Raw genomic sequence first — 144179 nt, 5'->3', positions numbered from 1 at the left:
CTGGGTGTTGGTTCAGTTTTGACTCAGGACAAAGAGCGCTGCCTATTGGGTCACCATCATTGCTGCTGGCAGCAGCTTTGGTTTACCTTGGAGTTCTCCCCTCCAGGTCTCGACTTGATGAAGTTGGCTTGGCCCAGAGGAGCCTACAGGATCAGATGAGACCAGTTCTCCCAGTGGCATGGCTGTGGCACTGCATCTGTAAAGATGGGCTCTTCCTGGAGGGAAGAGAGACGACCCACCATTCCTGCCCATCTCCCACAAACCCAGCAGAGTGCCTGAAATCCTCCAGAACTCACTCAGGTCAGTGGAAATATTGTGTTGGCTGTCGCAGGGGGAAGCTTTCACAATGAAGGAAATAGGAAAAAGATTTATCAAGACAATATTTGCCCTCTACCTTACTTGTGCCACTATTAATCATCTCTGGGCTTTAGTAGACACTCTCCCATCCCAACCTCTCTGGCAGCTTGTGCCTCTGCTTATGATCTGAGGCTGACGTGTTCAGCACTAGTGTTTTGAGGTCCAGCTGGAGACACATTTGTAGAAGAAGGTGGCTCTGTGCTTTCTGAAAGTCAGGCCCTTTAATATGTCTCAAGCTAGGCATCCTGACTGGAGGCAGCCAAAATCACTAGGAACTCTTGCATCCGATGAAGTGGGTATTCACCCACGAAAGCTCATGCTGCAAAACGTCAGTTAGTCTATAAAGGTGCCACAGGATTCTTTGCTGCTTTGGCAAATTTAGGCTTCAGTCTTCAGCCACATGAGTTACTGTGCTGTAACTTAATTGCAGGGTCATATAGGAAGAGAGGAGGATGGGGGAGGAGCAAACACCTAGCTCACTGGTAATCACAATGGAAAAGTTAACAAACATGTATTAAAGAAATAGATGTATGTTGAAATCTGCCATTCAGAAATTCTCCCATTGAGCCATCTCCTTTCCTCCATGCCGAAAGCCCTAACAAATATATGCTAAACATCCAGGGGTGAAAGTAAGTTAAAGGACTTACCAGTATGCCGGATTCCTGGGCAGGGACTGTGGCTGGGAGCTCCAGGGCCTTTAAATCACCCCTGGAGCTGCAGAGGCGGCTGGGAGCCTCAGGGCTCAGGGGCAATTTAAAGGGTCCGGGGCTCTGGCCGTTGTTACTGCAGCGGCGCTCCGGGCCCTTTAAATTGCTGAGAGCCCTGCTGCTGCTATCCCAGGGCTCCAGCAGCGGGGAGCCCCTGGCCCTTTAAATCGCTACCCAAACCCCACTGCCTGAGCCCCGGGGTATTGGTAGCAGGTCTCCCTTGGGGATTTAAAGGGCCAGGGGCTCCGGCCGCTGCAAGGAGCTCAGAGCCCTTTAAAGTGGTGCCCAAACCCCGCTGCCAGAGCCCCAGGGTAGCGGTGGCAGGGCTCCAGTGATGATTTAAAGGGCCTGGGGCTCCCCGCAGTGGCTGGAGTCCCAGGCCTTTTAAATCACCACTGGAGCCCTGCAGCCGCTACCCTGAGGCTCAGGCAGCGGGACTTGGGAGGTGATTTAAAGGGCCCTGGCCGCTGCAGAGAGCCCAAGGCCCTTTAAATCACCAGCCTGGGGAAGCCAGTTGGTCCGGCACAGTGTACCAGCTCTTTCTGTTACACTGTACCAGACCGTACCGGCTTACTTTCACCTCTCTGAAAAGCCCACGCTCACGTAGAACAAGTGAGGATCCCAAATAACCACTGGACAAAACCATTTGTCACTCCATCACTCTGGGCCTTAGTTTCCCTATCTGTAAAATGGGGATGAGAATCCTCTTCTCCCAACACCTTGTCTATGTTGATTGTAAATTCTTTGGGACTCCCTCTCACTAAGTGTCAGTGGCCAGAAGGGACCACTGTGATCAACTCATCTGACACCCCCCCCTTCAGGCCATGAGAATTTCCCCAAGCTGAGGTGCTGCACAGACACCTGGCTGGGGCAGCTGTGTTCTACTCAAATACAAATACTAGTGATTAATAATCTGACATTCCTAGGTCTAATCCAAGCCTTTGGACACTTTTGTAGCAACCCCCGAGCAAAAATAACTCTGTTTCTGCCATTGTGGCTTTTTTCAGAGCATAATGAACCACAAAAGACCTTTGTTGGCATGGAGCTACTTTCCTCCCTGCATGGCAACATGAAGCAGTAAGCGCTGGTATCTGCTGCTGATTCAGCCACTCATGTATCTGGCTGAGTCTGAAGTTGATCCACATTCCAATGTGATGAAGCATTCCTGGGGCTAACTGCACAATATCAATCAACTCAGGTTCAAGAGAGGAAGCCTCCAGAAATCATCCTGCATCTGAACTCAACAGCCAGCATGGAGGAGCAATGGGGCCAGACCAGTGTGTCAGTGCAAAGTCATTCCCATGCAAAACAGGAGGCTGCTAGGAGCTTCACTTCCCTGTTTGGAAATATTGGTCTAAACCCAGTAGGGGGCGTGATCTGCTGGCCAATTCCCTGGATGGTCTCCTAATCCTGGGGGGAGCCCCACTGGGTATGTCTACAGTGCCATTAAAAACCCACGGCTGGCCCATGCCAGGTGATGCAGGCTCGCGGGGCTGTTTAATTGCAGCAAAGATGTCGAGCCTTGGGCTGGGACCCGGCTCTAGGACCCTGCAAGGTGAGAAAGTCCCAGAGCTGGGATGTCTAAACCACAATTAAACAGCCCCACAGCCCAGGCCAGCCTCAGGAGTCTCACTGCAGTGTTGACATGCCCACAGCTAGGTCTATGGGTATGTCCCCACAACTGGGGCTGGAGTGGCTTTGCAGGATCAGGACTGTATCCTACAACCCAGTGATGACACCGCTTGGGCCTGTTCACACTGCGCCTGGGCAAACTTTGTTCCATTTGTTCAGCTGGCACCAAATTAACTATTATGAAATAACCAGTCACGTTTTACATTAAGGATCCATTTCTCAAGAGTTTGTGAAAGGCTAATGCAGGATTACTATGTTTTAATACACGGTTAATCAATTGGTACAGAGGTTCATCTGGCCAGGCTCTCTCAAGGAATTTTCAAGCTATTTTTCAGCTGGGGTAGTTTCTCTAATTGGGTCTTTTTAATAAACCAATCAAATTCTTACTTCAACGTCTGGGGAAGCATAGCAGTCTTCTCCCCCGGTTAGTCTCTCACGCCTGTACTTCTAGCAACCAGATTCCCTGGCTCTTGTCTCAGCAATACAGATTCCCAACCTCTCTCCCTGCTCATCTGTTTGGTTTTCTGGAGCAGTTCCCCTCAGCAGAGGCTTCAGTCAGAGGTGAAAGTAAGCCAGTACGCCGTGCCGGACCGCACCGGCTTTCGCGACGGGGATTTAAAGTGCTCTGGGCTCCCCGCTGCAGCAGGCAGCCTAGAGCCCTTTGAATCCCGCCCGTGGCTCCAGCAGCCAGGCTGGGGCCGGGATTTAAAGGGCTCAGAGCTCCCCGCAGCGGCAAGAACTCTGGGCCCTTTAAATCCCAGCCCCAGCCCGGCAAGGCTCGGGGTTCCCTGCAGCCACAGAAGCTCTGGGCCCTTTAAATCCCGCCCACAGCTCCAGCTGCCAGGGTTGCGGTGGGGATTTAAAGGGCCCGGAACGCCGCAGTGGCTGGAGCCCCGGGCCCTTTAATTTGCCCTGGAGGCTCCCAGCCACCTCTGCAGCTGGGAGCCCCAGGTTGATTTAAAGGCCCTGGGGCTCCCAGCCACAGCCGGTGCCCTATGGCCTTTAAATCTTGAGGCCACGCCTCTTCCGGATGAGGCCACGCCCCCTCAGGACTCTGGCAGTACCGGTAAGTCCTGTAAGTTACGTTCACCCTTGGGCTTCAGCAGCAATCCCTCAGGGCCTCTGACCCCTCAGTTCCTTATTCCTTCACACTCCCTGCCACCCAGCCCCAGTGCTAATGAGAGAGAAGCCAACACTTTGGCCTGCGAAGGAAGCTAAGAGACAAGAGAGTCACACCAATGCTAAAAGCCTCGGATTTCAAGGCTACCAGCTCAGTGGCGTAGCCAGGTTCTAAGAGCAGGGGGAGCAAACATTAAAAAGGCGCCTCCCCCCCGGCTCCTCTGGCCGTGCTGCGGCCATGCTGCGCCCCTCCTTCAAGCCTGGGGTGCAGCAGCCCCCCCCAGTTCCAGCCCCGGGTGTGTGCAGGGAACAGAGGGGGTTACAGCCTGGATCGGGGTTACAGGGTAACCAGCTACTTTCATTTCCTCAGGCGCATTGCAGGAGATTTGTGACATACTCCGGTAACATCAGTGCCTGGGATCACAATGCTTTTCTCCCAGCTGCAACAGCCCTTTCCTCCCTTAGGTCTCTGGCGTTAAAAGCAGGCAATGCTCCCAACACTCAGCTGAGTGACACTCTTGTTTTCAGATTCTGGTCAAAAGAAAAACGTTGCTGCCACCATCACATGCCCCAGCCCCACCTGTCCAGGGAGCTGAGATCCTAAGTTACTGGGGCCCAGAGCCTCAAACATAGGTAGGTGCCTAACTCCCACTGGAATCAATGAGAGTGAGGGGCTTACATACCTTTGAGTGGCTGGGTCTAGCAGCATAGAGGCCTGAACCGTGAGCCTCTTCCCAGGAGTAAGGAACATTTCCAGCGTGGCTGTGTGAAAGGGATCAGCCCCGTTCTCTTAGAGCCGCATTGGCACCTTGCAGGCCGGCAGCGTGGAGCGGCACAGGACCCGCAGCAGGGCAGGGGCTTTCCCCCTCTGGGCTGGCTGGCACGCAGAGGGGACAGAGCTGAGGCTCCACCTACGCCTCACCCTGGCCAACACACTGCCCACACACCTGCACGGGAAGAGGATGAACAAACAACAAGAAAAGCAGCAAAGAGTCCTGTGGCACCTTATAGACTAACAGACATTTTGGAGCATGAGCTTTCGTGGGTGAACACCCACTTCATCGGATGCATGTATTCACCCGCGAAAGCTCATGCTCCCAAACGTCTGTTAGTCTATAAGGTGCCACAAGACTCTTTTACAGATCCAGACTAACACGGCTCCCCCTCTGATACTAAACAACAATACTTTGCTAGTGCTTTGCATCCACAGCTCTCAAAGTGCTTTACAAAGGAGGTCATGGTATCACTAGCCCCATTTTACAGAGGGGGAAACTGAGGCACTGAGGGGTAAAGGCACTTGCCCAAGGTCACCCAGCAGATCAGTGGCAGAGCCAGGTCTCCTGAGTCCCAGTCTTGTGCTTGATCCATTAGACAATGCTGCCTGGCAGCAGCTACAGCCCTCCCCATCCCCCATGCTTGGACCAGCAAGGCAGGTAACCCATGCAAGGGAATGAGGCAGTGCCCTACAGTTTCCCCAACCTCCTTAACTTCCCTGTGAGGTGGGTATGGGAGGCAGCTCCCAAGTGAGCCCTTCCTAAGCTTGGATCTTAGCTCTGAGTGAGCGGGGTGATAATTATGTTCCCTCAGACAGAAAGCGATGGTGAGCAGGGCTGGCCTCTGCGGGGACGACTCAAGTGCCATGAACACAATCGCCAAGCCAAACCTTTGAAGCCCAAGCGCCCCTTCGCTGAGCTGCCGACACCTTTGTTCAGCAGCCTGTTCCCTGGTAACAGCTAAGGGCATGACAAACATCTGAGCCAGGCACTTGCCGCACATGGTATCACTGTCATCAGCTGTTACTGGGGAAACCGAACCCTGAGTTCAGGTCTTGGCAGGAACAGGAAGGAAAAACTGAGCTGCAGAAGCTCAGACTAGCTGTGTGAAGCAGGGTTGAAACGCCTTCTGTGAGCTATGTAGGAATGGAGCCTTTTATTTTCATCCTCTAAAAAAAATGCTTTGCCATCGCTCTCCCCTGAAGGCAAATGCACAAGTGGTGTGAAAGAAACAAGCAGGCACCAAATGCCTTATTGATCCCACGCTCGGCACAGTGGGGACAGCTTTAACTGTTTGATCAGGCCCAGGTACCGATCTTGGGCTGCAGGACTTAAGCACCATGTCAGAAGTGATTTCTATGCTTGATCTGCCTTGGCTGTAAGCCACGCTCCAGCCCCGATCATGAATTCTGTCAGAGCTTCAGACTGAATACTTCTCTTCTCACCTTAGGAGACTGAGTTTCCAAAGAGCAGGGTGGGATTGTTAGCTATGTGGCTTCTGCGCACCCTAACAAGCCCTCTGCAGCTAAAACCCCATCGTAGCCCTTAGCAAATGCATCACTTTCAAATATTATTCACTCAGAATAGGCCTCCGTTTTACAAAACTCACACTATTCCCACTGCACATTTAACGCCTCTTCACAGTTGTTTTCCCCACACACACACTTAAGAATCGAGAAGGTTGTTGGGTTATTTTAACAGAAACATCCAGAGTCACAATGGTAAGGAAGAAAAACAGAAAAGCCCAGGAGGTTTGGTAGGGCTATAAACCATCATGCAGTGTTACCTAATGGTTAAAGCACTGGACTGGCACACAAGAGACCTACATTCTATTCCTGGCTCTGCCACTGGCCTGCTGGATGCCCTTGAGCAAGTCTCTGTGCTTCAGTTTCCCCATCTGTAAAATGGGGATAACAATACTGATCTCCTCTGTAACATGCTTTGAGCTCTCCAGCTGCAAAGTACTAGATAAGAGCACGGTATCATTCACAAACCAACCCCTAACGAATGTGGGTCAGGAGGAATGTTTCCCTTGGGCCTGGTTACCCAATAACTGCCTACTCTGGGGTTTCTTGCTTCTTCGGCTAGCGCAATGGGTGCTGGCCACTCTCAGAGATGGAATCCTGGGACCATTGTTCTGTGATTTAGGAAGAGCAAAGGCCTACTAGACATTGTTATACGTGGGCACGTCTAGAACGGAGTGATCACGGTCAAGGAACTCCTCAGGCTGGTGCTGAAGAACCTTGGATAACATCTTTCTGACAGGCTGTCTGGAGTGGTGCACAAATGGGAGTGCCAGCCTGAGAACAGCCTGTTACACACCGGGACACAAACCCCAAACTGGCTAGGAGTTTCTCCAACCAAGTACCAAGCGTGACCTTCTCAAGCACTAGAACAGCCTTACCATGAAGTCACAGACAGTCCCCTGGGGCAGTCCAGTCTATCTAAGCCCGCCTCTGCGGCCCATGGCCCTGTACACCACAAATCACAGTAACATTCAGGTATCAGAGGGGTAGCCATGTTAGTCTGGATCTGTAAAAGCAGCAAAGAATCCTGTGGCACCTTATAGACTAACAGACGTTTTGCAGCATGAGCTTTCGTGGGTGAATACCAAGTCTTGCATCCGACGAAGTGGGTATTCACCCACGAAAGCTCATGCTGCAAAACGTCTGTTAGTCTATAAGGTGTCACAGGATTCTTTGTTGCAGTAACATTCAGGTTATTCCCATTCCCAAAGGACCAGTCACACACCCCAGGTCAATTGAATCGCAGACCTTACATCCAAGACACTTGGAGCCAATCTTACAATAAACTTCAGATTTATTACCTAGGAAAAAGAAATGAGAGTTTTTTACAAGGGTAAAGCAGGTAACATGCACATGCAAATGAGTTCCAGTCTTAGGTTTCAAAAGGTACTAGAAGCTGCTGCAATATGGCAGCTCTATATGTTCTTTAGGGCTAACCTAGGATAAAGAGCCAGGAATCCCTTGCTTCAGTTTAGAAATATTGCCCTCTCCAAATTCCAAGCAGCAGAGTGATCGTTCCTACTTGACAGGGATTTGTGTTCCCTTCCCCCAGCATTAAAGCTGTGATGGGCAGGTCCCCTCTTTTGGGGCATGGGGGAAGCAATCAACAAAGTCTCTTGTTCCCTGATGTTCCACAATGGCTTGCCTGGTGTCTATGGGGCTTCTTTGGTTGCAGAGGAGATGACAGCTCCTGTGGTAAACTAAACTAGTCTTTCACACTCAGTAATGCTTCTCTCCGGTGGGGTGGGGATGGGGGGGGGGGTTGTTTCCAGTTTTAGCAAATACTTAACTATTACCTTAGAACATGGGATACAGAGCTACATAAGATCAATACATGCAGCATCCTACAAGCATTTCATAAAGCCCAAATATTAAAGATATTCTTATAACGCTAACATCGATTTGAACAGTGCTAACACACAGGTGAGCCAGACTGGTTTCCAGCTGAGCATTTGTCAGTCATTAGTGAGGCCCAATGGCCTTGGCATGAGCTGGCACCTGGTCTGCCAGTGTCACACTTTCCATTTGAGCTGAACCATTCATCCTTCCTCTCTCTTGTGGCCTCTCTGCTGCGAGACAACAGCAGAAGCGAAATATCATTTTCATCACACCTTTCTAGGGCACCTGCTGAGACCGGATCATGGCTGGAGGCAGGTAGGAGCCACGTCTGCATCGGGATAGCATTTCATAGCCTGGGGGCAGCAGTTTCTGCAGTGTGCCAGCAGAACTGGGGGTTGGTCACCAGGGGATTGAGAATCACACGGCTAGATCCTCATCGCGTATGGGTAGAGCAGGGTGTCCCACGCAGGACGATAGGGCGACAGGTTGTTTTGGACACGTCAGATTGCTAGTTACCCTCCCATGTGAGGATGGTGGCAGCTGAATAAGAGACTCTCTGAGCATGCCCCAGCTTTGCCTGTGTTCTCAGCCCTGGCAGAGGGGAGGTAACAAATGCATTCCCTCCAACAGGCCGCAGGAGATGGGAGGAATTGCTGACATTTATCTGAACTGAAGCGGCTGAGCAGATCCTCGCACCTTCTGTCCCAGTCTCAGGACGTGTCAGGAATCCCCATGCATTTCTCACCAACGCTGTGTGTGTGTGTGTGTCTGTCTCCCTGCCATTAGGCCTTGCCAGGGACCAGCAGAAAACAAGCTCTTTTAGCTCCTTCCCGGATTACAGAGAAACTCCCTGAGAAGGGTCACCGTCAGGCTAGACCCTCCTCACTGGAGGGCTGCCCATTCTGAAAGGCAGGTCACACTGCCAGGCTATTGTGCCAGAGAAGTACAAAGGGAGGTTTCAAAACCTCAGGGTCCAGTGTAGGGAGAAGATTTATTAAGAGGGCAGAGGTACCCAATTCCCACTGAAAACCAGATTTCAATGGGGGTCGGCACCTACCTGCTACTTAGGGCTTTGAAAATCTTCCCTTCTCCAGCAAAATATAGACTTAGGCTCCTAACCTCAGGCCCCTGATATTTAAAATAAGTCTCAGCCTTAGATTTTATTCCATACAGCAAAAAACTGTGTTAAAAGTTAAGATTGTAAAGTGAAGCACTCAAGCTTGGCCATGAGTGCAGGGGCCTGGACTAGATGACCTCTTGGGGTCCCTTCCAGTCCTACAATTCTAGGATTCCACGACCAGGTGGCTTGCCCCATCTGTATTAATTATAACACAGCCATTGCATCCTCCCATGCTGCCTCACTGCAGGTACCATGCATCCTGAATCAGTAGGCCCTATGGGTCATTTAAGCCATGTTTAAAAGAGGTGCTTTGTGCCTTGTGCAGGCTCTCTGCTCCAGAAGGAATGTCGTGCCAAGTGAGAGGCTGGCTGGTGCACAGTGAATGCAGCAGCTGGCCAATATATATTTTTATCCTCCTAGGTTACTGTGGGGCTCCATGCTCCCTAGACAGCACACTGTCCAACCCCTGCGTTGAATGAGGCAGGAGCCTGGTGGTTCAGAAAGTATGTGATCAGCTAATTAAGGACAGTACATGCATGCACACCTCTGCCTCACTGATTACGCATTGTCCCAGGTCCTACAGAAGGGACTCACCTTGCAGTAACTGAGGTTATTTGAGATGTGTGTCCCTGTGGGTGCTCCACTCTAGGTGTCGGTGCGTCCCGGTGCTGTTGATCGGAGAGTTTTGGTAGCAGTGCCTGGTCAGGACGCAGGCACTCAGTTGGTATCTCCTGTCTCACTGGAATCTTCCTGAGTGCCTGCATCCCGCACCCCCCTCAGTTCCTTCTCTACTGTGGAGTGATTATACTAGTACTCCAAAGTAGAGGGGTGGGGTGGGGAGTGGAGCACCCACAAGGACACACATCTCAAAGAACTTCAGTTACTGCAAGGTGAGTCACTTCCCCTTCTTCTTCAAGTGCTGTCCATGTGGGTGCTCCACTCTAGGTGAATGTGTAGCAGTTCCCACTATGGTCGGTGGGACTTTGGAGATCCGGCAGTGAGTACTGTAGAGAGTACTGTATGGCCTACTATGGAGTCTGCTGTAGTGTCTTGCGTGATAGCATAGTGTTTGGCAAACGTGTGTTCAGAGGACCATGTAGCTGCTTTACAGATGTCAGAAATGGGTACGTTATATAGGACGGCAACGGATGTTGACAAAGCTCGAGTAGAATGAGTTCTAACATCTTCAGGTGGTTGAATATTTTGAATACGGTAAGAGGATCTGATGCAGTCAGAGATCCACTTGGACAGACGTTGTTTAGAGATAGCCATACCTTTCAATCTTTCGTGATGGAGACAAAGAGTCGTGGAGATTTACGAAATGGCTTAGTCCTGTCTAAGTAAAAAGTGATTGCTCGCCTGACACCGAGAGTATGCAGGGTTGCCTGGTGTGGAGTGTTGTGAGGTTTGGGATAGAAAGTAGGTAAGTATATAGGTTGGTCAAGGTGGAAGGTGGATACCACCTTAGGGAGAAATTTAGGATCTGGTCTCAGAGTGACTTTATCTTTGGAGAAGATTGTGTAGGGAGGATGGGCCATCAGGGCGCTTATTTCACCTACTCGCCTTGCTAATGTTATTGCAACTAAGAAAGCTACCTTCATGGACATATGGAGAAGAGAGGAGGTACCCAAGGGCTAGAATGGAGGTTTCACGAGAGCGTGAAGAATGAGGTTAAGGTTCCATGTTGGGTAAATTTCAGCACACAGATTTTGCAGGCTCATGAGAAATCGTTTTATGGTGGGGTGGGTAAAGAGTGAATAACCTTCTAACAGGTCATGGAAGGTGATAATCGCTGCCAGGTGCACTTTGATGGAGCTGAGCGAAAGTCCATCCTGTTTTAGTTTCAGTAGGTAGTCTAGAATGTTAGGGAGGGTCACCATATTGGGCATTAAGTGATTACGTGAGCACCAGAGGGCGAAACGTTTCCACTTCTGCAGGTAGGTTTTACGAGTGGAGTCTTTTCTACTGTGCAGGAGGACGTATCGAACTTGCTCGGAACAGGCTAGTTCATGGGTTTGGAACCATGAAGGAACCAGGCTGTGAGGTGGAGCTTTTGGAGCTGGGGGTGAAGAACCCATCCATTGTCCTGGGAAAGGAGATCTGGCCTGTTGAGGAGAGCCCATGGATGACGGGAGGACATAGAATCATAGAATTCAAGATCAGAAGGGACCATTATGATCATCTAGTCTGACCTCCTGCAAGATGCAGGCCACATAAGCCGATCCACATGCGGAGTAGGTAAGGATACCACTGTCTGTCTCGGCCAAGCCGGGGCAATAAGGATAACCCAGGCCTTGTCATCTACGATCTTTCAAAGAACACTGTGGAGTAGAGGGATTGGTGGGAAGGCGTACAGGAGAGAGTTGTTCCACAGGATGAGGAAAATGGGACATTTTTGATTCTGGGTTGTGGCAAAGAGGTCGATTGAGGGGATGCCCCAGAGGAAGCAGAGCTATTGAAGTATTGTGGGGTGCAGCTCCCATTTGTGTTCTGTCAAGAAGTGCTTGCTGAGTGCGTCGGCAGTAGTGTTGTGGCAGCCTGGTAGGTAGGAAGCAAAAATTTGTATTTGATGTCGTATGCACCAATTCCATAGTCGGATGGCTTCCATGCAAAGGGAATGTGATCGGGCTCCCTATTGTCTGTTGATGTAGTACATACATGCTATGTTGTTTGTTAAGACCCGAATAGTTTTGTTCTTTGAGGGGAAGAAAGTGAAGGCATGCTCACTTCACTGCTCTGAACTCTAAGAGATTTATGTGTAGGTGCGTCTGTGATGTGGACCACCGGCCTTGTGCCCTGTGTCCACCTAGATGCGCTCCCCAACCGATTAGGGAAGCGTCCGTGGTGAGCATGAGTGTTGGGGACCGTTGCTGGAAGGAAACCCCCATGCAGAGGTTTTCTGGTCTTGTCCACCAATGTAGAGAAGCTAGAACGTTGGGAGGAGGAGTTAGCAGCATCCCTAAGGTGTGTCTGTTGGGTTTGAAATTGGAACTGAGCCAGCACTGAAGACATCTCATGTGTAGCCTGGCGTACTGGACCACGAAGGTGGTGGCTGCCATGTGACCAAGGAGCTGCAGGCAGATTCTTTCCTGTGTTCTGGGACGAACAGAGAGCGTGCGTATGAGCTGCGTGATAGTGAGGAATCTGTGATATGGGAGTGAGGCCCTGCTCTGGACTGAGTTGAGATGAGCTCCAATGAACTCGATCTTTTGTGTTGGTGTCAGGGTGGATTTTTGGATGTTTATTTGGAAGCCTAGGCTGTGAAAGAGGGAGATGGTGAAACGGGTTGCTTGGAGTGTCTTGCCATAGGAGTTGCCCTTGATAAGGCAATTGTCCAGATCGGGGAAAAGCGTGATCCCATGTTGGTGGACGTTGGTGGGAGGCAGCGACCATGAGATGGTCGAGTTCAGGATCCTGACACAAGGAAGAAAGGAGAGCAGTAGAACAGAGACCCTGGACTTCAGAAAAGCAGACTTCGACTTCCTCAGGGAACTGATGGGCAAGGTCCCCTGGGAGAATAACATGACGGGGAAAGGAGTCGAGGAAAGCTGGCTGTATTTTAAAGAATCCTTATTGAGGTTGCAGGAACAAACCATCCCAATGTGTAGGAAGAAAAGTAAATATGGCAGGCGACCAGCTTGGCTTAACAGTGAAATCCTTGCTAGTCTTAAACACAAAAAAACAGCTTACTAGAAGTGGAAGACTGGACAAATAACCTTGGATGAGTATAACAGTATTGCTCAGGCATGCAGGAGTGAAATTAGGAAGGCCAAATCACACTTGGAGTTGCAGCTAGCCGGAGATGTTAGGAGTAACAAGAAGGGTTTCTTCAGGTATGTTAGCAACAAGAAGAAAGTCAAGGAAAGTGTGGGCCCCTTGCTGAATGAGGGAGGGAACCTAATGACAGAGGATGTAGAGAAAGCTAGTGTACTCAATGCTTTTTTTGCCTCTGTCTTCACAGACAAGGTCAGCTCCCAGACAGCTGCACTCTGCAGCACGGTATGGGGAGGAGGTGACCAGCTCTCTGTGGAGAAAGAAGTAGTTCAGGACTATTTAGAAAAGCTGGACGAGCACAAGTCCATGGGGCCGGATGCACTGCATCCGAGGGTGCTAAAGGAGTTGGCCGATGAGATTGCAGAGCCATTGGCCATTATCTTTGAAAAATCATGGTGATCGGGGGAGGTCCCGGATGACTGGAAAAAAGCTAATGTAGTGCCCATCTTTAAAAAAGGGAAGAAGGAAGATCCAGGGAACTACAGGCCAGTCAGTCTCACCTCAGTCCCTGGAAAAATCATGGAACAGGTCCTCAAGGAATCAATTCTGAACCACTTAAAGGAGGGGAAAGTGATCAGGAACAGTCAGCATGGATTCACCAAGGGCAAGTCATGCCTGACTAACCTAATTGCCTTCTATGAGGAGATAACTGGTTCTGTGGATGAGGGGAAAGCAGTGGATGTGCTATTTCTGGACTTTAGCAAAGCTTTTGATACAGTCTCCCACAGTATTCTTGCCAGCAAGTTAAAGAAAGTATGGGCTGGATGAATGGATGGTAAGGTGGATAGAAAACTGGCTAGATGGTCGGGCTCAATGGGTAGTGATCAATGGTTCCATGTCTAGTTGGCAGCCGGTATCAAGTGGAGTGCCCCAAGGGTCGGTGCTGGGGCCGGTTTTGTTCAATATCTTCATTAACGATCTGGAGGATGGTGTGGATTGCACCCTTAGCAAGTTTGCAGATGACACTAAACTGGGAGGAGTGGTTGATACGCTGGAGGGTAGGGATAGGATACAGAGGGACCTAGACAAATTAGAGGATTGGGCCAAAAGAAATATGATGAGGGTCAACAAGGACAAGTGCAGAGTCCTGCACTTAGGACGGGAAGAATCCCATGCACTGCTACAGATTAGGGACCGAATGGCTGGGCAGCAGTTCTGCAGAAAAGGACCTAGGGGTTACGGTGGATGAAAAGCTGAATATGAGTCAGTGTGCCCTTGTTGCCAAGAAGGCTAACGGCATTTTGGGTTGTATAAGTTGGGGCATTTCCAGCAGATCGAGGGATGTGATCATTCCCCTCTATTCAGCACTGGTGAGGCCTCATTTGGAGTACTGTGTCCAGTTTTGGGCCCCACACTACAAGAAGGATGTGGATAAATTGGAGAGAGTCCAGCGGAGGGCAACAAAAATGATTAGGGGGCTGGAGCACATGACTTAGGAGGAGATGCTGAGGGAACTGGGGTTATTTAGTTTGCAGAAGAGAAGAATGAGAGGGGATTTGATAGCAGCCTTCAACTACCTGAAAGGGGGTTCCAAAGAGGATGGATCTAGACTGTTCTCAGTGGTAGAAGATGACAGAACAAGGAGTAATGGTCTCAAGTTGCAGAGGGGGGAGGTTTAGGTTGGACATTAGGAAAAACTTTTTCACTAGTAGAGTGGTGAAGAACTGGAATGGGTTACCTAGGGAGGTTGTGGAATCTCCTTCCTTAGAGGTTTTTAAGGTCAGTCTTGACAAAGCCCTGGCTGGGATGATTTAGTTGGGTTTGGTCCTGCTTTGAGCAGGGGGTTGGACTAGATGACCTCCTGAGGTCCCTTCCAACCCTGAGATTCTATGATTCTATAAGTCACGACCATGGCTAGAGTTTTGGAAAAGACTCTTGGCGCTGTGGAGAGGCCGAAAGGAAGAACTCTGTATTGAAAATGGTCATGACCAATTGTGAATCGTAGGAAGCATCTGTGAGTGGATGAATTGATATATGAAAATAAGCATCCTGTAGGCCGAGGGCTGCAAACCAGTCCCCTTGATCAAGTGCAGGAATTATTGTGCCCAATGTGACCATGTTGAATTTTTGTACCCTCACAAATTTGTTCAGTCGGCATAGGTTTAGCTTAGGCCTCCATCCCCCATTTTTTTTCTGGGTCAGGAAGTAATGGGAGTAGAACCCTTCCCTCGATGTTGCGTCAACACAGGTTCCATTATGCCTATCTGGAGAAGGTGTGCCACATCTACACGAAGGAGCTGCTCATGAGAGGGGTCCCTGAAGAGGGACGGGGAAGGGTAGGAGGATAGGATATGAATGGGATAGAGTAACCGGACTGAAGTATTTTGAGGACCCAGCTGTGTAATTTGCTGCCAGGCATGTTGGAAACTTGCCAAATGGGCAAGTAGGCTGTGGAATCAAGGGGTGGTCATGCAGACCCTCGACCAACATTTCAAAATTGTTTATTCCTAGATGGGTGGGAGGTGGTTGCTTGAGTTTGATTTTGTCTGCGCTTAGGGGGTCTAGCACGATTCCTATTTAAGTCGTATGGTTTGGGTTTGTTGTGTGTGCTGTCTTTGGTAGGGTTGGTATCGTTGTCTACTGGGAAGAGATGGGTGAGTGCCCAGGTGCACAGAGTTGCTCTAGAATCTAATGGTGTGAAGCAGTTCATCGGGGGGCTTTTTTTGGAAAACAGTTTGTCTTTATCAAAGGGGAGGTCCTCCACTTTGGTCTGCAGAACTTTAGGGATGCCAGATGCAGAAAGCCATGAAGATCTGCACATAACCACAGCGATTGCAGTAGTATGGGCTGCTGCGGCCACCACGTCTAAAGAGGCTTGTAGGGCCATTCTGGAAATCAATTGGCTCTCGCTCAGAATTGATTTAAAGTCCGTTTTCCTGTCCTCTGGAATGTAGGAGGCAAATTCAAAAAGTTTATTGTAGTTATCAAAGTTGTAGCTGGCAAGGAGTGCAGAGTAGTTTGCAAATCTGAATTTTAGAGTGGAGGACGTGTAAACCTTGTGACCGAAGAGTCAAGGCGTTTAAGGTCCTTGTCTTGTGGGGTAGGCTGATATTGTGGCTGTTTCGTCCTTTGTGCAACTGTATCTATGACAAGATAATTCAGTTGTGGGTGAGAAAATAGGAAGTCAGCATCCTTAGCAGGAACATAGTATTCACATTCGGCCTTTCTGCAGGTTGGTAATAAAGGAGCTGGAGTTTGCCAGAGAGTGTCAGCTGGTTCCAGGAGTGCTTCATTTATAGGGAGCAGAAGGTTGAAGGATTCTGAGGAGTTTGTATTGTGTCTCCTGAACCTCTTCTAGGGGGATGACTTGACTGAGTGCCACCCTCTTGCAAAGCTCTTGAAATTGTTTAGTCGTCCATGTTCTGTGGAGGCGGGAGTGGGGGAGGGGGGAGAGGGCTCCGTCTGGAGCAGATGGAGAATTAGGGTTCGGTGAGTCAGGATATGGTTCGTAGCTCCTGTTCTCAGGAGGGGGTTCAGGTACTCTAGAAGTGGACAGAGCTGGAGATCGAGGCACAGAGGTCTGAGGATGAGTGGTAGGAGGATGTGGCCAAGGGTACTACTGAGGCCAAGGCATTGGGTTGGAGAACCCAGGTGCCACCCACGGGGGGGGGGAGAGAGGGCAAAGTAGGGAAACTGAGGCTGGTGGCTGTGGACCATAGCCTGAGGTGGAAGAGGTTCCAGTGGAGGAGGAGAGGCAGGTGGGGAGAATTCCGCCTGCTGCTATATATCGGGTTCACTATCAGAGAAGGTAGCCAGTTCAGGTGGTGAGAAAGGCAGTTTGAAGAGTGAGCCCCGTGTTGCCAAGAGCGGAGAGTTAGGCTCAGGTGGCACTGAGAGGTCACATTGAGTGAGGAACTGTTGCTCCTGCTCCCTGGGCTGTGCTGAGCCTGGACTGTGCTCTAGCGTGTCAGCAGTGCCACGGGTCTGTTGGAGGTGACCTGTAGAGGGTCTGCTGCTGGTGTAAGCAGGTGGCAAGCTTGGTGCCGACGTTCTTCCCAGCACTGGGGCAGAGTGCGCAGCTGGCACCGTGGCTATTTTTCGCATGGAGGGGGTCGGTGCCGCAGAAACCTTCCCAGTACGGGAGGTCGGGTTCCTGCCTCTGTGGGAGCCGTGGTTGAGCCTTTAGCGCTGTCAGCACAGAGGGTAAGGATCTCACGGGAGACCCCTTACCCTTGGCAGAGTCTCTCCTGTGAGACTGCTGTGCTTCTTGCCTCTGCTCCAGAGAGGATGAAGCACAACTTCCAACTGGTTCAGATCTGACCGGGGAGCATGTGGGAGTGGGTTTAATTTTCCCCATCTCCAAAAGTGGCTGCAGGGATTTTTCCATCAGAAGCATTTTAAGCCACAGGTCCCTGTTGCGCCGAGCCCTTGACTTGAGACTCGTACACTTTGCAGGGATGTGGGTTTCCCTGAGGCACTTCACACAATGTGAGCGCCCATCTGACCATGGCTTCTGGGAGTCCTGACAGGAAACACACTTTCTGAATCCTGAAGCCCCTGGCATTGTGAATTAGAAATGACCGGGGAGTGTCTCAGCGGGAGGCAAGTCTGAAGTGAAAGTTTTTTTTTTTTTTTTTAACTAAGTAACTATGTAACTATACTAAAGGAAGGGAAACAACTGGGATGTAACTAATAAGTATTTCTGTATTCTTTGTTAATTTTTCCTACAGAGACCAGGGGAGAGAAGCAGCGCTGCCCCGAGTCCCGTCTTCAGCTAGAGATGGTTGAGAAGGAACTGAGGGGAGTGCGGGACGCAGGCGCTCAGGAAGATTCCAACAAGACGGGAGATACCAACTGAGTGCCTGCGTCCCGACCAGGCACTGCTACCAAAAATCTCCGATCAACGGTGCCGGGACACACCGTCACCTAGAGTGGAGCACCCACAGGGACAGCACACGAAGAAGAAAGAGTAGTTTAGGACCATATCATGAAAGGCTGTGTTGTAAAGGGAGGTGAAATTTTTCTACCAAAATCTTTTTCTGAAAAAAATGCAGATTCAGTGACACCAAAAAGTTTTGCAAATTTGAGTCAGTTTCGAGGGGGGGGGGGGGAGAGAAGGTAAAAAAATAAATAAAAAAAGCTCTGGAAAAAATCAAGACGTTTAATTTTGACATTTTCAATATGAAATGTTTTGATTTTTTTTTGTTTTCCTTTCAAAAATTTCCTTTAATTTTACTTTGAAAAATTCAGAATCATTGTAAAGTGGATGAGCTCAGAAGGAAACACTGCGATTTTGTGAAAACATAATGTTTGGTTCAACCTGAAACCAAAATTTTCTTCTCTGGCAGTGTTGGAAAAGTCAGAAGTGGAAACTCCATTCCTGTACCCAGCTTTGATGCACTGTACTGCATGTACACATGACATTAGGGATATAGATCTCATTCTGCAATGAGCTACTTGTCAGCAGATCCCATCTCTCGCATGACTCATTTCAAACATGCAGAGGATCAGGCCAGGATCTGGGTTCTCATTGCTAGATCACTTTCAACCCCCAATACCTGAGGTGCTAGAGGTAATCAAAAAACAGTTTTCCCCTCCTATTCTGTACTTCAGAATGGCTGAATCCTTTCTGTTGAAATGCTTCCCAAACATGTGCTACTGAGCTGTGAAGAAACATGGAAAATTTCAGCCCCAAAGCTGGACAAAGCTATAAGCAGCTAGGAAAAGGATCTTCACAATGGAAACACTTGGACAAGCTTCCCTCTGTCTTCCACTCACTGTACATCTCTGTAGGCAACTTGTGTCATGTGTTTCATTACCCCTGTACTGCAACACAGGTAGCTATGGAATGCAGGCAGGTTGTTTTCAATCAGCCAGCTTTGGCAGGAAAAAAAAGCCGTCTCCCAAGTGTCCCAGGATGCTTAGAAAAGCATTGCGGGGGGCGGGGGAAGGAGAAACAAAACAACTTGGGTCATTTAGGGGGAAACCAATCTTTTATCAAAGGAAACAATTTGCCTTGGATCCAACTCATCAACCCCCCCTTTCCTGATGCTCATGCCTGAAGTGCAGAGGAAAGAACTGCCAGCGGCCAATCAATCCTTCCAGCTGCACATCAGAGAGGATGAAGGAAAGGCCAGGATTGGTGGAAGAGAAGCCATAGGGAGAAATCCCACTGAGATGGTTGGCTTTAGCAGAGGAGCTTTTGTAGTGAGCAAAACTAAAATCAAAGCCCATGTTAGAGCATATTTAACTGCGGCGCAGTATCTAAAATAAGACATACGTGTGGAGATCTCTCTCTCCCTACTCTGCGGGGGGGGGGGGTATGTGTGTAGCTCAGAGTATGACAATATCGCCCACTTCCTCCAAATGCTGGCAGGAGTTTACCTGCCAAAAGGAGGAAGTTGTGACCCAACACTTTCATTGCAAAAAACCCTGGGTTATCTTCCCAAAGTTCTGACTGCCTCCAAAATGGGGACTGGACTTTGAACTCCTCACATAGGCCCAGGTCAACCCAACTCTTCCAGACTCCCCGAGATACTGGCTTTGCCACATGGAGGGGTTTTCCTGTCCGGCATACAGGAAGCCTCTCAATGAGCAGATACCCTGGCTTCTGGGTGGAGCTCAGTGCATGTGCGTAGTGGGCAGGGGATCTCCTGTGCTCCTCACCAGTGACCTGACCCAAAACCGATTGAAATCAATGGAAGTCTTTCCATCAATGTCAATGGGTTTTGGATCAGGTCCCTTGCTTGGACCTGTGCCCTGTCCATGCCACTTCCCCCATTTCCACCAACCCGCATGGAAGGTCACGTTGCTACTACTCCATTCACTCAAGCCCACTGGAATGTGTGGGGGTGTGGTGTGGATCCGTGTTCCATGCAAATCTCTCAAGTGGGGTTTCACAGGGATCTGTTCTGGGTCCAGTGTCATTTAACATCTTTATTAATGATCTGGATGTAAGAGTAGAGAGCACAGTGATCAAATCGGCAGATGACACAAAGCTTGCGGGAGGGAGGGTTTGTAAACACTTTGGAGGATTGAGCTAAAATTCAGAGGGGTCTTGATACTTTGGAGAACTGGGCTAGACAACAAAATGAAATGCAAGAAAGACAAATGTAAGGTGCTACACTTAGGGAAGAAAAACCAAATGCACGGATACAGAATGGGGGATGACTGGCTTGGCAGCAGCACTACTGAGAAGGCTCTGGGAATTGTGGCAGATCACAACCTCCATGTGATTCAACAATGCAATGCTGTTGCCAAAAAAATACCCCAAATAAACCCAAATCAAAAACACACAAATGCACTTTTAGGTTGCATTAACAGAGGCACAGCATGCAAGTCACGGGAGGTGATAGTACCACTCTACTAGGCGCTGGTTAGGCCTCAGCTGGAGTATTGTGTTCAATTTTGGTCACCACTGCATAGAAAGGATGTAGAGAAACTGGAAAGGATCTGGAGGCGAGTGACAAAGATCAAAGGGATGGAACACAAGCCATATGAGCAAAGGCTGAAGGAACTGGGTATTGTGATACAGCATGGCCAGAGGGCAGCAGGAGAGTGATAGCGGGGGGGATATGTAAGCCCCAGGATGATGACAGCCTTAATCCCTGTAGAGAGAAGAGAGGTTGCTTTAGATTAATTAGAGCACCTGAAGCCAGTCACCTGATAAAAAAACCCCGCTTCAATCAGACAGAGAGAAAGGAGGTGAAGCAGAGTGGTTTGGTGTTGGAGCAGAGAGCAGTTTGGAGAAATGCTGTGGCAGGCCAGAAAACCAAGACCCTAGGTAAGGAAAACCCAGCTTGTGCAGAGCAGAGGGACTCCACAGAGACAAGGGTTGGGAGAAACTTGGCCCAATTGGAGAGAGGGCAGGAAGCCCCCACAAGCTAGAGGGCCGGAGAGGGAAGTGGCCCAGGGGAAAGAATCGCTAGTTCAAATGGTCTGCCGCTATCCCTAGGGCCCCTGGACTGGGACCCGGAGTAGAGGGAGAGCCTGGGTCCCTCCCTCTCCACTCCTCTTCTCTGGGACACTAGTGGGACAGTTGATACCCCTGATCTGGGGTGATAAATGGTGCCCTGAAACCCTCCCCCCCAAGAGGAGAAAGAGCGGGACCCATCATAATAGTGCCGGCAATTTGCCACAGTATGTTTAGTTTCGAAAGGAGGAGATTAAGGGGGGACATGATAGCAGTGTTCAGATATTTGAGAGGCTGCCACAAAAAAGATGGAGAAAAGTTGTTCTCTTGACACAGGGGGCGGGACAAGATGCAATGGGTTCAAACTACAGCATAGCAGATTTAGATTAAATCTCAGAAAAACTTCCTACCTGTGAGAACAGTAGGTCTGCCTAGAGAGGTCGTGGAAGCTCCTTCACTGGAGGTTTTCAAGAAGAGGCTGGAGCCATCTATCTTGGATGGTTTAGACATAACAAATCCTGCATCCTGGCAAGGGGTTGGACTAGACCCTTGTAGGCCCTTCTAACCCTATGGGTCTAAGCAGATGCCAGTCCCCAGCTCCCAGCTGGCATGGAGGACATTCCACAGGCTGGGGGCAGAGGGGAGGGAGTGATGCTGCTCTGGATCCCCCCCCCCCCATGCTCATGTCATCCCCTCCACTTGGAGAAAGCAGGGCGGAGGGCTGAGTGCAGCTCCGTATCTTGGGAGTGGCTCCTTTCTGGGGGAGGGGAGAGAAAGGTACGGATCTAGCACATTTCTGAACTCACAACCAGGGCCAGCTCCAGGCACCAGCTTAGGAAGCAGGTGCTTGGGGCAGCCACTCCGGAGAGGGGCAGCACATCCAGGTATTCGGCGGCGGGTCCCTCGCTCCCGCTCAGAGCAAAGGACCGCCCGCTGAATTGCCGCAGGTTGCGATCACAACTTTTTGTTTGTTTGTTTGTTTTGGGGGGTTTTTTTGGCTGCTTGGGGTGGCAAAACCCCTGGAGCCGGCCCTGCTCACAACAAAAAAAAAAACCCTGAAACATCTGATGGGGAGGGGAAGGGGAGGGCAAGTGAGAAACTGCTCTCCCTCTTTCCCCTATATAGGAAGCCCCACATCCCGAGACACTCACACAAAGCCCTGCAGTCTAGAAACCACTTCAATTTAAACAGCGCTTAGTTCCGGCATTGGGATCCTCCCATTTCTACTTTTGGTTCTTTAAATGATACTTAAAAACCATGGGTTTTTTCGACATTATGGAAATGAATAAGCGGCAAGCCCCCAATCCTTCCATTGAAGTCGAGAGGGCTCTGTACAGGGGACCTGGGAAGAGATCAGTGCAGGATCGGGGCTTGAGAGTTTAAAACCCAACACAAAATGGGTGTCTGTGTAATTGCAGGGGGTGTAGAGATCCAAAATGCACAGAAAAATGGCCCAGGGCCAATGAGTAAAGCAGAGCAGTGATTAGATCATGGGAAAACATTTGGGGGGGGGGTGAGGAAAAAGCCGCAGATGCATCACAAAGAGTACGATCCCATGACTGGCATGTGATGCAGCCCCTTTACATGTGACCATGCCAGCATCAGTGTCAGTGTACTCTAGAGAGCCTTCACTGTGCTTCAGGGCTGGAAGGCAGCTCAGACCCTGGCTCCTTCTGGGGATACAAGGGCTTTTATGGGGAAAAACTCCTCCAAACTCATGTCATTTCCCCCTCCCATCAAAGCCACAACTGTGACAGCAGCACGGAGGTTAAAATGTGACGTGTTTGCATATATATCATAAGAATCCCTACAGCCACATGCTACGCAAACACAATAAAAAACATTCATTTCATGTTTAAAAACCCAAGGGTGCTAGCTTGAGACATTGGCTGTGCAATCGTAAAATCTGAGCCCATGTGACAGCCAGGTCTGCATCGTCATTAGCTCTGGGCAAAGCAGTGAATTTTGCCTTTTTGGTTGGAGCTTGTTCATAGGCAACTCTCAAGTGTCAGTCAGATTTATTCATTATTCAAAATTAGGCACCAGGCAACTCCAGCGATGAGCTCTAGGTCTGCCCATTGTTCTCGGGCAGCGGTTTGTTTCTATTGGACTAGTTAAATATTTGAACGTGGAGAGACGTTTGTTTGCTTTGACTCCACACACACACACACACACACACACGTCACAGGCAGCTGTGCTCAGGTTGGGTTCTCACTGGCTTCCCAACTCTCCGATTTAGAATGGTGACATTTATCTTCATGGTGTCCACTCACATTGCTGCTAGTGAACTGGTCCTCTACAATCAGAGCCTGATCCTACCCAGACCTAGACACGTGCTAATTTCATGCACTGCCAGTAGCCCCGCTGAAATCAACCGCAAGGCACAGCCTCTTACCTACTAAAGAAACTGGCCTATGCTGCACCATTCTAACAGTCAGCGTTCCTGGCCAATGGGAGCTGAGGGGATGGTGCTGGTGGCAGGATGGGGAGCTGCCTCCCCCCCCCCCCACCAGGGGCCACAGAGAGGTGCCAGCAGCCGGCTGCTTCTGGGAACGAGGCGGGGCCACAGCATGCAGGCAGCCTGCTGAGCCTGGCTGCACCAGGGCCCTGGACTGCAGCCCCTAAAGCCCCTACATTAATCTGGCCCTGGCCTGGAGAGACTTCATTGAATGAAGCGTGAGAATCTTTGGGGTCCGTTGTATTGAATGAATTTGGTACAGTTGTGGGCCGGGACTGCGTGTAACATGGCTGGGGGATCTGAGACAGCTATCGACTTGAATCGAAGGGAAACTCCCAGGTGTGGTTTTGAAGGACTGACACCTACCAGAGCCTAAGGCTGGAGTTGGGGTGACCTCTCGTAAGCTTTTTATCACGCATGTAGGTTTTTTTTTGTTGGGTTTAGTGTTTTCTCTGGAATATTTTCACCTGAAGAATAAAGGTGCTTGCTTATAGATAGCTGGGTGGTAACGTAACTGCAGGAATTCCAGCTGTTCCGAGAGCCACCCAAGGACAGATACTGGCCTGTTTAGGCAGGGAGCTGTGCAGCAGGAAGAGTCCCTATCAGGAGGGAGAGAGATGTTGGGATCCCAGGTGGATGCCCTTGATGGATCGCAGAGGGAGAATGTGTGTACTGTTGATCTAACCTGTGACAAATGCCTTTTCCTAACCAGTGCCCCAAGTTTGGTTTGAGACAACTCAACGTCATATTAGCTGCATTTTTTCTAAGGTAATAAGGTAATAATTGGAGATATACCAATCTCCTAGAACTGGAAGGGACCTTGAAAGGTCATTGAGTCCAGCCCCATGCCTTCACTAGCAGGACCAAGTACTGATTTTGCCCCAGATCCCTAAGTGGCCCCCTCAAGGATTGAACTCACAACCCTGGGTTTAGCAGGCCAATGCTCAAACCACTGAGCTATCCCTCCCCCATGAGGGATTCTAATTCCTCTAATTCCTCAAAACAAACAAAACCGCTCAGCTACTTGCCCCAACATCTGCAAGTAGTTAGCGAGAAGGCCCAACTAGTGCCATGAAAGAGTTGGCCATGTCTATTTCCACTGGTAAGAATTTCCGCTTTCCACATGGCATCTTGCATTCCACCTGCAGAGCCTGCATGTGTCCTGGTACCCAAAGGATGATCACAAGTGCAAAGCCAGAAATAAAGTTCCTGGGACTGTAGGTACAGCATCAAGTCTCTTCGCTGGTTGTGAAACAGAACAGCTCTTTGAATTCGCATGAATGACACACTGTCTGGGAGGGCGCGCCTGACAGTAATGAGCGAGATATTCTTAACCAGACTGTCTGCTGCAGAACTCAGGGCAGGGATTAATTATCACCTGCACATGCATTTATAAACATGAGTGTTATTTCTAGTTAAGTGAGGCGATCTGGAGAGAGCAACAGGCTGAAATGGGCCAGTCACAAAGTCAAGTTCTGCCAAGGAAAAGAACCGTCCCAAGAGAACCAGCAGAGTAAGCCTGGGGAGCAGAAAAGGGTGACGGCTCAGGGACTGGCAGGAGCCGCCAGGCTGCTGAAGTGGGTGTGACCCAGGTCTGCAGTGATAAGTTATCACACAACTGTTTGCTACCCTAACAGAACTGAGTTCTCAGCACAGCTCCTGGGGCACAAGGTTTTGTCTACACTAGAAAGCAGTGTCCCTTTTCCAGCTGCCCAAGCACCAGCTAGAGCATTGGGAGCAATTTTCAAAAGTACCTACAGAGTTAGATGTCCAACCCCTGTGGACTTTGAACTCTCTGGCAAGAGCAAGTGTAGACCATCCTCAGGGGGGTTTCCAACTGACTCATGAAGCCCTGCTTTGCTCAAACAGAACAGGGTTTTATAACCCCGTGGCAACGCTGGCTGAGCCAGACTTTGCAGCATCGCTGGCACTCCTGCAGCCACACAATTGCTGGGAAACAGGGAGATCGTTGTGAGGCTTGGAAGGATTCTATTTTTTATCAGTAAAAGTTGGTGTCGATTTCACCGTGCACAGACCAGCAAAAAAGTATTTCCATTGATGATAATCAACATTTACAGAGAGGCAAAGAAAGAAACAGGCTGCTGGAGAACTGATTAGGGTTTGATTTAAGGCTATTCACGTTGTAGATTTTGACATGTGATGTTGACTATGTGTGATTTAACAGTTATACAGCTTTAACTTTTTGAATCTCAACATCTCCTGTCATTAAACAATTACTGTCTGACCCCCCAATTGTCTTACTCCTCATAATTTCCCACAGCTGTAAATATTTAAACCAATGAAAACTGGGGGAAAATGCTTAAAAATAAACATTGCTATTAGCTGTCAAAATTAAAATAAAATAAAAAATTCTGCCAACCCCAATCATTTTTAGTGTACAGTAACTCCTCGCTTAACGTTGTAGTTATGTTCCTGAGAAATACGACTTTAAGCTAAATGATGTTAAGCAAATCCAATTTCCCCATAAGAATTAATGTAAAGGGGGGGGGGGGTTAGGTTCCAGGGAAATTTTTTTCACCAACAAAATTATATATACACACACACACACACAGAGTATAAGTTTTAAACAAACATTTTAATACTTGTACACAGTGATGATTGTGAAGCTTGGTTGAGCTGGAGGAGTCAGAGGGTGGGATATTTCCCAGGAAATACCTTACTGCTAAATGATGAACTAGCAATCAGCTGAGCCCTTAAGGGTTAACCCATTGTTGTTAATGTAGCCTCACACTCTACAAGACAGCACGAATGGAGGGAGGGGAGACAGCTTGGAGACAGAGACAGAGAGACACATCGTGTGTGAGAGAAAGCTGTGCATTGCCTCTTTAAGTAGGCAGACCCCACTCTAAGTATATTGCCTTTTTAAGTAGATCAGCAAGTGGAGACAGAGGCTGCTGCCAGGAAGCTCCCTCCATCCTGAGGCCTGTCATGTCCCCGCTCTTCCCCTGCTCTATGGAAATGGGGTAAGTGGGGTGCAGGAGCAGGGGGGAGGGGGAACCCTGACATTAGCACACCGCCCTCCCTCCCCCCGCACAGCAAGCAGGAGGCTCCCGGGAGCAGCTCCAAGGCAGAGGGTAGGATCAGCACACAGCAGTGCGGGGAGGGACACCTGAACTGCCCGGCAATTGATAGCCTGGGAACTTAGGGTAGCGGGGAGCTGGTAGGGGGGCTGCCGGTCCACCCTGGTTCCAAGCCCCCACCAGCTAGCTCCAATGGGCTGCTCTTCCTGCAAGCAGTGGACAAAGCAGGCGGCTGCCAAAACTACGTTATAAGGGAGCATTGCACAATTTTAAACGAGCCTGTTCTCTACCAGATCAGTGACGTAACAACGAAACAGCATTAACCAGGATGACTTTAAATGAGGAGTTACTGTAGTAGCTTCCCATCTAGCCTCATCTCTCCCTCTGTCTCACACACACACACAGTCACCTCAGAAAGACCAAGAGCTGACTCGATATGGAAACTTCTTACCTGCAGAGGTCACCTCTGCAGGGCAGGTCTAAGGCGTGCTGGCAGGGCAGCGTGGGAAGGAGGTGGGCACTGCTGTGGTCTGTTCGGGCTGTTGTGCCTAGAGCACTGGACTGGGACTCAGGAGATCTGGGTTTTTCCACTGGCCTGCCAGGTGACCATGGGTGAGTCACTTCACCTCTCTGTGAATGTGTGAAATGGGAATAGTGAAACTGACCTGCTGTGTAGATGCTCGGCGATCTCTGGGGGAGGCGCGTGATGTATAAGCTAGGGGTTAGCAGCAGCGTGGCGCCACTTGCAGCACTAGCATTTGTTTTGTGGAAGGAACAGAAAGCGTGCTTTACAAATAAAACAAAACTACAACCCCTTTCCTCCCCTTCTCCTGACCTCACTAGGAATATTCTCCGTCACACTCATCACTGCGCTGTCCGGAACAGCACGCCAAAGGCAGATCTCCAAGAAAAAGCAAAGGGTGCTGAGACTTCCCGAAGGGAAGAGGAAAAGTCAAAGATCACACCCCAAGGCAGAAATCCTGTTGCCAGGCAAAGGTCTCTGCCCACTGGCATCACAACAGCCAGAGTTCAGGGGGAAGTGAAGCCAGACGGTACAATTTTAGGTAACATTTGTCCCTTCACTTATTGGCAGCAACAAGTGTTATTTTATTGTATTTCTTTCCAGTCAGAATAATAAGGCCGCATACCCAGGATCTCATGGTTTAAAATTCCAGAATCAGATACACAATTTGGGGTCAGTTCCCACCTTCTACAGGTCCTGTTCAAATCCTATCCCACCACCCATCAGCCAGCACCTCAATCGCACTAACTCTCTGGGCTGTTTGGATCAGGGACAAGATGGCATTCCAGAGCTCCAGAATCCTCGCAGAGAACATCCTGCCAACCAACCCCCTGTGTCACATCCCAGGGATCTGGCAAACCCCCGCCCCCCCCCTCAGTTCATTGCCTCGGTGAATCTGTACCAGAAATGAAGGGGTTAAGCAAATGAAGAGCACAGTAGCCTTTCAACTCCGGAAGTCCAGATTAAAATCCCACTTTAAACCACCAGTGAAAATAAAGTGCAGTAGGCTTGTCCTAGTGGCCGTGGGTAAATGCATCACTCCTTCGATGTGGCAAAATAGGCACAAGCAGTGCTCATGTTCGTGAAAGCGATGGTATGGCTGGAGGTCAGGGCTGAGGGGCCTTAGCAGAGCGGGGCCTGAAAGTCTCACCTGGCCAGGCTGCAACATGCCTGGTCTGAACTCAACCTCCAGACTTCTCTTAACTAGCTAAAACACAGACTAAAGAGTGGAAACGGGCAACAAAATACCCGCTTATAGATGCCAGTATAAACCACACTTCTAGCTACCAGACAAAATCAGCGGGCGTAAATAACTACTGAACCATGCAACTGATGGCTATTTTACATTACATTTTTGCCACTGAAATGACCTTGGCAAAAACAAGGGCTCTGAATCCATTCACAAGCCCATCCTAGTCCCTTCAGCGCTCAGAGGCTAAGCTGAGGAGCTGAACTAAGGAAAGCCCAGTGACAGGCACTGGTAAAGCAGGCAGCATCCGTTGCTAAGCAACCTTCTACGGTTCATTTATTTCACTCAGCTGGGGACCAGAATGTGTCCGGGTGACTTAGTCTGTACCAGACATGACTTCACAAAGCAATTGCTGAAAGCTTTAATTAATGTTCAGCAGGGGGGACTCCAAAGTGGGACACAAACCCACGGTTAATTACACTCCAGAGCTACTCTTGCACTATATCCAGCTTTTGTCATAAAGGGTCAGTTTTCCTTACTCTTGGGGAGGGGCGCGAGAGAGGAGGTCAAAGTGAGAGTATCTTGGTTCCTTGCCATGGATGCTTTAGAAATACATCTGAGGGAGCAGATTAGATAAGGCAAGGCAGAGTTTTTAAAAAAGAGAGACTTCTTGGAGACTCAAAACAGATAATTCGTTTGCTGCTGCTGAATTCAACCAAACTCCTTATGGAAAATCTTACTCATATGAAACATTGGGAAAATGTTTCCCCTTATCACGCTCCTTGCCTTCCTTTCATTACACAAGCTGATTCTAATATGAAAGTAGCTAATATTTTTTGCCTTTCCTCCATTGCCCTCATGAATAACATGACATACTTAACACTCTATTATGTGTCTGACAAAGTAGGTATTCACCCACAAAAGCTCATGCTCCAATACATCTGTTAGTCTATAAGGTGCCACAGGACTCTGTCGCTTTTTACAGTTCTAGACTAACACAGTTACCCCTCTGATACTTGACTCTATTATGGCTATAGAATAATGCTTGTAATTATTGTATTGTTCACCACTTGAGGCTCATTTGTCCCTTGTGTTTTGTAACTTTATCCGGCGTTTGGTTTTCTGTGACTCAAGCAACATTTCTAATAAAAACAGGTGGTATTTACAGCTCAGAAAGCAATGATTTTTGTAGCCAAATTACAGACACAGCAAGAAGGCAGACATTGCAAACATGCCATCCCTAAAGAACTCTAGGGAAAGCCTGTTATCAAAGCGAGGAATCTGATGATCAGAGATGTGGCAGAGAGGTAGCTACTAATCTGCAGTGGGAGCCTCAGTGCAAAAAAGGAGGACGGGCTCTTGTTAATTTTCAGTAGCAGAACCCACATTTTATGAAGGATCAGGGCCGATTATATTGATTTAGGTCATTCGGGCCCATGAGGGGAAAAAAAAAGGGAGCCCCTGGCCCAGACATGCCAGGATTGTTTAAGAAGCAGGGGGCTGGATGGTCTATTAATTATCGGCCATCTGTGCCTTGCTGCAATCAGGAACGAAAAACAGTAAGAGCTTTGCAAGGGACATTGTGTGCAGTCATGATAGCATGTGAGTGCATAATATGGACTGTGCTCTTACCTCTCCCTCCTCTCACAAATCTTCAGCTCTCCTGGGGGATGCGGGAGGAGGAGGAATAGGAGGGATCCACTCCCACCCACCTTCCTGCTCCTACACTCTGGAGCTGGAGCACATAGAGACAGCACCAGCACTCACAGTAATCAGCTGTCCTCCTGGCTAGGAGACAGCGCCCCTTGTGGTAGTTAGGGAGAACAGCACCTTTAATGCAGAAAAATGAGTTCATACAATCATGGAAAAATTAGGGTTGGAAAAGACCCATCAGGAGGTCACCTAGTCCTGACAAATGGATCATTATGGCTCAGGAATTGGATGTTCTCTTTTATTGGGCCCAACAGCAATTCATTGCATTCTCTGGCTTCATGTTTTCATGCAGCTTCTCATCTACAGTGAGCAGCAATGTGGAGCGGCGGAAGAGACCCTGGTGATGAGGGAGCGATAAAAACGTAGCACGAGAGAAAGAAAATCAGCACGACGGCTGCAGCTTCGCCTGCAGTGCTGTTCGTTCACGGATTGCTATTCAGCCTAAGGGAGACTGAAGTGCAGCACCAGTGAAATGCAGCCACCTCTGGGCAGAACAGGGGGCATCCAAGCAGACTGCAGCACAAAGCCAAACATTTCCCTTCCCCTCACTAGGATACAAAAGCCAAAAAAGTTGATTCCTGGAGATCTTTAATATTTCTTGAGTAAGCAGGACCAGGGGTTGCTGCATAGTATGCCTTGTAGTCATGCTGGATGGATGAAAGGCTGATTCACCAGGGGTTCGAGGGACAAGCAGATATTCCAAGCGCAATGCTTAGACCCCCCCATTACCTCTCTGAGCTGTACTAAGACTTGTAATCAATCCACACCACCAGTCTTGACCTCCATTGCCTTTATCTAGGCACAAGGTTAGTTCAGCTGAAGCCTCTCCACACACGGGTTTGCAAATCCCGTGCCCTTCCTTGTGGAACAATGCTTGGACTCATTTGTCGCTTCCCCCTGCAGCCACGAACCAACCGCAAACTGGAAGCAGGCCCAAACCAGCTGGCTGGAGAAAACACTTATATAACACCCCTCCCCCCCGGCTCCCTTCCAGTCTGAGCTCCAGTACGTTACTGACACGACTCATGTGGGACCAAAGGCTGCTTCAGCCTGGAGCTGCAGCCGCTGGGCCTTTCCGCTCATCCAGGACGGGAGCGCAGGTTAAAACAAACGTTTGTATTAAAACAGCACCCATCAAACTAACCTTTGCTGCCTTCTAATTTGCTCATGTCCTCCTCACGCTTACTCCCCGGCATTCCTATAATCAAAGGGGAGAAATAAGTTCTTTCGAGACGCCTGTGACAGCCGGCTCTCCTGTGCCCCTGCAGCGCCAGACCCCAGCAGCTGTAAAGCAGCCCCCCGAAGTCAATGGGGTTATCCTGATTGACACGCTGCTGCTTCTTCACAATGACAGCTTTCACCCACGTGTTTCTCAAGCATTTGAGTTAAAAAAAATAAAAGGTCAAGAACTGATTTTCTCTTCCAGTGCAGGCTAGGAGCCCCCTCCCCACCAGCCCAAACAGGGAAGGCAAGATTAGCTATTCCATCTTGCTAACTGGGCTAGTGGGCATTTCAATCACAAACAGCAAGGGGACCAGAGCAAGTGTAACCCACACACCTTCTGGGTGTGGTGTTCTGTCCTCTCTAGCGGCACCAAGACCACTTAAGAGAGAGACAAAATGAGTCTGCTCTACAGCCTTAAGCTAAAAGACAACTGGCTCTTAGCTATGCGGTACAGTCTCATGCACTAAGCTCCAGAGGTCCCTGGTTCATTCTCGCCCGCTGATGATCAGGGTCTGTTGATGTTACACAAGCAGAATCAGATAACCTGCAGATCAAATGGCCATAGCTACTGGCAGGGTGGAAGCCCACAAAGGGATCTCTGATCCTTGCCCGTAATTCCAGGGTTTCATTTCAAATGTTCATGGCGATTTGGACTTTCAGAGGCCAGGAGTTGTGGAGGACAAAGCAAGATTTTCAGAGATGTAGGCTTTTCTAGGGACACGGATAACCTAATGGGGACCAATTCTCTCTCTCTCTCTCTCCCCCCGCCCAACATGGGTTCTTTAGTCATTTAGAAAAGATGCTGAAAAATAACGATGCAAGATGATCATTTGATTTTGATGGCTTAAGTGTAGGAAAAAATTGTGAGACTCCATTTCCAAGGTGACCTTAACTGTAGCATGTAGCTCCTACAATTGGTCCAGAGGTACCAAAAAATAGCAAATAATTCCTTTCAAGTTAAGCGATAAGAGACAAAGAAACTCTTAATGGAAAGCAGCTCAAATGGAAGAGAGCTTTTTATGCAAGGCTACAGAACAGGAACCCACATTAATGTTTCCAAGCCTCCTCCATAATCAGAGGAATTTCAGGAGAGGTGGAACAATACAGGATGAGACAGTCACAAGGCATTCACAGATGTTGGCACAGAAGGAAAAGCCCAACGATATAAGCAAGATGACTGAAGCATGGGTCCGTCTTTGATATCGAACATGTCACAATGCTCTCCTGTGCCAAGAGACATCCACTTAGGAGAGAGCTTCCCAATTCCCCCAGTGCAGCTGTGCCAGCTTCCACTCACTGGCACAAGTTAAGGCAGACACAGGGCTGCTTATGCAGGGACTGGACACCCAATGGGAAGGGGTGGAGCGAGCCACTGCCTCCCCCCAGCACGCCACAATGCCATGGTGTGGGAGGGCAGGGCACTCAGTGCAGGAGCCAGCTGCATCACTTCATGCCAACTCAGGGCTCCCCTGCCCCAGGGGAATTCTCAGCGGGCCGGCTGTTGGTGCAAAACGGCCAGAACAGAAGAGATGATTCTGGGGCGGGGGCTTTGTATTTTAGGGGCGGGGCATGGTATCAATTTTCTCAGGTTCTCGTTTATTCCTAGATTCCATGGCGAGAAGGGACCACTGTCATGGAGTCTGACCTCCTATAGCCTCTAGTTAGCCGCTTTCCCTCTTACCTCCCCGCTAGGGTGATCATCTTCTCCCAAAGGGAAAACAGGACATCCCTGGGCTGGCCTGAGCTCCTCCCCACCCCGCACGGGGCTGGCCCAAGCCCTCCCTGTCTCCCACCCATGCAGGACGGGGTTGAAGTCCCCTCCCGCTGGGCCAGCCTCAGCCCTCAGACTGCCGAGCCCTCCAGCCTCCCACCCACCCAGGGCCGGCCTGTGGTCCCCCTCGCAACTGGCACAGGGGGCTGGCCTGAGCCCCCTCACCACATGTGGGGCTGGTCCTCTGAGCCACCCTGCTGCCAACGAGCCCCCTCCTGTCCCCGCAATCCCCTTTCAGCCTGCCAGCGGGGGGGGGTGGTCCGAGCCCCCTTGCCACCTGCCCGCAGGGCCGCTGAGTCCCCGCTCCTCGCTGCACACGGGGCGGGCTGGCTTGCCCAAGCTGCTCTCCCTCCAGCGCAGGGCTAGCGTTGCCACTCTGGGCCCTGCCAGGGGTCCCACCCCATGTCAGTTGGGAAGAACAAACAGGATAAATGCCCAGTTTTGTTAAAAACGTCGGGACGGCTGGGACAGAGCCTAAAAAAGGGACTGTCCTGGCCAAAATGGGACATCTGGTCATTCTACTCCCCAGTAATAAAGATTATGCCTATTGCATCTGTGCAAGCCGCGGGCATCGCGGTGCTCCACCGGAGGGAGGGAGGGAGTGGAGCTGAGCGAACAGTTGGTGAGACACAGGGAGGATCAGACTCTCTCCCTGAGCCACCTGGGCTCTGCAGGGGGAACATCAATAAAACCTCCCGAGTGACCCTCACAGGGAGCAGGGCTGCCAAAGAAGCAACACGCTCAGTCATCCAGTGCTGTAGGACCAGCCTTCCAAGGCACAGTGAATATACGCAATGCACCCCGGACAGCGATCCATAATTGTGGGTCAGAGATACGAACACACGATTACCACTGACGTACTAGTGCATTGTGCAAACTGAGCCCACGGGCTCCTGTTAGTGGCTCTTTCGAATGGCCTGGGTGAGTTTTCCTGTGGTCCAGGACTGTTCAGTCTTGCTGAGGTCCCACTAGCTCTCCGAAAGCCAAGGCCAAGGAAGGGTCAGCCAAAAAGCACTGGGCACAACACCCAGGATCTTCTTACAAACACTTCCCTGAGCTGTGGCTTTGCAAACCTTCCATTTGCAGCATTTGGATTTGGGGAATATAAATTAATGCTCATGAAGGGGATGGATTAATATACCTGCCTCTACCTTGCTCCCCCCCCACACACACAAGCCAATACCAACTATTCTAGCTCATGAGTCCAGTACACCTCTTTCCCCCCCCCCCCCCCCAATCATATGATTAGCTTAAAAATTGAGATGGACAAAAAGTTGCGGGTTCTTTTCATTTGCTGGCTGGCTTTTGGGCCTGTAGTGGTCACATTTTCAAGATTTCTCCCTTGTGCTGAGAAGCTGAAATGCTCAGTGCTAGACATTTTCATTTCAGTAGAGAGGTAAACAGGGTCTCAGATGATCTTCTGACTCCAGGAGCTGGTGCTTTAAGAACAAATATCACTTGGGGTCACACTGAGTCACAAGACTGGGCAACACTGTCTTGAAGTCAGTCTAACGGGCTGGCGCTACCCAAAGCATTCCTGAATATCGCTGCAGCCTAGGCCCAGTGCTGGGACTCTTAAGCAACAACTGCCCATCATGCAGAGTTGTGCCAAAGGGCGAGGTGGGCTTTCCCGGGTGCATGAACCAGGAGCAAAATGAAATCACCAGACCCAGTGCACTCACATGCAGTGCAGGTCAGCAGGCTGAACCCAACACATCAGAAGTGACTAACAAGATAGGTCAGTTTTAGAACATGGTGTAAGCTCAATTCATACCTCCAAAAGGTGCTGCAAATGCTTGCACCAGGCCCAAATCTGGCCACGTTTAGCTCACGAGCTCTCTTATATTGTTGTTAACCATCTTACACCACACAGTTGGGAGACGGGGTGTTTGACCATTCAGGTAAAAAACCAGAAGCTGTTCTACCGTTGATGTCACACCCAATGCTACAGGATCAGTAACACTAAAGGTGAACGTTGGGGAATTGCTCTATCGTTGTTTGAATTGATACACACATTCCTCTTACTCAGGGGCTTTTAGGAACCTTCCAACCAGTGATGAATTATCTGATCATTTTCTCCAGCCAGAAAAATGCAAGAGAAGCAGTTGAGTAATAAAAATGTCTGCCACAAAATATTGCAGCACATACAATCATTTCTCAGCCAAACTGCCTTTCATTTTTTAAAATAAAATATTTTAGGCGTGTCTAGTATTTAAATGCAAATACCAACGTGGGGAGGGGGGAATGCAAATGATTTTACAGCTTGGAAAAAAACTAAACCTACGCAGATATCTGACCGCGAAGTTGCAGCCCCGCTGTTTTTGGATGAGTTGCTTTTGAGGAGAGAAGTAGAACTTGGCTGAGACCTTGATGAAGGCACAAAGCTTCATGGACAGTTTCCTTGATACTGATTTTGTTTCTGTAAGGTATGCCAGGGATGGGAGGGGGGGCCGATGGGTCAACCAGTTGCTGGAGGAAGAGATCATCCAGTGGAAACCTAGAGAGACGTTTCCATGCACCAGTACAGTCCTATAACTGAGGCAACCTCCCAGGAAACAGAGCATATCAAGACCTCTCAGGAGTGTTCAAATAACGGCTTTAATTGTAATATTTTTTCCCGAAGATTTTTAAAAAACATTAGCTGTTAAGTACAATAAGCAATTGCTGTACATACTGAAGTAATGCAACATCCAGACCAAGGCTCCACAGCAGGGCCTGAGAGTGGTGGGTGAAAGGCATTTGAACAGCACGTGGATTTTAACATGTGAAAGGAGGCTGATTTTTAAATTAAAGGAGGAGGGGGAAAAAAAAAATCACGTAGTGATTACACAGACTCATTCCGAACCACTGCAGTTGTTTGGGCTCAAATGATTCTCAGGGAGGGGAAAGAACAGATGAGGCTGGGGTAGAATGGTGGGTTTCGGCTTCCGTTGAAATGTCCAGCTGGGTGTACAGGACCTGAGGTAGTCAGAAAATCTGGGAAAACAAAACTAGCCAGTAATTTCCCATCTTGTAAGAATCCCAGGGTGCTAAAGCATCTGTCTGGTAGATTAAACGCTGCTGTAAGAGCAATAAGGCCACCCTGGCTCCCCACTGTCTTCATCTGCAGTACGTTAGACCCTAATTCTCCAACTAGATCCCTGTGCAAAGCCCTCATTGAAGCGATTCAGCAAGCTCTGCTCAGGCCTCTGCAGACCCACTGGCAGGATCAGCTAAACCCAACAGCTTGGTGAAGAATGCAACAAGTCTGTGCTTTGAACAGATACTTACAAGCCCTCTGCTGATGCATACGGCGTCATTTAGCAGGAACCCTTTAGGCAGGTCTGCTCTCTGCTTTTGGAATGCACTGAACTTCGGCTTCCATTCCAAGGTATCCCAGCATTTCCACATAGGGTTCAGGTTGGTGTATGAAAAAAAATTTAAGGTGGTCTGTTCCTTTAAAAAAAAAAAAGGACCCCGCATGTGAGCATTACTGCCTGCCAGGTTTCAACTCTGTGCTATAAGAAGTTGCATAAGAAATACCTTAAAGCCCCTGAGGAGAATATCCATGATATTAAGGTGCTATTCTTCATTAGAGAGAGACTTGTTTCTAAGGGAAATTCTTTCAGGGTGACATTTGGAGGGGAAATTAGAGGCACAATCTCCATTACACTATGTCTCCGTTCTTTGGAGGAGCGGGGTTCCCAGAAGCCATACGTGTCTCACTTGTCGCTCTACTCTCAGGAGATTCTGGCAGTGCCTGTCCAGATCCACAAGTCACTTCTATGGTCTGCCTGTTGCGGGGTGCAGGCCGACTGCATCAAGCAGTTTTTATTTTAGACACTGGATGAGATGGTCCTGTGATGCAAGCCAGCCAAACTGTTCAGAGCAAACCCACTGACAGATGGATGACTGATGCCAGCTGTTGCCTCCTATGCCTGGTAGGAACTTGACAATGGAGAAAAAAGAATTGTGCCATTATCTCCTGACAACCTGTGATCATGGATAAGTCAATACAAGACCATGATGCTTCTAGCAAGGTCACACCAACTTCTTACTCGTCGATATAAAGCTCAAGGAGTAAAAGTAGACTTCCAATCTCAGTGATCAACCCAGCAGAAACTGGGAACTTTATCAGTTTTCCATTGCACGGGGCATTGTTATTGTGTTATGTGATTTCACACTCAAAATAAACATCTTCCTTCTGTGCAAAAATATGTTTTCCCCTGTGTGAAATATTTCAAAGGTGGAGGGAGAGAGGATCATTCAAAAAGGGAGGTGGCTGTTAAAAAGGTAGTTGATGTTGCACGTGAAGGAACCACGGAAGGGGTAAGAATTCAGCTCAGCTGAACCATTTCTCTGACCGAGGGATTATTTACATGGCAGACTGGAGCTTAGTAGCCTTGAGGGGCCTGATTCAAAGCTCAGGGAAGTCACTGAGTCTCACCACCAACGTGAATGGGCTTTGGATCAGACCCTAAACTTTAAGGGCCTGACTGAAATGGCACCTAAGTCAACATCATAACTCCCACGGACTCCAATGAGCTTTGGATCAGATCTCAACTTAGTAACGACATTTTAAAAAATGACGTCGAATTCAGCTCCTCTCTCCTGACCGCTTCTGGAGCATGCAGGTCCCCAGCAGAGCTCACCAAGATGCTTATTGCAGTACAGAGCAGTCAGTAGAGAGAAAAGTTACCTTCAAGGAGACTGGCACCTTTGTAGTTAATGCCCCTAAAAAAAGCAAAAAAGAGGGAAGAAGGGGCGGGAACACCACGGAACCAGAAATCGTTTCAGCTCCTTCCAGAATGCTAATTGTAGCAGCAGGCAGGAGGGACGTCCCCCTTTGCCTGAGTGCTAAAGGCAGCACTGACTCTTCAAGTTAAGAACTGAAGTGGTATATTTGAAAAATAGGTATTGTGTATTTCCAGATCTAGACATTATAAAAAGTATATATATATAAAAAACAGATCACAGAGAGCTACTGGGACAAAAAGTACAACTGCTTTTCTTTGTAACATTTTCTCAGGGCTGTAGGAGGTTCAGGGTTACTGCAATGGTGAATATAAAACAGTGATTCCAGAGTCTCTCACTATAGAAAACCTCGTAAGGGGTCACGGTGGGGGGATTTGAGGGAAGGGAAAGGAGAGATTCACAATGTGCTTTGTTTTAAATACATATTTACATGATTCATGGTCAATTTCAGAAGTGATCATTTAAAAAAGTTCCTACACAACATAAAAATGCAACAATTCTCCCAAAGTGGTTTCGACTTTTGCTGCTCATTAAAAAATTAGATATTTATTTGCAAATGCCTTAAAAAAATGTGTTGGGTTCTCCCCCACCCACTGTTAAACTTTACAAATAGAAAGTTGTGTAACTGGTATCAACCCCTCAACAGAGAAAACCCAGATCTTCTGGACTCTTTCTACATGAGGGAGAACACTCAAAAGAAGTCCTGCTTCACTGTGCAATTCCAGTCCCAGAGCGAACGTTCAAACTTTGGCCTTTTGTCAGCTCCCGCCTGTTTTTTGTCCTCTGCTAAAACCAGGAAGAGTTAAACACGTCAGGAGTCCCTGCCATCAGATGGCAAAATCTTCATGGTCTGGAGGGCTAAAGGCGGCTGCACGGAGTATGTCCAAGGAATTGACTAGGATTAGGGTTCCTGTTAGATGTTTCCAGCGCTTGGTGATGGGGTTCTTCATCTTATCCAGCCCTATGTGCAGCTCCTGGATGACATCTCGGTAGCTATCTCCAATCTGATTGCTCCAGGTTAGCAGAAAGTCGTAGGCTGGTTTCCACATGGCCTGTGTAACATGCCGGAGAGGCAAAAAGAGAAAGCAAACACAAACAGAACTGAGAGATCTGTTCTTGTCACTTAGACTAGATGCTGCTCTGCTACAGAAATGTAGCCGTTTGCTGGGAATTTCTGTGGCTATTTCGGGGCACAGGAATGGCAGTACTAGAACAGGCTCTGGTCCAACTAAATGCTTTGGAGAACACACAACACTGGAGCGATATCTGCCCATTCAGGCCCCACTTCAGCAAAGTGCTTGCGTCCATCCCTATTCATAGGACCCTACCAAATTCATGGTCCATTTTGGTCAATTTCACAGTCATAGGATTTTAAAAATCGTAAATGTCATGATTTCAGCTATTTAAATCTGAAAATTTCATGGGGTTGTAATTGTAGGGGTCCTGACCCTAAAATGTGTTGTGGGATGGGGGTCACAAGGTTAGCGTAGGGGGGGTTGTGGTACTGCTACCTGTACTTCTGCGCTGGTGGTGGTGCTGCCTTCAGAGCTGGACAGTGGGTGCAGGCCGGGAGCCCAGCTCTGAAGGCTGAGCCACTGCCAGCAGCAACGCAGAAGTAAGGAGGGCATGGCATGGTATGGTATTGCCACCTTTACTTCTGCACTGCTGCCTGCAGATCTGGGCCCTCAGTCATCAGCCACCACTCTCTGGCTGTCCAGTTCCAATAACCTTGTGACCCTTTGCAACTCCTTTTTGGGTCAGGATTCCCAATTTGAGAAACACTGGTCTCCCCTGTAAACTCTGTATAGCATAGCGTAAAAACCACACAAAAGACCAGATTTCACGGTCTGTGACACGTTTTTCACAGCCATGAATTTGGTAGGGCCCAACATATTCAGCAAGGGACTTAGAATCATAGAATAGCAGGGTTGGAAGGGATGTCAGAAGGTCATCTAGTCCAACCCCCTGCTCAAAGCAGGACCAAACCCAACTAAATCATCCCAGCCAGGGCTTTGTCAAGCCTGACCTTAAAAACCTCTAAGGAAGGAGAACCACCTCCCTAGGTAACCCATTCCAGTGCTTCACCACTCTCCGAGTGAAGAAGTTTTTCCTAATATCCAACCTAAACCTCCCCCACTGCAACTTGAGACCATTACTCCTTGTTCTGCCATCTGGTACCACTGAGAACAGTCTAGATCCATCCTCTTTGGAACCCCCTTTCAGGTAGTTGAAAGCAGCTATCAAATCCCCCCTCATTCTTCTCTTCTGCAGACTAAACAATCCCAGTTCCCTCAGCCTCTCCTCATAAGTCATGTGCTCCAGCCCCTTAATCATTTTTATTGCCCTCTGCTGGACTCTTTCCAATTTTTCCACATCCTTCTTGTAGTGTGGGGCCCAAAACTGGACACAGTACTCCAGATGAGGCCTCACCAATGTCGAATAGAGGGGAATGATCACGTCCCTCGATCTGCTGGCAATGCCTCTACTTATACAGCCCAAAATGCCGTTAGCCTTCTTGGCAACAAGGGCACACTGTTGACTCATATCCAGCTTCTCGTCCACTGTAACCCCTAGGTCCTTTTCTGCAGAACTGCTGCCCAGCCATTCGGTCCCTAGTCTGTAACAGTGAATGGGATTCTTCCATCCTAAGTGCAGGACTCTGCACTTGGCCTTGTTGAACCTCATCAGGTTTCTTTTGGCCCAGTCCTCTAATTTGTCTAGGTCCCTCTGTAGCCTATCCCTACCCTCCAGCGTATCTACCACTCCTCCCAGTTTAGTGTCATCTGCAAACTTGCTGAGAGTGCAGTCCACGCCATCCTCCAGATCATTAGTGAAGATATTGAACAGAGAAAAAAAAACAAAAACAAAAATAATTACACACGTTCAGCTTCGATCAAGTGTTTAAATTAGGGCTGTCAAGCAATTAAAGCGATTAATCATACTGCTAATATTAGAATACCATTTAAATATTTTTTGTTGTTTTCTACATTTTCAAATATATTGATTTCAATTACAACAGATAACACAAAGTGTACAGTGCTCACTTTATATTATTACAAATATTTGTGTTATAAAAACAAAATAATTCTTCTCATACAAGTACTGCAATACAATCTCTATCATGAAAGTTGAACTTACAAATGTCGAATTATGTATATAAAAAAACTGCATTCAAAAATTAAACAATGTAAAACTTCAGCGCTTACAAAAGTCCACTCAGTCCTACTTCTTGTTCAGTCAGTCAGACAAACAAGTTTGTTTACATTTGCAGGAGATAATGCTGCTCACTTCTTGTTTACAATGTCACTTGAAAGTGAGAACAGGTGTTCGCATGGCACTTTTGTAGCCGGCATCATAAGATATTTACATGCCAGATTTGCTAAAGATTCATATGTCCCTTCATACTTCAACCACCATTCTAGAGGGCATGCGTCCATGCTAATAAGGGGTTCTGCTCAATAACAATCCAAACAGTGCAGACCGACGCATGTTCTCTTTCATCATCTGAGCCAGATGCCACCAGCAGAAGGTTGATTTTCTTTTTGGGTGGTTCATGTTCTGTAAAAGCAGCAAAGAATCTTGTGGCACCTTATAGACTAACAGACGTTTTGCAGCATGAGCTTTCGTGGGTGAATACCCACTTCGTCGGTTGCATGTTCTGTAGTTTCCACACTGGAGTGCTGCTCTTAAGATTTCTGAAAGCATGCTCCACACCTCGTCCCTCTCAGATTTTGGAAGGCACTTTGGATTCTTAAACCTTGGGTCTTAAACCACTGTAGCTATCTCACATTGGTACCTTCTTTGCGTTTTGTGAAATCTGCAGTGAAAGTGTTCTTAAAATGAACACCACGTGCTGAGTCATCATCTGAGACTGCTATAACAGGAAATATATGGCAGAATGCAAGTAAAACAGAGCAGGGGACATACAATTCTCCCCCAAGGAGTTCAGTCACAAATTTGATTAACGCGTTATTTTTTTAAATGAGCATCGTCAGCATGGAAGCATGTCCTCTGGAATGGTGGCCGAAGCATGAAGGGACGTATGAATGTTTAGCATATCTGGTACATAAATACCTTGCAATGCTAGCTACAAAAGTGCCATGCGAACGCCTGTTCTCACTTTCAGGTGACATTGTAAATAAGAAGCAGGCAACATTATGTCCCGTAAATGTAAACAAACTTGTTTGTCTGAGCGACTGGCTGAACAAGAAGTAGGACTGAGTGGACTTGTAGGCTCTAAAGTTTTGCATTGTTTTGTTTTTGAGTGCAGTTATGTAACCAAAAAAAAAATCTACATTTGTAAGTTGCACTTTCACAACAAAGAGATTGCATAAGGTATGAGATTAACAGAAAAATACTATTTCTTTTATCATTTTTACAGTGCAAATATTTCTAATAAAAATAATATAAAGCGAGCACTGTATACTTTGTATTCTGTGTTGTAATAGAAATCAATATATCTGAAAATGTAGAAAAACATCCAAAATATTTAATACATTTCAATTGGTATTCTGTTGTTTAACAGTGTGATTAAAATGGCAATTTTTTTTGAGTTAATTGCATGAGTTAACTGTGATTAATTGACAGCCCTAGTTTAACTTCAGTGAGGCTCAAGCATGCGCTTTGCTGAATCAGGGCCCAAGTCCAGATTCGGGCCGTTTGCTCATCAGCTCCTGATGCTTCATAGCAAGGCAACCCTGCTGCCACAACCCTGTAGCATAGCCAGCAACCACTGAGAACAGTGACAACTCATCTGTAGCATCTCAGGGTTGGAAGGGACCTCAGGAGGTATCTAGTCCAACCCCCTGCTCAAAGCAGGACCAAACCCAACTAAATCATCCCAGCCAGGGCTTTGTCAAGCCTGACCTTAAAAACCTCTAAGGAAGGAGATTCCACCACCTCCCTAGGTAACCCATTCCAGTGCTTCACCACCCTACTAGTGAAAAAGTTTTTCCTAATATCCAACCTAAACCTCCCCCTCTGCAACTTGAGACCATTGCTCCTTGTTCTGTCATCTGGTACCACTGAGAACAGTCTAGATCCATCCTCTTTGGAACCCCCTTTCAGGTAGTTGAAAGCAGCTATCAAATCCCCCCTCATTCTGCAGACTAAACAATCCCAGTTCCCTCAGCCTCTCCTCATAAGTCATGTGCTCCAGCCCCCTAATCATTTTTGTTGCCCTCCGCTGGACTCTCTCCAATGCCCAGCCACACTGCAAAGCTGGACCCGTGGGGAAGAGAATGACTGCTGGAGTCCTGCAGTGGTCAGATCTGAGCCCAGAGCACCGGTCCCTATTTCCCCTAACAGAACATGAACAATGAACCCCACAAGAGCCACTGGTTTGGGGAAAAACCTCAACTCAAGCCAGGGGGCAGTATCAGAGGGTGGGACAAACAGTTATTCAAACTGAAAGGGCCCCAGAATTTCAGTCAGCCATTGAGAGGTGCTACTTATTTTTAAAGGAACAGCAGAGAGATGATTGAAACTGCCCAGTGTCCAGCCCACCCCAACCCAAAACCACCCCATAAGATGTGAGTACCGAGCCTACACTGGCAGGCTCATTGCTCCACTCCCATGGAGGTAGGTGTGTGTGTCAATCACAAGCCATCAGCAGGAACACACGGATTTGTTCCCCTTTCGGAAAGGGAAAATTGGACAATTGTGAAAATGATGAAACACCCGCTCCCCCTGCAGGCAGTTTCTCAGACTCAAACATCAATGGAGCTTCTCCTCTAGGGTCCACTTTCAGGCACTCATCTCCTGATGGGAAGGAACCTTGCTCTGGCTTGCCATTGCCAAAGAAGCGCTCTTATTTGCTGACATCTCAGCCAAAAAACCCAAAAGGCAGCCGAAATCAGCCCTCAAGTGTTTGGTTCCAGACCATTGCACAACGCCAGTCACGCTTTCAGGGACTGTTAAATCTAGTCTCACCTCACTGTCCACCACTCCATTCCTGTCTCTGTGGGGGGCTTCGTAGGCATCCATCTGTTGTTTGGAGACCTTGGCTAGCTTCTCTGCCAGCTCCCTCCAACGCTGAGCCACTTCCACGGCTGTGGTCAGGAGCACAAAGTCCTGAATGAGCCTCACAACCAGCCCCTGGCAGTCCATTTTCAGCAAGGCCTGAGAGAAGATAGAGCAAACCAAGCAAAGGTCAGGTACATTCCCAGGGTTTCATCTTCTAGCAGCCACCAACAGTGTTCTCCTGGTACTCTGGCCCAGCAACCACTGAGAACAGTGACAACTCGTTACTACAATGACAGCAGCACTTCATTCTTTGCTCTCAAAGCCTGTGAGAGAAGGAAGCCAAGGCCCTCCCTACCAAAATCCAACTCAATCTCCCCTTCTCTGAAGCCCAGCAGCAAGGCAAGTCTTGCGTTCCCCTTTCTGGTTGTATGGCTGGTTAAACAACCCCATCTGTGTGCATAGGGAAATCTCTTGGATCAATCATTAACTCCCCTCCCCCATACGACAGGTGGCGAAACAGGGTCACTGGACCTGCAGGAAGAATTATCTCATTAAGTGGATAAAGCACTTTGCCTTGATTTTAGAGGTAGGGCTGGGTGTTCTAGCCAGATCTTCTAGGCAAACACACTAAATATTTAGCTCCATGCTGCAGTTTAAGCCTGTAAGAACTGAGAAAAATAGCAGCATGTAATAAAGATAATTAACTCAACATGGTCAAAATACGTTGGGGTGATAGTGACCAGACAAGAACAGAACAAGGCTTTCAATACAGAGGATACAAGGATAAATGAACCCAGGTACTTGTTAATAGCCAGAACATCTGCCAGCCCTGAGAAGGTGAGGCCTAGATCTGATGCCAATGCCACCCAGCTGCCTGGGCAGTTCAGAGATTTAGGTGGTGAAGGAAGCAGTCATTCTGCTGAGGACTCTGGCTCGTGTTACACGGCTTTTATCCTGCACACTCCAACTTTCTATTCATTAGACTCTCTCTAAACTCTTAAGAGGAGAGTTTATTGATTTAAAAGCTGCGATTTCTGCAAACCCTTCTCTGTGGTCGCTTCAACTAGGGAACCTGGAGTGGGAAGTTTTCTGCCTCTCCTACCTAGCCAATTCTTTGAACAGTAAATGACTGACATTGAATGAATCCAGAATTCCAGTGAAATTAAAGACTCACAACACCATGTGACCACACAGCCTTGTTTTGCATAGGACTGAGCAAAAAGGGATGCAACCTGCAAAAACAGACCTGCAAGTGCCAGGTAGGACTCTTACCCATGACTTTCAACTGGCCTAGGAAATTAAGGGCTTAAATAGTAATTAACAACATAGAATCACAGAATTGAGGTCACTTCCAGTCCTACGAGAGGTCATCTAGTCCAGTCACCTGCACTCATGGCAGGACTGAGTATTATCTAGACCATCCCTGATAGGTGCTTGTCTAACCTGCCCTTAAAAAGCTCCAGTGATGGAGATTCCACAACCTCCCTAGGCAATTTATTCCAGTGCTTAACTACCCTGATAGTTAGGAAGATTTTCCTAATGTCCAACCTAAACCGCCCTTGCTGCAATTTAAGCCCATTGCTTCTTGTCCTATCCTCAGTGGTTGAGAACACTTTACCTGCCTCCTCCTAACAAACTTTTACATACTTGAAAACCGTTATGTCTCCTCTCAGTCTTTTCTTCTCCAGACTAAAACAAACCCCGTTTTTTCAGTCTTCACTCATAGGTCATGTTTTCTAGACCTTTAATCATTTCTGTTGCTCTTCTCTGGATTTTCTCCAATTTGTCCACATCTTTCCTGAAATGGGGCACCCAGAACTGGACACAATACTCCAATTAAGGCATAATCAGCACAGAGTAGAGCAGAATTACTACTTCTCATGTCTTGCTTACAAAGCTCCTGCTAATATATCCCAGAATGATGTTTGTTTTTTTGCAACAGCATTACGCTATGACTCATATTTAACTTGTGGTCCACTATGACCCCCAGATCACTTTCCACAGTGCTCCTTCCTAGGCTGTAATTTCCCATTTTGTACGTGTGCAACTGATTGTTCCTTCCTAACTGGAGTACTTTGCATTTGTCCTTATTGAACATAGAAATGCCAGCCTGAATCAAACCTGTGCTCCATCTAGTCCAGCATGCTGGCTGCTAAACTGGCCAGTACCAGATGTTTCAGAGATTACGCAATAACCCATTAATGGACAATTACCTACCTATGGGGAAAATTTCATCTTCACTTCAGGCAGTTAGTGACTGATTTGTGCTCTGAAGTATAAGTTTATATCCCTTATTTACACAGGATTTAAAAAACAATTAACTGTAGATGAGAACATCCACCAGTGTCTAATCATTCTTTATCTCCTAAGCCCTTGGCCTCAGGGACATCTTGTGGCAATGAGTTCCACTGGTTGTATAAACATTCATTTCCTTTGCTCAGTTTTAAAGTTTGTTGCCTTTCAGATTCATTGGGTGCCCTCTGTTCTTGAGAGAGAAAAGGTAAGTGTCTCGAGATAGGCAGAGTGAAGGTTGCGGTTCCAGAGCTACCCAACGACACGCAGAACATGTCAAAGAACTTTAACAGGGAACATTACGGTGAATACAAACAATACAACAATCCTGGGAATGCACACAGACTGAAAGGGAGGCCAAGTGGATAAAATCCCCCAGCAACATTTTAACTTTAAACATGTTTGTATGTGAATGTGCTACAAGTGATAAAATACTCCCTCAAATTGCCAAAAGGTTTGTTTCCTTTGTACATTCAACCACCATAACACCATCCTGAGGAGGAAATCATACAGCCAACACCATAGAGAACAGCACCCTAGGAAGAGAGAAAAGCAATGTCTAGTCCCTAAGCTTTAAACTACCAAATCTCTCAGGGCAAAGTTCCCAGAGGCCCACACATTTATCACCTAAGAGAGTCTATCCTGCTCCCCTGATAATCTCCCCTCCTGCCTGCCTTTGGCACTGCCTGCCTGCCTTTTGAAATGAACGCTCTAGAAAGCAGCTATAGAGCACTTGCATTGTCTTGCTCTCTGGTAAGCAGAGGCAGAGGGAAGGAGGACTACAATCAAGTTATGGCTGTGGAATTGCGTTAGCTCTTCTAACCAGAGCTCTCAAGGTATTCCCCTATCAACAGCGGAAGTAATAAACTCTCCTGTTAAGCAAACAAGGTAAGAGATTAAGGGGTATAAAACTTTATAAGTGTTATAAACTGCTCAGATAGGAGAGTGACGAGCCACAGAAATATACTGGAGTATCTTACAGTGATGGGCCCTAACTCTGGAGCGACACTGTTGTATCAAGCCAACTGGATCAGTGCCATCATTTCCCGAGGAAGATTTAAGACCATCCTGACGGGAACCGGAACCAGTGTTTTCACCTCCCGTCCCTCTCCTGGAAACTGCCAAACAACGGTTCAAGCGCAAAGACACTGAACAAGTGTGAACTGTAGTATAGTTAACTACCAAACATGCCTATGGTCTCAGCTGTGAGAGCGCTCTCTCTGCAGAATCACCTCTGTGCAGCGACCCCTGGATGGGTCCTCTCAGGCAGCAAACACGGGACCTCGGCATCTGAAGCAAGAGTGCCCTAGTTCAAGCAGCAGCAGCTGCAAGGAGAACACCCCTCTTGCCACCCGCCCCCTCCTCAGGCACACTGCTTGTCACAGAGCTAGGGGGTGCACTCAGAGCCCAGGGTGTGTGGTGGGGGGGTGGGGGGCTCTCTTTAGAGATGTCCCCAGAGCCCCTTGCAGCAGAGGCAGCCCAGCTGCTTAGCCCTTTCAGGCTCAGCAATCCCACCATTCCAGGGCCCAAAGGCTGGATCATTACCAGTGGCTCCGACTCTCCCGCTCCTCAATGCTACAAATCAGCTAGGAAGGAAGGAAGGAAGCCTGGCTTTGCAGTGGCAAGGCTGAGTCACTAATTGCACTTGAACACAAGCATTTTGCTGTGTTTCCTAGACAATCCGAGTTAATTACACATGTACAAACACAGAAACTACCCAGTACTTAGCAAACACTGCAGCAAGCCCCTCTGATCTCTTCTCCAAGCAAGCCATGGCTGGGATGTTCAGGAGAAAAGATGCCTTGAGGAGGCAAAAGGGGGGGGGGGGGTCCTTCGTGAATTCTGTGGACTCACAAACGCACAAAACCCTGATTGTAATAAGCCTCTTATTTAAAAACTGTTTTAAGATTTGCAGCTGCAAGCAGTTTCGCAGGCATCTTAAAACAAGTACTGTAATTGTGGCTGTCCGTAACTGAATCATTTACTAATTTTCATTAATTGATCTGTAAGCACCCATGGGTGTGCACACTAGGGTATATGTGTACAAATATATAACTGGTCCCTGGCCCCAAACCAGACAGCATTTTCCCAGCCTGACTTTTAGAGAAATAAATCAATTCTATTTTGATGGCATAGTGAAAAGAGGGGACTGTTTCTTTCAATATTTCATGAATTTGGTTATTCATGAATACGGCTTTATGATGACTTCTCTGTAAATGAGTTTTTGGGTAATTCCCAGAGTCTGTGTGTCTCCTTATTTAACCCACACTGCTTGTGGCTTGCCATTAGATTTAACTATCCATTCAAATGACTAAAGCATAAAGGGTCCACAGAATCTCAGCTTTTCTGGATGTTTCAAGCCTTCATAGGCTTCATAGCCTTCCACTTTTCCAGCTGAACTAAGAGTAAACGGATGCCACCAAGTCTTAGGAGCAACTCGAAGCAATATGTATCTGAGAGGTGTGAACAGCCCCAATTCATCCCAGTGGATTAACTCTGAAACATACAGATGATGATTGGAATATCTCCATGTCGCTCATGTCACCTCTGATCATTTTAGCAGAAACACTCAGCTCAGGTACTTATGCCCCAGCCCTAGATTGCCTCCCATGGTGCTAAAACCCCAGCTGTCCCTTACCCAGGGGCAGTTTCACACCCCCCCCCCTCACTACAGTTAGGATGTTGCTATGAGTTGTAGATACAAAAAGGCACCAAAAGTGGAAAGTGTGGGGACAGAGTAAAATAGATAAAAAGTCAGCACAAATGTGCTGTTGTACTGAGGGTGCTAGTCATGCGCCCCTGATGCAAACCTGGCTGAAAGTGAAGCCAGACCAGTGCAGGAAAGTAAAGCCAATGAAGACTTAGCGTTAGCAGAAGGGGCTTGGAGTGGAGACAGAAGGGAGGATGCTGTGACAGAGAAAAGCAGCCACAATCCAAGTGGATGCGGTGATGGGTTGAGGAGAGAGAAGGGGATTATGGGACTCACCTCCCGCCCCACCTTGCCCCTTCTGCAGAATGCTGAAGTGAACGATGCAACAAGCAAAAGAACTTGATTGGTTAAAAAGGAGAAAAGAACAAGAATTCTAATGTCCAGAGTCTGTCCAGCACTAAAACCAGGCCAGGGCCCATCAGGGCTGAGCCTTGGTACTTCTTTACCCCCATGAATACGGCTGGAAATTGCCAGCCAATGAAGGCAGCTCCACCACTTCTGGGGCTGAATCCCAACAGTGCATCCAAGTGGGCTCTGCTCTCTCTACATCACCATTGTCCTCTGCCTTGGACCTCACATCGTCATTCGCATGGAGCTGTGGGAGCACAACGCCACCAGATCAGAAGGGCTGCGTTTTACACGCATTATGCATGGGGGAACAACAAGCCGTGCTGTAAGACAGTGGAGAATCAGGCCTCTGGCTCATAGGTAACCCTTGTGCTGCAGCACTACAGGGAGCTTCCTTGCTTTATTCCCTAGCACGAGGAGGGCCAAGTGGAGCCTGTTGACTGTTGCTGAGCAGGACAGAAAAGCGAGCGCCAGCGTGGCGGGTGGTCGGCAGGCGAGACTGGGCGTGAATGAGCAAGGGGCCAGAAGAGTAGAGAGTTTATAAGAGCTGAATGAAAGATTGCAGAACCACAGCACTAGCAGGTCAAGTGTGAGAGACTGGATTGAAAGAGGTGAAAAACAGGAGAGGCACCCGGGGGTTTGTCAGGGCAGGACACGTTCACAGCAGCTGAGCAATGTTTCTGATGCAGATGCACGAGGATGAAAAAGAGTCCATTAGTAACACCACGCACACACACCCCGCAAAGGCCACAATGTGGCGGGGACCATTCAGGACAGCAAGAGCAACTGCAATAATAAAAGCAAATACTGCAGATCATCTCTGGTCTTTGGACAGCTCATCCCCTTTGCTGCAAAATCACATACAATTAAATCACAGATACATTTGCTTTCAAAGCGATTACTGGTCCAGCTGGGATTAGCAGGGTCACAATAGACTTTAATCCTGAATCAGGCTTTTGCAGCTACACTTGCTGCAATACAAGATAGCAAAACACACCGATTCATCTCTTAAAACACACTCCAAATATTCTGGTTTCCACTGACATCAGGATAAATCTGCAGCCTGATCATGGCTGTACTATTATTGCCACTGCTTTAAAGCACTACATTGACAATGTTCATCAAAGTATTCATTAACCTCAGAGCTCCCTAGCATGCAGTGCAGCACACAACGGGCTTTGAGATTCAAATGATGTTTCAAAGCAGTGCCGATGAAAACACATTTAAAAAAAGACATCTAGAGACACAGTATTTGCATCCCAGCTCAGAAAGGCAGAATCCCATTTCCAATCCTCTAATCATGGAAAATAGCATCTGAGCAAAAGGGGAGTGGATTGCCCAGAGGGGAATTCAGTACAAAGCTTTGGCTGCTATTGAGCGACACGTGCACTGCACACAATGGTGTTGGCAGAATCATGCAAATCTCCCCTCACCCCCTCAGATTAATTTACTGACTCTCCTCTGCATGCAAGACTCATTTCAGTTTATGGAAAATCCATCGGTATCCCCAAAGGAGACCGCGTTGATTGCGGAGGGTGAGAAAGCCATGGGCCTGATTCTCCATCGGCTCATGCGGTCAGCGATGCAGCTGGCATCCTGCCTAGAGACTGGGAAGATGCACTTGGTGTGAGAGAAGTGATGACGTTTGCAATGCAGCTGACCAGTTGTCCTGGCTGATCCCTGCTCATGGCTCTGACACCAACTTGCTGGTGGTCATGGTGAACTCAAACCCATCCCTCGGTGCCTTCCTTTCCCCTTTTGTGAAGTGGGGTAAATGCTTCTTCCCCATTCCCCAGGGGAGTGGTAATCCTGAATGAATTAGGGTCTGCCAACTGCTCTGCCAGCCCCAGATGGAAGTAGTTATGGAAACGCAGAATATTTTTTTATTCCTAATTTTTAATCCCAATCAATTGAGATGAGCTATCGTCAGCAGGAGAAAAAAACCTTTGAAGTGATAATCGAGATGACCCATAGAAGGTGTGAGGAGAACTTAACATAGGGAAAGAGATTCAATTAGTGTAATGACCCAACCATTCCCAGTTATTTTATTAGTTAGTTAGTGACTCCCGATGCCATTGAAGTTGCAAGACACTCTAGAGGTTCGAAGCATCCTGACGCATTGGAGAACACTACTACATATTAGTCCGTGTCCCACCTTTCTGCAGTGCCATAAATAAAGGTAGCTAGCAGGGGAGGTGGTGGTGGTACAGTAATTTTCACTATTAGAAAACCCAGAACTCTAAAGGGATGCTAAAATAAAGGAGTGATCTAAAGTAAAGCTATGATGGAAAAGCTACCCACTGCCTTTGAGAACAATCCAGGAAAGGGAGGGGGACGTTACTCTGCTTTGTACACTGGATTTCTCTAAGGCCAGGAGCTCTAGCCAGACAGCTGGGATGTGAGTTCATGAACATTTCCTCCCCACCCCCAGATTAGAAACCTGCAGCCCCCTAGTGTCATGTGACACTTCTGCTCCACTCCTAGCTACTGATGTTTTGGAAATAAGTCCTTACCTAAGCAGATATTCTCAATGAGGCCATGTGTCCCATTCAGCATGCCAGACCCAAGCTTTGCAACAGGAAACCCAGCTTGAAACGGCCCCAATCCCACACCCTTTCTTTTCCTCTTGCCCCCCAGCACAGCATCCCTCCCCACTTTATAGTAGCATCACTTCACTTCTACCCTGCCCAAGCTTTCGATTTTTGGGGCACTACGGAATTTTGTATTGCACGTCCAATTGCCCTGTGGCCGAGGGCAGGGCAAAGTGATGAGTTGGAGACGAGCCAGGCTTTGCGCACTGGAGAATACATCTCTCTCTCTCCACCTTTGGACGGGGCAGAGCTGACCCTAAATTTGAGGTAGGAGGGCAATACTCCTTAGTCCACACTCCAACATACCTTGACAGTCACTAGCTGGTCCTCCCCACCCCTTTGCAGGATCTGCCAGTACTGCCCAGGCCGGACAAGGCCATTAGCTTTCCATGTCCACACTTAACTAGTGCCCTGCTGACAGAAAGCACACTCCTCACGCTGTCTGGAAGAACAGAGGTCATCTGCCGCTAAACTGTCTGCTAACTGTGGCAGGCCCCCCAGCATCAGGTACGCTGGACACACTGTGAAAGTGATTTTCACAATCAGTCAGAAGCACCGGAGGAGATTTTTTTTTTTTTTTTAAACAAAGTGTAGATTTTGGAACAGCTCTAAAGAAAAGCACGATTATAAACAATATGTCAGGACACGAGAACCTTTACCCTCTGCACAAGTAATGGGAGAACCTAAAAGCTTAGCATCAAAAGCAGCTGCCCTTTGATGCTAACAGGCAGTTCAGTCAGAGGGGGCTATTACCCCACACCTTTTATTTTGTGCATTTCACCTGGGCCAAACAGAAGTGCTGTGGCACCATTTTGCCTGACGGAGGAATATAGGTTCCTCCTGGAATTTAAACCCTAAGAACCTTGCAGCCAAAGGCACATGTGCAGCTGTTCTAGGTCCATATTAACACTGAGGAGCTTTGGAGTGAGTCCCATGTTGCTGTTCTGCAGCTTTGTGCTAATTCAGCTGACCGGGGCTGAGCCCAAGAAGTGGGTAGGATGCTGCTGCAGTGCCCTTGGGATGGGAGGTCCTGGGCAAGCTGTTCCTTTGCCTTCTCAGCTCACGCGTGTTTGATTTATTGAGAATCATCCAGGGCCTGATCTTTTCCCGGCGGAACAATTCCCACCAACGTTAGTGTGTGAATTGCATCAGGCTCCTTAATTCTCAGTTGGGTCTTGCCTCCACCCTGGCCCCTATATGACGCTATCAGCATATAGGGGACTCAGCTGGTCAGGAGAGAATTCCCCCAGCATGAACCTAGTAGGGCCACATGCGTGACCCAGGGAGAAAGCCTGGTAACACCCAGCATTATGGCAACCTGCTCAAACTTACACCACAGCTGTTTTGGCCCTGCACCAGCCCAGAATGCAGGTGGTGCAAAGGAGGCACGAGGCCACCTTTAGCTCTCTGCTACTCCAAAGCTGCATGTCTCAGGAGGCGCTGCATAAGGTGTGCACTTACTTTGTCCCTAGAACATAACTGTTACTCTGAGGACATCAACAGTGCCAGAACCTGTTTCCAGAGGCCTGAGTTCAACAACAACTCCTCCTCCTCAAACAGCCTGATTTAATGGGTTGGAAAATTCATTTTTGTACAAACCTCAGTACTGGGCCAACCATCGTACTGTGCATGAGAAGTTATAACATGCTGTGATTTTCTTCTCTTCTAGCATAACTAGTCACACCCTGAAATACTGAATGTCAGGAAAGCAATATATTGCTAGAAAGGGCTAGAATTATAAAAACACTAGTAATTCCAAAGGGAAGTCATTATCTCAAAGATACAACAACTCTGAAGAACCTGGCCGTATAGTTACTGCTTAGTGAATCCACTAGAGTTTCACTTCATTGCTCCTTCTAGCAGCAACAGCTCGTAGGACATGCTGAGCTACTGGGCAAAATGGTAAGAAGCAGATAAGTGCCTACATCACTTTGAAAAAATGCTATTTCGGAAAGCGTTACTCATTCTCTAACCGAGGCTTGGCGTGGACTGTGAGTACATACGAGGCCTCTGAACTAGGAGCACGCTGGGCATCTTAAAACCGAAGGAGAACAAGAACTGCTACTGTTCTGAACCAATGGAACACGTGTGATCATCTAGCCTGAGCTCCTGCATAATACAGGCCAGAGAACTCCCCCAGAATAATTCCTTATGGAACTAGAGCCGAGATTTCTTAGAACAGCCAATCTTGATTTAAAAATAGCTAGTGAAGGAGAATCTACCACAACACTTGGTAAATTCTTTCAGTGGTTAACGACGCTCCCTGTTAAAAATGTACCCCTTATTTCCAGTCTGAATTTGTCTGGCTTCAGCTTCCAGCCATTGGGTCATGTTAGACCTTTCTCTTCTAGGTCCATTGATGAATATTTTCCCCCAAGCAGGTATTTATAGACTAATCAAGTCAACCATTAACTTTCTCAAGCTAAATAGACCGACCACCTTGAGTCCATCACTATAAGGCATGGTTTCTAAAACGTCCCTCATTTTTGTGGCTCTGCCACAAGAATGATAAAATGTATCATTCATAACATCCAATTTATTAACCTCCTTCTTGAACTGTGAACACCAAAACTGGACACATGATTCCAGCAGCACCATTCCCAGATACAGAGAGAAAAAAAATATCTCCACCCTTACTCAAGATTCCTGTTTGTGCATCCAAGGATTGCACTAGCCCTTTTGACCATCGCATCGCACTGGGAGCGCATATTCAACTGATTATTCACCATGACCCCAGAGTCCTTCCTTCCCAGGAGTTCCCCATCTTGTAAATACAGCCTACATGCTGTTCCTAGATGCATCCATTTGCATTTGGGTGTATTAAAAACGCATTGTTTGCTTGAGCCCAGCTTAGCAAGTGATCCAGATGACTCTGAATCAGCGACCTCTTCTCTTCATTATTTACCACTCCCCCGGTCTGCGTCACCTGCCAACTTTACCACTCATCGTTTTGAGAAGTACTTCCATTCCAAACTATTTGTAGGTAATTAGCTTTGCACACTGCTCCTTCACTTTGGGAAAGTAATTTTTCTTGACTTTAAGATTACAGAAGCCTGTATTTATTGTTTTTCCAAACCGAAAACCAATTTGGAAATGAAATGGTGAGATCAGAGTTTAATCCATGGGGTTCTTCTTGAGAGCAGATACTGGACAAAAAAGAAAGATCATATCAATGGATACAAGAGAAATCACCACCTTTTAAATTTTAATAAAATATTACCCTTGAATTCTCATGCCTTGAGTCTTTCCTTAGATCAAGCCAAATCATAATTGCTCTGGAAGCACAGGAGGATTATACATCTAAAACTGATTTCTGAAGAAGTATCCACTTGCTCCAGGACGCGAGCCCATCTTTTATCAAGAGGATCTTTCACAGTCAAAAACCTTAAGTGGACTAAAGCCTTCAATGTAGAAGGCTGGGGTTGGTGCTAGCGACTCAAAAGATTTAAGACTCTTTGGGAGCAGTAGGTTTTTGGTAACTAGCAAGTCTCACTGTTATTTCATTATCTTGTGACTACTCAGACAGAGAGAGCGTTTTCATGCTTTCCTTCTCATTTAGGTGAGGCACAGCAGCAACAAGACCTACAAGCCATCTGTGCCCTTTAGAGCCAAAGACAAAGAGTCCAAAGTAAAACCCATTTAACTACTACAGTTCTTCACGGCAATAAAACAAACTAAAAGAGCTCCTGAAGCATTTAAGAAGATGAGTAAATATTTAATTTTGGTCTTATAAAGAGTCCGTTTACATCCATTAAACAGAACTACACACACTGAAACACGCTGTTTCTAAGACAAAACCATAACCACCGTCTTAACCCCTTAGAGAACTTTCTATCTTCCCACCTCCACTCTCACACAACTTCCCCAGTAAGCAAAGTCATGCAGCACCTCCTAATGTCACCAAATCCAGGGAGGAACACACAGTCCAGGGCCAAACTCCCCTGCCATGAGGATGTCTTGCCACCAGCTCTGTCTCATTTATAGCAAGAGGGGCTGTTCGCTGGAGCAACTCAGATGATCCAAAGTGCCCCAGTAGCACACTGGAAAAGATGCAATCTTTGAGGTATCCAAAGTATTTAGGACTTTCAAAGTCAAGTCAGCATCTTATACTTCACCTGGAAATGCACTAGCCAGCACAGATCACAGCAGCAGCAAAAACTCTACTCAGTTTACCACTCAGGTTATGTTTTCATAGAATATCAGGGTTGGAAGGGACCTCAGAAGGTCATCTAGTTCAACCCCCTGCTCAAAGCAGGACCAATTTCCCTGCATTAGCCTGGGCTATTACGCCCCTAACTCCCCACCCCTCTGTCCACACACAAAACCCTTTCACCCGAGTTTGGTGGTGCTTGAAACTTGGGCTAGCTGGCCTGGCTGGAGCGTGGAGCTCAGGTGCCACTAACACTCTGATTAGTAACGCGGCCACATTGTAATGAGGACGCAGACTAAGTCGCTCAGTGCCGATAGTCCTCGAATGCCTTCCCACAATTCCCCCACAAGGCCAGAAGGACAGACACATGCTCCACAATTCAACGGGAGGTGGGAAGAGGAATCAGAGCAGCACAGCTGACTGCAGTACAAAGAACCATGGAATATGTCCCCAGAAGTCCTAGCAATGCACCCGGGGAACGCAGCACCAGTGAGAAGGACACAGTAACTCAGGTGGGGCCTTGCAGTGTGGCTGCTCACATCCAGGCTACGCTAACCCGGTGGCCCAGACTGTGGTGCCCATTGCCCAGGTAAGCTTGTCTGGGAACGCAGACCTTTAGCCAGAGTGGTTTTTGCAGAGCTCAGGTGTTGGGTGACTTTTTAAGTCCTGTTTACTTCGAGCTGGATCTGTGTAACCAGAAAGCTCCAGCCAAAATTTTCAGCAGATTAGTGATTCTGGGTCCTTCAGTTTTTGGATGCCTGATTTTTCAGGGTGTGCTGACCGAGCACCAGCTCAAGGTGCCTCCACCTGGGACCCAAAAGCTACTAGCCGTCACTTTTCAACATTTAGAGTTCAGTCTTCTACAGCTGGGATAACAGCAGGTAATGGACTCTCTGAGCTATAAACCCTTTTAGTGGTTCTGAACTCTTAACATTACACAAGACTGTTCCGATCTCTCCCACCACCCTGCTAATTGGGTTCCTGGCTTTGTTTTGTATGCTCCTTTGCATGTGTGAGCATGCGTGCACAGTTCACAGGGATCAGGAAACTTCTATGTAACTTTAACAATTATTTTTAAAAAACCCACCACCGTACTGGCGAGGGTTGGACGACCCTACTCTAAGTGAATTGCCTTTGTAACATCCCACATTTTGGATCAGGATTTTAATAAGGCTGCATTCAAAAAGCAAGACAAATCGGATTATTTTTTAGAGGAAGCTCAGTAACTCTCCAAGAGTCAGGAGATTCTGGTACCCCCAGGAAATAAGTAAAGGGAAAAATACAGCTGCTGAACATCTGTGAGGGCCAACAATGAGGAACAGAATTTGGCCTGTAGGAAAGAACTGATTGCAAGTATATCCCTGTAAGATTGCAGAAATGTGGGAGCCCATGGATTTTTTCAAACCCTTTCTCTTCCATTGTTAAATGCTCATTTGCCTGAAAATCTCACCCCCAATTTTGAATGAAGAGTTCCCTTGGCAGGAAAGGTGTGGGGGGGACCCAAAATCTGTTTTTGCTTTTGAAGCAGAAGAGACTCTGGGAGAGCTCTGGGGAACGGTCATGATCACCAGACAGCGCTGAAGCTAGGAATGGGTTAAACTGGCCTCTCTGTGGGAAACAGGTTCATCTTGGCGTCCTTCCATCCTACATCTGTTCCCTTTGGATTAGTGCTTATATCTCACAGTACTGCCCCCCGCCTCACGATATTTCTCTTTTCAGCTATAAAAATAGCTCATGGCCCTTGAGTAGCCTGCCCCATTTGGCTTTCCGCATCAAGGATTCTGTCTGAATTCCTTTCTACCTGTCCCTTTCTTAAAGCAGAATTTGTGCTTTTGTTCTTTTATTAAACACAAGGTTTTTTGGGGTTTTTTTGGAAGCATCCATACCCTTTTCCTTTTGAGCAGAGGCCTACTCAGCAAGAACTCTTCTTCAGCGTTGCTTTTCCTTTGAGTAAGAACTTGTGCTTTGAAGCTTTTCAATGATCTCTTGAGACACTTCAGCATTTGGGTTGCCATTTTCCATTCCTATCAATGCCCTTCTGTACAAAGGTGACTGGAACTTCATGTTCCAGTCACAGGCCCATTCCCACAGGCTCAAGCAAGATTGCTGCCTGCACTTAAAGACACAAATGGAGGAATGCCACAAGCAGGTATTAGGAGGATCCTTTCTCTGGTGGATGGCAATTTAAACTGTCTAAACAGACAGTCAGGTAGAAGGCAGATGGAGTAGCCTGCCGTGGCAGATTTTTAAGAGCAGGTTAGACAAACACCTGTCAGGGATGGTCTAGACAATACTTAGCCCTACCTTGAGTGCAGGGGGCTGGACTAGAGACTTCTCAAGGTCCCTTCTAGTCCTACGATTCTGTGATATACAAAAATAAAGTAGCACCTGTACTCAAAGTAACAAAAAACTGACATATGAAGCAAAGGGAAGTAAGGCCTGTCAGTCTCTTGGGAAGCACAGAGAGGAAGTGCAGGGGCAGAATATTCTCTCATTGACTAGAGAAGAACAAGCCATACATGGTTGGGAGCAGAGATGGGGGCAAGATTACACCAGGTGTGTGCATGAATGAGAATCCTAGCCTATGTAAAACCCTTCCCCCTACTCCTCTTCATTCTCATTCACCTCCCTGCTGAGGCGAACGTTTCCATGTCAGTAGTAACAGACTGACATTTTGCTACTTCTGCGTAGTTAGGGGTGTTAGGAATCGCACAACTGAGCGAGGAGGCTGGGCTCAAAACGCCCCCTGGCTCAAGTGGACAATAAACACTCTTGAAAACGCCCGTTGACAACAGATCTGAGCTAGTTCCTAGGCAAAGCCTCTTCACGTTCACTCCACAGCCTGCATCTCTGCTAGACTTCATAAGTTATCAAAAGCAGAAGGGGATGCTACAGCTTTAAGACACTTCAGCTAAAAATGTCACTCCTGTCTGTCAGATATCTTCATCCACGGAGCAGAGGGATGCGCCTGGCAGCTCTCTGTCACCCTAACAGAGCAGCAGCGCTGGAATGGTGTGGCAGGAAAGAAAGAAAACTTGAAAACCTGATTCCCGGCCTTCCCCCACCTCCATGCACCACAATATATAACCCTGTGCTGGAGTCAAGAACCCAGCATCTGTCTTGGACCTCAACCTAGCCTCAATCCTCTCCCCCACCCACTCAGCATTTGTCATCCTTGCTTTGGCCTTGTTTAAGCCTAAAATTTTCTTTTTAATATAATTTCTTGTCCACCTGCTGCTTCTCTTCCTATTGGCTGGCTTCTGTACAGACTCTGCATGGCTGCTAGTTTAAACTATGGGATCTTAGCTATCAAAAGTTAATACTGCAGATTGTCGGATGATTTACAAAGGATCAAAGTGACAATTTAAATATGTCTAAACCAATCTGTCACAGCAAGCTCTAGTTCGACAGCACTATATATTTTTTTAGTTTCCCTCAATCAATTATATGAGCAACTTTCACTGTGAAGTTACAACAGACACCATACCTGAATTTGAGGAGATCTTGACTGAGCTTTTCAAAGCAATCCAGGAGATTTAGATACATTAGACTTAATAGCTGATGTTTCAAAATGCTCTAGACCAGTGGTTCTCAAAGCTGGTCCGCCACTTGTTCAGGGAAAGCCCCTGGCGGGCCAGGCCGCTTTGTTTACCTGCCATGTCTACAGGTTCGGCCGATCACAGCTCCCACGGGCCGCAGTTCGCCGCTCCAGGCCCTTCCCGCAGCCCCCATTGGCCTGGCCAGTGGGAGCCGCGATCGGCCGAACCTGCAGATGCAGCAGGTAAACAAACCAGCCCGGCCTGCCAAGGGCTTTCCCTGAACAAGCGGCAGACCAGCTTTGAGAACCACTGCTCTAGACTGCTTTGAAAAGTTCAACCCTAATTTTATGATTATTTATTCACTTTTAATTAGTTCATTAGGCAGCTCCTATGATCATGTGAATTCCAGTGAAACTCAAAGGGCTCCATCACTTTCTCTTTGGGGTCCAATATTTTCCCATTCTCCATAGTGATATCAGATGTTGGTAGGAGTTTTGAAAAGGGCTTTTTAAATTCTGCTGAGGTATCAGAGGGAATAGTCACAAATGAATCCCTGAACACGCTAGATTGGGGAGCCATTACTCAACTACATCCTTTCTTCATGATAATGAACACAGCTTACACCTAATCCTCAACATTCACCACTCCTATTAAATGACAAAGATGTGAGTTATTACATATTTCGACCCATTTTATCTATGAATAATTTAGTTCCCAGGCCTGAAACCACCAAGAGAAGCTTTTGCTATTCAATAGTTAAGTTTCCATTTAAAAAATGTGATTCTCACAAAAGCAGATAACTAAGCAACAGAGAGACACCATTTCAAGAACGAGGAGTGCTGCAAAACTGGTCTAAAATACAAGCCCTGAAAGTCTTTGGCTTGTTTCCTGTGAACCACACAGAGATCCGCTCTGCAACAGCAAATTTTCAGTGAGATTTTCTAAGGGCAACTAAGCAAGAATCACAGGATTCAAGTTTCCCCTGAATGTAAACAGAAGTTTATTAGAATATTGCTGGTTAAGCCATATTTTTAGATATTCTGTATGAGTACAGACTAACACGGCTACCCTTCTGATACTGTATGAGTACTCCATTCGTCAGGATAAGCCATGTAAATTCAAGCTGCTACAGTCACCCAATATGCCTACCTAATCTACCTAACATGTTTAGAAGATGTTCAGGGAAAGAGAAGCAGCAAACAGGTTCCTGATTAAACATAACCAGCAGGAAAATCCTTGTTTTTTAATCCTATATAAAAGTGAAGATGTAGAATTCTCTCTTCCCAGTTACAATATTTATAAGAACCCTTTGCTATACTTCAGTGCATGAGGTTTTTTAAATTGACAGTTAACCAGCATATTCCAGTACAGGAGTCATTTTTAATTTTTTGCTATATGCCAGTTTGCTGTCTTATTACAGGCTCCCACATAAAACCTCCGAACGGCTGTTGAAGGCCAACAAGCTTTAACAAGCTCTTTTTGCTTTAAGTTGTTTCACCTCTATGACTCTTCATGGTATTTCTTAAAGTATATATTTATTCCTGGCTTCAGAGCACTAATGACCACTTTAAAGTCAAAGACTACTGAAGCTAGTGGAACAACTTCCAATTACTTCAATGGGCTTTGGATCAGCTACCTTTTAAAATAAACACATACGTCTACGTATCTGCCTAAAAGCCCACAGAGGCTCTGAACATACAGTGTCCACCACTCAGAGAAGGATTGTGAAGTGCCTCTATAGCTATGTAACCATCAATGCGCCACCCTCCAATCTGGAGGTACAGCTTCATTTGCATTTTGATTAACATTTTAACTGTGGAACAGCGAGCAGCCAGTTCAAGATGTTTCACTGCAGCTATGGTGCAGTATCCCACTATGCTTTACTGATCATGATAATTCCCTATGTTGTTAGGGAACAGAAGACTTATAAACTGCCCTAACAGCTAAGTCATTTTCACTGAACTCCACTGAGAGGCAAAGTTATCTATTGGATGGTGCACCGGAAGGAATGTCAGGAGACCTGGGTTGGATTCCCAGGTTAGCCACCAACCTGGTGTGAGACTTGGGCTTTGGCTACACTGGAGAGTTACAGCGCTGGTGGTGCCTTTACAGCGCTGTAACTCACTCCCCGTCCACACTGGCAAGGCACATACAGCGCTGTATCTCCATGGCTACAGCGCTGCTTGTACTCCACCTCCACGAGAGGAATAAAGACTATAGCGCTGCTGCTGCAGTGCTGGGGTGCCAGTGTAAACAGGGAATAATCTTAGTACGCTGTTACTGACCTCCAGAAGCTTCCCATAATGCTTTTAAGTGAAGATAACTGTTTTGTTGTGATGCCTCTTTGTTTCGTTGTGAACTCCGGGCTCCGGAGCTGCTTATCACAAAAACCAAACACAGCCCGTTTGCTGTGAATGAGCAGAGGCAGGGGGCTCCCTTTGGAACACCCACAGCTAGTGTTGGCTTGAGGAGAGGGGGAGGGAGGGGGCTTGAGGAGAGAAGCAGCGTGGCGGGTGGGGGTCCATTTCGGAGTGGCTGCTTATCTGGTCTGTGAGGAAAAAAACCAAACAGTTGCTGTTTGCTTTCAGTGAGTGAGAGAAAGAGGGGTGCGGGAGGGGGTCAGAACTTGCAAGGCAGGGAGCTGACACAGTGTCAGCTCCAAAAATCCACTCTCTCTCTCCCCCACGCTCCCTGTCACACTCCACCCCACCCCCCTCTTTTGAAAAGCACGTTGCAGCCACTTGAACGCTGGGATAGCTGCCCATAATGCACCGCTCCCAGTGCTGCTGCAAATGCTGCCAATGTGGCCATGAGAGTGCGCTGGCAGCTGTCAGTGTGGACAGACTGCAGCGCTTTCCCTACTCAGCTGTACGAAGACAGCTTTAACTCCCAGCGCTGTACAGCTGCAAGTGTAGCCAAACCCTCAGACAAGTCATTCCATCTTTCTGTGTCTCCTTGCCACGTTGGCTGTTCAGGGTAAGGACTTTGTGTATGTACAGCACCTAGTACACTGAGGTCCTGATCCCACTTGGGGATTTCTAGGCCCTGCTGTAATAGGAATATAGTGAAGGATAGCCAGTTTCCCATCAAAACATGCTGCAAGAAACCCACACGTTCAGATGTACTTTCGTTTGTATGGACTGTTTACAAACACATTGCATTCCTGTTTCTACCCCCAATTCAGAACACATTTCCTAATAGATTAAGAATCTCTCCGGCAGGATGAGTACTCACCGCCATTAGCTCTTTCTGGAAAGATTTCCTCTCCTTGTTCTCGGTATTATTGCAGTCTTCTTTCAGCTTCTCCAAAACTGAGGCTACCCGTTCCGACTCGCTGTCTAGTTCTGCTCGACAGAAGAAAGTGAGCGGCAAGTTCATGTATCCCAAGGCATCTGCGAATGAGCGCCAGCTGCTGATGTTCTCCATAAGCAGAGTCCTGACTGAGGCGTAGATGTAGGTCAGAAATTTGCAAGGCCTCAGGATTTGCTCAAGCAATGCACTGGTGGTGAGATCAGGTCCAGAAAAATAGCTGGGCTTGACTTTCCCAACCACTAGCACGTTTTTGGCGTGAACAAGGCCGATTTTTCCTTGGTAGTAGCCAATGTACCATTCCTTGGTCCACAGCTGGCCTTTCAGTTTGATCTTCTCTTCACTGAGCAGCGCTATGACATCCCCTTTCTTATATTCCAGTAAATAATGGTTCTTGTTTTGGCGCACTACAGTTTTAAGCAGTTTGCCATACTTCAGGCTCGCAACTGGCCGCTCCTGAAAGACAAGATATTTGCTAGTGGCAGCGAGGGAGGACAGAATGATCTTCCCAACCTCATTCTTCTTGAGGAACCTTCTCTGCCCAGTGGACTTGATGGCATTTTTAGGAGGTGGCTGTGGTGTTTGCACACAGAACTGGGTCAATATGGCGTCCTTGTCATCCTTGACCTGTATCCTCAATGTGAAGTCTGAGAGCTCATTGAAGTCATGGGACATAATCGGGAAGATGAGGCGGCTGACTTTCCCCAGCTTCATCTGGAATCCTCTGACGATTTTGGCTTGTTCACTGGCCTTCACCTCATAATTAGTCATGTTGGAAAACATGCAGAGTTTCAGGTCCTGCGGCCGGGCCAGAGCGAACTGGTGCTTTCCCCACAGCTGCAGGGCCACGGGCGCCATGCCGTGGATTTGCCGTGTAACCTCGGTCACTAAGAGAGTCTTTGGCGCACACTCGTGTCCAAAAATAGCCACTATGGTTTTAAAAGAAGGATGTATGTGTTTGGGACCATAAACACCCACTGTGATCTTTTTACTGATGTAGTCCCAGACAGTGTAAGGATATATGACGTTCTGTCCTTGGGCTACAACGGCTACATACATACAAGGTTCCAGGTTATCCAATTGCACCTGTATCGTGTCTCCATAGGAATAGCTGAGTTGCATTGGTGTATAGGGTCCTTCTTTCGTGTCACTCCGCAGGCACTGTAATCCCACCAAGCTCTGACTCACAATGTCATTCTTGACCTCCGCCGACACTTTCACCTCCAACATGATAAATGTTTTTACCTCCATGTTGCTCAGTTTAATCTCCAGCACTGGGCTTATGGTGCTGCATTTGTCACTGTTGAGCTCCAGGGGTGGGTCTAAGAGGGCTTTCATGGAGATCTGCTGCGTTTCCCCCGGTGAGACGTGTCCTTCTGGCACATGGATGCTAATGTTAGTATCTGGGAGCTGAACTGCTCCACCAGAACTATCCAGCTTGCAGACGATGTTGGTCTCCACAGGTTGTGTCTGACCCCAGCCAGGATTCTGGCCAAGCAAGTCCAAGTCGTGGCACGACCGTGCCAGCTTCCTGTGGTTCAGCCAGGCAGTTCTAAAATCTTCCCTGCTCTGGAACTGCTCTGGGGTAGGCGATTTTAATCCAGTAAAGAACCCCGATGATGCTGGCATTTCTGATTTTGCCTGAAGGACAGACAGCTCTGACAAACTGTATGAGCGTTTACTTCTGAAGAAGGGATTGTCCCGCTTCACAGGCTGTTCGAACTCCAATCCATTTGTGGATGGACGTTCCACAAAGATGTTACTTATGCTGTTGTTCATTGCAGAACCAGTCCCTGTAAACGGAGGAGCCGTGTCAAACAGCAGTAAGTCCACAGCTGTTTTGGGGATGCACTCTTTGTCTGAGCTGGGTGTCATTTGCAAGTTCCCATTCAGAAACGGGTTGGTTTGGACCCCATTTAAGAAAGGGTTGTTACCGTAGGTGTTGGCAGAGTTTCTCTTTACGTCAGTCCACTCTCCAAGCAGATCTAGCTCTCGGACTCCTTCGTCAGGGCTTTCGAGCAGATTGTCTATCATGCCACTGTCAGTGAAGGAAGAGTTGCGGTAGTTTACAGGCTGGACGTAGGAGGAAGGTATGTATCCCATTTCCGTGGTATTATGAGCATACCACCACTCGCCTCCCGAGGTATCCAAGACATAGAGGTGGTCACCCTTGGAGAACTTTAATGTTGTGAAGTTAGTTGGGCAATAGTCCTTGATTGCTACAACTTCCTTTGCATTTCCAAAAGGCATGGGATTGTCTACCAGCAAGGCACTAGGAGAAGGCACTGCAAAGTGAAAAGAAACAAGCGTCACAAGCAACCTGCAGAAGTCATAACAGTTACTTACTAAACCTTCATCTTGGAAAAGCAATCCAATTACTTCGACCAGTGTAGGCCAGACACAAGTTTTATCATATCATCTGATCATTTTACTTCTTCTAATCTCTTTAAAATTCATCCACCCAGCACTTTGGATGCTTTGATATGTAGCGAGAGCGAGCTTCTGTCCTGAAGATCTTACAATCAAAAGAGACCAGACAGTCCAAGGGCTGGAGGAAAACCAGAGATGTGACTTGGCCAACATCATCCAGCAGCCCAGTGGCAGAATTGGAACTAGATTCCCAGTCCTATATCTTACCAATTAGACCACATTACCTCTCCTTTCAAGTAAGGGCCTAACAACCTCTTCTACAGGAAAATTTGGAACTCCATGCTCTTAAGTCAGTGCGTGGAAAGAAGGAAAAGGCTCAGGATAAATGGCACATAAAGGAAATGATTTAATGGGGCTTTATCAGAGTCTTAAAGGAGTCGGATGTTGGGGACATCTTTTACCAACAGAATCAGCCGGTCCAGTTGGTTTCTTAATCTGGTACCTGTTACCTTAGAATCTGAGCAACTAAAAACAAACAAGTCTTATAGTCTGCAACCCTGGGGACTGCTGCGCAGGGTCAGCAATATCTTAAAATGCTCTGGCTGATGATTCTTTGTAATCACAGATTGCTCCTTGGGCTCAGTTAAATAGCATTACCAAGGAGAAAGTCAAGGCGGGGGAGGGAACATCTGTTCTTGGACCAACTTTTGTTGGAGAGAGAGAGAGAGAGAGCGCGAGAGAGAGAGAAGCTCTTGAGCTTACACAGAGCTCTTCCTCAGGTCTCTGATGATCAAGAATGACGTAAACAAAATACCAGCCTTCTAAAATTCCTGTTCCCCTGAATTGATTGTGGAAGGAGACTTTTTTTTTTTTTATTTTTATTTTTTTTTAAAGATTTAAGGATTTATTCACAAGGACAGATACCAACAATATCAATCCTTCAACTAGGACCCGGAACCAGCAAAACCAACTCATATTGGTCTTCAAACACATGCTCAAGTCCTCATTATCGTCGGTGTGCTTGTCTCAGTCGAAGCGCTAGTCACTTGCTACAGAGTTCCGTGCTTTTTATTTTTTGTGCTCTGACCAAAATCAGCCTGTTCTCAGCTTTTCCCTCCCCTTCCCCAACGTTTGCATTTCAAGGCTATTTAATAAAAATTAACTCCATGTCCAGAGAGAGGTCCATGTAACGGGAGCTCCCAAAATAAACACTGCAGCTTACCACTGCTGTATTATCAAGAATTAACCAGTGTTTCCAAACTCATTTCCAATCGTAGTATTCAGCCGCAGGCCAAACTGCATAGTATTTTGCCATACTAACAGAGCTCCTGATACAAACCTAAAGCAATAAAATATAGCCTACAGATGGTCAGCTTTTTTGCATCCACAGTTGGACCATGTTTGCTGCAATAAACGTTAAAGTAAAACTTGGATCTGTCACCAGCATTTTGTTATCTTGCTAGACAAACCAAAGATTTTTGCCTAAGGGAAAAAAGTCCACTTTTGTAAGTACACACAGCCATAAATAAAATAAATAAATAAATAAAAATCTACTTTTAAAAAATTGTTCAGACTGGATTATCCCAGTATCAAGGCTGAGGCAGAATCAAGATTCCGCCCCTCAAAATAAAAGGGTCATAGAAATTCATTCATGCATAAAGCCACTAGCCCAATGTAACTCTATGCTGCCTGAATATAGCGGTTTTAAAGACCGAGAAGGCACTTGAAAGGTTATTTTGATAAGCATGTTACAACATGATGCTGTTATATCAGAAAAGAATTCTAGTAAAGCTCCCAGGCGGTCTTTAAACACCTCTGCTAGCTCTTAGCTATCGCAGCACATACGATATACAATATTACACATTGATCTGACGTTCCCTGAAGTAATGTAGGCACAAAAAGGGAACATGGTTGAAATTTAAATGTTTTCTTTAAGAGACTTAGGGGTCCCTTTGCTTTCTACTGTTGCCTTGTGCTACCTTAGATGGGGGAACATCTTACTTTAAATACAAAAAATGTAGCTCCGCTACTGTAATTCCAGAAACTTTATAAAGTTTAAGGACTCAAACTCCTGCAAAGATGGGGCTTGACAGTATATGCCAATGCCAAAGAGCTGTTACTGTTGCTGAAAATTCCAGATGACAAGCCATGATCGACTTAAAAAACACTGAGATCTCCAACTATGGGAAATTAAACTTATGGGGATTTTTTTTCTCCGTCAACCAAGGAGAAATGCCACTTTTGAAATAAAATACCAAGGAAAAAAACAAACGAAAGAGCAATATGCCTATTTTCCTATCTACATATGACTGGGACTGGTTTATGTGCAAGTTCTATGCCATATTCTTTGAGCTTTAAGGAGCTGTGGGAGTTGGTTTCCTTAATGAACACACTGTACTAGGTGAAAAGTAGGTGTGACAGTACAGTCATGTGGGTAAAAAAGCCAAACATGTCTCAGAACTGACAAACTGGACAGTAACAGCCTGTGAATCCCAAGACGACAGAGCCTGGTGATGTTCGGAACAGAAAGTGCCCTCACCCAGGCTTGCAGTTGTTTCCAGCACTCCACAGCTGACTCAGACATTCCAGGCTTCAGAGTCACACAAGGTAGGTGAGGAAATATCAAGACTGCAGACACAGAGTGACAATTCTGGAATCTCAGATTAATCTGAGGACAGGGATCTTAGCCCTCCACTTTGCAAAGTCCATTTATTTACTGATTGTAATGACAAGAGGAGACGGAATGACAGCTTTATCCAGTGCTGCTGGGCAGAAACCAATGCTTTGACCAGATCATTTCCCATTCCATCGGAACCAGGAAAGAGGGGGTGGGGGGAACAGGCGAGAAAGAGAGAGAGAGAGAGAGCGCGCGCATTGGGGGAGTGGGCGGGGGGAGAGTTAACTGTCCCCAACCCACATTTATTGTCAGTGCGACATGTAATCCCTCTGTGAAATCTTTCTGGCATCCCGGTACGAAGCGGCCATTAATTCAATTAAATGCTGCAAAACCTGTGAGAGGTGCAGCCATCGCTCTGGGTTACTGGCTATTTCTCTATCTGACACCAATTCTACCAGCACAGCTGTGCTGTCCCTGGTCTCAGGTAGTTAACTGAGCTGCCATGACTCTGTGACTTGGTCGCCCAGCTCGGAACAGGGGCTGGGGTTTGCTTTGTTAATGTCACTAACGTCACTAGATAAAACGCAGCCATAGCTGCATCTTTTCTCTAGATCACTTCTGGCTATGAAGCATCCACCGAGTATCTAGATCAACTGCTCTGTAGAGCCCTGATCCTGCCAGGTGCTGGGCATCCAGCATCAATTCAGCCAAACTCTTAAGCATGTGCTTCACTGTAAGTGTGGGAGGCCCAATCTTCACTAGCTGTGTTCTGAACTCATGTTAGCTAACAGGGAAACCCTACTGAAGACAAGGCAGTTTTAACGAGAGTGAGGAGGTTGAGGTAAACCATAGCCCCTCCCCCCCCTCCATATCTTGACCTGCTAACTCATTTTTAAACTACCTTGTTCTCACCAGGATTTCACGTGGGCTTAGTTACCAGCTGTTAGCTCAGAGGTAGGTGGCAGAAAAGACGAAAACAACACACTCGGGACAAGCAGGGGCACGTTTGGGCACATGCCATCTGGGAGGCCTAGGTGCTCTGCATTGGCATTACCTTCCCTTTCCTGCACAGCGGGAAAAGCCACTGTCATGAAGATCTCCTAACCCATGTAGGAGTGACGCTGTGCTCCTGCATAGCGCCCACATCCTCTAGCCATACCCCTTGCCCTCTGGCACACCTGCTGGGCGGTGGCTGGCTGAATAGAAGAAAAAAAGTGTAAAGAAGTTGTGAATGTTGCTCACAGTTCCCCCCCTTCATCAAAAATTTGACAGACAACTTGGTCTACTCGCTCCCCAATGCAAACTGACCCGCCACGCACCACAGACACAGATGGAGTCTATTCCTCTCTTACAGTATACAAATCACATGCAGACATTAGATCTTCTTCATTCTGCAGTGCCTGGAATTTACTTAATATTGCCGTCATTCTCACAATGCTGCCAGGAGCCTGACCACACCTCGAAGGGCTAGTGTGCTAGACAGTACGACAAACCAACAGCAGCGTGAGAGTAACAGAAGCAGTGCATCTTCCCCCTCTTTAAAATGCTGAAGTAATTTTTCACCTCCAACACAGGCATGTTCCGAAAGGAACATTTTAGCAATTCCAGCCAGAGGCAAGATAACCCGCCCAGCTGTGTGTGTTCCTGGGGGGTGCAGAGAAGGCAACAAACATGTTTATGACGTCTTCCAGGCTCTGATCTCACTGGAACTCAAACACAAAAATTAAAAGCACCTCTTGACACGAACAGCAAGGGATGTGGAGGTTTCCTGGGTACTGTTCTGCACTGCTCTTAGGCCTTGCTTGTACTTGAAACACACTGGGCACAACTCATGCAAGATCCTGTGGTAGTGATGGGCTTGGGCTTCAGAGGCACTTTTTGTGCCAAGGTCATGAATGAAAACGATAAGTAAGATTGGTCCCAAGACTGATCCCTGAGGAACTCCACTAGCAACCTCCCTCCAGTCTGACAGATCATCTTTCACCTTTAGTCGGTTCCTTTCCCACTTTTTATTTTTGAATTAATCCCTCTTTTCCAATTTAACTGATAATTTCCCATGTGGAACTGTATCAAATGCCTTACTGAAATCCAGGTAGATTAGATCTACTACATATCCTTTATCTGCAAAATCTTCTCAAAGATAGTGATCAGGTTGGTCCAGCATGGTCAACCTTTTGTAAAACCATGTTATATTTTATCCCAATTACCATTCACCAGTATGTCCTTAACTACTTTTTGTTTCAAAATTAGTTTTAAGACCTTGCATATAATTGAGGTCAAACTAACAGGCCTGTAGTTTCCTGGATCACTGCCCCCCACACACTTTTCTTAAAAAATAGGAACTATAGTAACAATTGTCCAGTCACAGGGTACGACCCCAGAGTTTACAGAGTCATTAAAAATCCTTGCTATTGGACTTGCAGTTTCATCTGCCAGTTCCTTTAATAGTCTTGGATGGAGATTATCCAGGCCCCCCGGTTTGGTCCCATTAAACTGTTTGACTTCCTCCTCGGCTGTGGTAATTTCTACTTCATATCCTTGTTGCCATTAGCCACCCTGTCACTATCCCTAAGCTCTTCATTAGCCTCATTAAAAACTGAGGCAATATATTCATTTTGGTGTTGGGCCATATCTAAATTATCTTTAATCTCCACCCCATCCTCAGTGTTTAGCAGTCCCACTTCTTTCCGTGTTTTCTTTTTATGGCTACAGAACCTTTTACTATTGGTTTTAATTCCCATTGCAAAGTCCAACTCTGCTTGGCTTTTGGCAGTTCGCACTTTCCCCCTACACTTTCTGACCTCCAAGAAGTAGCTTTCCTTGCTGATCCATCCCTTCTATTCCTCATAGACTGTCTGCTTTCTCTCAATCACCTGTCTGAGATGCTTGCTCATCCAATTTGGCCTGCAACCTTTTCCCCTCCCCCCCAGTTTGGGATACAGGCTTCAGGTAGCTTCTGCAACTTTGATTCAGCCGACCTCAGCCCCACTGTAGATACTGCAACGTCAACAAAAGAATTCTTTCATCAACCTAGCTACTGTGTCTTGGAGAGATCGATTTAAAATTTTTATTAAAGTTACTGTTTAAAATTAAATATACACAAGTTAAGAGGGAAGGTACTGTACATCTGGGGTCAGGCTCGAGTTATGAGGGATTACAGGTATTGGTCACAAGGTTCATGAGATACATACATATCACATAACCAGCATAGACCCAGATTGGGGTGTGGGAGTTTTTAAAGCATCAGTGCATAAGTGGGCTTGGGTATGCCACCAATGGAATGTATTAAGAGTCCAAGTCAGTATCAGTGTAATGAATAAGTACATGGGTGGGGTGCGTCCCTTGGTTCATCAGAGAATGAAGTGGGTTATTTCCCTGGTCGGTGGTCTCAGTTACTCAAGCTGGTACTGGCGGTGTCCCATGATGTGTTCCATATAAATGTCTCTGGACCATCTGATGATGTCGGACACCATGAGCTGTCTCATGAGCCGGGCGTAGCATCGACCGACTCCGAACGCTCTCAGTATCGGTTCGTTGCGGGGTGCCCAGGGCTTCCACAATCAGGACACGTCTGGACCTCGTAGCCCTGGGCTCTCTGAGTGTCAGCCAGTGGGGTGTACTTCAACACCTTCCGTGCTCGGGCCTCGTGGAAAGCCAGTGACCTTTTTTCAAATGGCACCGTGATGTCTATCATGAGGACCTTCTTTTTCTCTGCGTTGGTTACGACGATGTCGGGTTGCAGTCGGCTGTCTGTCCTGATGATGGCGGAGTCAACGGTGATCTTCCCCAGGAACGGCGGGATGACTTTCACCAGCCGGTGCTGGATGGCATTGTGGTGGTGCCGTCAGGCTCCAGAGTGCTGTTTGCATCCACACAGGATGTGGGGCAGGGTCTCGTTGGCGTAGCCGCACTTTCTGCAGCACTTGTCCCGGTTGCCATGGCGGACGGCTCCATTGAGGGGAATGCAGTTGAGTTGGGCCTGATGGACGAACCACCAGTCGGTGAACCTGGTGAAGCTGCCCCTGAGGAGAAAGTGGTTGCTGGCATCCCACTTGCTGGACACCTTGAACACCTTGCCCTGGTCCGGCTTCCACTTGAGGTTCTCAGCACAGTGGCAGTGGATGGCATCTTTCAGAGTCCTTTCCAGGATCGTTCTGGTGGTCAGGGTGACAATGGTGTGGTCTGAGGTCTTCATGCACAGCACCAGTATTCCCAGCTCCCAGCGCTCCTCGCACCACTTCCAGCGGCAGCCGATCCTCTTTTCTAGGCGGCTTGAGGTGTTGCGGGCACGGGACCAGAGAAAGGACAGGTCTCCTCCCTCTCTCCCAAACTCAACCTCCAGGGAGCGCAGAGGAAGGTGGCGACATCCTTCTGGGAGAGGGCCTTGCCAATGCGTTTCTTGACTACATCCCATATGGCTTCATCTGCGATACTCTGCACTGTTGGGTCTGGGCATATCAGGAGGCGGAAGGCGCGGGTGATCACCATCACGTCGCACAGATCGCCCATCCAAGGTACGTTGGCGCCGCCCTGCCTGTGGGAAATGTAGATGATGTTGGTGCTGGCCCTCTGGGGAAGGTAGAGCCATTTCCTCACCAGCTGCCTGATGGTGCTGTCGGTTTTGTTCAGGGGCACCTTGGCTACGGCCGATCCCCTGAAGATGAAGGAAATGCGAGGGATCAGGAAGGTATTGAGGATGTTGATCTTTTGCCGGGGGCGAGCACGGAGGAGTCGTGGTGGGCTGCATCCCGCAGGATCTCCGCGATGGTGTCTTCAGGGGTCTGTCAGATGCGGACTCCTGTGGGTGTGCCCAGATGTTGGTATACCTCAAACTCCTTGAGGGAGGCTATGGGCTCACCCTGGATCAGGAACCTTGATGCCCAGACCAGAGCCCTGGTGCTGCCATCGACATGGAGAGAGGCACACTTTATAGGGTTGAAGCGGAGGCCCATCCGCTCGGTGGCTCGGCTGGTGACGTCGAGCATCCGCTGGAGGCTTTCCAAGCTGTTGGTGATAACCCTTTACATTCCTTCATCGGGCAAACTGTCAGCGTTGCCAACTCTTATGATCTCATCATTAAAATGATCTCTCAAGAGATTTAAGTCCCAAAGTCATGCAATTAGGGGGAAAAAATCTCATCTTTCATTTTAAAAAAAGATAAGTTCCTATCTGGTTGCAGTAAAATGCATGAAAATATAGTTCAAGGACACCCTAAAGACTCAGAAGCTATAAAAGCAAATATGTGGGGAGGAGGGGAGTTCTCTCTTTTGAAATCTCATGATTGTGTGTGGCCTGACTCATGATTTTTGAATGCTTGAGGTTGGCAATACTGCCAATGTTGTGTGCGCTAGAGAATCTGCATTGTTTTATAGCATCAAAACTCATGCCAGGCCTGCTCGATCACTGAAGTGCAGCCTGCCATTAGGACTTGTGATTTTCAAAGGCATGTGGGGAAAGGGAAGGAAGAAATGGATTAGGGAAAGGAGCATTTCTTTGTCCTCTGTATATGGCTGCCAAGAGAACACCCAAACTTTTCTGGTTATTTTTCTTCTTCTTCTGTCCACATCATCCTCCCAGCTATACGGGCCGCCTCAGCATCACAGTACTCAGGGTATGAAGCGGAAAAAGAACTGGGTCAAGCAAGCTGGTTTAGAAGAAAACACCAAGCCATCCGTGTAAGCAGCAGCTGATGAGTCACAAGTATCCAGTGGAAACAAAGAGTAATTATTAGAGCCTGGCAAAGGGCCACATCTCCTACAGACGCCGAGTGGGCAAAATGGAGATAGTTTATCCTGCTGATGGAACATGTTTCAGTTGGTCTCCACTTGATGCTTTACGCTGGGCTGGGAGACCCAAAGGTGACCCTACCCCCAAAGAACATACAAACGACCATACTGGGTCTAGTCCAGTATCTTGTCTTCCCACAGTGGCCGGTGCCTGGTGCTTCAGAGGGAGTGAACAGAACTGGGCAATTTCAAGTGATCCATCCTCTGTCATCCAGCCCCAGCTTCTGGCAGTCAGAGGCCAGGGACACTCAGAGCATGGGGTTCTGTCCCTGACCATCTTGGCTAACAGGCAATAGTAGACCTATCCTCCATTACCTTATCTCATTCTGTTTTGAGCCCAGTTATACTTTCAGCCTTCCAACATTCTCTGGCAATGAGTTCCACAGGCTGACTGTGCTCTGGGTGAAGAGGCAAACTGCACAACCTACTTTCCTGCCACGCGCAAATCAATATTTGTTAGATAATGAACTAAACACAATTGTAACAAATTAGTTGAAAGCGTCCCTTTCAGGAGAGGACAATGGAAAAAAAAAAATCAATCAATCAATCAGGAGCCTAGTCTATTTTCAATTGCTTCCACCATACCGGTTAGGGTCTGTGTTCACACAGCCCTTGAATCCAAACTGCCTTGACACTGAGTGCTCCAGTCAGCTATGGAAGATCCCAGATCTTTCTAAGTGTTTACAAAACCCCCTCAAAACTTTGACCCCCCCCCCCCCAAGGAGGAGATATGTTAAACTAAAAAATTAGGAAAACCAAACTGCAGGGGAAAGCGGCTGGTGCTGGTTAAGGGACTAGAAGAAGATTGGAGGTTCAATTCCTAGTTCTGCCACAGACTCCTTGTGGGACCTTGAGCAAGTCACTTCACCCCTTCACTTCCCACCTGAAGAGTCAGTTTACCACCATTCCTTTCTCCCCAGGTCCCCTTCGTATGTTTTGCCCAGGACTGTCTTATTATATATGCCTACCGAGCCTAATGCCATGGGACACCGGTCTTAGTCAGGGCCTCCATCTGCTACTGTAATACAAATATCAAATGCTGCAAAATCCTGCTCACCTTTGACTTCACTAAAGCTGGTTTCTGAAAACCCTTCGCCGAGGTCGATCAGCGTCCCCTCGGACTTGCAGCGCGGGAGGCCACTGGAGTTGGCAGCACGAATCCTCTGGGCTGCCATCCTGAAACCGGGCCCTGTCCTGGGAAACGCTAGTGGGCCATGTTTCCTTGCTGCAGGTGCTATACCATCCAGCGTGGGAAATTCCAGCTGCCAAGAGGACTGTGTCCAGATGCAACTTTTACAGGCCAAACAACCTGAAGGGAGAATAAAAGAGTTGGCTAGTGTGGGTATTCACGGCTCACGTGTAGAAATAATCAGGTGGCTGTAGAAAGGCTGAGCATGTGGTTATAGCACTGAGCTGCATCTCAAGAGATTTTGGCTCAAGCTCTCGTGGGTAGGGATGTCTCCTCCCATGTGTCTAGCATAACAGGGCCCCAATCCCAGGTGCTACACATACCATTTACAAACAGAAAAATGGTTCCTGAATTCTCCTTGGGCATCAAGAACTAACTCCCGTACCGCTCCTAGCACAAGCCACCAGTTCTGAGGAGCGAAAAGCTCTGCTACTGAGGAGAACTTGACTTTGGGTCTCATTTCTTACTGAGGATAATGGGGGCTCTTTTTTGTAGAGCATAACCACTGCTCCTTCCTTCAAAAACCAGCTCAGGGTGTCCGTTCTCAGGGTTAGAAATTAGCTCTTCCTTCCCACTCAGAGGCACTATACTGTAGGGCAGGGGTAGGCAACCTATGGCACATGTGCCGAAGGCGGCACGCAAGCTGATTTTCAGTGGCACTCACGCTGCCCGGGTCCTGGCCACCAGTCTGGGGGGGGCTCTGCATTTTAATTTAATTTTAAAATTACCTTTCTTAAAAACATTTTAAAAACCTTATTTACTTTACATACAACAATAGTTTAGTTCTATATTATAGACTTATAGAAAGAGACCTTCTAAAAATGTTAAAATGTATGACTGGCACGCGAATCCTTAAATTAGAGTGAATAAATGAAGACTCGGCACAGCACTTCTGAAAGGCTGCCGACCCCTGCTGTAGGGTATGTTACAATCCCATAATATGTATTGTAAACTGTGTGGTCTTGAGCTGTGGATTCCTGAAATGCCAAATTATTAGCGTCAACTCACTGAGTGCACTCCTGGAGTCATCTTCTGCAAGTCAAACCAGGCTGTTCCTGCCTCCTATTGAAGTACCAGGATGTTCTTGACATTTCTCGTTAAGATTTCATTACTGAGAGTTCCCAGGCTTTAGAATATATTTAAATTCAGATACTACAAGGCAGGCACTAGAATGCTTAAATCTCATGCGTCTTGCAGGCAAGAGAATGGTTAAGTGTCACATGTCCTCCACAGCCAGCTTGTGAGAGGACACAGGAAAGAGCTGATCCCAGAGACTACCTATTCGTGGTGCAGGCACACTTCACCAGGATGGTACTTGCACTGTAACGATCTATTAGTAACCCACTGCAAATCCAACAGGCACAAGGTCAATCTGCCATACAGGGGAACACCAGCCATTAGCACAAAGCACATTGGGACGTTCCACAGCATCAGGTACATAAGTCGTAAGAAGGATTAATATGTACCCAGGTCGGCGGTTTACTACATTCAGATAACCTGTTGTACAGACAGCCCACAGTTTTTTGGCAAGTTTGGTGCTTCAGGCAGTGACAGATCATTAGAACTAGCTACCTCACCTCCAACCTGTATCCCCCACTCTGCCATTCCAGGCTTGCAGAGATGCTGTGAAGTGTTCCTTCCAGCACAGATACATGGCAGTTCTACACTGGTCCCTGAGTGGGAGAAAGGAGGCTCACGGAACATCACTCATTAGGTAAATCTCTACTTTCTGACTTGCTCAGAGGTGAGAAGTTTCTCTTCTCTGTACCTTTAACTCTACAGCCTTGTTAATTTTAATTTACTTTAAGCTAAAATTCTAACATTGTATTCAAAGCAATGGACAAACAAAGATTTCCAGGTACTTCTAATGAAAATATCCAGAGCACATGTAACTAAACATGCGTGGACTTCCCAGATTAGCGTGCATTGTTACAAAAGCAAACAAGGGAAATAAGTAACCCTGCCCACTTCCCTTAAGGCTGCAGCACAGAGAACCTCAAACCCTCTTCTACCATGGCCGCAGGACAGCTACAAACAGCACTCCTGTTTTTTCTTTTCCTCACAAAGGGGAAGGCGCTTGTGACACTTCAATAGGTGGAAACGCATGTTTCTGTTAATTGTGGGGTTGCGTACCTCAGGGAAGGGAGAGAATTAGAGCACCAGATTTTCATTTCTAGCATCCAAATGTCTGTCTACAAATTTAATAAAAATCAAAATTTGCCCCAATAGATACTGAAGCAAATGGTCAACATTTACTTCTTCAATCATTGAGTTCTAATATTTGCCTCAACTGAAGTCATTACCTGCTTATCTATTTATGCTAAGCATCAATTACTATACTTGGCTTGAAAAAATCCAAACATACTCAAGAGCTTTCCCTACTAGAGCCTCAGACTCCATTCCTACAAATTTTAAGCTCTAATGCAACCCAGCCTAACGTCTAGCCCTTGTGGTTACAAAGAATCTTCTTTCCAAATGTGAACCAGATCAGTATCGCCTTCCTCATTGCTCAGAGCCAGAGCTTCTGCAACTGCCCATAGGCGCCACAAAGTGAAATTAACATGAGATTCTCCTCAGTTTCGGCTGCCATTCCAAACCCTTTAGAAAGCAGTGAGAAATATCCAGAATAATTTTCCTGCAGGGTCCAGAGACAACAACCTGGTAGAAATCTCTGCAGCTTCCCCCTTCTAACAGGTGGGTAAGGCCAAGGTGATGGTTGGGTTTCTAACACATATTTGATGTGTCAATTATACAGATGTGTAAATCCAGGCACAGATCTTTCATTATCTGCCCAAAGACAAAATATGTTAATGGCAGAGCTGAGAAGAGAATCCCAAAACCTCACTCCCAAGTACAGTCTCTTTCATAAGGCTCATCTTTCACCCCAGCTTCATGGCCAGAACAGAGTTTAATTTAAGAACATAAGAACGGCCCTACTGGGTCAAACCAAAGGTCCATCTAGCCCAGGATCCTGTCTTCTGACAGTGGCCAATGCCAGGTGCCCCAAAGGGAATGAACAGACAGGTAATCATCTAGTGATCAATCCCGTGTCGCTCGTCCCGAGCTTCTGGCAAACAGAGGCTAGGGACACCATTCCTCCCCACAGAAAAGCAGACTATCAGCTCCAGACATCTCTCCCAATTGCTCCAATGCCATATCCATTAGGACTGGCTCGTAAGACAGCCCAAACACTTTGATGAACCTCCAGGTTTATATCACAGCTGTGCACACGCCCACAAAGCAGGAAACATGCAATAGAACGGTTCACCCATTCCAAGAACTCTCTAAAAAGTCTGCTGGGATATAATGCAAAAACTTCATCACAAAGGAAGAGGTAGAGTTCTAGTTAAGACTTACAAACCTTTATCTTCGAGACCCCAGCTAGAGGTGTCTGCTGAGACAGAAAAGGCTTACTGGAAAAGCAAAGCAAGAGCTCTCCCAGCAGAAGTTGCTCCAATAAAAGATATTACCACTCGCACCTGGTCTCGCTAATATCCTGGAACTGACACAGCTACAACCACACTGCATCCCAACTCTAACCAGCCCTGGAACTCCCATCAAGACAGAGTGACCCTTGCTGCCTTGGTTTCTCATGAAGTTTTCAAGCCACTATGGCTTTTTAGAACTCGGAACTTTCCCCAGCAGACTCCCAGGTTAGTTAAAAACAATCTCATCCAATGGAAGTTGCTGCTGGTAATCTCTCTAATTTCAGCCTCTCTGTGGCTCTTCTCTCTTTCCCCACTCCCCCCCCCCCAAGATATCCCAAATGAACTCTTAAATGGACAGTAGCATATTTCCTAACACCCAACAGCAGCAAATATAGGATGGGCCTCGCAGGCTCCAGGGATAAGTAGCACAGAGCCTACCTGCAGGATGAAAAAGGAGCAAAGGAAGCAAGACTGATCTAACGGAGGTGGCTTTGCAAACCAAGCGGGGTAAGGGTGAGGAGGTAGGTTTAAACAATTGCACCCCAGGTATTTTTGGATTCCTTTCAAGGGCTTTAAAATGCAGGTAACCAATAGAGTCATGAAGAAAAGGATAACGCAAACCTCAGCCTCTCCATCCCATGTCACGCTTATGCTCATCTACACAGATATGACAGGGGCATAACGGGAGAGACAGACACACAAACACTTCTCCATCCTCTTTTTAAAGACTTCAAGTACACCTACATTGAAACTGCTACCGTAGTACAGCTGTACTGCTGGAGCACTTCTGTGTAGACATTACTGACACCAATGGGAGGGGTTCTCTTGTCAGCACAGTTAATCCACCTCTCTGAGGCCTGGTCTACACTAGGACTTTAATTGTGCACCACTCTGTTGGCGCTCTGGACAGCAGTCGAGCTGATTTCTCTGGCCAGCCACACAGGAAATGAGCACCTGCAACGATGCAGAGCTCTCCAGCAGGAGTCCGGGCAATCCCAGAATAGAAAGAGGTCCCCAGCATGGAAGTCCAGGATCTGATCGCTGTGGAAGGTCTCTAAAGCCATGAAAGACAAAGGATACGTGAAAGTGAAGGACCTAAGACAAGGGTATCCCAGACATGCCGCTTCGCACTGCATGCCATTCTAGGTGGGTCTGCCACCAGCCCCACCAGTGACGGTGGACTCCGAGGACGGAATAGTGGGAAGATGAGGAAGGGTCTTTAGAGCTGACAGCCAGGATCTCTTCATCACCTCACAGAGATGAATCAGGGAAGGATCAGGCGTAAGTGCTACAAACAGGGAAACATTTATTTTTTAAGAAACAGGGATTTATATAAAAATAGAAATACTATATAAACATTTTTAAATATGAAACTAAACAAACAGCAGGTCTACACAAACAGCAATGGAGCAATAGTCCTCTGGGGATATTTCAAAAAGCTCTCAGAGAGCAGCTGGAAAAGCCTCAGCAAGAGGTTTCTTGGGAGAGGTGCTTTATTGGGTGCTCCGTTGAAGCACACTCTTCCGCGCCATGCCATCCTCAGGTAGAAGCATGGCAGCGTAGGGTCCTGGTCTGTGCAGGGCTTCTATTAACATCCGCTCAGGGTGATGTCGTTGTGGAAGTGCTGCATCTAATTAGTGGAATTAGTGTACTGTTACTATTGTGCATGGTAGACTTTTACTTTGCATAAGAAAGAAACAGAGTTTTACTTTGCATAAGAATGACCTCGCTAACAGAGTTTTACTTTGCATAAGAATGACCTCGCTAACAGAGTTTTACTTTGCATAAGAATGAAACAGCCACGTGTTGCAGGCCTCAGAGGAAAAGCATACAGGGTCGTCACTGGCGGGAGATGATCTTTTCTGCTTTGCACATTGCCTCCAGCAGGAGAGCACAGCTAAGCACTATCTGATAAGCAGTCTGTACTGTAAGGCTTACCAGGACTTTGTGCAAGAGGATGCAGCTGTCTCTGACTAGTTCCGAGATCTCCTGAGACTTGGTTCCCTGTTTGGTCTTCTTAACTGAAAATGACTAGACTGTGTTTACTGTTGGCAAACATGTATTTGTTCAAGGAAATCACCTACCTTCACGGACTGCCCGCCATAAAAGACAAGGGACGACATGTTCCAGGAACTGATGGCCAGCTCCAGCAGAGCAGAGACAGTCGAGGAGAGCCTGTGTCAGCAGCATCGCACACACCTGGAACGGGAGGATAGGTGGCGGCAGGAAGACCAGCAGGCGACTCAAACGCTGCTTGGTCTAATGAGGAGCAAACGGACACGCGCGCCTTGTAGATGTTCTGCAAGACCACAGGCAGGAGGAGAGAGCCCCTGCAGTGCATCTGCAACCGCCCTCAACGCAAGAAGTCCTGTCCCCTCACCCAAAGTGACAAGAAGGAGCGGTAGGGGCCGTGAGAACTGTCACTGCACCGCAGCAGAGCGTAATGTACAAGACACCTCTCGCGCTGTAAATTTGTAGAAGTTCTTCCCTTACAGGATCACCCAGTCCCAAATCCAAGTTTCAACCCCACTGTGTATAACATTATTAAAAGCGGTTTGTTGTTACTCTCTGTTTCGTGTCAGAAGACTTTGTGGGGATTTTTAATTACAGTGCATAGCCCACATTACCAGGGTACAGACTTGGGGCAGGGTCAACTGCAGGGCACACACAGACTGCAGTCACTAGGCACCAGGGACAGTCTGTGTGGTGTATGCTGCCCCGGTAGGGTCCTGGTGCCTGACATCCCGAATGTAAAGGCAGGCTTCCTTCACATGCATTTGGACCGTAGTCACGATCCTCCCAAGAGACCTCATCCAGGGGCAGATACTCACCCTTCCCCACACCCTCACTTCCTGCAAACCCACCCATCAGTGCACACCTTAACCAGCACAGAATGCTTCCATGTTTCAACGTATAAACTGAAATGGAAAGTCAACGAAAGATTTATTTTTAATTACTAAAACATGTCCTTAGTTTTAAAACGTCCTGGGGCAGTGTGGAAAACTTGGTTTATGATCAGGCTCTCTTAAATTCAAGTGGTCAGTCACAGGTTACCCTGCTCTGCGAGAAACTTTCAAAGCCTCCTGATGCATATCGCTTCCGCTGGGATATTCTCTCAGCACGGGTGTCTGGCTGATCATAAACAGCAGCCAGGCGATTTGCCTCAACCTCCCTCACAGAGATTGTGGAGCACACAGCAAGCAGCAATAACTACGGGATATTCTTTCGCTGATGTCCGCACCACCATTCTGCACTTGCTCAGCCGGTAGTTGAAGAGTTCCTTTTCAGTGTCCAAGGCGCCTGTATAGGTCCCGAGGATCACTGTAGGTATCTGCACATCCCCAACCGTTATTTTGTGGTCCGGGAAGAAAGTGCCTGCCTGGAGGCGTCTAAACAGACCAGAGTTCCTGAACACCCACCCGACGTTGATGTTGGTCAGCTTGCAGCACCATTGAAAAGTAGCCCGGCCTGGTGGGCTGGTGCCAGGATAGGGATGTGAGTCCCATCTATAGCCCCACCGCAGTTTGGGAATCCCATGATGACCTGGACATTTCCGACAGTCACTACCTTTGAGAGCAGTTGCTCAAATGACAGCAATGCTGTCTGGCGTTGCACAGTCAGGGCTGCTCGCATCCTTGTGTCCTGGCGCTTCAGGGCAGGGGACAGCAAGTCACACAGTTCAAGGAAAGTGTCATCCTGAAGTTTCGCAGCCCACTCTGTGTCATCCCAGACCTGCAGCACTATGCGGTCCCACCAGTCTGTGCTTGTTTCCACACCATGAACTTGACCCATTGCCACCATGATCTCCACTGTCAGCATCTGACTGTGGAAGAGGTGGGAAATAGTCCTGTAGTGTAGACAAGCCCTGAGAGGTGGTAGCTTCTTCCATCGACCTAGCAACGTCTACACCGGAGTCAGGGCAGCATAGCTATGTCTCTCCGGTTGTGGATTTTTCATACCCCTGAGTCATGAGTTATACCAATGCCCAGTGCTGTGTGTAGACTGAGCATCCATGATGGTGGAGGAAGCTTCCTATATAAATATCCTTGAACAAAAATCCCCACCAAATAAAACTGTTTACTCCAGAGGGGAGTATCAGACAGGTCAGAATCACGGCACCCAGAAGCAGCTGGATAAATATTCCAGAACCAAGGAAGAAAACGAAGCAGCTGCAGACTGCTGGGAGCCATCACCTGGCACAAATTAGCTCTCCATCCAGGGAGCACCCACACCACCCAGGAGCCAGACAACCACTCCTGCATGATTGATCAAAGCACTTTCTGGAGCTCCAGAGACTATGGTGAGGAGTGCCTAGAGATTGTCGCCCATGGATGTACCTAGGCAGGCAGCAGGTGTGCAGGCTGCAGATGGGAATTCAAACAGCCCTCCAGGCTCTGGAGATAGAGGGCATGCAGCAGCAGAGACGCCAACAGTGTATGAAATATTTTTTACTCATTTGCACCAGACAGCCAACCTGTGTGCACTTCCACTGCAGATAACACTCTTGGCATTCGCCCTCCAGCCTGCCTAGCACAACATAAGCCCGTTCTGCTTATGGTATATTTACCCGTCCATTACTGGGGAGACTGGACACTGTGTTTTCACTTGAGATCCCAGAAACTCTACACTCTCCCTGCACCCCCAGTTAAATGCCGTCTCTCTGAAGCCAGCTGTCTTCGTTATTACACTGGTACCCCAGAAGCACCTAGATGTCCTTTCCCAATAGACTCATAGACTTTAAGGTCAGAAGGGACCATTATGATCATCTGGTCTGACCTCCTGCACAATGCAGGCCACAGAATCTCACCCACCCACTCCTGTAACAAACCCCTAACCTATGTCTGAGTTACTGAAGTCTTCAAATTGTGGTTTGAAGACCTCAAGCTGCAGAGAATCCTCCAGCAAGTGACCCGTGCCCCATGCTGCAGAGGAAGGCGAAAAACCTCCAGGGCCTCTGCCAATCTGCCCTGGAGGAAAATTCCTTCCCGATCCCAAATATGGTGATCAGTTAAACCCTGAGCATGTGGGCAAGACTCACCAGCCAGACACCCTGGAAAGATTCTCTGCAGTAACTCAGATCCCATCCCATCACAGACCACTGGGCATACTTACCTGCTGATAATCAAAGATCAATTGCCAAAATTAATTGCCAAAATTAGGCTATCCCATCATACCATCCCCTCCATAAAGTTATCAAGCTTAGTCTTAAAGCCAGATATGTCTTTTGCCCCCACTACTCCCCTTGGAAGGCTGTTCCAGAACTTCACTCCTCTAATGGTTAGAAACCTTCGTCTAATTTCAAGTCTAAACTTCCTAGTGTCCAGTTTATACCCATTTGCTCTTGTGTCCACATTGGTACTAAGCTTAAATAATTCCTCCCCCTCCCTAATATTAATCCCTCTGATATATTTATAAAGAGCAAGCATATCCCCCCTCAACCTTCTTTTGGTTAGGCTAAACAAGCCAAGCTCTTTGAGTCTCCTTTCATAAGACAGGTTTTCCATTCCTCGGATCATCCTAGTAGCTCGTCTCTGAACCAATACGGTAGCCCCACTGTGCTAGGTGCTGTACAAACATCAAGTAAGGGACAGCCCTGGCCCCAAAGAACGTATGCTGTAAGGAAACAAGGCAGGTAAAGGATGGGAGGGGAGGTGGGGCTGAAGTGCCTTGCCCCAGGTCACAGCTGGGAGCAGAATCCTTGTTTCCTGATGCCCAGTCCAGGCCCAATCAACTAGACCACACTGCCTCTCAAACAGCTGCCTCGTCACCCTAGCATCTGGACACCTTACCATCTTTGATGCATTTATTCTCAATAACTTTGTGGGGTAGGGAGTGCTATTATCCCCATTGTACAGATGGGGAACTGAGGCACAAAGCGGCTAAGGGTCTGTCTACACTATCTCCAGATCAGTGGCACCACTATGGGCAGCTGCATGGCCCCACAATATGCCAATATTTTTATGGCTGACCTGGAACAACGCTTCCTCAGCTCCCGTCCACTCACGCCCCTTCTCTACCTACGCTACATTGATGACATCTTCATCATCTGGACCCATGGGAAGGAGACTCTGGAAAAATTCCACCACGATTTCAACAGCTTCCACCCCACCATCAACCTCAGCCTGGACCAATCTACACGGGAGGTCCACTTCCTAGACACTATGGTGCAAATAATTGATGGTCACATTACCACCACCCTATACCGAAAACCTACCGACCGCTATGCCTACCTTCATGCCTCCAGCTTCCATCCCGGGCACACCACAAGATCCATTGTCTACAGCCAAGCACTGAGGTACAACCGCATATGCTCTAACCCCACAGACAGAGACCAACAAACCTACAAAATCTCCACCAAGCATTCTCAAAACTACAGTACCCGCACGAGGAAATAAGGAAACAGATCAGCAGAGCCAGACGTGTAACCAGAAGCCTCCTACTGCAAGACAAACCCAAGAAAGAAACCAACAGGACTCCACTGGCCATCACATACAGTCCCCAGCTAAAACCCCTCCAGCGCATCATCAGGGATCTACAACCCATGCTGGACAATGATCCCACACTTTCACAGGCCTTGGGTGGCAGGCCAGTCCTCGCCCACAGACAACCTGCCAACCTGAAGCATATTCTCACCAGTAACTGCACACCGCACCATAGTAACTCTAACTCAGGAACCAACCCATGCAACAAACCTCGATGCCAACTCTGCCCACATATCTACACCAGCGACACCATCACAGGACCTAACCAGATCAGCCACACCATCACCGGTTCATTCACCTGCACGTCCACCAATGTAATATATGCCATCATATGCCAGCAATGCCCCTCTGCTATGTACATCGGCCAAACTGGACAGTCTCTAAGGAAAAGGATAAATGGACACAAATCAGATATTAGGAATGGCAATATACAAAAACCTGTAGGAGAACACTTCAACCTCCCTGGCCACACAATAGCAGATCTTAAGGTGGCCATGCTGCAGCAAAAAACTTCAGGACCAGACTTCAAAGAGAAACTGCTGAGCTCCAGTTCATCTGCAAATTTGACACCATCAGCTCAGGATTAAACAAAGACTGTGAATGGCTTACCAACTACAGAACCAGTTTCTCCTCCCTTGGTTTTCACTCAACTGCTAGAACAGGGCCTCATCCTCCCTGATTGAACTAACCTCGTTATCTCTAGCTTGCTTCTTGCTTGCATATATAAACCTGCCCCTGGAAATTTCCACTACTTGCATCCGAAGAAGTGGGTATTCACCCACGAAAGCTCATGCTGCAAAACGTCTGTTAGTCTATAAGGTGCCACAGGATTCTTTGCTGCTTCTACAGAACCAGACTAACACGGCTATCCCTCTGATACTGTCTACACTATGAAGCTTAAGTTGGCCTAGCCACGCGGACATAGCCCTCATGGGAAGACACGGCCTACACCAACAGATGTTCTGTCGGTGGAGGAACAGCACATCAAGGACGTCAGCAACGCCCACAGAAGTACTTCTCTGTCGACACAGGTGTGTCGACACTGGGGGGCTGGAGGATGGCTGTCTGCATAGTTATATCAGTCAGGGGTGATTTTTTCACCTCCCGCACCAGCGTGGCTATGCTGAGATAACATTTAAGTATAGACCAAGACCAAGTCATTTGCCTAATTCACACAAGACATCTGTGGAGGAGCAGGGAATTCATCTCTGGTCTCCCAAGTCCTAGGCAAGAGCGCTACCCACTGGACCATCCTTCCTCTGTTCTCCCACCGGCTCTGCCTAACACAGCGCACTTAAATTATACCAAAAGTTAGAATGATTTGACATTTTGAGAGTCAGCAGCCCAGACAAAGCTGAAGTTGCTTCCAATACTTTTCTTTTAAACTTTCTGCTCACAAATGGAAAAAAACCCCAAGACTTGTCACTTGTAGGAAATACACACAAATCAGAACCCCTTAGATGGGGCAGGGCTTTTAGTAAACATGAAGACAAGCTTTTTTACTCCTCTAACAATCCTGGCTGAGGCTGAATGTTAACTGCTCAGTTTCTCCCAGGAGGAAGGCATGTACTCTGAAGGATAGTGCTTTTGCTGGAATGCAATGAAAGGAAACTTACATTTGAGGACTGATGGTTAAAACGCTTGTATTCAAGGTGTTTTACCACAATCTTTCCCATCTCAACATGTCTGGAATGTGGCTAATGAAAGGGGAAGGAAAGATGGATTAGGTTTGGACAGAAGATTACCTCCAAGTTGTGTAATTTTTGTTTTAATGACTGTTTCAGGACATGCCATCAACATTCCAGAGTTAGGACTCAGATTTACAAATAAATTAAGCTTGAGTTGGAATGACAGACTGTATTGATCAACAGGTTTCAGTCAGGAAATACATCACAGAGAAAAGTTGACGGCATGCCTCTGACGAAGTGGGTATTCACCCACGAAAGCTCATGCTGCAATACTTCTGTTAGTCTATAAGGTGCCACAGGACTCTTTGTCGCTTATCACAGACAAAAGCAACTCCAGCGACAAGAAGGGAAGATGAAGTTGTCGGGGAGAAGAACTGTGGAAAGCTGTTCCTTTAAAAAAGTAAATTTACACATTGCTAATTTTTGGGACACACAATTAATCCAAGCGTACCTTGCATTTATTTATTGGTGGGGATACAAGCAGAAGGGTGTAAACTTTCCTATCTCTTAGTATGGAGGCTAGAAAGTTGTATTAATAGTCCAGCTGTAAGGTATTCTAGTGAACAAGCATAACAATTGCTACAGAGCTCTCTCTTGTTCATGAATTTCTCATATAAAGGAGAAATAAGGCAGATAACATCTCCCAACTCGGACACGCACATCTGAACAGCTTTGTTGCTGCCCATGCCGGCTATCAGGCCAAGCTTGACAGTCGATTATTCAACTAGGATCCATTTAAGTAGCAACCCAGAGAAGCATAAGGGTTTCTCAAGGGAGAAGGATAATTTACAGACGACTTGGTATAGGCTTTATCCTTCTTTACTTGCCATTCAGCCAGCTGGACCCTGCCATTCACCAATATTCTCAACCAGCAAACTTTAGCCATCAAGCCATGAAAAGAGAAACCAACCTTTTCTTTCACAGGCACATGCTACAGAAGTTGAGTGCACGTACACTAAAGCAATGGCATGGGGGAAGACTAACAGACCCGAAATGAAGCCTACCTCACGTACATTTCGTGTTACACGCGTATGCACACTCAAAGACACTGCTTCTGACCTGGGGGGGGTGAGGGGGGGGTGATGGGACACATCCATCAATTTCCCCAAAATGAGATCTGAAACATGGATCTAATGCAAACTTCTCCACTGAGCAACCTCAGACTAACTCTCCCAGACTAAACGAACGTGTGCGTGAATGCATATTCCAAAACAGTCACATGTTACACTGTCAACCTACCTGCTTGTTTCTAACACTGTAGGCAAGGCATTGAGATAGTCAAGAATCCTGTTTCCCTGAAGCGTCCACTTTGACATCAGGGTTTATACGTATGCTAAGTGTGGCGCAGACAGGCAGAGCAATTCAGACAGCAATGTAGCTAATGTCTTTCCATTTAGACCTAGACACTGAGTGTCCTGCGAGTAGCTGAGGGAATTATTGGAATTAAAATACATGGGGGGGATGGGATAAGATATTGGGGGGTGGGCCAGGGCTCTGAGGTGGCGCTGAGCAGTCTCTCTCTCTCAGGAGCGTGGTCTCATTGATCACCATATGTGGGGTCTGGAAGGAATTTCCGCCAGCTCAGATTGGCAGGGACTGGCAGTGGGGTGGCATGGAGCCTTCCTCTGCAGCGTGGGGTGCGGGTCACTCACCAGCATTACCTGGGTATATCTCAATCATTTCCCTGGCATTGCAGGGGTCTCAGACACCAGTGCCTGTCAGTTCCTCCCATTCGCTGCCTGTGGCATGTAACCGTCTACCCTCCTGTGGGCCGTTGTCCTTTGGTCTCATTCTGGTTATGGGGTGTAGTGTGGGGGTGCTGGGTGGTTCAGTGGCCTAGGACATAGAGGAGGTCAGACTGATGATACTGATTATCCCTCTAGGACTCTAGTAACTGGGTCACAGCTCAGAAGACAGGAGCATGGCCTTGTTTGTAATGAAGCAAAATGAAGCCTCTGATAGGCTTCCCAAGTCACACCAAAATTGTCATGAAGCTACACTTAGGCCTTGTCTACAATAAAGTTGTAGAAATAGAACTATATTAGTATAACTGAAGTGACACAACCCCTCTAGTGTGGACATAGTTATATCTCTACAAAGCTTCTTTATATCTGCATAGCAGTTCCTGAACAAAAAAAGGGAGCTGGGAGAAGTTTGGTCTAGAGGATAGAGCACTGGACTGGGAGTCAGGAGACCTGGGTTCTATTCTTTGCTCTACCACTGGCCTGCTGGATTACCCTGGACAAGTCACTGTGCTTCAGTTTCCCCATCTGTAAAATGGGGCTGATACCGGCCTCCTTTGAGAGCTAAGATAAAAGTATTACATAAATGCTAGGGTATTATTATATGGTAACAGTATAACTGTGTCCACACTCGGGGCTGTCCCGGTGTGTGTGTGTGTGTGTAGGGGGGGAATGACCCCCCAACAGACAATTACTACACAGAATTGGCACACAGACCAGGTATTATCGTGACAGATAAACAGCATCCAAATCACAAACATACAACGAGAATGCATTGGTAGCTCAGTTTAACTACTTCTTGGAAACACCTAACAACTTCCCCAGTTACTGTCTCCACTAAACAGCTGTAGTACCTCAGGGCAGTGGCTGTCAACTGGGGCACACATACCCCTGAGGGTATGCAGAGCTCTTCCTGGGGGTACGTCAACTTAGCTAGATATTTGCCTAGTTTTACAAAAGGCCACATAAAAACCACTAGCAAAGTCAGTTCAAACTAAAATTTCATACAATGATTTGTTTATACAACTTTATATATGACACACTGAAATGTACGTACAATATTTGTCTTCCAATTCATTTATTTTTAATCACATGGTAAAAATGAGAAAGACAGACATTTGTCAGTAGTGTTCTGTGATACTTGTATTTTGATGTCTGATTTTGTAAGCAAGTTGTCTTTAAATGAGGTGAAACTTGGGGTACGCAAGACAAATACTTCTGATAGGGGGACAGTAGTCCAGGAGGGTTGAGAGCCACCTTAGGGTGATCACTTTCAGGCTACTGATCTGCCTCCCTGGGCGTGAATGCCCAACGAAAAGTAAGGGACCATTCTTTAGTGAGAAGATAAAGTGTCCTGCTCACGCAGGGGCAGGCAAACTTTTTGGCCTGAGGGCTGCATCAAGTGTCCGAAATTGTGTAGAGGGCCAGTTAGGGGAGGCTGTGCCCCAACCCCTATCCACCCCACCCATCCCCTGACCACCACCCCAAACTCCCCTGCCCTCTATCCAATTCCCCTCCCCCACCCCCCGCTCCCTTACCATGCTGCCTGGAGCACCGTGGCTGGCGGCGCTACGGCCGCGCCGCCCAGAGCACCAGGACAGGCAGCCATGCCGCCAGGCTGGAGCCAGCCACGCCACCGCGCAGCACAGAGCCCCGGGTCAGGCCGCGGCTCTGCAGCTGCGCGACCAGGGAAGACCTCGCAGCTTCGCCGCCCAGAGCATTGTGCGGGTGGCGCAGTGAGCTGAGACTGCGGGGGAGGGGGAACAGTAGGGGAGGGGCCAGGGGCCAGGCAGGAGGTGGCCTGCGAGCTGTAGTTTGCCCACCTCTGTGCTAATGCATGGAGGTTTGAGACACAAGAGTTGATGTAGGACTGGATTCCCATTAATGGGAACGTGTTTGCCACATCTACCACGGTCCAGCAGTTGCAGACTTCCCCGTTTTAGACGCTTCATACGTATTCTTGCATTTTCCAGAAAACACCCTTCCTAAAAGCTAGTCTTTCTAGCTGTGAAGACATGTTAGACCTGTAAGTCCATCTGAAAGGAGTGCGAATTTAAAGCTTATACACTCAACATCAAGCTCAAGTACAGCCTCAAGTTTTGAGTCAGACTCTTCTGCAATACAAAGTACCTCTGTGTGATCCCAGTTTTAGCAGACTCCCACACAAAACCCCAAATCCTCTCCAATCAGTCTGGAAGCAGCCTTGCTAGCTCAAATCTGTTCAGCAGGTATTATGAACACATTAACCAGGCATCATAAGCAAATGTGCAGCAGAGATGCCGATTTGGGGGAAACTGGCTTCTATAACCATGCGTATTGTTACGTGTGCCCCCTGTGGCAGATCAGTTTCAATCTATCAGTTACTCATATTTAATATAAATAACTATAATACCAGTGTTGCCAACTCTTGTGTTTGTATCACAAGTCTCGCAACGAAAGTTCGTTCATACTCCAGCTTTTAGGCTTACGTAAGCACAAGGGAATCTCAGATTTCATCAAGAAGTTCTAGCCATCACAGTGTGGAGGGGGTAAAAAAGCCTGAAAAACGTGTTCCAAGTGCACCCTAAAGACACAACCCAGAAGGCAAATAAATCAATTTAAGAATCAATTTTAAGCCCATCTCATATTTTGTGGGGGAGGAGGTTTGACTCATGAATTTTGAAGGTTTGGGGTTGGCAGTGTTGGGAAACTGACAAACCCTGTGCTTCTAAACTCCAATACAAGGCAAACCACCATCGGGAATCAGGTTGTTGCCTCCAGTCAGAACAATCAACTTACAAAAACAAAGAGCAGACAGCCTGGGAGTGGGGGATGCTTGCTGGGAAATCAGACACACAGGTGGGCTTGGAGACAACAATTGTGTGGGCACGCCTTCAAAAGAAGTTAAAAACAGAACAGGAAAAGCAACCCAATTTATTTATCCACAGTGAAAAATAGCATCCTGAATAGATGTGAGAAACAATGGCTGCATCATAAGGAACTCCATCTCCTCCTCAGTGGGCACGTCGGACCATTACCAGAGGGAGACAAGAGGTGGCAGAAAGGTATAACTGAGCCTACAGAGAGGGACAAGACACTGTCTCTGACTTGGGGGCAAGTTCAGAAACAACCAAAACAATATCTTCCTCCCTGGAGAGAAAGGAAACTGTAGGGTGGAAGGAGAGGGAAATGCATGAACCAAAGTTAGATTTGATTCATTCCCCACAGATTTAAGGTTTGGTTTCATGGACAGTACATTTCTTTCATAACACTGAAGCGAGTAATACATGATGCCACAGTACTTCTGCAGTAGGTGGTACCCAATAAAACAAACAAACAAACCCAGCCCTGTTCTACAAATAAAGCAAACAGATTTCCAACAGCAATTCTAGCTCCAGCCTTGTCAGTCTGTTTACCAAGGGCTGTGCTGTGCCTGGAACACTATGCAGAACAGAGACCTCTAGTGGTTGAACAATACACTGCAACTAAACATGTTAGACCAGGGGTGGGCAAACTTTTTGGCCTGAGGGCTGCATCGGGTTTCCGAAATTGTATGGAGGCCAGTTAGGGGAGGATGTGCCTCCCCAAACAGCCACGCATGGCCTGGTCCCTGACCCCCTGCTGCTTCTCGCCTCCTGGCAGCCCCCTCGGGACTCTGCCCCATCCAACGCCCCCCCCCCCCGTTCCCTGACAGCCCCCCAGAACCCCTGCCCCATCCAACCACCCCTTCTCCCTGTCCCCCGACCGCCCCCGGAACCTCCACCCCTGATGATTTAGTGGGGTTTGGTCCTGCTTTGAGCAGGGGGCTGGACTAGATACCTCCTGAGGTCCCTTCCAACCCTGAGATTCTATGATTCTATGACTGCCCCCCGCCACCCCATCCAACCCCTCCTCACATTCCTAATGGCCCCCCTGGAACTCCTGCCCCATCCACCACCACCCCTGCTCCCTGTACCCTGACTGCCCCTGGAACCCCTGCCCCTGACTGCCCCCCCCCGCCACTCCATCCAACCTGCCCTCTCCTTCCTGATGAGATCCCAGCCCCCATTCAACCCCCCGTTCCCCACCCTCTGACCGCCCCATCCCCTATGCACCCCCCTTCCCTCTGACCACCACCACCGCGACCCCCCCCCCATCCCTGCCCACTTACCGTGCTCCCTGGAGCGCCAGTGGCTGGTGGCATGGCTGCACCAGGACAGGCAGCAGTGCTGCCTGGCTGCAACCAGCCACGCACCATGCGCCACAGAGCACTGGGTCAGGCCAGGCTCCGCAGCTGCGCTGCCCCGGGAGCTTGCAGCCCACCGCCCAGAGGCTTGCACCGGTGGTGCAGTCAACTGAGGCTGCGGGGGAGGGGGGGGGGAACAGCAGGTGAAGGGCCAGGAGCTCAGTGGCTGGGCAAGAGGGTCCTGTGAGCCGGATGTGCTCCGTGGGCCATAGTTTGCCCACCTCTGTGTTAGACCCATCATGCACAACACAGAAGCTACACACCACCAGGGACGGTTTAACAACCTGAAAATAAGTAATCAGACTATACTGGGTGTTGGGAGGAATAAAATGAGAACATTCAACACTCCAAAGGGACCATGGGAACTACTTGCACACTTTACAAGTTTGCTTAATAACTGAGCTAGCGCCTGCATTAATGCAGTCAGTTTGCAGCCCAAACAACCTAAAAAGTGCAGCACAGAGATGAGATGCTCAATCACAGTATTCAAATTCACACTCCAACCTCAGTTTAACTGACTCACATAAACGCAATTTACTTTTGTTAGATTTCTCTTCATTTTCTCCAAGAAAGTCTGCATCTTGGGATAGTTAGGGATAGAGATCAGCCTTAAATTATTTTTAAAAGTAACTTGCAGGACAATTACAGTTTGGCATCAGCTTGCACTGTCAATACCAATGCAGAGGAAAAACAATCGACACTCTTTAAACAAATTATAACCTCAAGAGCGACAATGCTTTTTAAAGGGATATCTGTCTTCAGATAAAACAGCTGTCACAAAACATATTTGCATTCCCAAAATACCAGTCTTAGGAGAAAGCAGATTACAGAAATGAAAGCCCAAGGACAGCTAACTATTCTGTGTCGACAGGTGTACTGTGCTTTGAGATCCACCAACACCAGCCCAGGATATGCAGGATCAGACCCTCAACTGGTGTGAATCGACGCAGCACCACTCTAAGTCAGCATAACTCTGGCTATCAGGTGAGGATGTGGCCCAACACCTTGTTACTACAGATTTCAAAGCAGAACAGTGGTTTGCAACATATCAAGTGCTGGGTGAAATATTACTGACCCCGGTGATAATCCAGTGCCTGTACTCTTCTGCATGATTGCAGGGCATAAGATACTATTGTGCTGGGGAAGTTACTGGCTGTCAGCAAGCATGCCTGATCTACTGGCAATCACAGCGCTCCCTGAAGCTGACAGGCGTGCTAGCCACCACTGTCAGCTAGATGCAAGAGACATTTCAGTTCCTTTATGAAGTAGGCCTCAAACAACAAATGCCATCTCCCAAGGCACTGGATTGCAGGGGAAGGCCTGAGCAAGAATTAATTCAGGAAAATAGGAGAGGTTTTCCTGGGACTGAGTCATTGATTGGTTGAGCTGCATGTGTGTCGGAAGCAGAAAGGAACCAGAAAGCCACGGGAAGCAAGCAGACTGAGAGAAGCCCTTCGACTAAGCCAAGACCTTCTTTGGGCAGAGGACTGCCTGCAAAGCAGGCTTGGATTTTGGAACAAGGAGACTGCCGGCTGTTTGTTCCTTTGTGTGCAGTCTGCATAAGCCAGGGGTCAGCAACCTTTCAGAAGCTGTGTGCCAAGTCTTAATTTAAGGTTTTGCGTGCCAACAATACATTTTAATGTTTGTAGAAGGTCTCTTTCTATAAGTCTACAATATGTAACTAAACTATTGTTGTATGTAAGCTAAATAAGGTTTTTAAAATGTTTAAGAAGCTTCATTTAAAATTAAATTAAAATGCAGCACACCCCTCCCCCCCCGACCAGTGGCCAGGACCCGGGCAGTGAGAGTGCCACTGAAAATCAGCTTCCGTGCCGCCTTCGGCACTTGTGCCATAGGTTGCCTACCCCTGGCATAAACAAACAGAACTGTGTCAAAAAAAAAAAAAAAAAATACCTGACTTATATTACCAAATTTTCTCAGCCTCATGGAAACAACCAGGCCAGGTCCTGAATAACCTCAAACTCCTGCATGGCTGAAGAATGGCCTTTGAGCCACAATAAGCTCACTCGCAGACAGAACTTCTGGCCAAGGCTGTTCTTGGCAGAGATGGGATAGGAGCAAAACTGTCTCTCACCTGGAGAGTCTGAGGCAGATCCTAAAGACCAGGCCTTTACTACCACAGGATTTTTCTGACAGCAACAAGGTAGAGTTTCTGAATAGGTTTTCCATTCTGCCGCCTGGAGGGAAGAGGGAAGCATGTGAAATAAGCACAATGGCAGATTAAAATCTCTCTGTAAAAAGAAGTTTATGAAACTCTGCCAGGCCATTTTCCAGAATTCCTCCATCCAAACTACACAATCTGTAAATCTAGCCCCAGACCATCTATCTGGCTGACAACAAGAAGTGCATCTCCAATTTATCATCAACCCATCCCCTTGAGAAAGTAGCAGCAGCAAAGAAAGCATCAGTCCTTTCTCCACCTACAATCCAAAAGATATTCTGGGCTGTTCTATAACACTCAGTGAGAGAGGTGCTGAAACGCTGTCATTTTGCTAAACTTCACATGCTCAAAGTTCTGCGCTTGTGTGCTGAGACACCATCTGAGGTCAACTCATGTTGCTAAGAACGTATGCCCATTACCAACCCTTGTTTGATATACGAACAATATTTTTCTAGTTACCTTCCCCAGACCTGAGAAAGAGCTCTGTGAAGCTCAAAAGCTTCTCCCTTCCACCAACAGAAGTTGCTCCAATAAAAAAAAAAAAACCACACCTCTACCCCAGTAGAACGCGACCCTCGGGATACAAAAAAATTTCACCACATTATAGGTGAGACCGTGTTATATCAAACTTGCTTGACTCCCTCCCCGTTCCTTGTTCCCTGACCACCCCCTCCAGAGACCCCCATCCCTAATCACCCCCAGGACCCCACCCTCTACCCAACCCCCCCCTCCCCTGACTGCTCCACCCCCTAGCCACACACACCCCTCCCCGACAAGCACTCACCGGCAGTGGCGGGAAGCGGAGCAGCCTGGCCCCAGCCTTCTCCACTCCACCACCTCCCAGCAGCAGCGCTCTGCTTCCCGCCACAGATGAGTGCGGAGGGCGTCTTTTCCCCAACCTCCTCGCACTCACCGGCGGTGGGAAGCGGAGCAGCCCAGCCCCAGCCAGCTCCACTCTGCCAGCTCCCAGCCATGGCGCTCCACTTCCCTCCGCAGGACCTTTCCCCAGCGACATGGCTGGGGCCGGGACAAGGAGAGCGGAGAGGTTGGGGAAAGGACGCCCCCCATGCTCACCTGCGGCGGGAAGCGGAGCTCTGCGGCTGGGGCTGGGCTGCTCCGCTTCTGCTGCTGCTGGTGAGTGCGGCGGGATCCCTTCCCCGAGCGACACAGCACAGTACTGAAGAGCTTTCTGACAGACGGCTGGCTAGCAGGTTACCAGGGCAGTTGAAGAGCGGCTAGCAATCTAGTAGGATGCCCATAGGACGATGGGATTGAGAAACCTGCATCAGGTGACGCTGTACCTGCCCCAGGAGGCACTGCAGTACCCTGTAGCCAGTTGCACAGTGAGATAGTTACCCACAATGCACTGCGCTGTGTCAATGCAAGAGCTGGTACTGTGGATGTGCTCCAGTGACACAAGAAGCATAGTGTGAACATGCAACAGCGGTTTAACTACAGCTGTGGCTGTACGTTGCCATAACTTAAGTTGACTTAACTTTGTGGTGTAGACATAGGCCAAGCCAAATTTACCAACTGACCAAAGAACTCCAGACCAAACTCAACAGGCCATAAACTGCCATCCCACCTACAATCTGCCTTTCTTCTGAGGCCTCCTCCAAGGCTGGAAAAGGAGAAGCCCAGATTGCTTCATTGCCCAGGGGAAGGAGGAGGAGAGTGGGGAAGGTAGGGAGAGCTACCATTACAGAGCTTCTCTCTGACAACAGTTGCAGGACACAAACTGCCAGGCAGATACAGGGCTAAGTTGTGTGGTGTAATGCCCTGCTAACAACGATGTGCACGGCTGGTAGCCCAAACAGTTTGCTAACTACTTAGAACTGCCCTTTCCCCACTCAGTTATCTTGTACCTCCTGATGAATATCACAGAGTGCATGAATTACTAGGAAATGCCTGGATTTGATATCACAATCTCCAGTCTTTGATTAAGAAAATATTATTTTATACCTATGCACGCACAGAAAAAGAGAGAGAGAGAGCGCGCGCGCACGTACTACTGATTTCTCTATAGCTTTCATCCCCATGCAGCTGGAATACTTCAAGCACTAATGAATGTATCCTGACCATGTAAGTGGGGAAATATTAACCCCACTTTACATATGGGGAAAACCAAGGCACCGAGCACTGAAAGCCCTGATTCAAGCACACACCAAAGTGTTTTGCTGAATCAATGCCTGAGGTCACAGAGCCAAGATTGGACTAGGGAGTTCTGGGAACCAATGTCCAGTACTTGAATCACAAGCCCATCAGCCCAATAAGATTCAGAGTGGGGAGGGGAAAGGAAATGTTAAAGTTACATCTGTGCTAAGTGCTCCTCCCAACCAGGCCTCAAGCAACATTTTGCTGGGCCCAGGGCAAACTCCTAATACAGGCTCCCCCCCATCCCATCCAGACAGACACACAGGTACAAACAGACGCATGGATTATAGAACCAACAGTTAGTCAAGCTTAAACCTCTGAGTGACACAGTTACACCAGCATAAATCTGTAGGGCAGATCAGGGCTTAGCCTGGAGTTTTTCCTCATGCTGATGGGCTTGTGGCCAGGCCCTGGCAAAGTGTAACTGTTTCTTCCCCTTTATGCAGGGCCTGCTCTGAGCCTAACTAAACGGGGCATTCACAGCATGAATCACTGCTTAACCAAGGTCCTAATTCACTTTACAGTTCCAAGCAGAGGATGGGTAAAATTTTCAAGACTGAGCCTATTCTAACTCCCTTACTCAAATATATAAATATACCCTACATATTTCAAGAGTCCCCTGCCAATGCAGAGTAGTTTGAGGGTATCCGTTTGCAAAGGATAGACTTAATATGCACATGCTCTCTCTGCAATCTCCAAACTCTGCTTAAAAAGGCAGACAACGGAGGGTTCCCCCGCCCCAACCAGCATTTCCAAGCCTAACATTTTCTAATCTTTGCACAGGACTACAGAACTGGACAGGACAAAGCACTGGAGCATAAGTTTTAGATAGGGCTCCACGTACAATGCAACTGGGTAGCTATGCCAATGCCCATGATCATTGCCTGTTAGGTTCACTCCCTCTAGGGCACCTGGCATTGGCCACTGTCGGTAGACAGATACTGGGCTAGATGGACCTTTGGTCTGACCCGGTACGACCGTTCTTATGAGCTACACCAGCTGAGGACCTGGCCCCAAAACATTAGTGTTTATTGGGTAAAAACTAGAAGAGTCTCTACGTGTGTGTTGAAGATCCTCTGCTGTTTGATGACTGTGGGAGCAGGGTGGGAACTGGTCTACAACCTTAGAACAGGCAGGAGCCCAGCAGTATGTTCAGAAAGAGTTTCAAATGTTGTTTTAAAATGTGTGTCACGGTAGGGCAGGGGTTGGAAGTGATCAGCATCAGGGATCCTAGAAATCTGTTTGCCACTGAAAAACATGGAATTTTTACAGTTTGTGCAAAAACTAACATTTTACAGTGGAACCCCAACGATCCTATCTGAGTGGGACCAGGGCCAGATCGGATAATCAAAAACTCAAATAATCAGGAGAATGGATGGGGCTTGGCTGTCAGTTTAAAATTGTAAATCTATCAATAAAACATTGTGGTCAATTGATACCCAGATATATTGTGGCTAGGGCTACTAAAGTTCAGCATTTCATTTTAATGGTGGAATAATGCAGATTTTTATGGTTTTTAAAATCAGAGAATTTTGGGGGTTTTATCATGGAAAACTAGGCTCCCTGATCATCATGACATGTAATGTTAATAGTATAACACCCAGTTTTACAGGGCTGGCCCCATCTCCCCTGGAAGTTTCTCAGCCACAGCTCTCCAAGCAGCATTACAAAGGAAGTCAGTCACTCTCATGATCCTAGTTTTACAGCCAGGCAAAGAGAGTAATAGAGAGGGGAAGGTCAAACAGCTGGCCAGTGGGGGAAGAGGAGGCAGGTCTCCCGGGTGCTAGTCCGGTGCTCTAACCACTAAACCGCACTTCACTAAGAGACTTCAGCTTTAGCAACTTGTGTTAAAAGGCAGAAGAGTGAGAAACATTGACAAATGCACAGAGACACTCTCCCCCCATGCCGTGCTGCTACAGTTCACACACATCCCTTTGCACACTGCTGCTGGGTGAGTGCCTTCAGCTGCAGTAAGGCATGGGCCCAACCTCATAACTCAGAGGTGGGAGAGAGGGGTAAGGTTAAGGAACTGCTCCATTGGAAGGGAGAGATGGCCAATCATCACAATTCTTTGCATTTATATAACAGCTTTGGAGGACAAATCTCTGAGTGCTTTTATAGATTAATTAAGCCCCAGTGCCCCATGAGGCAAAAGAAAGAATAACCAAAAGAAACACCCACCCACAGCGGATAGTTTCTCTTAACAGTGCAATTAGTGCTGCACCCTCCTCTCTCATCGGAAAGGGGGCATGTCAGCGGAGGTAACATCACTTTTTTTTATGATGGGGGAACCCCCCGCTAGCATGTGCAGAATTTTACTCACAATGAATTCAATAAAGCAAGTACAAGGCTCATTCCCCCGGCTTACCCTAAGTTCCGTTTATACTGAGCACCCTGAAAAAAACCACTCTGCTCTTTAATACTAGTTCCCCAAACAAAACTGCTTTTTTCTTTTCCATGGTGATGGGATGACTGTGAGCCAGGGACCGCTTGATGCCAACTGGCAGAGGGTTGAGGGGTACATCAGGGCTACAGGGATCCCCCTGGGTCTGGTCTTTACGTACTAGTTCATCAAAGGGTGTCATGGGAGGTCCCTCTTGAAAGCTCATGCCCTGACCGCAGAAGGGTCTATTTACCCCCAGCCCTCCAATGCTTACTCGCATTGTGGTGGAAGGTGCATTAAGCTGTGTGAGCTGAGGGGTCCTCTGGCACTGATTGAAAACACAGGGCTAGGGAACTGCTGGGTTGCAACAGTAAGGGAGGGAGGCAGAGGTGGTGAGTGAGGCCAGCAGAGGGACAGAGCTCCTTGCGGCACAAGATCGACTGAAGAAGAGAGCTTGGAAACTGAGTAAAGAAACTGCCGGCTCTTTGTTCCTACTGTGTTCAGGCAAACAGGACTTCGATGCAGTCCTGTTTCTGCACAATGAATGCACACGAAGTACCAACTGACTCAACCTCCGGGCTGGCTGAAATTCAGGATTTTCATTGTACCAGAAGTTTAGATTTTCCAAAATCCGGTTTTCACCAATTTTTTCCAAACCTTCCAGAAATGCCAAACCCTTTGTTTTAGAGACATCAAAACAGAAATATGCAAAATTACATTCTTGTCAGCTTAGCTGCTGCCACTGGCTGAACAGCAGCAAGTGAAACTGACCACATCACCAGCTTCAGTGGAGCCGCTGCCAGGAGTCTGCAAGCCCTGGGGTCCCTGGCCAGTCTGCATGCAGGGCTGCTTTGGACCCCGGAAGCCGGACTCATTACCTTCAGGCAGCTCCGAGAGCCCCAGCTTGACCTGGGTTCTCAGGTCTTCCAGGCTTCCCTGCTGTAGGCCTGGGAGAAGAGCCCTGGCTTGACCCAGGGCTCCATGGACTTCCGGGCTCTTGTCTCCAAGCAGGGAGTCAGGAACCTGGCATGGTGGGGCTGCCCAGGAGTTCTGGATGGTGCTAGGGCTTCTAGCTGCCCCAATCTGCAGCAGGTAGACTGGCTAACCTGACAGCCCCTGCTCCATGGCTGGACCCCAGGGTAGCCCACATGGCAGGGCTGCCTCGGATCTGTGGACCCTGGAACCTGGGCTCCCCAGCAGGCCACAAGAATCTGGCATGCTTCCGATGGATGCTGCCTGCCTAAGTTTTGCTGAAACAATAATGGAGCCAAAAACATTTCATTTCCTCAGATCAGTATTTTCCAACCAGTTCAATCTATTTCTCATCCTAAACAACCCAGCAAGGCCCTCAACAGTGGCTAACTGCTTCAGTCATAAAGGACAACACCTAGAATCCTTTCAGTAACTTGTACTGCTCAGAAGTCCTCCTGACCTATGTAAATCGGAATACGAGTGCCCATCAGATATCACATCCCTTTGCCACCCACGCCCCCCAAGGAAACGAAAGAGCTCTGCGAACACTACGAAATACCCAAACCGATTCCACCGTTAGAGTGGATATTAACTATCTTGTATCATGTCTCCTTGGGCATCATAAAGCATTCCATTTCTTGTATGACAAATTCAATAATCCATCTCTGACTCACATGCACATGTATGCTCTCCTCTCCTGACTCCCATTCTTTAGAAAGGGATACAGATGTGCATTTTCTGATTGATTCAGGGGTTGAGTAAAGACAAGGAAGTGATCATTTTAAAAGAATGCACAGTCCTGGATTACAAACCAAAGCTGTAATTTGATTTTGAGGTTCGCTGCCATATGTAAACTGGTTGTGCTGCACTTGTGGGGGGTATCGTTAGCAGAACGCATTAAATGAATTAAAACTTTATACCAGGGGTCGGCAACCTTTCAGAAGTGCTGTGCCAGGTCTTCATTTATTCACTCGAATTTAAGGTTTCGCGTGCCAGTAATACATTTTAACCTTTTTAGAAGGTCTCTTTCTATACGTCTATAATATATAACTAAACTATTGTTGTATGTAAAGTAAATAAGGTTTCAAAATGTTTAAGAAGCTTCATTTAAAATTAAATTAAAATGCAGAGCCCCCCAGACTGATGGCCAGGACCCGGGCAGTGTGAGTGCCACTGAAAAATCAGCTCACATGCCGCCTTCGGCACCCGTGCCATAGGTTGCCTACCCCTGCTTTATACAGTAGATACTTAGAGTTAGGAAATGATCAGCCAACCACACACCTCATTTGGAACTGGAAGGACACAATCAGGCAGCAGCAAAGAAAATAATACAGTACAGTACTGTGCTAAATGTAAACTACTAAAAAACAAAGGGAAAGTTTTAATAAAAATATTTGACAAGGTAAGGAAACATTCTGTGCTTGTTTCATTTAAGTTAAGATGGTTAAAAGCAGCATTTTTCTTCTGCATAGTAAAGTTTCAAAGCTGTATTAAGTCAATGTTGAATTGTAAACTTTTGAAAGAACAACCCTAACATTTTGTTCAGTAAGGAACAACCTCCATTCCCGGGGGGCTAGTCACTCAGTGGTTTGATGGTATTGACTCTCAGACCAGACGCTGTGTACTGACAGTGGCTAGAATTCTATAGGTAAGCAATAGTGGCAGTATTTCCACTGTATATTTTAATTTTGGGGGAGCCATGGGGGGGAGTTATAACTGGGATCCACAAAAATAAACTGACCTAGAACTACATTAGGCAAGAATTAGAATGGCTTGTTTTAATCAGCAACTGCCTTCCCTCTCCCAAACTAATAATGGGCCAGGGACAGAGTTTCTGGTGGATAGAGGCAGCAGCCAAAACTGCACTGAGGAAGAGGAAGTAAAGTAGGGTGCAGCCAGGGGCCGCCTGTCCCCCCAGCAACATGTGGACCCAGAACTGTGCAAGGGCCACCCAACCCCCCCCCCCCACACACACACATTCTGCCCCACTGCCCCCACCCCACGTGTTCGTGGAGAAGAAGTGCAAAGAGGAACCAGCCCGAGACTCCAAGGAAAGGAAGCAGCAGCTGCAGAAGCAGCCAAGCAGGGACCTTCAGCCAGTCAGAACTTCCACCAATTGGACTGGACTTACTCTACCCTGTGCTGATTGGCTGTCTGCATCGACTCCCCTGCTCGCATCCCCCTTCCCAGTTTTCTTTCCATTTCGCTGATCTCTTCCTAAGTAAACCCATGCACCTGCCCACCCCTGCAAAATCCTGGTACCATCATGCCGTTGTTGGAAAAATCATAGTGCTAATGAAGCCTTTCCGTATTAGGCCTGAGTAAACCAAAGTTATGTTATGCTTGTCCAAACTGTGTTGGAAAGCTTACAGAACTCATTAGACTGAAGGGCATCCAAAGTATCTAGTACAAAGGGTCAACGGATGTATCTTGTGTCCCCTTCAGAATGACAAATGTATCCTCAACAGATGTATCTTGAAATGATATATGTATCCCCTAATAGATGCATGTACAGGTTCTCCATCTGGCCGTCTGCCACCATCCCACTGCTCACTCCAGGGGGTTCTACCCCTTCACCACACGGGGTTTGGCTCATCTGTTTGGCTGGTCAGACTGTGGGCTACTGTGTGTTTGAAAACTGCCTGGCACAGTGGGGCCACATTCTTGGTTGACCCTGAATTATGTTTGTTTATGACAGTGGGGGCCTATTAGCAACATTCACCCTCAGCTGGGGCGAGCTTGGCCTCAATGGAGCTGTGATAGTTTTTAGCAACTGAGGATCTGCCCTTTGGCATTTGTCTACAAAGGATAAAGGGAGGTCTAAAGGTTACATGCAAAAAACAAACAAGGAAGAGTAAGACTTTAGCATTAGGTACTGAATGACCCAAACAAGAACAGGACAGAGTATTTCTGTATAGAACATATTGATTTTATATCCTCTTCACCGATACGTGCAGCTTGCCACCTCACGACTCAGACTGGGGTCCCACTGTGCTAGGCTCTGTGTGAGCACACAGGGAGAGAGGAGGTGGCCTGGACAGTTTGTAACCTAGGTTCAGCGCTGCCAAAACTCCTAGTGATCTAAAGTGTTGCAATTTCAGGGGGCAGGTAGTTCCAAGTTGTTTCTTTTCTTGCAGATCTTTACATTTTAGCTTGTTTGGGCCGCCAATTTCCATTGCACATGCCAGGCCGGTGCTTGGCTTGGAGGTGGTTTGATTTATAAGGCTCTGATGTGTTTGTAAGAACAGACTGTTCTGCAGATTGCAAACAAACAGCGGATGAACATTGTAACCAAGTGCACTGAACAAAGTCAAGCAGGCAGCAGCCACCTTTCCCGGCATGTCAGAGAGAACATTGTTTTCCCTGTGAGACTCCCTTTTCCTCAGATCAGGCACAGTTCTAACAGCACAGACAGCAGCACTGAACGCCAACAGTGCAGCCCCAGAGGAGAGGACTAACAAGGGTTTCAAGCTGTCTGGGGGCTGGACAGGCCCCTGATTTATTTTGCCAGCTTGGGTGGGGTGGGGGGCTGGCTATGTTATGACAACCTCCTCTGGGACGCCCCAGTGCTGCCTAGATTCTCCACAGCAGGGGCCTCACCTTGACGCACCCCTTACCCAACATGCCCCTTTGGGCTAGAATTGGGGGGCAGGAGGGAGCAAAGGAGCCAGCTGCTTTATAGAGACCTTCTGCAGCACCGGCGCCAGGGAATCCTCCAGATACAGGCTTCTCAGGGCCACCCTGTGTCCCACAAGAGGGCTGGAGCAGCACTAAAGTCTCCCTAAAAGCATTTCTACCCTGTCATCACCTAACAGACAGTTCCTCTACTGACCGAGCCATATTCCCCCAGGGGCTCAGGTCAGCTTAACAACCGCGCTCAGGCGGGGGAGTATCCGTGTCAGCCCTGAGTCCCACAGCTATGTCAACCTCATCTTTAAGTGGAGACCAGCCCCCAAAACACCATTTGTCCTCTCGTCTGCTCCTGGTGTGGTGAGGCTCTGGCCTGCCCCCAACGCAGAGTGGACTGGAGACTAACTACCCAGCCCTTCTGCAGCTTTAGAAGCCATTCAATAATCCCAACTCTTTAGCTCTATTGATAAAATCACCAAGCGCCCCGTTCCCTGCCATTAACCACCAGGAACCATTTGTTTTCAGACGACACCTGCTTGGGAGCGCTGGTCAAAATTAATATGTTCTCAGAAAAGCGGGGTTTTTGGCTTTTGCTTCTCACCCTTTTTGCCTCTCTCCTGCCTCCCCTTTTTTGGTGGGCGGGGATTTGTTTTCCCACTCTGTTTGTTTAAACAAACAAACAAACAAACATCTAAAAATTCTCCAAGTGAAGACTGTTGGGAGATTGGGGGAGCTGCGTTTGGTCAAAAGCTTTGAACAAAATAATTGAGCCAGCTCTCCCAATCATCCCTGTTTCCCACCCTCCCCCTCACACAAACATTCCCACTGGAAGGTAAGAGCCCCCCTTTGTAGCACCTCTTGTTATTTTAAAAAACATGGTAGCCTGAAAGCTGTGAATTAAGTTCGTATCCAAGTCATTTGATTTCTCCTTCCTCGCACCCCGGGTTTTAGAGATGACACACCCAATCCTACCTTGTGTTCAGGAATCACTAATGAAATTAACACTCTTTTGCAAGCAACTATGAAACTAGTTCAAAGTTTTAAATTTAGAAAGCAGCAAGCAGACAGGACGTGTGAATGACAGAGCTCATTTGCAATCGTTAAAGAGAACTTGTGCAAGTGAGAAACCGCTACTAAATTCTGTGTTCCGAGGCCAAACAGCTATGGAGTACAACTTCTGAAAAGTGCATGACTGAGTAACGAATCCAAGTTCCATTTGCATAAGGGAATCAATAAGACTTCGGGCCAAGGGGGAAGTGGGACTCAGGCCCTTTGGAAAGTTTTACCAGACATGCCATTTTCCCAAAGTCTCACTCTCTAAATTGCCATAAGGGATGAACACCTATCTCCTGCCCCCAGCCCTCATGGAATGCCATTGACTTGAATGGGGGCCAGGATTTCACCCAAGATATTTTTGCAATATGTAACACAGTCTAATGTATAATCCAGCCTCTGAGAAGTGAAGTAATGCGAGGTCAACCAGTTTCCTCCTCCCTTCTTGGATCTCCAAGAGCTACCTGGGCCATTTATCTATAAGGAGATACTGACTGGATTTCTTAAATTAGATGCATGAAAGAAACCTGCATTCACCATTCATCTTAGCTTGTACAATCTATTTTTGTTTGCTCAAGTCTTCTATATGGGCTGCAGATACCACATTCAAGAGCCACGTTTACTCTCACAAGCTCAGGTGACTAGCTGATAACCCAGACTGCTAGGTGTTTCATCCATCCAAGATGATGGATCATTACCACTAGTTTTTCCACGCAGATAGGAATTCAGTTTGACTGAGAACAGGGAAACACGTCACCAACGTAAGTACAAGTATGGGGTTATGAAATTAACACAGGTGGACATTACTCTCTGCCTTTGTTTAACAAGTAGCCTTGGTGACAGGGATCACATAAAGGCAAAAAGAGGATTTGCCCAAGTTTCAAATTCGCCATAACTGATGGGAAATCTCAGACTATTAACCCACATTAATATTCAAGTGGTGCCCAGACGACAGTCAGCCAGCCTGTGGAACTCCTTGCCAGGGGATGTTGTGAAGGCCAAAAGTATAACTTGGTTCAAAAAAGAATTCGATAAGATCAATGGCTATTAGTCAAAATCTCCGACTGCCAGAAGCTGGGCCTGGACGACGGGATAGATCACTTGATAAATTGCCTTGTTCTGTTCACTCCCTCTGAAGCACCTGGCACTGGCCACTATCAGAAGACAGGATACTGGTCTAAACGGATCATTGCCCTGACCCACTATGGTCATTCTTATAAATACATCCAGAGATCCACCTTGATATGTTTGGGTGGAAACTGTGGCCCTTTTAGGCCTATTCGCAATGGAAACAGTCTAGGATACTTCTGAAGTCGTTTAGTCCTACCAGGTAAAAACCCAACACCTGGGTATTGCAGGCAGAGGGCCAAAAGCCAATCCCCCCATACCTAGTAAGGGAATTCTAGCTCTGTGATGGGTTGTACAAACCCCACACTGCAGAACAAGGGGTTAAGGAGCAGCTCTAGGTCCAGGGGGCCCCCATGAGCTGCACCAGCAAAGCCTGCAGCAGCTGGAGCCGAGGCAGGCTCAAGGCAGACGCACTATAGCTCTGGTTCAGGCCAAGATGGTTGGGAAAGAACAGAGGGCAGTTCGCCTGATCGCTTTGGAACGGGGCATGAGGATACGTAAGGCGCATGTGCGGGTCGAACAGATACCGCTAACGCGTCTCTGCTGGGAGGCGCATGGGCACACACATACCTGAACTGGAGTGCCCATAGTGGTGCTTCTCAAACAACTGTAGTGTTTCTCTCCCTTTCTCTGAAGGTTATGGCCAAGTAAGGTAGATTTGTGTTCTGCCCTAAGCTGATTAGGTTTAAAAACCATAAATGAACAAACATTTTGGTGAAACAGGGAAAAATATTGGAGCCCAAGAGCTTCATCTTCAAAATAAAAAGGGGATGCATTTAAAATAAGGAACTAATAATAAATGCCAACAGTTTGAGATTGGTTGTATAAATCAAAGTCAGGAGAATGAAATCATGAACAGGGTTTATTTCCCCCCGTAACTTGCCTGGCTATTGTGGCAGTTTTGCAGCACTTAATTCCTCTTCAGTTAAAAGCATAGCGAGTATTGGGCAATAGTTGCATCTGCGTTAAGAGCTCGACTTCACTAGGTTGCTGGGGAGGAAGGTGTCTTCTTACCTCGAGCTAGTGAACTAGTTAAAATCCTAGCAAAGCCAAGGCAGTCCAGTTTTCACACAGGTTAGCAGGTTGAATTAAAGACTACCAGAGTCAAAGGGTTACCTTAATCTAACTTCTGAGAAAACTACCAACTGTCTCATCTTCACTGGGATTTTCCCTCAAGTTAGTGAGCTCCTGTTAAGACCACATCATTTTTGTAGTGAAGACAAAGACTAAACGGTACAAATGAATGGAAAAACCATAACTTGTTCATTCTTTCATCCTTTGTTCACAACATGCTTATTCTTGAAATGGATCATCTACTCTGGACATAGACCATCATAACATCATGGCTACTTCTCTCTGCACCAGTGGAATGGAGTTTATCTTTTTTGGAGAAGAAAGGGGTGGGGGAGAGATGTTTATTTTTTTGGTTGGTTCCAACATGTTAGTGGGAGGAGCTTACAATAAAACAAATATGCCTTTTCTGGAGCAGGGGATCCACACTAAGACTCCAGAATTATAGCTTAGCAAAGTGCTACTGCCTTCCCCTTCTTTCCTTGCATACTTTCCCATTCGATTTTTGAAGCTGTGAAGCCCAGTAGCTGTGACAGACAGGTGGGGCCAGGCATGCATCAGAACTTAAGTGCTAGGTCAGTGTCTTTCTAATTTTATTTATCAAACAATACTCCATCTTCTGCTGACTTTAAGTGGCTCATATATGAATACAGAAACTGCTGAGAGAGCCTAGTAGCGTCCAGTTTGCTTTGCTGCCCTAAATATAAATGAGGGCGTACCTTTTAAAGCCGAAATACAGTGCTCAGCTGCCTCATTTAAGCAATTCTTAATTTTTAACACAATGTGATCCCTTTGCACGGCTGTTTTTCTATTTATCTTTTCTCTTACTAAAAATCAGTTAAAAGTTGGCGAGACATATTGGGAGATAAAAGTGCAATAATAATAATAATCCCGTAGTGTAGACATACCCTCAGTGATTTCCAGAGCAAGTGGCATGGTTCACTACCTGAGCTGTTAGACAAGCTAGATTTATTTCTGCCCCATGGATCCATCACCATCACTGAAAAAATCCCGTAGGCAAAATCCTGCCCTCAGCTATACCCATGCAAGCTCACTTCCCTCAGACTCCATAGAGATGGGCTAAAAGAAGGGTCAGATGGTGGAAAAGGGAGCTGGGACAGTACAGAATAAAATGTGTGGATTTCCAAGAGCAGTCAATGTGCAGCATGAAGACATTAATGCTCTGCAAGAGGAGTCTGTAGCAGCCAGTCACAGCTGGCAAGGAGCCCAGAGACTCACTTCACACCTAGGTTAATGAGAACTCCTGACTTTACCCGTCTTCCAGCAGTTTCCTATCTGGGGGGTGTTGGCGGGGGCTGGTACTGCACAGGAGGTCAGACCAGATGAACTGCAGGTCTGTTTTGGCCTTAAACTCTAGGACTCTGGTGTAAATCAACATTGCTTCATAGACTTCAATGGCACTACCTTGTTTTACACCAGGCTGAGGATCTGACACCTTAATCCCACCCAGTGTTGCTAACACTCACGATATTGAGGTTCCATCTAAAACCCCCATGAGGTAGGAGATGAGACAAGGTGGGTGAGGTAGTATCTTGGACCAACTTCTGCTGGGGCAAGAGACCAGCTTTCGAACTTGCAGAGCTCTTCTTCAGATCCAGAAACAGTTTGTTTATTTTCAATGAGAGCTAAAAAAGTTCAGAGCACTCATGGCTGCAGAGAAAAGTTTGAAAATGTGACTCAAGTGCACCCTTAAAAGGTTCAAAAAACTAGAATAGCCCCAAAGTTATAACTTTTTAAAAATCTCACAATTTTCAAGCCAGTCTCATGATTTTCCAGGCCTAACTCAGCAGCTTGGGGGTTTATGGTGCATGTTTGGGCTTGGGAAGCCTGCCCCAATGAATCCTGACCCCCCTGCCTATATGATGTCTTCACGCCCATGCCCATCAACAAACAGGAACAGTTTTAGATAGTAAATCCCCCACTCGGCAGCAGGAACACCCAAACAATGGAACGATGACTCAAGGAGGAGGGATAATGTGATGTTTGATACTGTCCCCTTAGTTCTCAGATTTATAAAACAGAAAAAAAAATATTTTCACCTTCAAGAATATACAAAAAATTTTCTTAGATGATGTTAAATGCAGGCTCTCTGTAGATATAAACACAGGCTAATATGAACTTCCACGCATCCAGTGATAAGTTTTCTGGAGCAGCTGATATGATAGAACAAAGAAGGATATTTTAATCCAGTTGACTCATTTTAAAAAGCCTGAGTTTCAAGAAGTAGAGGGACTAATAGAACAAAGCACAGGATTCCTAATCAGAGACCCTCCTCCCCTTTCACAATTCAACCTAACAACCTGGCGTCAACAGTGTGGTCCCAACAGGCCACAGTCCCCGCTCCTCCAAAGACTGCCCGCAGCGGGGCAGATTCACACCACACCATGCTACCCCAACAAGCAGGCTGGAAGTGGAGCGAGCAGGCTGAAGGCTTGAGAGAAGAGCTGAAACGCTCAGACAGAGAGAACCGTGACACAGCCAAGAAGCAAATTCACTTGCAGAAATATGAAGTTTTCCGTGAACAAAGGACGAATGTGGGAATGTTCCAGGATGAGGCGGCTGCGAAAATTCTTGGCCCAGAGCAGGGATAGTCACTCACCACTGGCATAGCACAGGCACTGCCTAAGGGAGCCCCCCACTGGAGTGCAACTCAGTTCCACTTCCTTACTGCATGGCTTATATGTTTGATTGTTGAAAATTTGGCTTCAGTGTCTCTTTTAAAAGATGGGGAGCAGAGCTCTGCAAACACTCGCTGTTTCAATGTGTTAACAAGAGGTCAGATCCTCCAGAGCGCACAGCACCCAGCAGCTCACGTTCGTCTCAGTGGGAGCTGAGCACGCCTGAAAACCTGGCATCGCGGGCTCTAATTCCATGTAGTGTTTCAACCTTTTTGCCTTGGCTGATGCTAAGCAAGGCCAATTCAACCTCATGATCCTCGACAGGGCAGGGCAGGAAATGAGCAATGGTAAGTCTAAGCAAGAGGGAGGCTCTTCAGTTGAGCTATACTACCTGACCAGAATACTGGAAGAACCTCATGGTTTACCTGCACATCAGTTACATAAAAAATGTCACAGACTTGGACCATGAGCCACAAAGCACCCAGGAGCAGAACCCTGTTAGTTAAGGTTGGCAGCAGTTTGAGGCAGGGCCGGTCTTTTTGTTCTGTGTTTGAGCAGCATCTACAGGGGTACCAGTCCATGCCTAAAGCTCCAACAGGCCACCATAATACAAAACAGTGCGCAAGCACAACAAATTGCAGGTTTGGGGTCTTGTTGTGTGCCAGTTATCCTCATAGAATCATAGAACTGGAAGGGACCTCGAGAGGTCATCTAGTCCAGTCCCCTGCACTCATAGCAGGACTAAGTATTCTCTAGACCAGTGTTACTCAAACTTTTGTACTGGTGACCCCTTTCAAATAGCAAGCCTCCGAGTGCAACCCCCCTTATAAGTTAAATATATTTTTAAAAAAAGTGTTTCTAATACCATTATAAATGCTGGATGCAAAGCGGGATTTGGGGTGGAGGCTGACAGCCCACGACCTCCCAAGTAAAAACCTCACGACCCCCTGAGGGGTCCCAACCCCCAGTTTGAGAACCCTCGATCTAGACCATCCCTGACAGGTGTTTGTCTAACCTGATCTTAATTTCCAATGATGGAGATTCCACAACCTCCCTAGGCAATTTATTTCAGTGCTTAACTACCCTGACAGTTAGGAAGTTTTTCCTAATGTCCAACCTAAATCTCCCTTGCTTCAATTTAAGCCTCTTGCTTTTTGTCCTATCCTTAGAGGTTGAGAAGAAAAAATTTTCTACCTCCTCCTTGTAACCACCTTTTATGTACTTGAAAACTGTTACGTCTCCTCTCAGTCTTCTCTTCTCCAGACTAAACAAACCCAATTTTTTCCAATCTTCCCTCACAGGTCATGTTTTCTAGACCTTTAATAGTTTTTGTAGCTCTTCTGTGGACTTTCTCCAATTTGCCCACGTCTTTCCTGAACTGTGGTGCACAGGACTGGACACAATACTCCAGTTGAGGCCTAATCAGCGCGGAGTAGAGTGGAAGAATTACTTCTTGTGTCTTGCTTACAACACTCTTGCTAATACATCCCAGAATGATGTTCATTTTTTTGCAACAGCGTTACACTGTTGACTCACATTTAGCTTGTGATCCACTATGACCCCCAGATTCCTTTCTGCAGTGCTCCTTCCTAGGCAGTCATTTCCCATTTTGTATGTGTGCAATTGATTGTTCCTTCCTAAGTGGAGTACTTTCCATTTGTCTTTTTTGAATTTCATCCTATTTACTTCATACCATTTCTTCAGTTTGTCCAGATCATTCAGAATTTTAATCCTATCCTCCAAAGCACTTGCAACCCCTCCCAGCTTGGTATCATCCACAAACTTTCTAAGTGTACTCTCTGTGCCATTATCTAAATTGTTGATGAAGATATTGAACAGAACTGGACCCAGAACTGATCCCTGCGGGACCCCACTTGTCATACTTTTCCAGCATGACTGTGTGGCCAGAATGAGTATTGCATAACCGCACACTCCCTCACCCATTCCGCAACGAATTTCAGAACAAACTAATCTGGGAAAACCCCAAACGCTTCTTGTTCCTTCCATCAAGATGAGATGGCTGGGCTCTCCAGCCTGCCATGGATCTCAAGTCTTGGCATACTGTGGCCAAAGTTTTCAAACCCGGGGGTTTAAAGTTAGGCTTCTACATGGAAGTGGCTGATTGGGAGGGAAAGGAAAAAATAAAAATTGGGCCATATGCTTCTATCTGACCAACTTAATGCAACTTAAACACACACTTGAAGTTAAGTGCATGCTACATCAGGGGCTATGAGACTATCTTTAGGCACTCAGGTTTGAAAACGTTGGCCTGTGGTCCTTGCTCTGTGTCTTATTGCACAAGTGCTACTCCAGTTGGTCAGTATTAGGAGCTAGAGTAAACTGGAACAAAACTGGAACAAAACTGTACACTCATATTCTATCCTCTCCTTAACCGCACCACTGAACACAGGAGCTGAAAGCCACTTCCAGTTAGGGCTCTTTATTAATGTGAGTGACCCTTTTCTCTGTGATTTCAGCTTGAAAGCAAGGCGCCAAAAAAGTCTGAGGATTTGGCGCTTCCAAACAGACTCAACCAGACACAGCTAATGTGGAAAAAAAATGCAAACATTGAAACAAAATTATTGCAGAGCAAGTGGTATCCAGCTTCTCCCAGAGCCAGGAGAAAGGGGAAAGAGAATCAAGGATTAAAGATATATCAGTTCAGTGAATTATGATTAAAAAATAAACTTCAAATGATGGGTAGGATTAAGTGATTTAGCTGCCCAAATACCATTGAAAGTCAATGCTAAAGTAGATATTCAGGCAGCTAAATACAGATCAGGCACCTTTGAAAATTCATTCTCCATGAGTTTAGTGGGATTGCTTTAATGATTTCCACAAGGCCGCTTCCCATGGGTTTTAGTTATACCATCCTGGCTTCACCACCAATAAACTATTGGGTCAATGGATATACGAAGCCCAGGGTGGGTGTAACTGCACTTGTCCATTACAGAAACTGGTGAAATCCATTCTGTCACAGGGTCTGAAATAAAGCTATTCTTGAAACTGGTTCAAGTATTCACATACTTTGCATAATCTATATTGAGAATGCCTCAATAGCAAAACTATTATTAATTACACACAATGGTCGATTAAAAAGGTTTCTTGAATTAGCCCTCGATCCACCATGGCACCTAAACACATGCTAAGCTTTAAGCATGAGTAGCCCCATTAAATTCAGCATGTGCTTTGCTGGATTGGGACCTTAATGTAGTATCTATGCAGACATTGAGAAAGCAGAGGTCGGTGATATGGGAGAAAGGGAAAAAGTTATTAACAGAAGGGGATTGGAGAGACTTTCTAACCATGACAAAACAGTCAAGAACTTGGAGCACCTACTGCTACAGCCTTGTTCCCATCAAATTTCTCTTTGTCAGAATAAATATAGGAAAAAGAATATTTGCAAAAATCCCAAGAAAAAGGACACGTTAGACCAGGGGTTCTCAAACTGGGGGTCGGGACCCCTCAGGGGGTCACAAGGCTATTACATGTGGGGTCAGCCTCCACCCCAAACCACACTTTGCCTCCAGCATTTATAATGTTGTTGAATATATAACAGGGTGTTTTTAATTTATAGGAGGGGGGTGTCACACAGAGGCTTGCTGTGTGAAAGGGGAAAAAAATTTGAAGGAGAAAGTAGTTAAGGGCATTGAGGTCAATGGTAATTGGGACAAAATACAACATGGTTTTACAAAAGGTAGATCGTGCCAAACCAACCTGAGCTCCTTCTTTGAGAAGGTAACAGATTTTTGAGACAAAGGAAACACAGTGGATCTAATTTACCTCGATTTCAGTAAGGCATTTGATATGGTTCCACATGGGGAGTTGTTATTAGCTAAATTGGAAAAGATGGGGATCAATATGAAAATTGAAAGGTGGATAAGGAACTGGTTAAAGTGGAGACTACAACGGATCATACTGAAAGGTGAACTGTCAGGCTGGAAGGAGGTTACTAGTGGAGTTCCTCAGGGATCGGCTTTGGGACCAATCTTTTTATTACTGACCTTGGCACAAAAAGTGGGAATGTGCTAATAAAGTTTGTGGACGACAGAAAGCTGGGAGGTATTGCTAACACAGAGAAGGACCAGGATATCGTACAGGAAGATCTGGATGACCTTGTAAACTGGAGTAATAGTAATAGGATGAAATTTAATAGTGAAAAGTGCAAGGTCATGCATTTAGGGATTAATAACAAGAATTTTGGTTATAAAATTGGGGACACGTCAGTTGGAAGTAACAGAGGAAGAAGGACCTCAGAGTACTGGTTGATCACAGGATGACTACGAGCTGCCAATGTGATATGGCCATTAAAAAAAGCTAATGCGGTCTTGGGATGCATCAGGCGAGGTATTTCTAGTAAAGATAAAGAGGTGTCAGTACTGGAGGTGAGACCTCATCTGGAATACTGTGTGCAGTTCTGATCTCCCATGTTTAAGAAGGATGAATTCAAACTGGAACAGGTACAGAGAAGGGCTGTTAGGTTAATCCGAGGAATGGCAACCTTGTCTTATGAAAGGAGACTCAAAGAGCTTGGCTTGTTTAGCCTAACCAAAAGAAGGCTAAGGGGAGATATGACCGCTCTCTATAAATATATCAAAGGAATAAATATCGGGGAGGGAGAGGAATTATTTAAGCTCAGTACCAATGTGGACACAAGAACAAAATGGATATAAACAGGCTATCAGGAAGTTTAGACTTGAAATTAGATGAAGGTTTCTAACTATCAGAGGAGTGAAGTTCTGGAACAGTCTTCCAAGGGGAGTAGTGGGGGCAAAAGACATCCCTAGCTTCAAGACTAAGCTTGATAAGTTTATGGAGGGGATGGTAAAATGGGATAGCCTAATTTTGGCAATTAATTAGTCTTTGACTACTAGTAGTAAATATGCCCAATGGCCTGTGATGGGATGTTAGATGGGGTGGGATCTGAGTTACTACAGAGAATTCTTTCCTGGGTGTCTGGCTGGTGAGTCTTGCCCACGTGCTCAGGGTTTAGCTGATCGCCATATCTGGGGTCGGGAAGGAATTTTCCTCCAGAGCAGATTGGCAGAAGTCTTTAAACCACAATTTGAGGACTTCAATAGCTCAGACATAGGTTAGGGGTTTGTTACATGAGTGGGTGGGTGAGATTCTGTGGCCTGCGTTGTGCAGGAGGTCAGACTAGATGATCGTAATGGTCCCTTCTGACCTTAAAGTCTATGAGTAAGTTGGTCTATGGGGATTCCAACCAGCCCACAGGCCCAGGTTTCTTCCTCTCCATCCCTCCTATTGACACGATGGACAGCGACCAGAGCTGCCCACCCACTCCATGGTGCAATGGAAAGTTTGGCTGTCATACCGTAAAGCCAGCAATTGCATTCCCTTTGAGACTTCTGCTTTAGCAAACGGTGGTGGCTGGAGCAGGGGACTGGGAGCTGACAGTGGATTGAGCCTCACTGCCCCTGAAGTCCTCTGTACCTCAAGTTAGCTTGTTTGTTAAAGGGGGTAGAATAGCAGCCACATGGGCATTAAAGGACTGGAAGGGAGACTGAGTCACAAAGTGAAAATGGGTGTAGAATTGTTACTCTCCAGTTTAGTTTTGGGGGGGGGGGGGGACAGTTGCTTCAGCATGGCTTTGGCCCATAAGAGGATTTTTGGGGGTGATGTTTGAGTAAAATCTTTTTGGCTGTTTGAATTCTGGGAGGACAAACACACAGTTCCTAATTCAAAAAAATAGATAGATTCTGGCTACCTTCATTTCAAACAGAAAAACTCAAGTGGCAAGGGACTTTTTTTGTTGTGTGTTTGTACAATGCCCAGCACACCAGGCTCCTAAACCAGGACTGGGATTTGTAGTTGCTATGGTAATACACATCAATGTGTTACACTTGTCACACAAATAGTCATTACATTAGCAGGATGTGATTTGCAAAGTTTGAAATAAAAATCTAGTCTTATAATTGATTTAGTTGGGAATTGGTCCTGCTTTGAGCAGGGGGTTGGACTAGATGACCTCCTGAGGTCCCTTCCAACCCTGAGATTCTATGATTCTATAATACAATTAGGCATGTCTGAAAGTATGGCACTATGCATGCAGCGTCAAAAATTCTAGGATGTGCACATTGTACTTGCTAGTAAAGTGCGTAGCTGTCCGGGCATGGAATTTCCCAGATCTGCTAGCAAAGGCAGATGAGCCTTTAAGGTTTATGAGCCGATTACCTCCGAATTATAGGGTTCAGTTCTCCTTCAATGCCTAAAAACACAAACGCAAAATCCTAGCATTAAGACAGCACTCAGAGTAGGGCGCTCCAAAAGCGAAGATTGTTCTGACAACACGAACACTGCCCCAGTGCCATGCGTCCAATTCCTCTTTGGCCTGTTGAACATAATCCTCTATGTACTGCCTTACTGTTAGCACCTATTAACGTGCCCCATAACACGGGCGACAGGGGTGACCTAGAATTGCTTTGAGTGCTGTTCTAACCACAAATGGCACTTCATTAATGAAGTTATTGGTCAGGACCAATAAATGGCCTGTCTTGATCTTTCTGAAGGGAGAGCAACCGAGGATGCGGAGAGGGGGCGGAAAGGGGAGCATTTAGGGCCTCGGATGAGACACACTCTCTCTTCCTACCTGCAGGGATAACCCCAACCAGGTAAACTCCTGCATTAGCAGCAACTGCCTGAAGGGAAGTTAAGGACTCCTGCTGCTACAGAGATCACAACACTAGGAGCCCCGGGGGAGCAGGGCCCCTTAAGAATCCCTAGGACCCAGGGGACAAGTAGGCGGCACCCGGGGGACATCCCTCCTGACTAGGAAGGGAGGGGATGTCTAAGGAGCACTGTTCATGCCAAGTGACCCCACAAAGGCCAGACTGTGAAAAACTGAATCAATAGAGTCCCACTTTTGCTGTAACTTCCAGAAACTGGTCTGTTAAAAAAGAAAAGCCACAGAAACTGGGACAAAGCTCCAAGAAAGGAAACAGTGGGTGGGTGAACAGATGCCTTGCTCCAAGGGATCATGAGAGATTGTGGAACGAGCTATCTCCCTGCCCCACCCCATCCCTGCACCGTGTGCAAACTGGTCCTCGCGCTTGCCAATGTGTGATTATTAGCTAACAGAAAAGTAACAAAAAGAGCAGAGGCATCTGGCCCGGATCTGCTGCTGCAAGGCATAAATTAACAACTGTTGTGCAAATCATCTTCTCACCCATCCCCACGCCGTCAGGGTGCAACAGGAGGAGACAATTACATTCAATGGGATGGGGGTGGAGAAGCAGAACAGGCAGCACTTGAAAGCTAACCACAGGTTGTTCTTAATCACGCTTCCACACCCTGCATCCATTAAAATAACCCTAACCTGGGGACATATATATTTAGCACTGACGCAAAGACAGAATATAGGAGGCAGCTCTGCCACAAAGTTCTTTCAATATTGTAGGGGAGAAGTGTTGATTAGTCCCTTATTAGTCCGAGTGTTCAGAGACCCCAGCTTCTCCACTCCTTGAAGAAGTTAGACAGGAGCAGCACAGTCAACGGTTCCCTCTGAATTGTGTGTGATGCAAGAGGTTTTCCCATTGCTGTGGAAACTCTAGCTCCCTGAGTGGCACTAGGTAGGTCTGTGGAAACAGTCCTCCATTGACCTTGCTGCATCTACACCGGAGGGTAGGGTGGCATAGCTACAGAGTGAAGAGATGAAGATTTTTCTTCCCCCATACCACTGTAGCTATGTTGACCTGAGCATTCAGTATAGGCCAACCTTAAGTGTTGCATCTGTATAATAGATTTAAAAATAATTCCCTGCCTACAGGGGTAGGGAACAGTTTTATCAATGCATGTGAGCTGCTCGGTGACTACAGGGATGAGTGCCACAGAAAAGCCTCTAAATGGAGACTAAAATACGGCTGCATTGAGAAATGCAAACACGGTGCGCCTCTGATTGGTCTTTTCCCTTGGAGAGTCTGCCACCCAAGGTATGACCAGGCCCTATCTTGGTTAGCTTAGGAGCACTGACAAGAGCATAGCATAGAAAAATATGGCTGCAGGCTACGTAGTTTTCATTTTAGTCATGGAAACACTAGGGAGCATGAATCAAGCCCAGGTCTCATGCTGCACTCCCAGTCACTGGGCCGGTAGGAAAACACACAACATACATCAGCTGAACAGCAAGCAATTATCCCAGTATCTTTGCTACTGAACTGGCTGGTTTACACTCTCCTGAGTGACCTCTCCAAGCACCCTGAACCAGGCATGAGCTTGCTTAGCTTAAAACGAAATCAGAGAAGATTCAGTACGGTTGGCCCAAGCAAGACATTCCCTCTACATGCTGCCAGGACATTTGGAACCTACTCTATCCTCAGAACCTACCCTATACTAACCTCAGAAATGCCTACTCCTCTACTCTAACTAAGCATGCTAATACCCGAGCACTGTGAGCAGCTGAGCAGGGGACAAATTCAAATGCTAAGGACAGTTCAGGAGAAGGACAATAGTCTTGGGCACGGCTCACCCAAAGCAAAACAGTCTCTGCAGCAGAGGTTCTCAAACTATTTTTGCTGGGCCCCCCCTTTGAAAATATTTCAGGCTTTGACGACCCCCCCTCCAAAAAAAAAGTGACAGCAAATTACTGTATGTACTTATAGGAGCACTAAATGAAGCATGTAATCGTTATCCCTAGAAGAACTGCATCATGCCCCGATGACTTCGCTAGATGACTATGCATACGCTCAATGAATAATTATCCCTGCAGTCAAAGGCACTGAAGCCTTTCTAAAAGTGTAAGTAGGGTGACCATATTTCAAGTTCTCAAATAGAGGACTCTGCTGGTGGGTGGGGAAGGAGGTTGCAGCAATACCATACCATGCCACCCTTACTTCTGTACTGCTGCTGGGGTGGTGCTGCCGCCTCCAGAGCGGAGTGCCCGGCCAGCAGCTGCCTCTCTCCGGCCACCCAGCTCTGAAGGCAATGCCTCCACCAGTAGCAGCACAGAAGTAAGGGTGGCAATACCACACCATCTCATGACCCCCCTACAATAGCCTAGAAACCCCTTTTTGGATCAGGACCCCTGCTCTACAGCTTGAAGTGTTCATATGCCATCTGCCACTTTAAACACTTTAAACATCCCAACATGTTTAAAGAAGGCCTGTGAGTGACCTGATCCCAGCACTTCCAAAACTGGCTTGGTACCCTTCCATCCCTCAAAATACAGCTGAGTCAGGTGCATAATGAGCAGCAATACGCAAACAAAGGCTAAAAACTCATGGCCCAGTAAAAACCTTCCCCAAGTAAGGAATTCTGTTTGCCCCCAGAGGACTCCACAGCCCCGCTCTCTCTCGGGAGTCTCTGCACTAGCACTTGGGCGCAGAATGCTCATATACAGACTAAGCGACGCTGAACCTCTGAAGTGCTGGGCCCCCCGGAACAGAGTTTCAGAGCTGTCCATCTCCCCGAGAGAACACATTCCTTTGTCTTCGTAAAAAGAAGCAGGCCATGCTTAGCTGTGACCAATCCCTGTCACACCAGAGAGAGCAGCTCGCTGCCCCATTCCCATCGGTAAGGCTGAGAAACCAACCCCTTTGGTGGGAGAGGAAGGGGAAGGTATGCAAGAGGAATAACTAGAGATTCACCCAGCTGCATGCCTGGGATGCCAGGCTGAGTCCCCTGATCAAATCCAGGCATGGAGTATAGGTGGAAATGGCTTCAGAGAAACACTAGGATAAGTCACTCATTTCATTCCAACAATGAGCTATTTTCAGTCACAATGAAGTCATACAGGAAACCAAGTTGGGGGAGGAGTGGGAGGGTGTGATTTATCATGGCCATAGCAAGTGACAGGAAGAGGCATTTCATGGAAACCTCAGAGGGTAGAAGAGGGAACTTTTCCCACTTCCTCAAAAATGAGATTGTCCTCTGCATCACTACCAACACCGAACAAGGCCATGAAGCCTGCAGAAATCTTACTGGCAGCACAGAACTCTAGCTGCATAGGACCTCTGCAGGAGTGGAGCAGGTGGTTTCTGATCTGGTTCTGGGGCAAAGAGGAAGGAGCTTGAACTTTGTAAACCCTCTAACGCCTTTCAGAATTCAGATCCATTTGGAGAAGAGCTCTATGTCCCTCAAGCTTAAAATGCAGCCACAGGTCCCTCCCCACTCGGGCTGTTTGTTAATGGTCTATTTTTAACCTCTTTTTATAAGATCATCATTGAGATGCTACTTCTACCAGGATGCCCTAGTAAAGCTCAGACCTAGCGTTGCCCGGGCCATGGTTTTCCTACAATCTTGGGTGTTTGAGAAGCTACATGTGGGGGTGTGGACGGAGAGTAAATATATTTTTTTTGGATGATTTTAGAGTTATTCAGGACTGACTAAGGCGAATGCTTCCACCGAGCACCAGGCGATAAATATCCCTGCTTTCAAAGCCCTTCATCAGCCTGCCCCGCTCACATCTCTGATCTATTCTCCTTTGGCACTGCAACCAATCTCACCTGGGATGCCCATCTGACTCCTACCCCTTCCACAGGCACCTCGGTAGCTTCTTCCATGCTACCTTCTATGTTTGCAATCCCTCCTGCCCATTATCCAAGCCATCTCACCCGGCGCATTCAAACTCCTCTTGAAAGTTCCCATCTGCCACACCCCTTAGAAATCAAACAAAATGAAGACTGTTTCTTAAGAAAGGAATCGAACCAGGAAAGCGTGGCCACACCCTACCGGGGAAAGAGGAGCTCTGACCACCACCTTTGTCCTTCCTCCTCCCCTCATCCATTCATGACCCTCACTTGCAGTTATATCAGATCAGAGCTGTACACTCCTCAGGGTAAGGACCTCCTACCTTTCTTGCAGGGGAGGTGCCCAGTACATAGAATACTCAAACCAAAAAAACCCCAAAGTGCACAGTCTCAGTCACCCTTTCTGATGCCTGTGTACATTAGCACCCACCGCTGTTTTCAATACCGATCAGCAGGACTCATTCCTAAATACCATCAGCAGCCACAGTTTTGATTCCCTGGATACGCAAACATCTCCATGTCCACAGGAAGGTCACACTGCCCCTTCTGACAGCAGCACTGTCCTTTGCTGAGCAGTAGCAGGCACCCAGGACCTCACAAGTCAGCTCCCCAGCGGAGGACAAGTCAGTGATGTGGAGTCTGGGTATACCTTCAGTGGAAGTTGCTTTATTTACAAACATACAGCAGTTCTGGAACAGAGGCAGTCACAAACAGCATGCAGGAAGCCACTGCTTCCTTGAACCTCAACTGAGCTCCTGTGCCCACTTCCCAGGAAGCAACCTCACCTCAAGAATTCACTCTAATCAGAGACCAAGGCAGAGAGCAAACTTCCCTGCTGCTTGCACAGCTCCCTCTACTGAGAATCTTGAATATACAGCATGTCTTCCCAAGACTAAACATTTGTTCTCTCTCTCTCACGCGCGAAAGAAACTTGGAGAATTAAGTGCAACCACCCAGTGACACCTGTCTAAGCCCACTAAAAATCTGTCCTAGGAACTTGCTGGAATTATTGACTGACAATGAACACACAGACGGTGAGTATAGAAGCATTTATAATCCACAGATCCCAAAAGACTTTACAAAAAGAGGGTAAAGTACCGTATATACTCAATCATAAGCCGGTTCATTTATAAGCCGACTCTTTCCCCCCCTCCCCCGATGGATAAGTAAAAATGAAAATTTTTTATAACCCGTTCATAAGCCGACCCTATAATTCAGGGGGTCAGCAAACTTTGGCTTCCGGGCCATCAGGACAAGCCACTGGCAGGCCAATATGGTTTGTTTACCTCGAGCGTCCGCATGCACAGAGGTAAACCTAAGTAAACAAAGTGTCCCAGTGCGCCAGCTCCTTACCCTGATGGGTCAGGACAGCAACTGGTGGGGAAATTTTTTTTGGGAGGGAGAAGCTGGGAGTCAGGGAGTAACCCCTGTGACCACCCCCCACATGACCCCACCCCTAGCCTGGAACCCTCACTCTCCCCCCATCCCCCCTTATCTGGGGAGGAGGTCTCTGACCTGGCTGGAGCTGCTCTGGGCGGCGTGGCCGCAGCACGTTCTAGCGGCCTGGGCCAGGCGGCACGGCCACAGCGTCCTCCGGCGGGCCAGGCAGCACGGCCACAGCCTGCTCTGGGGGGCAGAGCCGAGCGGCACGGCTGCAGCCTGCCAGCCCCGGAGCTGCAGCTGCTTTGGAGGCTGGGGGTAGAGCAGCGTGACCAGAAGCGGAGACACTCTGTCCCTGCCTCTTCCCTTCTGTCTCTGCTGGCTGTGCTGCCTCTCCCTGCTCCCTCTGTTGGGGAGAGGATGTGTCCCACCTCTCCCTCTCTACACCCATTCATAAGCCGACCCCCTTCTCTGGTGCTTCCCTTTTTTACTAAAACAAGTTTGGCTTATATATGGTATCTCTAGCCACATTTTTACAGACAGGGAAACTTGGACACCGAGGGAGGGATTCTTCAGAAGCACTTGATAGTCTAACTTTGCTCCCATTGAGGTCAGCAGGAGAACTCCCTCCAGCTTCAATGGGAACAGTGTTAGGTCATTGCTGAGTGCTTTTGAAAAATCCTGCCCAGAGATTAATTGACTTGCCCAAAACCAAAGTAAATCAGTCCAAGCAAGACTACAACCCAGGATTCCTGATATCCCATATTATGCCCTATCCAGCAGGCCATAATTCCTGCTCTGGCATCTAATCCCCATTCACTCTTTGAAGACATTTACAGCCTCTGCAGACAGTTTCCTCAGTTGTTGGCGATACTTGCAAAGACCCTGAACAACAATGCACAGAATCGGGCCCTTTGGGGTGCGTGCACACCCGCATGAATGGCCTGGAAGCTACAGAAATAGTGATTATTCTAAAAGACTTTCGTAAATTCTCACCCTCTGCTGTTCCACATAGCCAGGGAAGTACTTTAATGACTGCTGAATAATCAGTGTCCTGAAACCTTGGCTTACAAGCCCTCTTTAACATTAACGATCTTTTGGTCAAAGACCTCCCTCCCCCCCCCACCCCACAAGGAGATTCATTTGGTCTTTGCTCATGAGCCTCACTTCAGGCTGTTTACTGGCATCACAAAAATTCAGAATGGCCACAATGTGTATTTCAGTCCAAGGCTACAGAAACTAGACGTCTGACGGGAAGAAGCCGGCTGCCACACTCATACTGTATCTCTCACTGTAACCTGCATTCCTTACAGCTGTTTGTGCAGAGAAAGCATCCCTCACTGGGCTCTTGCAACTGCAGTTTTAAGCATTTGAGTCAGCAGTGTGACGCTGTTGCAAAAAGCAAATGCAATTTTAGGTTGCATCAACAGAGGCATAGCATGCAAGTTACACGAGGTGATAGTACTGCTCTACTCGGCGCTGGTTAGGCCTCAGCTGGAGTACATGTCCAATTTTGGTCACCAATATCTCAAAAGGATGCAGAGAAACTAGAAAGGATTCAGAGGTGATCGACGAAGGTGATCAAAGGGACGAAGGGAAGAATAGCTCAGTGGTTTGAGCATTAGCCTGCTAAACCCAGGATTGTGAGTTCAATCTTTGAGGGGGCCATTTAGGGATCTGGGGCTTTGAGCAGGGGGTTGGACTAGATGACCTCCTGAGGTCCCTTCCAACCCTGATAGTCTATGATGGAACACAAGCCATACGAGCAAAGGCTAAAGAAACTCAGTATGTTTAGTTTGGAAAAAGAGGAGATTAGGGGGGGACATGATAGTTTTCAAATACTTGAAAGGCTGCCATAAAAAAAATGGAAAAAAATTGTTCTCCTGCCAGAGAGGGCAGGACAAGAGGCAATGGGTTCAAACTACAGCAGAGCAGATTTAGATTAAATTTCAGGAAGAACTCCCTAACTGTGAGAACAGCAGGACAATGGAACAGACTGTGTAGGGAGGTCATGGAAGCTCCTTCCCTGGAGGTTTTCAAGAGGAGGCTGGAGCCATCTACCTTTAGACACAACAATCCTGGCAGGGGGTTAGACTAGAGGACTCTTGCGGTCCCTTCTAACCCTATAGGTCTAGGATTTTAAGCAAATGGCTATGGCACTTTTGCCACCCAGACACCTACCGCACTGGTCAATCCCAATGGGTTTGGGAGACACCTTTCATTCTGGGCTATTTTTCTCCCAGTACGTCCATTCTCATTAAGCCTCAGTGAGTCTGTAATGTGCCCATAGAGCCATTAAAAGCCCCCCACTGTCCTATCAATGACCGTCCTCCCTAATTGCTGACACAGTTCATTCCCAGTCAGATATTCCCACAGAAGGATGGAACATAGGCCAAGAAAGCATTTGCCACCAGCCTGTTCCTCATCAAGGCACCAGGCACAATGGAGGAGACAAGCCACAGGCAAGTGACTAATGGACACTGACAGGCAGGGGGAGACACACAGTTCTTCAGTGACGCTCCCTTCAAATGCACTAAGGGATACCAAAGACGGTCTGCCATAGGGCACTCGCACAAGGAAGGGCCAACCATGCAGCAGCCGCGAGGAACACCAAGAGCAGAGGGTCACGCCAGGATCCTGAGAGCTAGACGGAAGTCGACAGGCACTGCCACAGCAGCTCTCACGTACTGCGGCGGCTGTCAGGCGGCTCTTTTCAGCCTCCTTTGAGCTGAACCTTTGCCCAGAAAGCAAACACCACCTTGGGGGTTTAAACAACAAACAGTTTAACTCACAACGGCCAGGGGGATCAGAAACCTTGACACTCCCTGGGAAAGGCTGGCCTCAGAACCTCTGGCCTGACTGAAAGGACTGAAAATACCTGTTCTCATCAGCTTTCCAGTCTTAGGCTGTGTTTGCACTACAGGCTGTAGTGTAGATACTTCCTACAGTGACAGAAGGGGTTTTTCCCATCGACGCAGGTAATCCACCTTCCCAAGCGGTGGTAGCTAGGTCATAGGAAGAATTCATCCATCAACCCAGCTGCAAATACACCGGAGGTAAGGTTGGCATATCTGTGTCACTCAGGGTGTGGATTTATCACACCCAAATGCCATCGTTATGCTGCCCTACCTTTTAAGTGTGGACCAAGCCTTACTTTACATACTACCCAGGATGGCATTTGGACTGACATCTGAACTTGGGCCCTTCTCTATGCCTTCAGAGATCACTCATCACTAACGTATCTCGAGTTCAGACAGGCACAACTAGCAGGCAGGGGACGGGGGAGAGGGGCTGGATGCTGAGCAATTTTGAAAGCCAGACACCTAAACGAGTGGCATAGATATGGACTCAGGGACTCTTTTTTGTTAGAGTCTTGGTCCACCTGTTGCACTGTTACTCCATTGCCTGGATGTTCTATTTGGACATCAAGTGTTCTAAATTTAGCTGTTATCTTCTTGCTAGCAAATAAACCTTTTTGGATTATGAGACAGGAAAAAAAGTTCACCTGAGTAAAAGCTTCTTTAAAAGCTTAACCTTGATTTAATGTTCTTACATAGAATTTAATTATTCCAGGTACCGATCTCAGTTTATCTTTTAGTGGATTACACCCTACCTTCAGCTACTCCATATACCGCTAGGGACTGTCCTCTACATTTGAGCCAGGGCTATTTGGCATTCAGACAACAGGTGTGTTTAAAACAAAAGCCATCCAAACCATGACTTTTAACCACATCTCTTCTGAAAATAGTGCCTTGCAGTGAGCCACACTGATTGTTACATTGCACAACAATGTTTTTGCTATACCTGGGCCTCGAGTACCTTAACTGGTTGGCATAGCTAGCACTGTTTTCTCATGAATGCACGGGAAGGAATCTAATCTAATCTGACCATGGGTCAGGGATTTTGTTCCAAGTTCACTGCTCTGCCCATGCACAAAGATTCCCAGGTGCCATCAACACATGCTGGATGCAGCAAGCAATGCTTGTCAGCCTGGTGTGCGACGTCGAGGCTCACAAAAATCCCCCTTAAATATCGAATGCTTTCTTTCTTTTCCACTAGAGGTAGGTCAAAGTTTTAAGGCACATGATGGACTCAGGAGATTTGGCTTTTGAAGTTCCTGGCTCTGAGTTGGGACTGACTGTGTAACAGTTTGGGCAATCTGTGCCTCAGTTTACCTACTTGTATATCTTGAGATGACGACACTTACCCACCTTTGTGAACTGTTAGGACATCTACAGATTACAAGTACTGCTCAGTATTATTGTTCACTCATTAACCACAGAATCATGAGATCAATTTACAGATCAGCATCTTTGAGGCTGCCTTTTCCACAGCTTTTCTGGAGAACAGAAGCTTTACTCTTCTCTGGGTTTCATTCCTTCCCCTTGGCCTTAGGCACTGCTTGAGGAGCTCTCCAATTCAAACTTTAGGGGCTAATCCCAAAAGCTTGTCTCCAGAAAGATGCATTGGTTCAGTTTAAGCTGTAATTTTAGACAGATGCAGTCAACAAATGTAAAAAGGTGGAGCGGCCAATCTGATTTCAGTTTAAGTGAGGATTATTTTGGTTTAGCTTCAATCTGACTAAGGGCTTGTCTATCTTTGGGAATTTACTGAAAAGTTATTCTGGAATAAGATCTTGCACACAGGGAGTTATTCCAGAATAGCTATGTCAGGAAGTTTCCAAGTGCACACAAGCCTTTACCCATGCGGTTTCTCCTGCACCACTTACCTACCAGTAACAGCAGTACACTGTCAAAAACAAACATGCAAAGTTTCTTTAGTAAACCTGACAAGACCCTGGAAGCAACATAAGGGCTTCTAAGCCTCCTCACAGGCCAAGATATCTGATAAAAATGAGATTTAAATGAAAACAACAAAACAGAGCCAAGCTTGCTTCTAAAGGGAGGACTCCAAGGGCAGTGAAGCCAAACTAACTAAAGGTGTGAATTCACATTGCATCAATGCTCATTAGAACCACGGGGATGCCCTCATTTCAGAAGTGAAGTGGCTTTAGCTGCCTTTAGCTTATAGTGAACTAGGCTAAACTGAACTACAGCCGCTTTACTTCTGCAGCAGCATCTCCACGCAGGGGTTTAAAGCGTTGGAACAAACGCTCTGTGAAGTCACACCTCTTATTAATAATTCAGCTTAGCTCCCCATGTTAACAAGCCCCAAGATTTCACTGTTTAGCCTCGGTCCTTCTCAGGTTCACATCAATAGGGGCACAAACAGGCTCATCGGCTGCCCTCAACTTGGGGCAGCTAGTTATGATCCCACAGACTTCAGGGGAACTATTCATGTGCTTCAAGTTGGCACTAACCGCGTCAAGTCAGGGCCTAAATCCCAGAGTCAGTCTTTTCTGAATAAAGACAGGCAGAGCTAAAGCAACATCTAAAATATGCTTGAAGTTGACAAGAAACCCCACCCATTTAAAATATTTTTGCTTGAGTTTCTTACTCTGAGGAGTTGCCTTCCAATAAAGAAGGCAACCTGGTCTATGCAGATTCTCCAACAACACTCCTCAAGGTAGCACCCAAGCGCCTTCCCATCATGCATTAAGTGACAACTAACACCCGTCACATGTGGGGTTCATTCTCTCCCTGATCTCAGCAGGGCAAGAATTGCACGCGCAGGAGGTATTCTGCGCTGGTAGGATTTTGATCTAATTTTTCAAATGCGCACTTAGCAAGGAAGGTGGAGCGGTTTGGTGCTGGCCCTGGTCTCCCCGGCACAGATGAGCTTCACCCTTTTCGTCTGAAGCACCCTTGGTGCTAGTGGAGCAGAATTGTTATTCACAGTCCTTATGCCACAGCTTCAGGAGATTGCTTAGACACTCCGGGCCCGGCCCGCCACGAAGAGAAGGATTGAGATCTTGACTCACTCACTGTTCCTCGGGAAGCGAGCATAGAGAGCTGAGGACAAGCTTGAAAGGCGTCATGAGAAGGTAAATTGTGTCAACTCAGCCAGACCCAGTACGTTAATGGTAATGAGTGTGTGTCATGTTAGATGCACGACTTACACTCAGGCTCTAATCCACCAAAGCAATTAAACACATGCCTAAATCCCACTGAAGTCAACCGAGTCCATTTACACACATAGCTGTGTATATTTAGAGTAGAGGCTGGTCTCTGAATCTCTTACACCTGCATTTGAAAGCTGTGCAAGTCTCCCTCCTTCACTGCTATGTAACCCTGACAATCTAGTAAGCAGAGTTCATAGCAGAAGTTGTGCCATAGGAGTCGCCTCCCACATCCCATCTGGAGTTCTGCACCTATCAAGTCGATGTGTCTCCACAGCTTTCGGCTGGCAGTTACTTAACAAATAATTCATCCCCTGAAGAGAAATGTTTCACCAGAGTAAAAATTCAACACACGTGTTTACCTTTCAGGTGTCGGAACTAGTATTCCTTACCATTTTGCTAATCATTTGTCAGAGGGTTATCTACAAATTCTCCCTTGCCGAAGATGCTAGTGCAGTAATTTATACCTGCATAACAGAGCATCTCCTTTAAACTCCTCTGCATTCTGATTGGATGGCCTTTCACATCCCCTTTGAAAAGGTGTACCAATCCAAGCTGCAAAGCCCTTCAGATTGCTCCCCCGAGGCTCCCACTGTTTTTCTTTTTCAGTAGAATACCACTAAATTTGTCACAAGGATTTCTATGGCAACAGACTACATCAGGGTTGGGAAAACTATGGCCTGCAGGCCACATCCAGCCCGCAGGACCGTCCTGCCCGGCCCCTGAGCTCCTGTCCCCAGAGGCTCACCCCCAGCCCCTCCCTTGCTGTCCCCCCTCCCCCGCAGGTGTCCGGGGGTAGCCAGGGGCATCGGGAGCAGGGGGGGTTGGAAGTGAGGGCCGGGCCATGACCCCCTCCCCTAACCAGCCCTCCATACAATTTCCAAAACCCGATGCGGCCCTCAGGCCAAAAAGTTTGCCCGCCCCCGGATTACACTGTCAAATACATGATTGTGATGATGACTTAACCCCAGAATAGAGCAGAGTAATAAAAGCTGTGCTGTTACAGGAAAATATTTTTATACCAAAACACAGACCTCATCCATAAAACAGTTACCAACAGCCAGCCAGAGAGATGCAGAAAGCTGCACGAAAAGTAGACCGATTTTTAACTTGTGTTGTTGTAATGGGGCACAACCTGAGGCATCTGTACCGGAACAGAGAATAAGCAGGATTTGTGGTACTTTCCCTTCAGCAGCAATGGCATGGGACTCACCAATACGAATATCAAATGCTGACCACCAAACACCCGACCCTAAAAAGACACGTGTACTGCTTTACTGGTGCAACTAGTTCCATCAAAGCTATTTACAGAGGTCACGCATAAGTTTCTGCAGGATCAAACCCCAAGACCTGGCCTATACATGTTTTTTGTACTGCTGTAACTATACCAATTAGGGGTGCAATGAATCTATTTATACTAATACAACCCACAGTGTGGATGTGGTTATACCAGTATAAAAAGGTACCTTATAGCCATATAGCTTATTACATCAGTTTACAGGCAGTGGAAAGGTGCTGATACCAGTGTAACTGAATCTAGACTTGCATCCATTATACTGCTACAACTCAGGTGTTTAGAAAAGCCCTTGGAGATCCTGCTTGGGGCAGACTTTGGAGCCAGTGGGTCAGAGAGCTTAAGTGCTCTTGCAACCAAAATTAGATGCGAGACTTATCTGTGTACAAAGTACCTTTATACAGCAATGCAAATAACTTCTTAAAATTATTTTAAATGGAGCTCTCTTAAAAAAAAAAAAAGAGAGAGAGAGAGAGAGAGAGAGAGAGAGAAACATCCCAGAGTATAGGAGAGTTCTACACTTAGAAACTGAACTGAAACAGGACACTTATAGTTAGAGAAAAAAATTAAAATGTTTTAAGTTGCTTAAAAAAAAAAATACAAAATCAAAACTAACAACCCCCACTCCACCCCAGCACTGCACCCCACCCACATCTCCGGCTCTTGCTACTTTCCGGCAAATCTCACCTTCTTGGATCTCTCTCTTACAGCCCTGGCTTCTAGAGTTACCCACTGCATGAAAATCTCAGCTCTCTTTATTAAACGAAGTTTCTAGCTCTCACGCTTGCAGATGAAAGCTGGAAAATGTGACCTCTAGCAGCTCCAGAGTCAGAAGGCAGATAAAAACTACCCAACATATATAGTTTTAATTCTCAGGTTTCGACTGCTTGGGGTCAGCAATACTGCACCACAGTTACTCCACCCCACTCGGTGGGGGGAGCCAGTGAATGCCTACTGTTTTGGAATTTATTTTGAAATCGTTTGGAGGTTGCATAGTTTGGGGCTGTGCTAGAAACTTTTGCCAGATCAGTTGGGAGGACTTTTTTAGTTTAAGGACACCTACACCAGCTAAACCCCTAGCGTAGCTCCAGTTATACCAGCACACAAGTGCTTTTGACGACATCGCATATTTCACCCACCAAACTGCTACTCAGATTGAAAGCTGGGGAGGGGGGGGAATGCTTCTCTTTGTTCTGTTTGTATAGCACCTTGCACAACAGAGTCCTGGTTCATATTTAGGCTCCTAGTCGCTATAGTAGTACGAAGAAATAAAGTTGCAAGACTGCTTTTACCAGTACACGCTGTGCCCCCACTGGGCAGGTGGCCAGTACAGCTATACAGTACAGCTATACTGGCAAACTATTCCTAATGTAAAAACAGATAATCCAGCAGAGACTATGTTGCACTGGGCTACAGCAGAGAGAAACTGAGGTTTCAAGAGAAGTTCAGCAGATAAAGGAATTCAGCAGGATTTCTGCACACATTCTATCAGCAAACCAACATTACATCTAACAGGATTTGTACAAAGAAATATCCCTAAATGCTGGATGAATTCACAGCAGACACCACATTTTTTAATTGATAACTTAGGGTATGTCTACACTACAAAATTAGGTCGATTTTATAGAAGTCAACTTTTAGAAATCGATTTTACACAGTCAATTGCGTATGTCCACACTATACTTAGTCGGAGTGCATCCTCACTACCGTCTTACAGCATCGACTTACAGAGCGGTGCACTGTGGGTAGCTACTCCACAGTTCCCGCAGTCAGTGTGGGAGCTCTTTCAGTGCAGGACAACGGGGGGGGGGAGGGATAGCTCAGTGATTTGAGCATTGGTCTGCTAAACCCAGGGTTGCAAGTTCTCTCCTTGAAGGGGCCATTTAGGGAACAGGGGTAAAAAAACTGTCTGGGGATTCATCCTGCTTTGAGCAGGGGGCTGGACTAGATGACCTCCTGAGGTCCCTTCCAACCCTGATATTCTATGATTCTATGCATAAGCTCTGAGAACATGTCATCGCAAGTGCATTTTTTTTTTCCACCTTCTAATCTGCACTAGCCTCCGGGATGGAGATGATAGGGGGAGCGTAGAAATATTTGCAGCTGTGGGAGGAAAAAAAGGGAGAGTAGTATTTAAAAAGATACATTTTAGAGAACAAAGCGAAGACTATTTCACACTGAATCAAGCGATGCACATTACATGGCACATGTGCTTTTTGTACAAGGTCGCATTTTGCCTCTTATATTGAGTGCCTGCCGGTTTGGTGAGAGACATCACACACGGTCGGCTGGGCAACAGAATTCGATTTGCAGGCAGCCATGGTGTGGCAAAGGGTTTCGGCTTCTTCAATCTTCATAATAAGTGGAAATGGTTTCAAACAGCAGCGCCCCCCTTTCCCATACCAAGCAAAGCCTGTTGGGTTGGCCATTTTAAAGGAGGGGCTGCGGTTTTAGCATGAATGTGCAGCACAACTCAACCCCTGCCCCCCCTCCCAATTCTTCTCTGGGATGATCGCTTCACCCCACACAAACACACACCATGTGGCTAGTATCAGGGAAGATCCCTGTCAGCCAAACATGAACAGCTCAGCATGAACGGGCCTTCCCCCACCACATGGCTAACCGTGGGGATGATTTTTTTTCTTTTCAAAAAAGCCAACAGCCCAGCAGCAGGCAGGCACCTCCTGAATGTGTTAAAAAAAAATTTCCCCATATTTCATCCAGGTGACCATGAATGATCTCAGTCTCCTGAGGCTAACACAGAGAGATAAAGAACACATGTTGCTTGAATGCCACCAAAGCCCAGGCCCATTTGCTGAAATGCTTTGTGCTGCAATGATTCCAGACTCCTTGCTACTGGCTTGGCATGGTAAAGTGTCCTACCATAAGGCTCCCCTCCCCAGAAACCTTCTGCAAAGGCTTTTAGAGTAGCTCCAGGAGAGCTTCATGGAGATGTCCCTGGAGGGTTCCTGCTCCATCCCCAGACACGTTAACAGACTTTTCCAGTAGCTGTACTGGCCGCGAATGCATCCCAAGTCTTCAGGGCAAATTAATCATTAAAACACACTTGCTTTTAAACCCTGTATTATATTTACAAAGGTCCACTCACCAGAGGTCCCTTCTACGGCTTCATGGTCCTGGAGCCTGCCTTGGGAGGGTATTGGCTCCAGGGTGATGAACAGTTCCTGGCTGCCGGGGGAGAAGGGATTCTCCGCTTGCCTGCTGTGCACTGTCTTCAACCTCCTCCTCCCCATCCCTATTGCATGAGACTCCCCCCTTGCAGGTGTCCACAGACAGTGGTGGGGTAGTGGTATGATTCCCTCCCCCGAATTGCATCCAGCTCATCATAGAAGCGGCATGTATGGGGCTTGACACGGAGCGACCGTTTGCCTCCTTTGTTTCTTGATAGGCTTGCCTGAGCGCCTTAATTTTCATGCGGCACTGCTGTGTGCCCCTGTTGTAGCCTTTGTCCATCATGCCCTGGGAGATTTTGACAAATATATTGGCATTTCGTCTTTTGGAATGGAATTCTACTTGCACGGATTCTTCTCCCCATACAGCGATCAGATCCAGTACCTCCCATTGAGTCCATGCTGGAGCTCTTGAGATTCTGGGACTGCATGGTCACCTGTGCTGATTAGCTCTGCATGGTCACCCGTGCTGATCAGCTCGCCACACTGGCCAAACAGGAAATGAAATTCAAAAGTTCCCAGGCCTTTTCCTGTCTACCTGGCCAGTGCATCTGAGTTCAGAGTGCTGTCCAGAGCGGTCACAATGGAGGACTCTGAGATAGCTCTCGGAGGCCAATACCGTCAAATTGCATCCGCACTACCCCTAATTCGACCCAGCGAGGTCGATCTCAGTGCTAAACCCCTCGCTGGGGAGGAGTACAGAAATCGATTTTAAGAGCCCTTTAAGTCAACAAAACAGGCCTGGTCGTGTGGACGGGTACAGAGTTAAACTGAACTAACGCTGCTAAATTTGACCTAAACTCATAGTGTAGACCACGGCTTAGCATCGTCACAGCCAGTTTCAATGTACTCTCAGAATATTTTAGTACTTCACAGTAAAGAACATACTGTGATCAGAAAAAAGCCAATTGCAAGTTTTACAGGCTGGAGTTTTACTGTGTCAAAGAGGCACAATGCAGAATATGAAGAACACTTTTTTTTTTGAAAATTTTTACACATTTTCTTCTGTATTATTCATTTGAAGAAAAGAACAGAGCTCTTGGATCATAAGCCAAACTCTTCCGTAGCTAACACTGATGTTCAACCATGCTTGTTCTGATTTCAAAGCAGCAATCATTTTTCCAGAAAAAAATATCAGTGTGTCTTTCCTACATAATTTTTAAATTAAAGTAAGTTGGAGAGTTCAGAGATGTAATTAGGATTTCTGCTGATTGGGCTTCCTCTTCAGGCAGCCAACAATCCAGATTCACCACACACAAGCAAATATAAAAAGTTTTAGAGAAATACAGCTGGTAAGGTGACCTTTTCGCTTATGTATAATCATCATCATCATCTAACAAATACCAGTTATTTCAGGTACTGCATTAGTAATAAAGCTTTAAAACAAAAAATAATCAGTGCTCCTTTACATTTGTGCCACACTTTGAAGACAGTACAAATATATCATGGCTCTCATCTGCCAGACCTTCTTATCTTGATCAGCATCACTGGGGAAGGGCTAGGACCTTCAGCAAGATTAAATTTGATATCCCTTTAGGGCACTTAAACAGGGAGATGAATAGGAATAAACATCTCTGCATACCTAGAAACCTACTGCAATACCTTATCAAGAATTGTGACATACTGAGATTTTTTTAAACATGTGTTTCTCACTTCACAGCTGATCTTGCATCAGCTGCAAGCCATTCAGGCCAAAAATCCTCCTAGAAACAAAATTCCCACTGCAGACGCAATGCTAATGATTAGGTTTGCACAGAAATATCTCAATCCAAAATACCCGGTCAGAGTTCAAGCACATCAGGTTTCAACACATACCAGGACATTGATCTTTTCTCACATTGCACTAACCCAAGGCCCTGGGGGTTTGTTTAAACACACAAATGGTGTGTTTAAACAAATGGTGACCACTGTCACATGGCAGAGAGGTAGCAGGCCCTGTACCCAAGACTCTAGGGCAGCCACTACTGATATACTGCACCTACTTCTCGGTACCTTGTTCTGAGAAAGCTAAAAAGTGACTGACTAGATCCTACCGAGATCTAATCCAGCTCCAAAGTCAGCAGACAAACTGACTTTGTGGGAGGGGGGTCCCTCCTACGCCACCCCCCCTCCCTCCCTCCCTCCCACACACACACATGAATTTTGGGAGATGATCTCAGAATTTTATTCCCACCTAATTCCCAGTGGAAAAGGTTGGGAGAACTGGAGAGAAGCGATGCTCCTACAAACGCCAGGCCTCCATAGCGGAAGAGAAAGACGCTTTTTGCATATACGCCTCTGATCTAGCTTATCTAAACCAGCAGCCACAGAAGCAATCTCACTTAATATGCTACATCAGCATGGCACTGTGTCACACAGGAAGCTGAAAGGAAGAGCTAGAAGAGGCTGCAGAGTGCCACACTGGCTATGCAAGGCTAGTCCACTTCATCGGGCGGCCAGTTCCACATGGACAATGCTATTGTGTGGTTGCTACTAGCACTGTCCACTAAATGGGGCTCAACTCCGAGGCCATGGTCCACCGCAGGTGTCAGGACTGGTGCTTGGGAGATGTGACGGGTGCTCACGCCTCACTGGAGGCCAAGAATGGGTGGGGGAAAAAACTGTCTTGCTTAAACACTATAGGGGTGAGCAGTATTGTCATGCTGGTTCTTTTCTCGCCATTGGCCCTGTGAGACACCACACTGGACAAGTATGAACACACACAAAATCGCTTTCCCAAGGCCTAGATGATGGTGAGCTGCAAGTTTTTTAAAGCAAACAAAAATAAATTTACAGCAGCTCGGAAGTCTCAGCCCAAGCGACGCAGCCTCCCAGGGCCCATTAAAACGGAATTTGGGTATCCCAAATCCCCTAGGCAGCATTGAAAATCGCCATCTAAATGCTAGATTCTGACGCAGCAGGAGTAAGGAGCCAGGAATAAGGAGACAGGAGGCCATACCCTCAGCTGGTACAAATCAGCACAGTTCCACTCAAGCCAACAGGACTACTTGCAGAATAATGTGCTAGCTAGCATAAGGGTGGCAAGTACCTGGCGCAGCACGTGCCCTCCAGTGTAAGCAGTTTGAGCCTGTGGCTGCAATGAGTTACTTACAGGATCAGGGCTTCAGCAGGTCTCAGAGGAACCAACTCACAAGTGCCTGCTTTAAAAGTTACAGACTAAGCCTCATTTGGGGCAGATTTTCTCAAGGTTCCATCCCCTGTGTGCATGCAAGTGAGTGGGTTGGGCGAGTGCAGGTACACTGCAGGTGAGACCTTCAAAAGCGTGGGCCTAACCCTAAATTCTATTAAAATGGGGGCACCTGAACCCCTGAAGGCTCCTTTGAGAAGCCAGACTCACCTCTACCACGTACAGAATTATGGAGCTAGGGTTTGAATCAGGGTTTCTTCACTGCCCATCCTCCAAAACAATCCAATTTGCTCTTAAAGCAATACATTTCTCCAACCCCCAAATGTTTTGTGCAACATCCGGACCAGGAGTCTCTATTTCTCCAGGATGCTCATGTACAGCGCCCGCCCCCCCTTGACAGAACAGCATGGTGCAAGGAACAGTGTTATCTAACACAATAACTACAAATAGCTCCCAACAGACACGTAACAAAAACACGAGAAGAATGAGCTGGTGCAGTGCCAACAATAAGCTTCCTTTGTACTGCTGCACAGCCGGTCACTAAAATATACAATAAATATGAAAGGGGTGGCTGGGAGGGGGGCCAGGATGTGTATGCTTTGCTCGCCTCGGGGAGCACACATTCACGGGGAGTAGTCTCACCGATTGCAATGGGCACGGCGGGGCCAACACTGCTGCGTCTGGGCCCTCCTTTCTGATTCCGTAAGGGATTGTTTTGCAGTTCTCCTCCGCAGCTAACTACAAAGCCCAACGGCTGCCTTTTCATCTGCTTTGGCCAGCACGCACTTCCCCAAGCTGTGCATACGCTGGATCCGAGCGCACAGCTCCCGGCTTCAGGCCACAAGCCTCCGGGCTGTGCTCACGACACAAGTCAGGTTGCCCTACACTTGGACAAAATCAAAGCCATCTTACAGAGAGATCAATCCATGCAATGGTTCTTTATGTTATGCCTAGAGGCTGCAGTCAGGATCAAGGCTCTTGTGCTAGGCACTGTGCAAGCACAGAGACAGTCCCAGGCCCAAAATCGTTACGATCCAAACAGACAAGACAGAGGGCAGGAGGGGAAACAGCAGCACAGAGAGGTGAAGTGACTTGCCCAAGGTCCTATAGAAAGGGAGTGGCAGAGCCAGGAACAGAGCATGGGCCTCCTGGGTCCCAGTCCAAGGCCATAGCTACTAGGCCCTGCTGCCTCTCTAGAGGCCTGATGGCCAGTGAGAAGAGGGACATTCACAGCACCTTTCAGCTGTAAAACCTGGCCCCAGCAGGGAGGAATCCTGCATCTGTGCAGACACCCATTGACCAGTGGGGCTCTGCAGGCATACGGGGATGTACCACAGAATTGGGGCTCCAAGGTGTTTCTGACAGACCACAGAGCAGCCCTGTTCAAGAGAAGTAACCACCAAAGATTTTCAAGTGCGATAAAGGTCCCCCTCTCCCCACCCCCACAAAAAAGGAGTAAGATATTCCTCAAACTTTACACACACAAAAGGAGCCTTAATTCTCTTTGGGAAGAACAAGGCTAGTAAATTCTGCCCAGAAAGGCATTTAGGAAAGCGAGATGAGGAGGGTTAGAATGGGAACTGCTGGGCAAGTAACTGCAGTGGCTGGGAACTCCACAATATAGGGTAATTACATGCGAAGTTGCCAAATCCTGTTTGGACTTCTCTGCTTGCACCCCTAGTCCAGCAGCTGCTTATCCAGAACTTTCCCAAACATCTACCTCAGAACAGGCCATCACGATCATCTAGTCTGACCTTCTGCACACTGCGGGCGACAAAACCTACCCACCCACTCCTATAATATATCCCTAACCTCTGGCTGAGTTACTGAAGTCCTCAAAATCATGGTTTCAAGACACAGAGAATCCACCATTGACACCACAGTAGAACCTCAGAGTTATGAACACCAGAGTTACGAATTGACCAGTAAACCACGCACCCCATTTGGAACCGGAAGTATGCAATCAGGCTGCAGCAGAGAGACAACAAAAAAATACAGTACAGTGCTGTGTTAAATGTAAACTACTAAAAAAAGTGAAGAGAAAGCAGCATTTTTATTCTGCACAGCAAAGTTTCAAAGCTGTATTCAGTCAATGTCATTTGTAAACTTTTGAAAGAACAACCGTAACGTTTTGTTCAGAGTCAGGAACATTTCGGAGTTACAAACAACCTTCATTTCCAAGATGTTCGTAACTGAGGTTCTACTGTAGTTTAAACCTACAAGTGACCCGTGCCCCATGCTGCAGAGGACAGTAAAAAACTCCTAGGGCCTCTGCCAATCTGACCGGGGGATGGGTGGGGAAGGAGAAGAATTCCTTCCTGACCCCCAAACTGGGCTATCAATTAGACCCTGAGAATGTAGGCGAGACCCACCAGGCAGACACATGGGAAGAATTCTCTGTAGTGTCCTATTACTGTCCGTTGGAGCTCCCACAGCTGGTCTAGGCCCAGAAGATATTGCTAGGTTATCTTTTCAAATATTAGAGCAAACAAATCCTCTAGCTAAGCCAGGAAGAGGGGGAAAGTCTTCACCGTCCCCATGATTTCTAAGGTCATTTATTTTTAAAAATTCAAGGTTTTCTTTACAAGTAAAGCAGCACAAAAAGGGGACACAAACCCAGGGCCCTTAAAGACCTATCCTGAGGCACAAAAAGGGTGTGTTTGGAATTTCCCACTGTTCTAATCCTTGAGTCTGCTACTGCATTGCCACATTAACACCTGTTGGCACTAATGAAGTGTTTTGCTTTACAGAAGGAGTTCAAGCAGCCCTGTATACACAATTTGCAACCAGCTCTGCAGTTCACTGCTAACGGAAATTACCAAGGGCCTCAGCCACTGTTCAAGGCTCAGAACAGCTCCCTGGCACACCTACTAAATGGAACAGACCCAGCCCTGGAGCAGCGTATAGTCTACTTTAGCGCTTTATTTGCTCTGCTCATCCTCACGGCAAAGTTTCTGGGCAGTGCTCAGGTGCTGCTGAGAGCTAGCATACATAACGCTGTCATTATTGAGAGAGTTGATCTCTTAGGGGAAGTTATAGAAATATCTGCAATAACTGAGGGCCTTATTCTGGCCAGGAGCAGCACAATCTACCATGATGTGTCCATAACTAAAGAGGGGCCCAAGGTTTGCAGCACTAAATGAGTAGCAAGATTGTCCGCCAAACATGCACACAGCCCTTCAATATACTCCACAAAGATTGATTTTTAATTACCACTGATCTTCCTCTTTTTTCCCCAGGAGTGGGAAACATATGATGCTTTGGCTCCCATCTCTCTCTGGAGTCCTGCAAGGTGTTATCTTAGCTAGAGCCCAAGCTGAGATTCAGCAGGAGAGGTCTCACGCGCGCACCACAGGCCCAGTTCTAATTATACCCCGGAAAGCCTGTGTTTGTACACAAATATCTTAAGTGACAACAGCGAAAGAGAGAAATTCCAGCTACAAAGGAATTTTCCAGAACATTTTTTCCCTTCTGCTTTTGTAGGAGGAGGTAAAATGAAGGACTAAAAAAGAGGCAGTGATTTACAATCCAAGATTTTCTACAGCACCTCCTTAGCATGCGCTCTCATTACCAACACTAGTGAGGCAAGAGCAGAAGTTCAGATGACACTCAGTTTCCACTAGGAACTGCATTCTGTCTCTTTCACTCACATTAAGGCTTTGGCTACACTTGTACTTCAAAGCGCTGCCGCGGCAGCGCTTTGAAGCGCTAAGTGTAGTCAAAGCGCCAGCGCTGGGAGAAAACTCTCCCAGCGCTGTCCGTACTCCACCTCCCTGTGGGGAATAACGGACAGCGCTGGGAGCCGCGCTCCCAGCGCTGGGGCTTTGACCACACTGGCGCTTTGCAGCGCCGCAATTTGCAGCGCTGGAGAGGGTGTGTTTTCACACCCTGCTGCAGCGCTGCAAATTTGCAAGTGTAGCCAAGGCCTAAGTTATACCTGTTCTTTGTCCCCACAATCTACCGAGGGCTGTTTGCAATCTGCGGGGGAATGGTACAGCTCAGGGCGATTAAAAGGTGACAGAATTAGATCTTCAGTTCTTATCTGAAATACTGAATCAAAATCTTACTCTCATTGTAAGAAGCTAGGATGAGCATTAGGAGGCTGTGTGGCCGGAGACCTGGACTGGGGCTCAGGAGAGCTGGGTTCTATTCCAGGCTTTGCCACTTGGGCTACTGGATGACCCTGGGAAAGTCACTGCCTGCCCCGTGCCTCAGTTTCCCCATCTATGAAATGGGGATAAGAAGACTGACTTCTCCTTTGTAAAGTGCTTTGAGATCTACAAAGAGGCCAACACCACTTAGCTCTTATATGAATTATTACCCCACAACTCTAGATAAGATCTTTCTGATAAGCACATCATCTACTACACCTCAAGCACACACCTCTCTCTAAAAGGTTGATGACAAGAGTGAGTATTTAAGAAGAGCTGTAACTCATTAACAAGTTGGCATGGACAGAATAAAATTCTTTTATGTTTACAGAACAAATATGCTTCCAGACACCTACCAGGTGAAGCTTTGATATCAAAGTCGAGTCTATGCTGAAGCCCAATCACTAACAGGGCACAAGGGATTTCTGAGCAGGGTGCTGCCCCGAGATCTAAGTAGTGACCTCCCCCCACATTGATCTTTTAGATCAGCTTCCTGATAGCACATGTCTGAAGATTTTTTGAGCTCTGGTACATTTATCATCAATCAGATTTATTCCAGCAGTGCCTTTGGATCAACAGAGCTCAGATCCGCACTGTGCTGCAGAAACAGTAGTAAACACTCCCAGCCCCAAAGGGCTGACAGTCTAAATAAATATTTAGCTCAGCTAATCAAGAGCTACCCAGACATGTCCAGACACTGCGCTAGCCATTTAAAAAGGAAGTGGCCCTTTTACGGCAATGGTAAATTTTTCCACTGTGAAGTTTTCTTCTGTCCTGACCGATGGGATGCCAAGTGTAGGTCTCCCCAGAGAAGTTAGTAACACGAGGCATTCCAACCCCCATTCAAACTGTAAGCGAACTGATAGCGCTAGAGGGAAGATGCAAAGGCCACTTCATTTCTATTGCTGTGAAAATGCATTTATAGAAAGAGTTCCACTCCACCCCCACCCCTTCCCCAGCTCAGGTGCAGGGCACATTCCTCTGCCCAAGAAGCACGCTGGCCTAAGATTTCCCTCACCATGCCTAGTCACGTCTTGCATCCTGGAATGTGAACCTGTGCATGTTTCAATGGCGCCTATTAACAGCCACAGTAACAGCTGCTGCCTTTCCTGTGTCTGCTGGTAATCACACATTAAAGTTGCCACCAGGCCATTCCATCAGGCCGGACAGGGAAAATGTGGGTACAGATGAGCTTGTCTCTCTCCAGAGGGAAATGCTGCAGACACCAAATGCTGGGGAAGATTCACCGGTCACTCTCAAGTGACATTTAAAGTTCCTTGTTCCACTATATCCCCAACAGCCAAGCCCAAAGGATTTTAACCACCTCTTTGGAGACGCACCAACCCAATGAGAAAAACCCAGCTACTGGCTGATTTCTGGCAGAGATGAGGTTGTCCTGGGCTGCTCTGGAACTGGTCAATTTCAGATGCAGGAAGGGCTATGTAGTGACAGTAACTTCGACAAGACAACGCCGGCACTACTTAGCAAAGCCAAAGTCCAGGTCACCCGCTCCCAAAAGCGGGCAGACAAGGTTAACATATCCACTGTAGCTATTCTGGGCACTGGGTTTTACGGTTGATGTGCAATTATTACTGAACTGGCTGACAATGTACACTTGGAGAGATGTCAGGTTTTCCATTGGAGAACGGCCAACATGTGTTTACAGTACAGTCAATTAAAGGCGCAGAATACACTGGCAGTGGGCTCTGAAGATTATATGCCACATGCTCACTCACCGCCTGTGGGGAGGGGAAGGCAAGATGCTTCTAGTCTAGCTTACAAGTGCTCTGCTGCCCTGTCGAAGGGTGATGGAGGTGGGCTCTGAAGGCTGCATGTGCCATCTTGTAATAGAGGCTTGAAGGAAGGGATGTAAAGGAGATCGGTAAAAGATTTCCCTCTGGATCCAGAAACATCAGCCTGCTTCAATTCACTCAGTGTCCACAGCCCAAGACGCACACATTACCAGGGAAGGGTTACATTCTAAATATGGTCAAACAGGAAACGCCTCTGGATCAGAAAACACTCCAGCAAACAGAAAATGAAAGAGCATCCAGACACTCAGTGCCTGTCCCATCACTACTGGATCACAACCCCAAGCACCACACGGGAGAAGAGACTAACTGGTGAGCGAGCCAGGATTGCTAAAGGGCCCTGCTCCGACCTGTTACACAGGGTTTAGCTAAGCACTGCCGGAGACCGGCTGGACTGCCTGGCTAACTGACACAATTAAAATGTTTTCTGTGGTGATTCACTTTCACGTCCAGTTCTTTATGAATCTTTCCAAAAGGCAAAATACAAGTTGCTATTAAATTGGTCCCTTAGCTTTCCAAGCCACGCCTCCATAGCAATATGAAATATGGGAAGTTACTTCAGCACTCACTGATTTCACATTGCAATTGCTCAGCGGTAATTTCTGAGTCCAGGCAGCTGAACAGGGAAAAAGGAAAGATTCTGTATACACCTTACATGGACACGTATGCTATAAACTGTAACATGCAGCTGACAGAAGATGGGGCTGTATGGATGACTCGATAAGGTGCCCTGTTCTGTTCACTCCCTCTGAAGCATCTGGCCACTGTCGGAAGACAGGATACTGGACTAGACGGACCATTGCCCTGACCCAGTATGGCCATTCTTAAGTGCAGCTAATATTAGAGATCTGCTACGAGAGAAGAAAGTAACAAACCCACACTAACGCATTGTGGCTTTGTTCCCCTCTAGCGGCTGGTCCACATAGCTAGGTTTGAGCCAGCTACTGCTTCCAAGCCCAGGGACACACATGGTCCTTCAGCTCAAATGGTGAAGGATTATGCTTCTAGAGGTGTTCAATGCCCACAGAGGTGTCCTGACCCAGAGTGCCATAACAAAAGCACACAAAACAATGGGGTTCTGGGCCACACCAAGGGCTCCTAGGCACTACAGAATACAAACAACAGGGCCTCAATTATCTGCAGTTGTGTGTGTGTGTTTGGCAGCCCTTTGTGCAGTCTGTTTCTGTGGCCAGTGCAAGTCTTACCCACCTGCAGAGGAGAGAGAGATCTGAAGATGGAAAGTGTGGTTGTCAGTAGGGCTCAAGGACAGACACAGTGAGGTCCCTAGGGCCTGCAGGCTGAAGTTACATCGCATTTGTTTGGGGCGGGGGGGAGAGGGAATTGCATTGTTCCGTTGTTAAATAGGCTTGATTGGAAGCGGTTGACTTCCCTTTACAATTCCATTTAGTTAGGTCCAAAAGCAAGACCCTTTGAGTAAAAATATACACTTTGTCCATATCATACAATATACATTTGTCCCTTCCCCTTCCAGCCCCCCAGGACATTGGTTGGTTTTCTGCAGCTACAGCCCACAAATGAGAACTGGCCAGAGAGATGACATATCAGAGAGCCAGCTCTGCACTCTTCTGACCCTGTCCTCCCCTGCCCCAGCCCTGCCTTTTGACTGCTCACTGTGAGATACCAGCCTCTGAAATGTGGAGCCCCACATCCCACTTGCTGCCCTGTTTCCCACCTCTACACAACCACAGCTCACATGCCACTGGGTCCACTCAGCTTACAAAAGCTAATGCTATCATCTATATTACCTTCACTGTAGGAGCAATATTCTACCCTCACTGCAGTCCTGGGAGATGGGATGCATTAACTGCATTGTACAGAACAGAATCATGGAAGGTAAGTAGCTTGTGCAAAGATGCACAGTGACAAATAGTACCCATAACTCCTAGCGCCGTAACCACGAGCCCATCCTTCCGCTCCATCAGCGTGTGGCCCACATGACAAGCCATGAGCAACGTTCCTACTAGGGCTGTCAAGTGATTAAAAAAAAATTGTGATTAATTGCACTGTTAAACAATATTAGAATATCATTTATTTAAATATTTTTGGATTTTTTTCTACATTTTCAAATATATTGATTTCAATTATAACAATACAGAGCGTACAGTGCTCACTATTTTTTATTACAAATATTTGCACTGTAAAAATAAATTGTATTTTTCAATTCACCTCATACAAGTACTGCAGTGCAATCTCTTGATCATGAAAGCTGAACTTACAAATGTAGAATTATGTACAAAAAAAACTGCATTCAAAAATAAAACAATGTAAAACTTTAGAGTCTACAAGTCCACTCAGTCCTACTTCTTGTTCAGCCAATTGCTCAGACAAACAAGTTTGTTTACAATTTGCAGGAGATAATGCTGCCTCCTTCATGTTTACAATGTCACCTGAAAGTGAGAACAGGCGTTCGCATGGCACTGTTTTGTAGCCGGTGTCACAAGTTATTTACATGCCAGACGTGCTAAAGATTCATATGTCCCTTTATGCTTCAACCACCATTCCAGAGGACCTGCTTCCATGCTTAAGATGCTCATTTAAAAAATATATGTTAATTAAATTTGTGACCGAACTCCTTGAGGAAGAATTGTATGTCTCGTGCTCTGTGACTATACCCCCATTCTGCCATATATTTCATGTTATGGCAGTCTCAGATGACCCAGCACATGTTCGTTTTCAGAACACTTTCACTGTGGATTTGACAAAACACAAAAAGTATCAATGCAAAATTTCTAAAGATAGCTACAGAACTTGACCCAAGGTCTAAGAATCTGAAGTGTCTTCCAAAATCTGAGCGGGACGAGGTGTGAAACATGCTTTCAGAAATCTTAAAAGAGCAACACTCCGATACGGAAACTACAGAACCTAAACCACCAAAAACAAAATCAACCTTCTGCTGGTGGCATCTGACTCAGATGAGGAAAATGAACATGCGTGATCTGAACTGCTTTGGATCGTTATCGAGCAGAACCCATTATCAGCATGATCAAGAAGTAGGACTGAGTGGACTTGTAGGCTCTAAAGTTTTACATTGTTTTGGTTTTGAGTGCAGTTATGTAACAAATAAATAATATAAAGTGAGCACTGTACACGTTGTATTCTGTGTTGTAACTGAAATTAATATTAAAAATGTAGAAAAAATCCAAAAACATTTAATAAATTTCAATTGGTATTCTATTAACAGTGTGATTAAAACTGCGATGAATCAATTTTTTTAAAATTGCTATTAATTTTTTTGAGTTAATCGTGAGAGTTAACTGCAATTAATCAACAGCCCTAGTTCCTACGTCATGGGAGTTTGGGACTGGTCAAGACCATCTTAGCCAGCAACACTGAAGCAGGACACTTGAGGTACGTTGCTGTGGAGCCAACATCTAGCTCCCAAGGGGAGCAAATACTTTGTCTCTCAACAGTCACTTGCCTAGCAATGACCAAGGGCGCATTCACTAGTGTCAAAGGGGGTTTCGTCCAGGCCTCTGCTAGGGGCAGCTGTGATGCAGAACAAAAAGGAGATATTCTCAAGGACGGTACCATACACACGCTGATCAGGCTTTTCCAAGAAGCTTTAAAGTTCTCTATACACAGATTTGTGGAGATCTTCCGATTTCAAGGCAGTTTCTCAACAGTGGAGATTTCAAAACAGTCTCTCAGCAGGCTGCCACACCCATATCCTGATCAGCTGTGGAAATTTTAAAACAAGTTTAGGAAAGTGGCTGGATTGGATGGACCAG

General features: G+C 47.2%; 1 protein-coding gene across 1 annotated transcript; it reads right to left on the bottom strand.

Moving 5' to 3' along the window:
* Positions 1-35193: 35193 nt before the first annotated feature.
* On the bottom strand, positions 35194-93960 carry SH3BP4 (SH3 domain binding protein 4). Its single transcript, XM_039494175.1, has 5 exons — positions 93857-93960; positions 74086-74337; positions 62181-64540; positions 43284-43472; positions 35194-38404 (listed from the first exon to the last, which is right to left on the bottom strand). The coding sequence occupies exons 2-5, from the start codon at positions 74201-74203 to the stop codon at positions 38180-38182; spliced, it is 2892 nt and encodes a 963-aa protein (XP_039350109.1). The 5' UTR covers positions 74204-74337; positions 93857-93960; the 3' UTR covers positions 35194-38179.
* Positions 93961-144179: the final 50219 nt, after the last annotated feature.

The sequence above is a fragment of the Mauremys reevesii genome, linkage group 11 (genome assembly GCF_016161935.1).
Source record: "Mauremys reevesii isolate NIE-2019 linkage group 11, ASM1616193v1, whole genome shotgun sequence".
Lineage (NCBI taxonomy): Eukaryota > Metazoa > Chordata > Testudines > Geoemydidae > Mauremys > Mauremys reevesii.
Note: the sequence above shows the minus strand (reverse complement) of the source record. Positions and strands in the feature narration are given on the sequence as shown.

Coding starts and splice junctions, on each gene's coding strand:
- SH3BP4 (XM_039494175.1), bottom strand. CDS start 74,203: ATGGCAGCCCAGAGGATTCGTGCTGCCAACTCCAGTGGCCTCCCGCGC. Junction 64,541..74,085: donor CAGCTTTAGTGAAGTCAAAG/GTGAGCAGGATT, acceptor TTCACTTTGCAG/TGCCTTCTCCTAGTGCCTTG. Junction 38,405..43,283: donor ATGGAGTGGTGGACAGTGAG/GTGAGACTAGAT, acceptor CATGTTACACAG/GCCATGTGGAAACCAGCCTA.